The sequence below is a fragment of the Chaetodon trifascialis genome, chromosome 3 (assembly GCF_039877785.1).
Source record: "Chaetodon trifascialis isolate fChaTrf1 chromosome 3, fChaTrf1.hap1, whole genome shotgun sequence".
Taxonomy (NCBI): Eukaryota; Metazoa; Chordata; class Actinopteri; order Chaetodontiformes; family Chaetodontidae; genus Chaetodon; species Chaetodon trifascialis.
Window position 1 is genome coordinate 14663176 of NC_092058.1, and position 141949 is coordinate 14805124.

The window sequence follows — 141949 nt, forward strand, 5'->3', positions numbered from 1 at the left end:
GGCTGATAAACAAGAATTCAAAATTTCTTCTACAATTTAATTCATTTTTGCTTCTTTAAAAACAGAATACCAGCCTCATCAACACCAAGAAGAAGTTGGAGGCTGACCTTGTCCAGGTCCAAGGTGAAGTGGAAGATTCTGTCCAGGAAGCAAGAAATGCTGAAGAAAAGGCCAAGAAGGCCATCACTGATGTGAGTCAACCTGACCTACTGCTATGAAAATGAACACAGCACAGTACATAATGTCAGTGCATAATATTGTACTTCAGTTTAATTTTTCCTCAATTTCTGGTGCTCCAGCAGTTAAAACATTAACAGGCTGACACTCGACAAAACCATGTTCTTCAACAATTCAGGCTGCCATGATGGCAGAAGAGTTGAAGAAGGAGCAGGACACGAGCGCTCATTTGGAGAGGATGAAGAAGAACCTGGAGGTGACAGTGAAGGACCTGCAGCACCGCCTGGATGAAGCTGAGAATCTGGCCATGAAGGGCGGCAAGAAGCAGCTCCAGAAACTGGAGGCTCGGGTAAAGATGACTGGATCGCTAAATCTGATCTCAACTGCTCTTTTAATGTTAAAATCCTGCCCTCCCAGTAATAGCACACATTGTTCATATTTCAGGTGCGTGAGCTTGAGGCAGAGGTTGAAGCTGAGCAGAGACGAGGAGCAGATGCTGTCAAAGGTGTTCGTAAATATGAGAGAAGAGTGAAGGAGCTCACCTATCAGGTCAGCATGCCTTTTTTTCCCTATTCATTGGTACAGTTGTCTGCGATGCGAAGGTGCAAATGAATGCATTTCAATCATGAAATCATATTTACTGCAGACTGAGGAGGATAAGAAGAACGTCATCAGACTTCAGGATCTGGTGGACAAGCTGCAGCTGAAAGTGAAGGCCTACAAGAGACAAGCTGAGGAGGCTGTGAGTCAGAAACTTGTTATAACTTTGTCACTGTGTCTGAAATAAAGTTGCATTCAGAAAGCCAGAAAATCTCTGTATCCTCAGTTTTGATGGATGTTGAATTTCCTCACAGGAGGAGCAGGCCAACACTCACCTGTCCAGGTACAGGAAGGTGCAGCATGAGATGGAGGAAGCTCAGGAGCGTGCTGACATCGCTGAGTCTCAGGTCAACAAGCTGAGAGCAAAGAGTCGGGAAATCGGAAAAGTAAGTAATGCATCAAATGTAGTGAGCTGTTGTAACAGTTCAAGTTCTTGACAGTCTTACAGGAAAAAAAGACAAGTTAATGTTTGGTGTTTCAGACTCTCACATGCATCAGTATGCTGCTGTGACTGTTTTCCTTTTCCTTTTAAATGGAGTCAAAGCTACAAACATGCTGCCTGATGTATTTTTCCTGTCATTCATTGTTTCTTCTTTCTTTTTCAGGCAAAGGAAGCTGAAGAGTAATCTGCATCTTCCTTGAGGGACCCAAATGAAAATCATAAAATATGATTTTTCATTGAACTGCTCTCACTAAATACTGTAGATCTATATTAAATAAAATCTGTTGCCAGTTTGCTGCCTTTAACCTTTTCTTTGCACAACAAAAACAGAAGTACTACCACTTGGTTTTTGGAAGAGAAAAACGTGCAAGTTGAGGGCTGAAAACACTCCTTTGTAGTAAAAGTCATAGTCTTTGTGGTAAAACAAACATTAAATAAGTATGCTGTGTCTTTATGGCAGAGTCCGAGTGTCTGGGATCTAAATCTACATGTCAGACTCACTCAACTAAACACAATTTGCCTTCATTCTTCTTCATTCATGTTTTTTGCTCCATAAATAACAGATTGACTTACAAACCTGCTGTAGAGCAAAAGCTGCAGAAACAGAAACTTTACTTATATATGGATATGTACCCAAATGTTATTCATAATCACGAGGAAGGGAATAGTTTTATATTTTGGCAAATATACTTATATGCTCTGGCTAGCTTAGCTCACGTTACCATAAAGACTGGAAGTAGATGGGAAAAAGCTAGCCTGGCTCCTCCAACTGTGACCAAATCCCTACCAGCACCTCTAATGCTCACAGATTAACACGTGCCATCTAATTTATTTAGCTGGTATAATAACCAAAGCATAAAACGACACGTTGTGGTTTCATGGAGGTTATACACCTCAGGCTGTGACTATTCCCTGGACAGGCATAGTTACTTCCTGGAATTATGTCGTCGTCATTGACCTTGCCAAGTAACCAGGCCAGACTCCAAATGTTGAGCTGTTTCATTAAAACGTGCTCTGACACATACCAATTTCTCAAGTTTAAGGCAAGACAAATATTCTTGCTTTCAACAAAACGTTCTAAGGCAATGCGTTCAAGATGAACATCATCATTACCTGTCACATACCTGTACAGTATTCCTCTCACCATGACTGCTGGGCAGGTCTACCTGTCGCAAAGTGTTCATACTGCAAAGCAGTGAAATTCAGCACAACATATCAGATTCTCATGCAACTGTAGCAGCCTAAGTCAGTGAATGCAACATTTTTAAAGACATTTATATATACGGATTGTGGGTCAGATGGGGGTAAAGACGGAGAGAGTTTCCCTCGTTGCACCACTTCTCTTCCTGACAACACAGAAGAAAAATAAGTTCCTATTTAATCAGCAAATCCTTTGGGGTAAAGCAGCCATGTGTTTCCTCTTCGGGGAGATATTTCATTAACATTGTGAGAAATGACAGCTGCCTTTCTGCCACCACGAATCTCAGTGCACCTGTTTGCCTCTGAATCTGCAGCACCACAAATGGACGCAGTTGGGCATTTTACAAGTATTTGTATATTTAGATTTTGTATATTGGTCCTTTATAGTCATAAATATCGATAAACAGTCAAGTATGGTATATTACAGCAGTATCTTTCTAGGAATAACTCTAAACCTTGTTCAAGGTTGAATTCTGTCAGAGACCCTCCCAAGTATTGACCTCACAAAACAGAGACATGCTTTAAAGTCCTGTTACACTTAGACTGTCATCACTGTATGTCCCAAATTCTATCACAGCAAAAATAGTTGGTAAAAGCTTCAAAGCTATTAAGCACCTCCAGTATTTAGAAATTCTTAATAGTAAACTCACTTCCTGCTGAACTTTGTTTTACAAAAAAATCAAAACAAAAAAAAAACCAAGCTCTCTCACTTAATGCAGAAACATTTTAGTGGTAGATATCTGAAGTGCTCAAGCACAACCTAAAAAGAGACAAAACCTCTGGACACAACACACGATACTACAACAGATTCAGCTTCTCCTCTTTGATAAATCACTAAAAACAGTTTTACCCAAAATGAATTAATGTCCTGCAGCAGACCTTCATCACTCCTCATCGCCTCTCCTGATCTGGTCAGTGTCTCTGTTGATCAGCCTGTGAAAGACAAGCCTCTGAGGTCTGCTAGTTATACCTCTCATGACGGATTAAAATGACAATAAGATTTAACCTGCTTGGCCAAACACTGATGGTGTGATTTCATAGCTAAATTGGACTTTCTCTTGAAGCCACATGACAGGCTCTGTGCCTGCTGGAAAGAAGGCATCACATAATCCACACAAGACTATTGAGAGCAGCTGGCCTGCAGGACTGCTGGTGATTCAAAGGAGCCAAAACATCCCACAGCCCCTATCCAGGGATTTTATTGTCTATGGAAGTAGCCAGCAACCTATCGTCTTTCCTCTGAGGACCTCAGCTCGCTGCCTGACATGTTTACTGACTGACATTATGAACAAATGCACATGATGAATCACGCAAGCTGCTTGACTCTTGGATTTCTTTTCTGTCCTCAGCGAGCCATCCTAAACTCGTGTTTTAATCCTTGACAGCTGACACAGAAACACAGTCTCTCTGCATTAGATAATGGAAGTAAACTGGAGTGGATTAGGAGCATTCGCTGCGTTGTAAACCTTCTGTCCAGTGCCAAGACATGTATAGCACTTTACTTTAGACATGTAAAGAAACCTGAGGCAAAAACAACTCCTCTCACTTCTCACGTCTCGTGGCTGAGAAGTGCGAAGGTCACTCCTTTGCCATCTTTTGCAATGTAACCAACAACATCAAGTGTTTAAGTCATTTATCAAGCTGAACGGTATCTGGTTTCAGCTTCTTAAATGTAGAGATTTGCTGCTTTTCTCTCTTTCATATCATTGTAAGCTGAATATCTTTGGGGGTATGGATGTTGTTTGCCTAAAAAGAAAATAGCAATGGATTCATGAATAATGGAAATAGCCAATTGTTTCAGCTCTAGTTTAGTTTCAGAAGAATTAGTTCGTGTTTGTGCTGTTAGTGAATTTCAAACCATAGTTAATACTTTGTTGATGCCTGAAGATAAATGTGTTGATTATTTTTTTTTAGCACACTCCAGCTACTTTATGTTTTTCTGACCTGCAGCCTGCACTAGTCACTGTGTACTTTTCCCTTACTCTAAAATCATCCCAGCAACTCTGTCCTTTAGAGGCTCTCATACGAAGCAAAACATTCACCTGGTAGAGTTTTGGGCTGAAACGATTGGTGCAACAATAACCATTCAGAGCTGAAGTGAAAAATATCAATAGCATTTAATCACCAAAGATATAAACATTTAAATATCCATTTTATAATGTGACTGACAAAATCTTTTACAAAGTTAGCCTTCGTCTTCTGCTGACTGCTTCACATCATCTGTACAAAAATGAGGTGGCATTGGAGACTGGCACAAAGAGAGGAAACTGTCCCGAGTAAACGACAACGCCAGCAAACTGAAAAGCAAAGTTACAGCGAAAACATTGACATTCTTATCTTTTGATACTCAGTAAATAAAAAGGGACAAAGACACACAGCATATATGCTTTTTCTATGTTTTTCCATTTTCTTGTAAACTGCTTAGTGCGCCCACGCAAGCTTCAAACACATTCAACTCCTTTCCATTCAACACAAATATTATTCACATTACCCAAATAAATAAATCAATTAATTAAAGAATACATAAATAAATGAAATAAGCAACACTTAAATCTATTTCATAAACAAAGTTAATTAATAAAGGGGTGTCCCCACACATGCCACTGCCTTGTTTGTTTTACAGCCTTTAAATGCATAAATCATTTCCAGCGTTTTCTCCCAAATGAATGACAAAAGTTTAATCAGGCAGTATGTTGCTCAACTCCTCTGTGCTTTTACCTGCCGCACAAGACTGAACCTGCAAACGCTGACAGTTATTGTAGGCTTCACTGAAGTCAAACTTTCAGCTTCCTTAGTTAACACAGCAAAGAGCTCAGAGGCCTCTGCACCACCCCAAACATCCACAGGGGGCACTCTCACTTCTCGCCACAGCACTGGAGAGCTGGATGTGGACAGGAATGTAAAATATCCATCAGACTATGTACACAAATCTGGAAATTGTTCAAAATATCATGCAAATAAATACCGGTAATTTTAAAACAGAACTACAACACCGACCTCAATGGTATTAATATATTGTAGGCTATAAAGAGTTTCACAAAATGTCTTTTCTTCAATGTACAACAGTGTTTGATTAATGCAATACAACCTAAAGTTAATACTGCAGGTCTCAGAGTAAAAGCTTTTTTTTTTTTTTGTTAAGTTTTTTGAAAGCGGTTGTTTTTTTGTTTGTTTTGTTGTTTGTTTATTTTATTTTATTTTTTTGGCTGAGGTCTCCAAACAGTGTTGAGCTTTAACCTGCGTCTCCGGGTCCCCACCATGCTCGGGTACAGCAGAGATGCACAACAGTACTTTACATAAACATTCACTCGTTTCAGTCGGTCCGTATGGAAAAGTACATATTTCTGACAGGCTTCAAATAGAGAATATACAGTGTGCAGATGGGAGTAACTCTGTGAAAATGGACAGTGTCTGTGCTTTGATTCAAGGCTGAACCACAGTGTGGAGATAGACGACGCGCAGCAGAAGGGCAGCAGCGCTCGTTCTCATCGCTTTGACACACGTCTGTCCATGAGAAGGCAGGAGGAGCGGCCGGCTGCTCGACACACTTCTGTTGTGCTCTTTCACAACTGTGCTGTGCTCCTTCAAAAGTTTTCACAAGTTCACGAGGAACATCTGTTCGTTCCCCGACCGAGAAGTCCATTTAGGAGTTGAACCACCTTGAAATTCAAGTGCGCCTTACACGCGGCCCGCGGGATGAACGTCCACACGTCTGAGATCCAAATGTTCCTGCCGTCCAGGGTGAGTGCAACAAGGCACTGCGAGGGTGGAACACCAGGCAGACGGAGAAAAAGAGCATTTTACAAATACTTTGTCAAAAAGCTTTTGAAAAATTTGCCCCGTTGAACTCTTTGACCAGATCAAACGCAAACACGAAAAGCCATCAGGGGCCGATGAATCACTGTGGGAAAATGCTTTCAGGATTTTATCATGCATACCTCTCCACTCTTTACCATTTTCTCATTCATTTGAATAATTTTAAGTCAACCTGACTCCTAAATGTGTTCTGCTTGTTGTTCTTCACTTGAGGATGTTTGAGCTTCACTCTGCAGTGATGTATGAGCAGAGTTCAACGCTAAAAGGCTGTTTTTCACATTCATCTGCTGAGGGGGGAAAGTGTCTCTGTGCTCACCTTAAATCTGAGTTTAACGTGTGTATGTGTGATACTGTGACATCACAACTAGCTTCAACCTCAAGTGCATGCACACACACACACACACACACACACACACCCTGAGAAATGATTTGAAATGAAAGAAGTCCATGTAATTTTAAGAATTTTTAGCAAGGTAGTACATCCTTTGCTGGAAAAAACCAAATCAGACACATATGATTAACCTAAGCGGAGTATTTTTATGTCTTAAAACACATCTGGAGGGATCTTTAATTTTGCACAATAATGAATAATATAATAATGAACACATTTCAATGTGTTTTTACATCAAATTTTTCTTCTTTCTATTTCAAAATAGTAAAAAAGCCTCCTGTGAACAGGCGTTTTGTTACAAATACAGTGCATCTGCTGCTTGTGCATACCTGTACTTTGCAGTTCCAGTGATATTGCTATGTCCAAACTTAACGTACGCTGCAGCCTTGTTGGTCAAATTAAACAATGGAGAGTTTAGTGAAAACAGCCTGCAAGGCTACTGAACACCCTGCTCACTCTTTGCACTTCAAATCTTATGTTATAACAAGAGCTCAATGCATGAAACATGTCACAGTTGAATTGTTTAGTCAAACGAAAATGAACTGTTTTGATCATCAGTTCCATGCAAAAAGGCCAAACTTGTGCTTGTTCCAGCTTGTGCAGAATGAGGATTTGATGCATTTCTCTGTTTTATATCACTCTAAATGGAATTATTGGGGGTTTTGAACGGTTGGTCTGACAAAACAAATCTTTTAAAAATGTCAGCCTGAGCTCTGGGAGTCTGTGTCGGGCACTTTTCATTATTTTAGTGCCATTTTACAGACAAAACAGAATAATCCATAATGAAAATAAGTGTTAGTTGCAGCCCTAATATATGCCGTGTGTATTATTTTTGTGTTCTGGGGTTTATATTAAACCAGTACGTCTGCATCCACATAAAATCATACAGAACAAAAAGTCTTTTATCCCTGAAATAAATAAAATAAAACATTTTTAGTGCAGCATCACATGCAGCACTGGGGAAACATTTCAATGCGACTGAAGTCCTACAGCTTCATGAATCTGTAAAAAACTGAATCAGCTGTCACTATGAGACATGCATGATAAAATAAAAAGATTCTGCCACAGTGAATCATCACTTTCAGTGAGACATCAGAGGAGTCTCAACAGAGGGTCGAAAAGCATCGCATATATAACATACCGATAACACTGAAAGCTGTTTCAGAAGCTACATTCCCCATACAGAAGCATACATAAGTGCATAAATTCAGGTTAGACAAATAGTGGCGATACAAGATACAAAAAAGGGACAGAGAGCTTCCCCTCGGTCAAACAACTGATGTTTCAAAACATGTTGACCACACACTGACTATGTGCTTTGTGCTATAAGACTACATAGATAACTCTGCATGTAAATTACCTCAAATTCACGATCAGTTGACGGCGATGATAATTACTGCTAAAGTATCTGGTCATCACAGCAGTATTGCAGTGGTTTGAAGGACAAAATAACAGTTAACATTTGATCATTTTTGTCAATTTTGGTCTGATTTTACAGCTTTTAACAATTCTTACCAACTGGAAGCACTTGAAGATCAAACTGAGTCTCTGTGGAAGTATTTCAACAAAACAAACCTTGAATTTAACATCCTTGTATTGATAAAACTACATTTAACCACTGATATGTGTTATGAAAACTCACAAAATCTTGCTGGAGGTCTAACACTGGTATTTCTCATCATACTGGCTTTTCTCATCTGTTGTCTTATATGTCCAAGTGCTCTAGGAAAATATTTTTAGGGGAAAAATACTTTATTGTACTTAATTCTTTATCTAAATTCTGTCTGAAATCTGGTTAAAGATTTAAAAGACTGGCCATACTTGAGATGACAGAGGGAAGTCATTCTGGGTTGTTGTCATATATGATACAATTTATAGTACTGAAACTGTCTTGGCAAAGGTCAGAGGTGGATCGAAAGACACTGAAGTGAATGTGAGGTCAAGGCCCGGATCTACTATCATGTAAAAAGTGCTCCTTTGTGTGCAAAGACATTTACTAGGACTGGACATGCAAATGAATCCTGGCGCAGACAATCGTTCTGAATTTCACCAAGCCAACAAAAGCTGAAGTTGCCAGATGGAGCAGAGTCTGAGCAAAGTCCAGCAGCGTCTGAGATGTGGCGCTCGAACAGCACAGCACATTCGCTCTATTTACATGTCCATGCTGTGGCAGTTAGCTTAATGTGTGGCTGCACAATGTAAAACTGTCAGTTGTGTAAATGCCTTGGACAGCTTTACCCAGCCGTGACAAAGAAAGATCTAAAAACTCTGCAAAGTTGCTGTATCACTCAGCTATGTATTTTCAGGACGGAAAGTAACTAAGTACATCTACTCAAATACTATACTGCTACTTAAAGGTAGCCTCTGGAGACTATGACCATCTGTAGCGTAAGGTCCCTGTCTTGCCCGCAGGTGATGTAACACAATGGTTTGACACTATTACAGTGACCAACAGGTGGCAGTAATGCACCAAGAAAAGCTGCGATACACCAGAAAATGCAGGAAAGAAGAAGACTGCTTACCAGTAAACATACATATAAACAAAGCAGTGTCAAAATATGATGCAGGAAATGCATTCAACACATTTGTTACACCTCAGCACCAACATACATGGTGAGAAACGTTGTAAACAGAAACTTACAAGACAAATTCCACAGAGCACCTTCAACACTGTAACTCCCCTATTTTCTGGAGCGAAATGCACTTTTTCAAAGAATAAGAGTTTATAAATGCTGCTTAAATCTTAATACATCAGTAATAATAATCTGATAATATAGTAAATGATATGATGATGGTGAGACGATGCTGGCAGGGTCCATACGTTTAACATTTTAACTACTTTTACTTGTATTTCTACACTTTGGTATTGCAGTTTTACTTACTTTCCTCCACCAGAAAGCAAATCAATCCTGCTGAGTTTTTAGATCTTCTATTATTCCATCACCACAATCCAACCAAAAATTGTGATTGACGTCTGTTCCAGGTGGGTGATTTTATTTATCGGCCTGTTAAAAGCACATTTCCATTGCCTCCCTGACTTTTTGGGGACTGTTTACAGAGTTGAGCCTGTGTGCAAAAATTTGAAACATGCTTGTCCTAGTTTAAGAAGCATGCACACTCAACACATTCTCATCCTATATTTTGCACTCAAGCCCCAAAACACCAACAAATGCATAAGCAATAAGGCAAAAAGCACTAAGAGCTGATCCATGTGTTTTTTGTTTTTTGTTTTTTTTTGTCCCCAGCACAAATGTGCCGTGGGCTGTTTGTAGATCAAAAAAGAAGAATTTTGCAGTTGCTGTTTGATCTGACCTTCAGTAGATCCGAGCCTAAACCCAAAGAGATGAAAGATGGCAGTTAGAGTGTTTGCACGTGTCAGAGATGAAAAAGAGGCAGAATAAGCTGAATAAAGAGGAGGATTCCTATGGAGGACTGCAGAGCATGACCCCGTCCACACTCTGACGTGTTTTCCTGCAAAGAGAATCAACAGTTAATTTAATTTTAATGATTTATCACATGGACATCAATACAACTGTGGTTGTGTTAGCTTCATTGGTACATTTTGAGCACAGAAATTAGTTTGTTGCATGTAAATGACATTTTGTGCAAAATTAAAATCACACAAAGAATCATTTCATTTGAGCTGACAAAAATCTCTTCTGTGCTCAACAAATTAATTCAGGTGTTTGCTATGATCCACACAAACGCACAATAATAACCTGTCTCACTCAGTTTTAATCATTTTTACCCTCTCGACCTCCCGGCTCTGTGCTCTCTCGGCTTTGCCTGCGCGCTCACCCAATTTAATCACTCTGCAAAGTGGGCGTAAATGTCAGATTGTCGTTTTCAGAAGGTTACAGAAATTGTCAGACACAGCCAACACCCCGAATTCAATACAACCTTCTCACAAGCAGTTCTGATGAAGCTTTACTCGGAAAGAGGGAAAGTAATGGGAGAGGTGAGTGGGAACACCACAGCTACACGTAGTTTGCACAGTTCACCTCATTTTATGAACCTTTATGAAATCTCAGTTGTAAGTTTGTCTGTGCTTTATTAGCTTTCTATCACTTATGCCAGATAAGCAGTAGCTAATTAAACAAGGTGGCTAACTTTATAATTGCCAGCTACTGTACACACTAGCGTGCTTTTAAATGTTAGATGAAGCACACTCTGTCATCAGAAGCCATAACCCAGCTTTAGATTTACTTAAATTTAGTAGAACTTTCTTTTTTTAACAGCCTATATTAATGATTATAAAGCCTTGGCTGTGTACCTGGAATAATCAAGTTCGCAAGATAGCTCAGTTAACTACTCTTTATCTGTCGGAGATTAACTAGCTACCCGCTGAGACAGTTTGGAAGAGACTGATTTACATTAAGAATTTCATTGAGATGATGAACAGAGACTGAGAGGTCATCATTATGAGCTTGTGTGGACAAAAGCCAACATGAAAATAATGTTAAAATTAAAAACTTAAAATTAAAAACTTCTCTGCAAAATACAGGTAATGCTTACAAAACATTTTTATCTGTGCTTAGGATGTACCATCAGGCAGAAATATAATGTGACTCATTAATGTAATTATATTGTATCCACTCACTAAGGCACTGTAGTCAAAGCAGGAAGTCGGGCCTTTGCGATATCGTGCGTTGCTCAGTACTTCGCATGGATTCTCCTCCTGAACTGCTTGCTCTTAGTTAAAGGAGCTAACAGTGAACTTACCTGGCACAGAAGATGGATGAGATTTCCACCTTCAGCATAAATGAAAGCACCACAGAGCGTGTGGCGTTACAAAGGATACACTCTGTCCTGACCTGGGTCAGTCTCTCAATATCACACGAGCTGCAGGGGAGCGTCTCAGCGACCACAAAGAGGAGGTTGGTGTTTTCTATCCGCTTTGCGTGGAACAGCCTATGGGAGACAGTGATGGATATGTTACTAAGGCAGCATTATGCAGTGTGTTCAGTACAGGTGTGACAGCATTAACACGCTGCAAACAGAATCTGCTGATGCTCCAGAAAAACACACCGCGAGCAGTTTCCACAGTCCTGCAGCACGTTGTAGGAGTTGGTGGTGTTTGTAAAGTAGAACTGGCTTTGGATGGTCACACAGCTGCTTTCCTTCGTCTCAAAACCGTCTACTAGGACATCATCTACAACACAAACACATACGAACTCAGCATTTTATGTAATGTTTAAAACATTTTATGTTTATTAAGTGAGACTAATTTAGCTTGAACGAATCACCCAGATTTTCATCTAAATGTTGTTTCCTGATGCCCTGATCCTGATGAACACACTTTTTTGTAAACAAAATCTCCTTTCAATGAGGTCAGAACATGTTTATCGCAACAATAGTTTGAGGCGAAAAATAAGGACAAAATGCAAATGAGCTGCTTTGTTAGATATTTGGATTTTTCGTCTAATTTCTATCATATTTTTACATAACTAATGAACCTAAAAAAATCAACGCTTTAATTCACACAGACATTGAGGTGCGCACACATAGACTGTGCTAAGATGTACAAATGTACCTTGGTAGAGCCAGCTGTTGTAGACCAGTCCATACAGTAGCTGCTGGATCACAGACCTGAAGACGTGTTCACATGACACTTTGTCAAAGAATGAAACACAATCTATATCCATCAATAAATAAGAATAAACACATGTCACAGCTACAGTAACACTGAGCTGAAAATATCTGAGTGGCAGATGCCAAGCACGTAAAAAAAGCCCCTCCTGGTGTCATGAGAAGTCTGCACACACTTAAGATGGCTTTAAAGGGCAGCTCACATGCTCTTGGTGTCATCTGATTTGCAGTAAACAGAGTCTCACCATGCCACAGTAGATGTCCACCATGCCAAGCTGAGGATGTCAGAGATGGATGGCTGCAGACAGAGTAGTTACAAATGAAAGCTTTCCATCATATTAAAAATGTCTTGGGATCTAAATCTGCAGAGGGTCTCTTACCACAAAGATGCCCCTCGGTGCTGCACCCGTGTGGCTGCTGCTGACTGGTTCACATGCAGACTGGTAGTGGAAAGACTGACGCCGAGTGAAGATTGAGTTGTTGTAGAGTGCGTGCATCAGGTAAGGGTCCACATCACCAAAGAAAAGACCAATCTGTGATGGATGAAACAAAGGCAAGGCATTAAGAGAGAGGAAAAGAGAGCGCATCAGGGGAGCACAGCCCTGCAGTCACAGCTGAACTGAACTGAGAGATAGTAACTGAGATGAATTGAGCTGAATTTGAGTTAAAACCGTTAATGATCCTGCAACAAAACATATTATTCATACAAGCAAACACATGACATCTAATGTAAAACACACAATAACAGTAACGCTGTTAACAACTGGGCTGATCAAAACCCCAGAAACTAATTAACGTCGGCTTAGATACTTAAAAAAAATGGATCCTTTGGGAATTTAACTAGAGCAGGATGATTGCACCAGAGTTTCTGAAAACATGATTTAGATTTTTTTTCTACCTTTCTATCTGTGTACCTTCTTCTAAAAGCAGACAGTAGATGATGTTCTGTGCAGTGTTGGGGAGTAACTAGTTGAATGTAATGGCGTTACATAATGAAATTACAAAACAAATGTAATTCAAATTACAGTTACTTATCAAAATGTTGGTAATTACTAAAGAGCTGCATCCAAACAAATTCTTTTTGGTAGAATGCAGCAGCAGTTTGACTGAAATGCTCCAAACCTGAGGAAACATCTGCAGGTAAGGTCACGTAACCCAATGACTTTTCAGTTTTATTGCCCAGTTTAAAACACTGGGAGGAAAGTAATCAAATGTAAGAAGTTACACTGTGTTGACGAAGTAATTAAAATAGTCACATTATATTTTTAACAGGGTATCTAGTAATCTGTAATCTGTTTTCAGAAGTAGCACTGATTCTGTGTAAGACGCACCTTTTTCCAGTGATCTCTCTGATTGGACATAACCAGGAAGCCACCATCATCGATGAGATAGCAGAGGAGGTCCTACAAACAACACGGCACAGTTTACATCAAAGGACATCGGGTTTTAACTCTTTACTACAACACTGAGCGGCAGCAGGACACAGAAAGTCTGAACGTACAGGTGGATGTGATCTTATAAGAGGAGACAGAAGTGCGCCTAACAGAAAACCCATTAAGTACAATACGTCTGGAGCAGTCAAGACACCTTTGTCGAAGCAAGCCTACTTATAAAAACTTTACGTTTTTCTGGTGAATAAAGCAAATACTTGTTCAAGAAAAACAGATTTTAGGGCTAAATATCTGACTAAGTTACTGGTTAAGAGGGAGATTTTCCCACAGATTTAATTACAGTGGACATGTCAGCTTGTCAAAGTGTTCGTCTTATCTGTGAGTAGACTGACTGAAAGTGAGACAAGCAGCAACAGTAGCTCAGTTCTGTAGTGTTTTAATCATACAGAGTTTTACGATCAGTTAGGTCTGAGGTCATCCAGTGGTTGTGTTAACGTGAGAATGAAATACAAAGTGTTCTTACATCAGTGTTCACTTCACAGTCCATCTCACAACTTCTGGACGGTCCACACTGTTAAACAAAATGTGTAATGAGACAATAACGTCACTTCTGTCACAGTGAACAGTCTAAGTAAGTGATTATCAGTCATTAGCAGGCACTGCACTGTACCTTGTGTGAGCCCTGTCGACTGTCAGACACGTTGCTGGCCAGGATCTTAAACTTGTCCACCCACGCCTCCAAGTCCAGCTTCACTCCGACCACTGAGTGACACCATCAGAGCGAAGTGAGGAAGAAGAGGGCAAGAAGCAGCATTTGGTAAGAGGAGAGAAGAAAACAGAGGCAGCTGAAATATCTGAAAGATATTTCAGATAGAGAAAATTCCACATGACGCCACATTTAAGCACCAGTGTGTAGGATTTAGGGGGATCTATTGAAAGAAATGGAATATAATATTTATAAGTTAGTTTTCATTACCTGAAAATAAGAATCATGTTTCCGTGACCTTAGAATGAGCCTTTTGAGCGAGTGTGTCCTCTGCCAACACCACACACTGTTATGTTTCTACAGTAGCCCAGAACGGACAAACCAAACATTTTTGCACATTTTCAGGGGCCACTGTAAGTGAAGGTGAGGTGAGTCGGTTGCAATCTGCAACCTCACCAGTAGATGCCACTAAATCCTGCACACTCAACCTTTTAGTGCCACATGAAAGTACTTTTCTCACCTGAAGGTTTGAGCAGTTTCCCTCCTAAATTAACCTCAACAGCTGAACTGACCAGAATTCCAACGGTGCCATTTTCTGCACCTAAAGGGTCATCCAAGGCTGAAACAAAACAATGCAAAAAACGATTAAAACGACCAGTCAAGACGCAGTTCGAAGCTACAAATTACAAAACGTGTCATCAATTCAGCATCCGGCATGTGAGGTATGGTCACAATCTCTCCTTCTGTTCCTGAGTTATGGTGTTGAATACTAGCCAGAAAAGTGTTTTTATAGAATGTTATGATGTCACAGTGAAGCTGACCTTTGACCTTTTGGATATAAAACGCCATCACATTCATTATTTTATCCTATGAGACATTTGTGTGAAATTTTGTCACAATCAGTTATGGTCACAGAGACCTTTGTCCTTTGCCAACCAAATTCTAATCAGTTCATCCTTGAGTTCAAGTGAGCAGTTGTTCCTAATCTGAAAGAAATCCCTCAAGGCGTTCCCGAAATATCGTGTTCGTGAGAATGTGACGAAAGAATGGATGAGCAGACGACCCAAAAACATAACGACACAGCTGCTGCCGGCACGGAGGCATAAAAACTCATTTTGGGTCACGGTCTGATGTCACGCACATATGAATGCTGAATGTAACAGTTTTAATTCATGTTTGACTGAAATGAACCATAAGTGAAAGAAACTTCTAATCTAGTGAGAGATTTGACAAAACTCTGTGGTGCTTCAGGGAACTACAGAGACAGGTGATAATTGGGGTCTGTGGGGTCTTCGCTATGAGTGCTTCCTTTCACATACACACGATCATCTGACTGACCTTTGTTGCTGTAAAAATGTAGATTTTAGCCGCTTTATGAAGTGTTTGCACAGTTACTCACTGGATCTCAGCGGAGGTCTGAACATGTAGCCTTTGTTGTCGAGGCTCCGTCTGTAGTAATTTGAGTTAAAGGGTTCAGGATCCTCATCCCATAACTCAGCAGCTCTGTACAAACATGACACAAATCATTAGATGTTGTAGAGAAAATCAAACTGAAAAAAAACAAAAACAGGCAGAATATCTGTGAGATCACTAATATGTTTCTCTGCTTTAGAAAGTGGATTCATTTTACTCACATGTTGGGAAAAACCCGCGTTATTCCTCCATCAGTAGACGCAAATACAGCCAGGAAGCCGTACCTGTAACAATGACTTTTTACTTAGCTCTGATATAATCACGACAGATTGCTGCTCATTTGCACAAAGTGTCTTTTTCCATGTTGTGGTGGACGGTGTGTGAGAACGCTGTGTGAAGCGACAACAAGTTGACTCACGAATTCAGATCCTTGTTCTTCCAAACACGAGATGCCAGCTGCCCGATAATCCTAGAATCCAAAATTAGGTTGTGGATGAGGCCTTGGTCACCTGAGACACAAAACAAGTGTATTAACTCATCTGTGTGTCTGCAGCAGCGGCAGATACTGTAACAACAGAAAACGCTGCTAAGACACTCACACTCATCCGATTCTGGGGACATGTCCAGCATGAGCGAGAGGAAGCTCTGCAAAAACTGGGTGTTGTTGTCAGAAAGATGCAGACGTTTGCAGTATTCCCTGAAGAAACAGAGGATAAAAATTAATACTAGGAGACAGAGAAAGAGTGAAATCCAGGGAGCACAGAGAGACGGCGGTCACCTCGGAGCCAGAAATACGTGCCCTGCAGATTCAAAGGAGCTGGGCAGCAGCGACTGCATATCTGTAACGCAGACACAGAGGGTGATTTTAAGGTTTTTCATCTTATCTCTTTGTGTGACATCTGAAGAAAACAGAATCTTGAAAGCTCTGCCTCCCTGTACTCACACTGGAGCTGCAGCATCACATCACTCAGGTCGGCCTGAATGTAGAATTCATTGTAGGGGGGTAAAACCAGACCAAGACTACAGGGGACAGCATCCCGACAAGGAGACACAGAGAGGAGGAAGGGTCTTAGAGTGAATCCATCTGTGCATGTAGTCTTCATCAGCTCCCAGCTGGCTGGTTATTAATTACTATTCCAAACATTATGACTGCTCACCTGTAATCTGTACCGTTGATAGGAGTCCAGGTGTAACCCCTGTACACCTCATCAATGTATTGCTACAGTACAAGAAAGACATTTGAGTAATTTCATTGTCTTTATGTGACATTTGTGCAATATGGTTTTGTGGAGATGTGACAGTGAGAGTTTTACTTCAGTTTTGCCATTTTTCATGTCAGCAAGCTCAATTTAAAGAGCCACACCACTACAATTCAACATAGGCGGGATCACTCTACCAATACAGGGGCTCATAGCAGATATCTGGATTTAATAACCTATTATTAGTTATAAGTAAGTTATTAATGTTTTCTGTCACTGACACAATTATATATTTTTTGTAAATATGAAAGAAAATAGGTCTGTAATCAGTTGAAAGAACTACCACTAAATGCACCTTGCACATTTTGTTTTGTACATCCTTTGTTAAATATATACATATTCTTTGTTTTAATCATATCATCATATCATTTTTAATGTAAATTTGAATTTTAAATTTATGACTCTTGACTTTTATGGCGTTTGTTTTTCCTCTTTGCTCTGAATATGTTTATTGTTTTGCACCACAATACCAAGACACATTCCTTGTACTGTATACGAAAACCTGATTCTGATTCTGATGACAATGTATTTTCAACAAAATGAGAAGGTTTCAGACTAACTTTTACAAATAGTGCATGAAATTAACTCAATGTATGTGGTCAAAAACTGATATGGTAAAGAAATGGGGGTTTAACACAGTTAACTGAAGCACTTATATTGAAATAAATGCAAAGTGAAAGTTGAAATTATTACTTTAAATGTTCTGCTGAGGTATTTTCTGTTTAAGCCGGCAGGAATGGCCTCATGAGCGTCATGCTGGTTATGTGTCATCTTTACTTACAGTATGAGGCACATTACTGTCACTCTCTGATAAAAAACCAGCAGGTGTAGCAGGATTAGGATTTTAAATCGGGACCTACTCAATATGAGGTGTGTCCTGTGGGAAGTACAGTAGAATAAAGCTGACCAAGACTGAAGCTGTAGTTAAATATTGTAAGTAAAATATATTATGATGTTTATCCAAATGGGTAGCTTAGATAATAAAGTTGAATGACCTGTTTTAACTGCCTAAGCAGCATGTTTCATGGATCTACTACTAAGATCTACTGTGTAAGTAAAATCTGCATGTGAGCCAGTAAGATTAAACTTCTATTCAGAGAGATTTTACTTGCCTCATCAATCGACTTGATTAGAGTTTTGACCTGCATTTCACCTGGTCTTCCATCAATCATTTGCCGCCGGATCTAGAAAACACAAAGCCACAAATACACACATTACGTGGGCCTTCAGTTACCTGCACAGAGCTCTGCAGATTGGCAGTCAGATTGTCCCAAGGCAGATGATGTTGTTCACTGGCCCGACAGTAACTCTGAAAATGAGCTTAACAACGGCGAGGAACAGAAAGCGCCTGAAAACAGAAACTTTTCAGTCCCACGTGGCACTGAGTGCTCACCTCCTCTTTATTGCTGTCTTCAACCTCTGCATCCAGGAAGTCCAGCGTCACAGGCTCGGGGAGGTTCACGAGCTGAGAGGAGCGGAGGGAGAAAAATACATGAATATCAAATGTAGGTATTTATATTCTTCTGCATATGCCTCTTCCTCCTCCCAGCTATCCGCAGTAAAATATATTTTTGGTAAGTTAAATGTACATCACCTTTGGCTGAAGGTTAGGGTGAAGGAGAAGGTACCCATTTGGATCAATAGCAAATATGTATCCATTGGCTCCAAGCTGTTGAGCAAATAAAATAGGAAGGCATAGCAGTGATGCCTCAGTCTGTACTGTCCATACAAAGTACAAAGGACGACAAATGTGACTTATTATGGTGCTAATGTTATGTACATACATTGTACCGTGGTGTTAGTCGTTTTATCTCGTCAAGATGCACGTCGACTCCCATGACACCTAATATCAGCTGATTCTGGTCAGATAAAAGCAGCAACACATGCAGCTAGTTAAAGGAATAGTTTGATATTTGGGGGAATACGCTTATTCGCTTTCTTGCTGAAGGTTAGTGAAACAACTGAAACTGTATCTGGAGCCAACAGAGGTCCCTGAAAGCCTAGGTCTATCAATAATCGTTGTTGTAAATAAGTGGCCGGGGCCCCCCTAGTGGTCAGGGGCTCCAAGCAACTGCCTGGCTTGCCTGTTCGCCAGCCCTGCCCCTGAGTAGCTTCATACTTCATACATTAATGAGAGTGGTATTGACTTCCTCATCTAACGCTTGGCAAGAGAGAATTAAGCATATTTCCCAAAATGTTGAAGTGTTGTTTTAAAGGTGTTGTATTCTATGGTATTATATAACAGAGTTGCATTTGAAAGACAATAAAACAAATTGACCATAACCTGCAATGTACAAACATAACAGCTTTGTTACCTGTGAGTTTCCATCCATGGTGAGATTAAATACAGGCAAAGTCCCAGTTACCACCATGCCAAGACCCTACAGAGTCCAAAGACAAAGCCCCCAAGCATCTAAATTGTGAGCTTATTTATTCAGTGTGTACTTGATGTTTGATGCATTTACTATATTTACAGCCAGCAGGCTCATGCAGTCTCACCAAGGCATCCTGATACACATTGGTCCACTGAACCTGCTTGGCATCGCTGCCTGCCAGGACCATGGGGCGTCCCAGCACGTCGAGGTACTCCTGACAAAACACAAGAGAAACGTGACCGTCTGCAGCTTCAAAACAACCAAAAACATCAGGCCAGGGGGAGAGTGGGCTGTGCAAACAAATGGAAGTAGATGTTTGAGTGAGTGAGTGAGTGAGTGAGTGAGTGAGTGAGTGAGTGAGTGAGTGAGTGAGTGAGTGAGTGAGTGAGTGAGTGAGTGAGCGTCACGGTGAGAATTAGAAACAGTGAACGGGGATCAGCTGTGTCAGAGGCACTAGACAAACCCACCTGGGTGTTAATCCTTATAGCACAGATGGAACGGATCTCAAAATAGTAACCTGGCAAGTGACAGAGGAAAGAGAGAGAGAGAGACAGAGAGAGAGAGGAAGAGAATGTGTGAGCGATGCTATCAGGAGAAAAAAAAACAGGAGTGGTGCTCATAAATATTCCACATTTTACTAGATGTTACTAGACCAGTGACTCAGCCACTTAACTCCCACAGACAGGAAGCTTAAGACGAATACCACTGAGCTTCAAAACGAAGGTATCTGTATTTTCATTTGCACAGTTCAGTCAAGACCATTAAATCAGCTGAAAGCCCAAACTGTCGAAGCTGAAACCTAATTTGCTATCAGAATCTGCTCCACAGGAAACTTCTGCAAGAGCTCTCCTTTTTTTTAGTTTCCTAATTTTCCATGCATCTACCATTATATTTCATTGTAATGGGGCTTCAACTTTAAGTCACTGTGCCTGAGCAAAAAGCATCCTTACAAACCTGAGTCCCCCTGGAAGGATCGGCATCATAGAGCCGCGTGAGAGCCGAACACGGCTCTGCTCGTAGATATGAGAGGCGGGTCCATTAGTCGGACCTGTGAGTGCACTGTGCATCAGGCTTGGCGATTTATTTGTTTGTTGTTTTGTCCATGCATTGATTCATAAGTATACAGAAGACTAAAGTGCAGTCTGAAAGGGTCTATTACAGAAATGAATTCAAAGCTCATATGCTAAGCTAAAAATACATGTGCTCAATTGACTGTTTACGCTTTACACACAGCCATAATGAACAAAAAAACTAACAACAAACACAGTGCAATATCTAAGAACTCTATAATTACCTTTTGATTATTCTCATTTTTTGGGAGCCTATTACAACTGAGCTACAGACTGTAGTCTTAACCTCTGAAAACCTTCTGTAGTATTTTATTTTATTCTATTTTAATTTGATGACTAGGGCTACTTTTACATGCAAAATAACAATTGTAATGTGATTTGAAAAAATATATATAAACAATAAAATAAAAAATAAGAGACTTAACCGCCAAATAGGATTACAAATTGGTTTTACACTAATCTTCAGTAAATTCAATAACCAGTGCCCATCGACAGGAGTGCATGAACATAGTTAGCAAGTGGACAAGGAAGTTAAAATAGTTAGCTAAAAGTAGTGGATAAAAGTTTAAAAATGTAACTCATCTTAAAACTCATCTTAAACTTTAATAATACTTTAAAACTTAAAGCATTGGGAAATGGTTGATACATCCAGCTTCTGCCACTCCAAACCAAAGCAACCTAAACATTTCTAATTCAACTGTATGAAAAAAAAAGAGTAACAATAATTGATAGCATAAAGCGAAATAGCAAAGTGATAATCCATTAAGGCGGGCATGTTTGCCCGCCTTGAGGCCATCTGATCTGAGGGCTGTGGAACCAACAGTCTACAGTATATGAAGAAATATGAACGAATCACATCAAAAATTCAGCTCACCTTTATTGGTGCATGCGATCCACTGTAAAGGTGTAACATCATAGTTGTGTTGACCCACAGAAAAGGTGAAAACTCGAACCTTAGGAGGAACACATTAAACACAGTTGAGACCCCACTGTGAATCCTTCTCAAACATAACTGTAAGGTGTTTGTTACGGTGAAATGATCAGAAGAAACCAACTGTTTTGTTGGGCCAGTTGTATTGCATGAAGACATCCTGAGCTCTGTCCTCTCCTCCATCAGTAAACAGCATTATTATTTTATTGCAGTTTGCCCGAGGGACATTTGTCTTCTGAAAAATACATTTCAAAGGGAGATGAATGAGAATGAACAGTGGGTTTGACAATAAAACAGTGTGCCCAGTTGATGTAAATCAATATGCCACTTACATTTAACAGCTGGTTGAAAGCAAAATGAAATCCAGACTTGTAGTCGGTAGTGCCTTTAGCCTGCATCTGCTGCACTGCATCCTTGAAGATCTTTTTGTTGCGCACGTTAGCCTGGACGAGATGCTTGAAGCAGGGAACCACAGCCTCAGCCTTCTCGTTAAACTGAAACACAGCAGGAGACAGTTTGGGCTTAAAAATGTAAAGACTGAAATGAAAGAAACAAGTGAAACAAAGTCAAAACAGAGGGGTGTGAATTGATGGAGAGTATGCGATGAAGGTTGAGTTACTAACCCTGGCCACGTTGACGTAATCATCGTCAGACAGAGTGTCCAGCATTTCCATCACTGAGGCTTTGATCAGTTTGAGGGTAAGTCCACTGACGCTGCCGCTCCTGAGGAAACACAGAGGTATCACCCCAATCACATACTCACAAACAAACATCCGCAAAGCAAGAAGATCATTTTACATGAAGGTCAGCAAAATTATGCAGGAGCACATGTTTCAGTTTAGTATTCAATGAAATGCGAGTCCAGCTGCAGCTGATGTGAATAAAGTGCTGCGAAATAGGACAAACCTTTGCGCTATTTTAAGCACATTCTGTACAAATTAGTTGTGGAGCTGCATGCATGCCCTCTCCCCACGAAAATGGAGGATATGTGCGGAAATATTAGCTCAACAAACATCAGTGGGTGAATTGTAAAATCCTCTCAGAATTATGAAAGATTTTTTTGGTACATTTTTAAACTCCTGGAGGCTTGAACAGATTTACAAAGATCCAATAGGTGTACTTAATCCGTACAGTATAATTAACTGCTTCAAGTACAATGTGCTACCTCTCCCCCTGAGCGCCAGACTAAAGTCTTCATTAGTGCTGAAAACTTAACACATGCTTCCTCCAGATGTTCAATCACAGACGTGATTTCCCCTGCAGCAGTGATTAATCAGCACTGATAAAACCCTCACAGCGGCTATTTGTTTTGGATCTCCATTCCCTCCTCCGGTATTTTTCAGAGAAATGCACTAATGTACCATTTGCATTAACCGAGGATAATTTTCAGCAGTGGTGCTAAAACTGCCAAAAAACCTTAATGTAACCCCAGTGAAAATATGGACAAACATTATTCAGTAAATATACCCTGATGACTCTAAATACTGTCTGTCTGAATGAATAAATACAGAGCTTGCGATTTTCAGGTTTTTTGCCTACAGTTTATTCAGCAGTATTTCTCACTGAGGGTGAAAAATAATACAAAGCAATTAAAATAACAAAAACAACACATGTGGTTCGAAAATTTCCATTGTTCATTACTCATATAGGAATTGGTGTACGTGTGTAAACAAACATGTTTCATGGTCATTCATGGAGGCTGCTCTCTTTTTTCCGCATTCAATGCTATAATAGGATTAACCTTGCAAGACTGCCAATGATCTATTATCACCTGAATGAACTGCGACCACGGGGACAGAACAGTGACAGAGAAGGCTGCTGAATTTGACCAAAAGTATGAATATAAAACAAACTCTACTACCTGATGCCCCATAAAAAGAGGAAAAATAAACTTGATCTGATCGTGTGTAATGTAGTTGAACAGTTTGGGTATTATGATAAATTGCTTTCTGATGGGAGGTCAGATGAAAAGATCAACACCACTCTTATGTCCATCAGTTAAATATACAACTATAGCCAGCAGCTTGTTAGCTTAGCTTAGCATATAGACTGGACACCACCACCAATGTTTAACTGTAAAATCGACAATTTGCTGTGTTTTGGGGCCTCTGTGCTGGTCAATTTCTTGCTAGCTGTTTCTCCCTGATCCTAGACTTTGTTTTAAGCTAAGCTAACCAGCTGCTGGCTGTAGCCTTATAGTCAATGAACACACTATAGACTATAAAACATCTTGCTCAAGCCAATCAGAATCTGATGTCATGCCTGAATCATCTCTAACTCAACCTTTAGGCTGTTACACTCGATAAGAGCTGCACTCTCAGCTGGTTTTGGTGCAGAGTCAGTTGCAGGTGCACTGTTTTCCATGACAATACAATTTTAGTCTTTGCTCTTTCCCTATTTTTGCTGACCTATAGGACCTGACACACGAAGAAGCTGCTCATTTATGTGAAATATCACCATCAACGGCTGAGGAAGACTTCACACATGGATTTCAGCAGGTAATATTTAAAACAGCACGGAAAGTGAAAGTTTTGTATGTTTCTTTAATTCACAGAGCAGCAGTAGAAAGAAACTTTTTGAAATGAATTAATTACTTACACATCAACCAGAATGACCATATCTTTGGGGGATGAGGCTCCCTGGATGTACCTGTGGAAAAGAGAGGATGCAACACTTCAGCCCTGTATGTCTGCTGCACCTGTGACAAGAGCAACTTGTCAAGATAAAAGATACCGTACCAGGGCCTCCTCCTGACATCGTACAAGTCAATTTTATCAGGGGCTTTCCATGGTGTGGCTGCAAAAATGAAAAGATGATTCACTCATACCGTTTATCAATGCTTGAGTTAGATCCATTTAAAATGACGCCATTGTATTCAGCATCACTGTAGGAAGCACAGGAGGGGTTGTTAAGACCTACCTGGGTAGTAGCGAGTGACACCCGTCGCACTCCCAAACGCTTGCCACAGCAACGACGGATCCTCCTGACTGTTCTCCATGAACACTTTCTCCAATGCCTGCGTCCAGTTCAACTCATTGAGAATGACTGGAGCTGATGGGGGAAGAGAGAAGAAGATATATCTTACATATGATCTTTCAAATATGGAAAGTAACTTAAATCACAGACATGTCATATCTTTCCACGCTGCTGCGCGATGGATAATATAACAGGAACTTCACTTGCCTCCTTTGTAAATATCTGTGGGAATCTGAACAGCGGTGTAGGAATAGTTGACGTTGTTTTTGAAGTTCGGATCATACACAAACTCCAGCTTGATGTGCGAAGGATTCTCCACCTCTCCTTCTCCATCCATGGAATACTGTGAGAACACGAGAATGCATCTTTTCACTGCGGCACCTTTTTTACTTCTACTTTCAGACACTTTTGATTTACAGCACATCAAGTGATCTTCCATCTGTCGAATGGCCTCAGTAAACATAAACAAAGCAGACAAACAGTTCATTTGGGCCTTACTCACATAATCCAGCTCTGCCTTTGAGTCATAATAAGCCATGTCCAGCTCCTAGAGGAAGACAGATGCAGATATGAAGAGGCTGCAGTGTTGAAAAGCGTGTAACAACATGAGGACGAGTAGACATACTGTATGCACACAGGTCAGCAGACACCAGGACGGTAATTAATTAGGGTAGAAACAAGCTTGTGTTGATTAATCATAACTAATCTTCATGATTGATTAACCTTCTGTCATATGTCTGCCTCCCAAAGTCTCTTATTAGCTTAAGTAATGCATCTTTTCTTTGAGGATAACTAAAACTATTTACAAATACAGTACAACAGCATCATTTAGTGAGAACAAACTCTTTGCAGCCACTTCCCTCTATTTCAGGTGCATCAGACACATGCTGCTCCGATCACCATAACACTCAAAGATTGGCTGATTTTGTCACTAGAGCGAGGCAGATCAACGTGTTGACTGACAGCGAGATAGACTAAACGGTGTAAATGTGACATGAACGGTGGGATCGTTTTATCTCTATGGCAACTATACAGACAAATGCTCATCGAAAGTGAGAAAAGCACGGTGAGAAGGAACAAATCCTTGCATTGGTGGAGCTGTAAGCACCAAATGTTTGCTATTGTTATCGGCTCAGTACTGTGACATTATGAATCAGTAGACAGGCTGTCAGGCATGGCTAGAGCATCGCCATCTGTTAGTCTTAGTTTGTAAGAGTTCTAACATACTTCAGAATAAGCGCGGCATCTCGTCGGCAGTTGGCTTGTTTCTATTTTTGGTCTGTTCTGATTACCGAATCTTTTCTCCAAAGAGACCTTAGCCTATATTTCAATTCAGCTAAATATGACAAGTCTGTCTGCTGCTTGTCTTCTTGCTGTTAGTCATACAGATCTCCGCTCCTCAGAGGGGTGCAGCTCTAATAACATCCAGCCATCATCAGCTTCTCTATCAGTCCGTCCAAACAAGTGATATTGCTCTCCCTTCACGTTAACTTCTTGTGTGAGCTCTGCTTCTTTACATCTCAGTCTGTCAGCGGTGTTTCAGTCCTCTGGTAATACATATGATCAATAATGCACTGATTGATTCTATGAGAAAATGAAATGATTCTCAGTTCAATTAAAAGAAACCCAAATTCTGCTGATTCTGGTCTGATTATATTTTGGTCCATAAAGCAACAGTTTGACTTTTTTGGGGAAATGCACCTGCGGAAAGTTAGAACATTTGTTCAGCTACAGCCATGAACTGGTTATCTTAGCTTAGCATAAGGCCTGAATACAGTCTTTAAGCTGGCTCTGTCCAAAAGTAACAAAATCTGGTGGGTGTGACTACTTCTTGGCCAGGTGCTGTGAATTTCGGGAGATATAACATGTTAATCAGTGAGCTTTAGCAGTCCTAAGAGGCAGATTGTGTTAAGTCGAACAGAGCCAGGCTAGCTGCTTCCCCCTGTTTCTAGTCTTTATGCTAAGCTAAGCTAACAGGGTGCTCAAAGTAATTCCTTAAACCATTAAGTTATGTTGTCTATATTTAAAAAAAAAAAAAAAAAATCACTGAGACAAACTTAGATTCAGTTTATCGTGACCAACGCTAGCATATGACAGCTATCAGTTGTTTTGCAGGGATCCTGGATCCTCAGCTCAGAATTCATACTTCGTTGAGTCGTTTTTGAATGTTTGCAACTCCTTTAGATTGATTTTCCTACGATGCTTTCATGGCATGCTTTAGAAAGAAGATGACACTGTTGGAAAGTCTGCATCACTTTCAATGAATGGACTAAATCATGCAAAACTGCCAGTGTCTTTTAAAGCGACAGAGGGATTCGGTGCTTCGGGGAAGGACGCAAGAGGCCATGTGAGAGGATGAGGTTAACCCCATCTCATTTTGTTGGGCAAATGAAGCAGACCAAGTGGAAAAGTGGAATGCCAATGTGTGTAGGACTCAATAGAAGCGCACGGCTGAGTGCACTCAGTCAGTCGTCTGTTTCACCCAGCTGAGCGCTGAGGGGTCTGCTCGGCTGACTGGTGTAAATGTTCTCTCTCTCTCAGGTCGTCCCATTTAGAGTCACAGCGCTCAGAGACATGCCCATCTGGTCTGAATTTACATCAGTGGTTAAATTTGACTGCGTAACATCTCCGCTATGCGAGGAAATAGTTCATCTTTATTCTTCTGACCTTCTGAAATATAATATTTAAATAGAAAAATCCTTAATAAATTATTGAGCATGCAAAAACAATATTGTTGTCAGCCTGTTGCGTATCTAAACTTGATGAATAACTACTATAGTACTACTTATACAAAAACAAACTGTAGCCGCTATTGTTGTGAATAAGCTTGAACATTTTATACAAAATTAAACTTTGATCGAATTTTTTCTCTGCCACCTTAAGTTCAAATCCACTGAAGACGTGAAAGACACGCTGCTACAAAAAAACCTCCGCTGGTATTTTCCTAAGGGCTCCACTCTCCTGAAATAGAGTGCAGATGCAAACGCAAGCAAAATCTACAGGGCACAAACGGACGTGACCAGCAGATCCTGTGGGCCGGAGGCAACGTGGAGGGGAGGCTGAATACATTATTGAAGGAGGGATACTGAATCAGCAGGTGGTGTTGTGACCAATCACATGAGCTCCTCTCATCAACACAGCAACAGGTGAAACGGAGAGAGAAAGAGAGCTCGTCTCATTGTAGGAAAACATGACATAGACCCAAACATTATTACACCTCGACCCAAATATGCTGTAAATAGCAGAATAAACAGGCAGCTGATGTTTATTGGTGTAGCTGCTGTAATTCTGGCACAGCTGATCGTAGCTGTGCAAACAATTAATACGGGCTAATTAGTAAATGATTTAAACTCTGTGGTGCTGCTCCTCCTCTGCACATCTGAAAAGCCTCATTTGTGTATTTTAAGTCCAATAAGCATAAATGAGTCTACTTGCAAAATATCATTTTTCTAGTTAGTGTTAGGAAAGACGATTCTCATTGGTATCTCATCAAATGGTTTAAATTATTAATGAAGGTATCCACGCTGTGCCAGCTGTGAGTAGAGTAAGCAGGATTTTTGAAAGGGGTGAGTGTGATCTTCATGGAGTCGGCTCTGAGCAGAAGGAAAAACAAGTGAGCATAATCCACTGAAAGCTGGAGGGTGTTTCTGCCTCTGCAATCTGCACTCTGAGTGCAGATTTGTGCTTATTTTTATCATTTATTCATAACCTCTTGACGCTGTGCGCCCTGACAGAATTCTGCACCCCGAGCTATTGCTTCCTCTGCCCAGCAGCAGCTCTGAGCCTATATTTAATTATGGGTCAGGTCAGGCCTTAAATTAAAGGGTCAGTCCGAACCAGAATTCATTTAGAGATAACTGCAAGTAAGACAGCAGTTCATGAGCTCCGCCAGTGAGGAGCGGGTACAGGTTTGCAAACTGGACCAGTGCAGGACTCCAGAGATAAGAATGATGATGCCTCACTTGTGAATTGTGTGAATTTGTTGTTAAACCTACCATGTGATCTCAAAATATTATAATATGGAAGTACCAAAATGGAAAACTCACTGTAATAATCCTCTTGACACAATAAAGATAGACTTGCACCCAAGGAAAACTGCATAAAAATTGTGTTTGCGCCAATGCTTTGTTTGTGCCTGAGAGTCAAAATAGTGCCACAGACGAGCCCAGTCAACAACTAAAGACTGCAATGACAGATGCAATGAACGTGGCAACACACTGTCCAGGCTTTATCATATAGAAAAAGATGTACTGTATATTTGGGGATTTGCATACATGACACAATGCAATAAAAGGGGAGTCAATAATATTGATCAGATGCAGAAATTGTGCTGTACATCAGATGCTCTCAATAATGCTGACTACAGCACATGTACTATTAGTCACTCAGATCAGAAAGTACGAATGCATTACTTTACTGAAAATACCATGTTATTTAAGATTTTACCTTGATCCCATCCTGCCACAGGTGCTCTCGCTGGAGCCGCTCTGCCTCACTGGCTAACCTCTGAAAACAGAGGAACACTCACGTTAGAGGAGCAAGTGCAATGATGACATGTCTGATTTCTCTGAACAAGGGGGAAGAACGCCGTGGAAGACGCCGGTTCCTCCGAGGCAGACCTGGCCTCACACACACTGTGCACAGGAGAGGTGTTCAGACAGAATCGGGAGGAATCCAGTCTGTCAAATACCTTTCTGTCCGTGTCTGATTTTTTAGGATCTAATTTGCAAACCCTATAATAATAATAACAACAAAATGTATTATATGCTATATAGTCAGAATATTATCATTGCATGGGATTATATTAAATGCAAACTTAAACATTAAATTACATTTTCTTGACTTTAGAATTTAAAACCACAGTGTTGTTCTGAGTAAGATCACTTCACCTGCTCAAAAAAAAACCAAACATTTAAGGTTGAGTACAAAAGAAGAAATAAGTAGCATATAAAACAGTCAGAGCTATCAATCACGTGTTTCATATTATTCTTCATACTCACATCCAGTGCTTTGCGCTTCTTTGCTAGGAGCTTCTCTATATCTGAGGCCACCTTCTCCACAATCTTCCGAGGCTGATTCTTCACCAGGCTAAACCGTCGTCTCTCTTCATTGTATATCTGTACATTTTTAATGGACAAAGTTAAAAACTTCCGAGCAGTAACAGCTGCACAGTCATTATATTAAGTCTGTCTCTGCTGACCTAACGTCTGGCTATTGACAATTTGCAACCTTCGGCATATTGTCTGTGCTGACTAAACATAAATCTGTGTTCACCATTAGCACAGCTGATTGGTGTGGGCAGTATCGTCTGTGCTGTTGTTTGATATTTGAAAATAATCATTTTCATGTCAAACATTTAAGGAAACAGATGCAGAGAAGTTGGAATGTCTCATGAATTACAAGCAAATCCTTTTTCCTTTTAAATACGGAAGACACACGGCGGAAAAAAGATGACTTGATCCCAAATCTAAATATGGATCCTTTCATGCCATCTACTCACACACAATGTCTGTTGCCTTTGAAAGAAGTCTTCACTGAATAATCATAACTAGAATTTCATACCAAAATGACAAAGACACCATGTGGCGTTCTGACTGATCCACTTCATCTTACAGGAATCTTATAGTCTATTGACGACACAAGACTCAATCTATTTCAGTGTATGCAGCTGAGCCACAGTCACAGTCCTCTGTGTGATCCACTCTGAAAACGTAAAATGACCGTTTGCCCTTTTCATCACATTCTGACTTGTGTCTGAAGCTTATTACAAACTGAACAGACCAAATTCACCCAGATTCCACTCGTAATGCTCTTCTCCAGAGAACCTGGAGTTAAATTAGACCTCACATTGGAAACACACAACAGCAAACTTCAGAGGACCTGAAATGTGGCCTTTCAACATCCTCCAAAGTATTCCTTATGATTTCATACATCAGAGATCTTTATGGGTCACTGGGAGACGTCTGGGAATGACACAAATATTTGAGTTACTGCTTTCAAACTTAGAACAAACAACTTTACAACTGCAGGAAAATGTTTGCAGTGGTCCTGAGAAATAAATCACCACAAGACAAAGATCGAACTGCACGAGTAATAACACACAACTTACAGTGACATGTCAAAACACACTGGTTTTTGTTCACTCACTGCAATCTTATGTTTAAGAATTAAAGTACAAACTTTTTAATTAATAACTTTTTACAGTCACCTGATTATCTTTGTTGGTTTCTGGTAAAACTGATGTGATTATATATTCCGTCAGGCACAAAGCCAGCACAGGAAAATGGCATTTTTGTCAGAATCAAGTCCAAATAAACACAATTGTAGGGAATATTTGGTACATTTGGCATGAATTGCTCCCAGTTCCCCTACGCCTATTCAAGAGCAGGAGCACAAAGAGCAACTTTCATTGCTTTTGTTGGCAGGAACACACTTTCAAGACCTCTCCAAAAATGAATCACACCTTTTATTGCATCCTTTAGTTTGACTGAAATGGCTAACTACACAAACATTGTCTCCAGCTGTATATTATTACACACAGAAAACACAGTGACTGGGAGTTCAAAAGGTTCATCATCATCAGATATGCAGAGGACACAATATGCACAGTATCCTGCCCTGAGCTCATGGTCTGGTGGGTTTTATGCTATCAGACTCTCTGCCTCATGAGGAAAGATGTCAGAAGGAAGATGAAAACAAGTCAGGCAGTGACCTGGATGAATACATTCTCAGACCTGCATACTGTATGGCAACCCTCTCGCTATAAATGGACTTGACGAAATGAGCTTCAAGACATCCCTCAAGTTTTGTACTGACCAGATGCTTTATTGGCCCAAGCTGCACAGATGGGAACATGCAGCAATGAACGGGGTGTTTCTGTAAACTGTGTGCTGTCTGAGAAGAACTAGGTCCTGTGTGGAATATATTCAGAATTTAAATGTAGCACTGGCAACAGAAAGGATGCAGATAAAACCCCGACCAAACCAGCCTTTAACAAAATAAATTACTTTGCACAAGAATGAGGCAGGTCCGAGAAATGGGACCTGTTCGTCTATCTGGTCCAGACTGGAAGATCAGCAGCTACTGTATCAGATGGACTGACATTAAATTTGGTGCAAAGATTCATGATCCCAGAGGACAAACCACACAGACTTCAGTGATCCCTGGACTTTTCATCTGGCACTACCAACAGGTCAAAAGGTACTTATCCGCTGAAATATCTCAACAGCTACTTGCTGGAGTGCCGTGAAATGACAGAAGATAAAACGTGCTGTCTTCAGTGATCCCCTGACTTTTCCTCTCACTGGCTGACGTGTGGTTTTGAGTGAAATGTCTCGACAATAATTGGATGGACTGCCATAAAACTTGGTACACATCTTGATTTTCCCCCCAAGATGCTAAAGTACTTTGATGACTCCCTGATTTTTCCTTTAGCGCCATCATCAGGTCAAAATTCTATTTTAGTTTATGACCAAATACCTTCAAAAACGAATGCTGTTCCCAACAGCCACAGCTGTCCTTTGTGCTTAGTGCTGATTTCCAAATGTTAACACACTAAACTAAGATGAATCGTTTTCATAAGGTCTAGCATTAAAGATTTTTCTCAGCTGCTTGATAATCACGTGAGCTTTCTTTAAAATTAAAAAAAATGTAAACTGCACCATCAAAAACAGTCCTGAAGGCAAGCCGTTTTAGTGGTGAACAAGCCTGAAGGAGAGCGGGGCTGTATCACAGAGACCATCCAAATTAAATGCAAGTGGAAAACCGTGGCTTTTTATTGGCTGAGGAATAGAAAATGACGTTCCATTTAAATTACACTTGTTTCCTTGACAAGAGAAGATTGCACTGAGGTTTCCGGCCTGAGCAGAGCATTTTCTCAACAGATCAGAGCGTTTCAGGACCATGGAGGGATTAATGAGGATTGAATGAACGAATGAGTCTCATATCAAGGCATTACTGCAGGCTGCGGGCTGACCATCTGCTCTGCTGTGACACAAACAGAGAGGACACGTGCCGCTGCTCTCTGCCGAGGGAACGCCCCCACACATCTTCACAGAGCGGGGCTCTTTTGCCCCCTACAGATGATCTCTGGTCCTGTTTCTTGGCATTTATCTTTTCAGGGACAACCCCTTATTCCCAGCCACCTGTTACAGCGGCGATGTGAAATTACCTTCATGACTTATGGGACACAACAGATAAATGGTGAAAACAGATCACTGTGAGAAATCAGGTGAAAATGGAAAATCTGACATTTACATGCAGTGCAATGATCGGAGCAGTCTACAATCCCATTTTCCAGTGCGTGCTCCCAGTGGTTGCATCTTTTCAATTTCTTCCACAAAGAGATACATCTTAGTTCTGTTACAAACTTCAATATTGATCAATATGTAGATCATTTCCTTTATTAATCTTTATTAATCCTTTTGGATATAAAAATGTCATCAATTCATCAGTTTATCCTATGAGACATTTGTGTGAAATTTTGTCCTAAAAGGTGCATGAATCCTTGATTTATGATCAAAGATGTTTTTTGTGGCCTTTGACCACCAAAATCTAATCAGTTCATCCTTGAGTCCAAGTGAATGTTTGTTCTGAATTATTATTCATTATTATTATGAGATATTCCCTGAAGGGCTTCCAGAGATATCAGGTTCACGAGAACGGGATGGACGGACGTTCCTACGGCAGTCAACCCTAAAACATAACGCCTCTGGCCACGGAGGCATAAAAGGTTTTTGGTTTTTTTTGGGTTTTTTTTTTCACTTTAATGTGCCCAGCTTTTGAGCTGTCCTTCTCAGATGCCTCTAATACAATGGAGGCAAAAGGACTTTTTTTGTGCTGCTCACACCATTGAAAAGTTACATTTAAAGGACAAGTCTGGTGATACTCAGTTTAGATGTACTATAGTGCATCCCTCTGTGCCATAGTGCTCCACAGTCGACCATAAACTACTATAAACACTTAAATGAGCCACACTGTTGCACTGGATGACATGTTGTTTCATTACAATGAAAATTGGCACTGTAGTTTATATACAGTCTGTGAACAGTAGCTACATTAGCACACAAACCTGCGGTTGAAAACAGTGCCAAAAATGCACTATTCACTCCTGCCTGAGTAACCTTTGTTAGAAAAAAAAAAAAAAGTGTGAGTGCCCAGCTCTGCAATTTATTTATCCTTTAAAGATCTACATCTTCAGTAGGAACTAATGGACTTGGAGCTGAGAGCCACAGACAGAGCAAGGACATTGTAAAGTAAAGAAATGTCTTAACAATATCTTGGTTAGTCTGGATAATCCACAAAGCTCAGTGATTTTCCCTTTTTACAGACGATATAGTCCCTTTGAAAAAAGTGTTCAACATCCAGCCCATTTATGTTTTATAATGAAACCAGGTTCACAGACAGTTTATGTACCAGCTTACTGTACAGAGCCATGAATCCAAATACCTTAATGCAAGTGATGTAAAAATCTTGTGTAAAAATACATCAAAATGCAGCTGACTGACTGATGAAACATGTCATGTGCTCGAAAACAAAGTAATGCAACAATTCATCAAAGTGAATTGCTCCACTAAAGAAAAATAACACAGGTATTACATGACCATCTTATGAAAGATTTGAATTAGCATTCATGAATGTAGGTGTTATTAAGCTCATGACTTCATGAAACATAATACTAGATATTCTAAATCCAACTTCAGTAGGCGTGCGTTCAGTCACCTCGCACAGTGTGTGCAAGATTGATTAATTATTGCAAACAACAACACAAAGTGCCAGCAGAATTTGGCTACGGCGTCTAAAAAACAAAGCATACATGCTGGAAAATGAGGAATAGAAAGCTACTAGAGACAGTTTGTCCAGGGAAAACAAAAACATTGTGTTGTTGACTGTCCATTGCTCTGCAAGAAGTTCCAAAAAAAAAAAATCATGCAAAAAGAAACAAAGAAGTTTTTAAAAGGCAGACTATAATTGCCATCTTGCTTCATGCACCTACTTAGCTTTGGCTTTTAAACTTAATGGATTTACAGCTCTTCTGCACACTGACCTCTCTGGCTGGTGCATTTCTGATTGAGTTTATGCAGCAGTATGATGAGTAAGACCTGTGTACTATAAAAAGAAGCAACACACTCACCCCTTTCAACTGCTGAGCTCCAGTGATGTGCTGAAAGACTCTGTCAATCTCCTGCTCGATACGCCGGGCCCAGTGCATTATCCTGTGGATAGACATCACAGGCTGACTGTCACACCACGCAAACAAATGAAAAAGATATGCATGTGTGTTTGTGTGGGTAGGACATAGCTACTTTTAGGGACACATTGCAGACTTGAGGCCAGAGGCACAATTGGGGATAAAAGCTGTGTTAGGGTTAGGGTTAGGCAAGGAGTGGTTATGGTAAGGCTAAATCTCCACTGAATGAATGTAAGTCTATGTAACGTCCCCATAAGTGATAGAAACATGACTGTGTGCATGTCTGTGTGTGTGTATTTCAAAGAGGTAGGCACTGATGTTGCAACAATAACAATAGCTGTCGCCTGTGCATGGATTAACAAAGCATATTAACACATTAAAAAAGACATCATCAGGTCTGAAAATGAGAGGATTATTATCAAGATAAACAAATATAGTTTCAAGATGTAAAAAAAATGTGCTTACACCCTGCAAACAACACTATTAATAAGGAAACTCATATCGGCTCGTTGGAAAAAGCATCTCTTTGGTAGCCCGTCTTTGCAAAAAAGAATATTTCCACTTGTGTTATTGCCACTGTTAGCTCCAGTTCATTTTCTCATTTTCTGCAACTTTCACAGAACGACACAAGGAATAGAAAAGAAGCTTAGACAACAGGTGCATCCATCGCTGAGGTTGCGAGTAAGCAAAGAAACATTAGTGACGCTCCCTAATCAGCTTTGTTGACTCATCTTCATAATTCTGTGAGAGCATATTTCCAAAGCAAAGAAAAACATACAATTTGATACATCATTATTATATAAGTACATAAATAGCTTTTAAACCCTGCGGTGACGGGCAGGATCACTTGATGCATTTGGAATTTCTTGCTCTGCTGCCAAAATAGAGCAACTAATGAGCCGCGATAAATAAAACACCTGCTGTGTTATGAGTGTTAAGAGCAACAACAGCAGAGGCAGTTCGGTGGAGGAGACTATACATGTGGCTCCAGAGGTGAGGAATTTAACGATCCTCAGGGCACTATGAAATGAAAACTAAAAATGTTTAATATCAACAGCAATGCATTATTTTCTATCACAGATCATCATATGTTTGTAGCATTGCTGTTCTGTGAGAACCACGGATCTCTAAAAAGTCAGCTTTCTCATAAGAACAGCCTGTTTTCAGCTTTATGATGATGTAGGTTCCAGCTGATCCAAGATAGTTTTAAGTAGTTTATTTATCTTGAAAAGGCAGAGAATTTTCCCACAAAGGAACATTTCATCCTTCATCTTATCAGAAAAAAAAAAAAAAATCAAATACAAAATCACATTTCTTCAAGCGACGGTCATTTATAACTCATATCAGCATTTAACCAGAACTGGAGCCCAGGTCTGCTGCAAGGTTAGCTGCCTCAGTGGATTTCAATTGTGTATTTTAGTTGTTTATTTACACATCCAGCAGTTACAGAGCAACATTATCATTCATCTGGAGCCCTGTTTCTGTCCACCTGACGAATTTAAATCCAATATTCTACCAGCTCCTGAGGAGAATATCGCTGTTCACCAGCTAGTCACAAACTGCATCTGTCTGTCACTTGGTCCTCAGCAGGTAGTGTGCAGAGGGTTTTTAGAGCTTTATTACTGAAAACAGCTGCCTGCTGCAGCCAAAAACAACATTATGAGAGCAGTTAGAGGGAACCAAAACAGTGAAGTTGCAGCTGGACAACGAACTGAAACTCACTAAAAATATCAGTGAAGCTGAAGGGAGCTGTCCACTCAGGTGATAATTCCCTGTAGGTCAACGAGCGACCCTTTCATATTGTCATTTGATACATTGTTACCATTGTTAAAAAACAGAACGTATAGATTCTCATTCATCCAGGTCATGGTACTCTGCGCTTCCAAAGGCACCTGGTCTTGCTTGTGGTTCTAGAAGACGTTTGTCTGTCATCCAAAAGGCTTCTTCAGTTGTGACTGACAGGTGGGAAGTCCCAGGCATTTAGCCTCTTGCAGGGTCACGGTTCCACCCAGAATCATGCGAGTCGTTAGGGTCACATGAGTCATGGTGTTGACGGCTCAATAGGTGTTGATGGGTGAGAATGGGTGAGTCGTTGACCCACCTGCCCATCATGTGACTCAATAGGGTCACGTGAGTCCTGGTGCGAATGGCTGTTAAAATGCCTGCGGAGAGATAGAATTTATAGCCATTTTCCCATATCCTTATTTCATTTTGTAATCTCTTGTCTTTGGTAAAGACACAAATTTAAGGTCAAGTTATGTTTTTATTGCCGTCAGAGAAAAAAATTGTGTAATATTTAGGCTATCCCAGATAATGACAATAAAGCAAATGATTAAGTTCATTAAATAGAAACTACTGTGGACTGCAACTGTTGGACAGTCTCCAAACTAGGCTAATAAAATACCAGGAGAAACACCAGTGATACTGAAAACTACAACCACTACACCCAAAGATGGAGGACAGTCAACACCAACACAGATTTTCCTTAAAAATGAAAAAGTTTCAGAAGGTCTGGGTACCTTGCTATTGAGCAATTAAGTGCTGAACAGCATCAGCACTCCTGCCAGTATCTCTGTCAAATGTCAACTCCAACACAGAAATCACACCCACCACTGGCCGCACACCAGAAACACCACAACCACCAACTACCAGCACTGTATAAGCACCTGTGGGTCCAGCAGCTAATGCCCTTCCAGCCCACACAGACATCTCCATGGTTATTCCAGTGGCTTTGACAAGGAACTGAGGATGCACACATCAATAAAGAAGCAGAAGAAGAAGAATTACTCTGGGACACTTCTACATTCAGACCTGCATAGAAACATGTCCAGAAAATGAAACTTTGCCTTGTTTTATGCACATGGATTTGTATCTACTTCAGAAACGCACTTATTTTTTTAAGCATGAAGCAGAAAGGTGACCAACAAAACACTTGAGATGAATTCTCAGACTTCAACAGAGATTTGCAGTGGAATGATCTCTTGTTTTCATAAGACTGCAGATACACAGTAGTTCTAGAAAATGTTACTTCTTTTCTTTTTCTAAACTTGTTGAGAGCTGTGCTGCTACTGAGTTTTGTTCTCTAAACGATCACTGGTTAAACACAGATTGAGGTCAGATAGGACAAACAACAGATGGTAAGCTTGCATTGAGGCACAAAAATGTTTATTAAACATTTGTTTCTCTGCACTGAATTATTTACAGAATTATTATTATTATTATGAATTATTTATTGGGGTCCCACCCAAAAAATCTGCCTGAACTAATAATCAGCTGTCAATCATGACGTAACATCCCCTTTTTATAGCACCATCTAACTGATTACGACCAAACCTATGAGAAAAATGAACAGTTGAGCTTACATCAGCATGATAAGAACTATCTAAAATGACAGAAACGATGTTTGGGAAAAATATATTTGTGTACTTTAGCGGGATTTATGACCTTGACTGCAGCCAGCCACCAGGGGGCGATCAGGGGGATGTCTTGGCTTCGCTATACAGTCGCTTGTTCAACACTTGATAATCAGTTTCCTGTAATGGAACCACGTCTTTCCTGTTTGTCAGGACTGGATTTGCAATGCAGGATTTCTATTTAAAATTTCAAAGCCTTAACCTCAATTCAAGATAACTCTGACGACATTACTGCGGTATCATCAGGGTTATGTGGGTTCTCCTCCCTGCAGAGCCACTGAGGACATTAAACAGGCTGACTAGTGCTGCTCATGAAGAGCGCCCCTTCCAAGTAAATGCTGTGGCTGTAAGGTGGAAGTGTAGCAGGTGTCCTGTGAGGAAATTGCACCTGCAGACTTCAGGCAGAGTCCAGTGCTCTCAAATGCAAGAGGCGACGAACCTTTTGGAGACCATATATTGTTAACCACTTATACGTCAGCCAGACACACACAAAAAGTGAGCTTTCAGCTGTGACTCACCATAGCAAGGCAAAATCAATGTTTACACCTTACTGTTCAAACCAAACAGATTTCAATATTTTCACTCATTCCAACATCTGTGTGGAACATTTTTGATAAATAGGCCATAACCCTAATAAATTTAAAACACTATCAAACCATGTCTACTGGAATGGTCTTTAAACCTCAGATCAGAATCAGGTTTACTGTCAAACCACGTGTAAACAACACTTGGTTTTTCACTGCTCTCGATGTACTAGCATAGGAGTAGACACACAGCTAAGAACAAGGACAACATATATGGAATAAACAAAGGTAAAGAAGGGTCGAGAATAAAGAATGGGCAGGGCTGTAATCTACACACTACACTAGCCAACAACATAAAGAAAAGTCTATACAAGTCAAGGATCCTAGCTTGAAAACAATCCAATATAGTGCAAAGAAACACTGAATGAATATGCATAAGTGAAGTGGATGATTATGTACATTATTCACGTGCACGTATGTACAGCGTGCAGGATTTATATTGGCGGTGACAGTGCATGATGATATGTACGTGACAAAAACTGCATTTCAGACTGACACATAAATATTAACTGTAGAAATATGATCTACAGTGGAAGTAACGTCACTTGTTTCATTTTTAAAGTGCTCTGCACACAGCCTGTACGGAGCATGTACAGTATGTGCTCTGTATGTCTTCTTCCAAAATGTGTTCTCGGTGATAAACCACATAATCTCATCCCAAACTGCAATTTCAAAGCAGCACGCACAATCCTACACAACCTATCAGAACAAAAGCATCATCCTGCAGCAGGAGAACTAGTGTCTGCCATGTTCAAGTCTATCAGCCACAGTAAACACTGTAGTGAATACTGTAGCTGTATTCATCTTCTAGACTCCCTGTATGCCCAGACCCTATCCTCAAGAGACCCTGAGGATGGCTGAATGAAAGCAGTCTCAATGGAGATCACTTCATTCACTGGCTGAACGTGCGATCCTGCTGTTCAGCCTGGCCAAATGGATTAGAGGAGACTTTGTGCAGGCGAAACATTTATTTTGAGTTTCCTACCTAAATTGGTGCAGGAAAAAAGCTTAATACCCAGAAAATCACCCTGTATCCTTTATGGCGCGAGGGAGTCGATACATTATCAGTCAGACAGATCTCAGCAGAGTTACGAGGCAACATCACAGATTAAAGTCTTGTTGGGCTTGTTTCTAGCTTTGGAAGAGCCACAAGCCAACAGTCCACAGAAAGACGTTTCACAATGAGGAGCAAATATTTGAGCGTAGCACGGGTGAAAGAAACCTGCTGATGAATACACAGCCCTCAATGCAGTGCCAGACCTTTCACACTCGCCCCGCTACCTCTGATAGAAATATTCGTCTGGGTTGTGATAAAGTGCAGAGAAGCCAAAGGTATTCGGGTTTTTTTTAACTCCGGCATCACCAAGACTATCACTCTAAAGGCCCACTTATGATAAGATTGAATGCCTGACAAGGTGCCCTCGATGAGCATGGCGCTATTTGAAAGTGAAATTATTTTCAGCTTGAGGCAGTCGAAGCAGCCGCTCTGAAAAAAAAAAAGAGCAGCAGCCATTGACAGCTGTGAGGGTAGCAACAGAAAAATATGTATTTTGTGATAGACCCTTGAAAAAACACATTGCAGTTGTCAGAACGCTTCATTTTCTACTGATTTATCACAGGCCAGCGTGTTAATGTGATTATGTGACCACCGCGGCCGATCAAATGAAAATGTTTATGAAAATAATAACTGAGCCATTCTTTCTTGCTACAGAACAGAACAATGGTGAGTCAGCAACTTGCGATTTTCACACAATTCTTGTTTGCTCGGCAGGAATAAAATAATAAACATGAAAGAAAAAGCCAGACTTGCACATGCAATCTCAGGATTATTTTCAAGAGCTGAATCTGACTTCACATGTTCTCTCACTTTCTGATCCCAGTATGCTTTTGCATGTATGCTGCGGGGACACCACAAGCGTTCCTCACGAATGAACAAAAATAAGTGTTAAAGACTCTTCTTTAAGCCTCCTTTACACTGTGTGATAACAGAGTTCTTGCAGGTTCATTGCATATCACGCTGTGCGAGATTTGTCACAATCTGTGTCAGACTGTACAACACCAGCTTTGAGGCACGTCAAACGCAATTAAGACCTGGTGAATATTTTAAAAAGTAGCCAAATGCGCATCAGACTCATCCATCTGCAGCGCTCCTGTGTTTTTACATCACACATAAACAGTGCTTGCATTGTCGTATTTGTCCGGTCTAATCTGCAGCATTTATGGCCTTTTCTGATTTGTTGGCTTCAGGCAGCAGTCACCATTTTGACACCAGCTGTCTTTGTCTCACAGTGTGATCTAGGACTTTCATTTTTAACTGATGATCAAATATTTCACCACATTTCTCCCGTGACTGTCAACTTTCGGCTGGGATAGCCGTGTAAAGGGGAGGCACCAAACACCAATGATGCCTTTGATCCTGTTTAACATGAACAATAATATTAGCATGCACTGCATTAATTGAATTATCAAACCTTTTCTAAAATCAACAGCATCATTCAACATTTAAAAGACTGAAGTCAACAAGCCTTTTGCATCACAAATTAATTTAAAATGCCCTTGAAGTGTTGCAAAGACCCTACTGTGTGAATAAATGAGGTTTGTTCTATGACTGTAGCCCACAGAACAGCAGAGCAGCTTTAACGGTGTGAGTCAGTGCGGCTGGAGCACAGTCCTAAGTTTTTTTTTTTACTGTGTGCTCCATTTCCTCTCCTCTCGAGCCCTGTGGGACGTCAGAAAACGCTGTATCGCGGCGCTGCGATGAAGCGGCTCAACAGCGCAGCGCACTCGTGCCTCTTCTCTGTTACCTGCTATACTCACACACCCCTGGGACGAGAGGCAGAGAAGCAGTACGTGATGTGACCCATATTCACTTACAGCACAGAGAGTGAGAGGTTGAGAGGGTGGAGCAGCAGAGCGAAAGGTGGAGTATAAGCAGCAGATAGGGGAGGCACTTAAAGCTATATTTACATATGTATGTGCTATATCTTTCTGTGTATCTACAGTGCAGCATCTAGCCAGCCATTCATCAGGCACTGTAGCTTCCAAAGAATTATGCTTACATACAACTAAATATGCTTTGTAGGAAACATAAAGCTGTCTGAATCACATTTTTAGCCATCAAAGCGGCATGGCTCTGGGGGTGGACATGTCAGACTGTCAGTCGGTCCACCACTTCCTGCCCAGGCTGTGATGTCTCGACAACTGCTGGATGGATTCCCATGAAATGTTGCACAGACGCTCATGCTCCCCAGAGGATGAAGTCTGCTGACTTCGACGATCCCCTGACATTTCCTCTAGCGCCACCGTGAGGTTCACACTCGTGGTTTTAAAAGGAATGTCTCAGCAATTGCTGGATGGATTCTCATGAATTTGGTTGAGACATTCATATCTTGCTGAGGATGAATTGCAATTATCATAACTGCCCAGTGGTTTATGGTAAAATACGTGCAAGCGTAATAACAACATCATCCACCGACAGAGCCAGAGAGCCCCCACAGTTCTAGATGCAGCACCCCCACTGTGGACATTATGATCCCATTTAGTTCCCGAACGTTAGCTAGCTTCAAAGAATAATGTCAGCCTATCCTTTGTAACGCCCTGGGAACCAGAAAAAACCTTGAATATCTGGCTAGCTTCAGCATGAATTCATTAATTCTATCAATAGAAAGGATAAAGTGGTAAAGATTTCATCGATTCACAGTTACATCTGGATGAAAAGCATCTGAGAATTTGATTCCAGAGGCAGGGCTTTTCTTTCATCTCCGACAAACACTGATAACATTAGTCTATTACCCAATTTTGTAATTGCATATTTTGGCATTTTTAATGTATAAAAAGACTGTACGATTTGCTTCTCAGGTGTGCAGTGTGTCTTTGGCCTACATCCAGTCAATTAAATGTCATTCAACAAACAAGCAGACTCGTGCATGCGTGAGTCTAGAATGTTGGGTCTGGAACTGCTGCGTCCAGATCTGCATGAGCGCTGCGGGGCGATGCTTCTCCCTTCAGCTGTACTTTGTGTTAGTGCTGATCATGAAATATTGGCTTGTTAACACACTAAACTAACATGGCGAGCACGATAATTGTACCATTACAGCATCACACCTGCTAAGCATCAGCATGTTAGCATTGTCATTGTGAGAATGCTGACGTTAGCATATAGCTCAGAGCACAGCTGTAGTCTCACACAGCCACTACACACACTTCCTCATGTGTGTTAACCACACGACTAAAGCAGGATTAACATTTTTCGTGGTTATAGTCAGGCAACTCAAAGCTCTCAGTGAAGGTAAGGGAAAGACCATGTTTGGGTTAAATGTTAAAAAAATAAATGAGAGCAGGTGCAAAATGAATTGTTTAGGTCAGTTATGAAACAAAAATTCCAAAATCTGAGGATTTGCTGCTGCTCTCTGTTTTATAATCACTGTAAATTCATTACATTTGGGTTTTGGTCTGTTGGTCGAGCAAAACCAGATATTTAAAGAGTTCCCATTGTGCTTTTTGCTTAATTAATCCATTGGCTCTCAAACATTTCTTTCTCCCTCCAAAATTGCCCGGTTTAAACGCTGAATTCAACTGAACGCTACGCAGAATATGAACTGGGTGTTTCTTTTCATGTGTTACTGCGGCTGAAATACTAGAAGTTTATCAAACTCAGAGACCCAGAAGACACAAGGCTCTCCCGCTCCACTGACAGCGAACTTGAGAGCATGACAGGCTTTTTCAGGATCTGACTGATGCTCGATGAGCATCGCCAGTCTTTTCTTTCCTTCGCTATTAAAACGTCACACACTTCGCACTCTGCATATTGTTTTGTGAGAATAAATCCTGCCACACTTTTCCTCTCATGTTGTTCACAGCTTGAGAGCCACGAGATCAATCGATTAATCAAAAAGAATTCAAATAATCTGGAACTGTGGTCTCTCCCTCATGTTAAAAAAGTATTTTGGTAACCTAAAGCCCCACAAAAAAATCAGCAAAGCAAGCTCCAGTCTCAAATCCTGCTCTGTGAAGTATGAAGATGTCACACTTCCTGGATTGGAAAGAACATTGCCAGTGAATGTAATCCAGGCAGCAACTACATTTCCTCCACAATGTACTTGGAAAGCAAATTAGTAGTACAGAAATGTATTTTTTAAGACATCTACCTAGCTATCTGTCTGTCTGTCTGTCTGTCTGTCTATCTATCTGTCTCTCTATCCATATGCAGAGACAGAGTCAGACAGAAGGGGCGGGAGTGAAAAGGGCGAAGGGGAATAAATCCTTGCTGCTGCAGTATTAATTCTTAATTGGAATGAGATGCTGTTCTTCAGCGTAGCGATTCTGCTTCATTTAGCTTACATGAAGAGACCCAGGGCAGAGGGTATGTAGCTGTTTCAGAGCACTCAGCACAAAAATAAGCAGAAAGGAAGAAGAAGAGGAGGAGGAGGAGGAGGAGGAAGCAGCGGCTATACCCTACTTGAAATAACCCAATTCATCATAAAACACACACACACACACACACACACACACACACACACACACACACACACACACACACACACACACACACACACACCTCCCTGATTTATAGACCCCTTTCCTAATTGGTAAATACACCTCGGATCTCCAGTTGTGATTGGCCAGAAAGCCCTCACTGTGTGCCCCGAAGATGTGTGGACCATCTGGCCTGTTCCTCCCTCCAGAGCAGCCTGATTGCAGAGCCTGGAGGTGGGCCCAGATAACTGTGGTCTCGAGTTAAGCGCCAGCTGTACTTAACAGTAACGGGTTAAAGGTTAAGAATTAAGATCCAAGCACAGGATTGATTTAAAGTGTTATTCTAATGCCGCCTTCACATTGATACCACACCTTTCTTCTTCTTCTTCTTCTGTGTAACATCCTACAACTAGTACCTCTGAACATGCAGTACTACTAGAGGCTACTACTGCACTGTTGATCTCCTCAAGAGGTTGCAAGAGAGGTGAGTGTTTCACCAAATAAAAAAATGTGTTGCTCTTTACTTGAAAGGCTGCATGGAAAAATCGAGCACTGGCGCACAAGAACAACAGCGGGAACACTGAAGGAAAAAAAAAAAAAAACCTTTTCAGTTTTACAACCACTGCACTGACTTAATATTGCCTGTCACACACAATGAGCTCTGACTGCTTTAACTAATAAAAGCACGACCAGCCTCACCTAGAACTTCAATGGCTTTACGAAAACATCTCTCCATCCTTGCCATTATTTTTTCATATCTCCAATAAAAGTAATGTGAGCCATTTCACATTATTTTCTATATGTATTTGACTTCATATATTTATATATTTCATATTAACACAAACATCTGATTGGATGCAAGACATCTACAGCTCCGTGTTCAGATCATTAAAAGCATAAATCACCTGATGTAAAAGAAGAAAACAACATCAGTGAGGTCTTGTGAGATGTGATTGCTCATACACATAAATAAATGATCTCTGAATAGCTTTCCCATGTATGCCCAGTCATACTGTGGACTACACCTTCCACAGCACTGAGCTTTAAATACCCAGCCTTTACATTGATGTAATCGCCAACACAAATTATGTAACAGCAGCAAATGAAGCAGGATGACTGAAGTATCTCTTGACACCAGAGCTGAGTGGACAAGCCCAAAGTTGCCTCCCATCAGAGCCCCGCTATGTTTTCAGTCAGGGTGGCCGTTACTTACGTGTACTGCTGGGGGAACGTGAGACCCGCTGCTCCAGGCCACGATGCGCTGAAAATCAAGATGATCTGGATGGATACCAAGCAGACGATGCTGCAAGACCTTTTGCCTATCGCCATTTTCCATTAACAATTCTCGTCACGGGGTTTCGGTGCGTGAATGAAGCGCTCCGGACGGTCTCCGGGGGCATACAGCGAGCGAGTGTGGACGTCCGGCTCAGTTTCCCGACGAGTTCATGTCGGCGTGCGTTGTCAAGTGGACGCGGAGGAGGCAGGCATTGGCCGTGGAGGCATCGCGGACGGTGGGAGATGCACTAATGCAGCTGCCAAGACACTGCAGAGTCTCTCCTCCTGCTCCCACATACACCACCACTACCAACACCACCACCACCACCACACAGGCCGGCGCGTCCACGACCGCTCTCTCTCTCTCATCAGCAGCCCCGTGGAGCCAGGCGCGTTCACGCTCACCAGGCAACAGAGGAGCAGCAGAAGCATCTAGTTTGGCTTTATTTATCTCTGCGGAGCCACGTGGGATTTGTCATCGACATAGATTTCGTTTTTATGCTAGACTGACCGCTGCTTTTCTGTATGGGGCACAGGCCTGCTGCAGGCCAGGAGGATGCAAACAGTTGAAAGTACCAAAGGGTCCCTGAAAGCAGCAAAAATGAAGAATAAAACAAATTAGAATTCACATGTTTGCAGGTTAAAATGCACACTGGATTTTAATATGCACATATCATCCATCTATAAATCTTCTGCACTTACTGTATACATACATACATGCATAGGCTATGTTCAAGCATATGAAGTAATCTATTACATTGCCCATTCAATGTTTGTTAGCATTACTTGTGTAAGACAGAAGGGGATCATTTGCTAATCCTTTTTTGACATATAGTCCATTGCCAGTTGACAATGTATTTAAGGATTTACGTCATCAACTTCACTGATTTTTGTAAATATATGCTTATTTTGAATTTGAAGTTGGGACAGGGGCGACAAAAGACATTCCAAGGGTAAACAGGTTCATTGGTAACAGGAGATTGTATCGTGATTGGTGATTGGGTATGAAACGGGCATTTCTGGCTTGTGAACCTTAATTAAAAAAAAAAAAAAAGCTTTGTCTAGTTAGGGCCTGTTGTCACGCTGCAGATATATGTGAGTATCTGAAAACGAAATCCAATCCAATACGTTCTTGATTTTTTCATATGGAGTAGAAGAGCTGTACAAACTGCTGAGACTGCAGTAACATTTAATTAAAATACAGTAGAGTTAGTAAAGCAATTTAAATCAGTTAGATAGCAGAATGGCGCTGTTTTAAGAGAATCTATCGTGCATCTCAGGGTTTCTTTGGCTGTTTTAATATTCTGTCTTGTGTGCTGCTGAATTTTGTTTCATATCTGTGCAGAGGAGTGTCAGCATGGATCTGCTGTTGCAGGAAGCTTTGGACAGGAGCCAGACAGCCTTTCTTCATCTCCAACATGTTCAGGTTCACTTCAGAGTCCTGCAGGATTTGACAGAGAAGCAGCACGACTACAGATGATGCAGTCCGTGGATGCCAGTGAAAGTACAATCAGGTTCTTGATTGCAGCAAAATGAGAAAATTGTTTATTTACTCACAAGGCTGGATTGCCAACCAGGCAAAGCAAGTAATTGCCTCGAGGCCACAACAGTCTGAGGTCCATTACAAACCTATGGAGGCCCAAAACTGACAAAATGTAGTGAAACCTTACCAGACAAGTCAAAAATATAAACTAATCAATAAATAATACTGAAAAAAAGAAATATAAAGCTTTATACTTTTCTTTAGCACAAATCATTTGGTAAAAAGTAATTAATCAAGAAATAATATGTAAATGTATTCAATATTTAATATTTTTGACTTGCCTAACAGCCCCTTTTGCCAGTGAAGGGGAAACTAGTGTGGGGCTCTACACTTCCAAGGGCCCCAAACAGAGTCCTTTTATTTTTCTACCTCCTCTCTTTTTCCAGGATACTTTTAATCGATAACCTTTCTCACAGCAGACATTTTGACCTGTTAAACGCAGGTGTAATAACATCAATAATGGCTGCATTCCATTTAGGTGTGACAGAGCCTTGGTGCTGGTGTTGTACACGTTGGCTTTACACCTGAATGGAACAGAGGCGCCATGAATGTTATTCCTCACAACTATGTGCTAAAAAGGCTGCTATCTATTTTCCCTTTTGCCTACACATTATTACAATATTATGATAAATATATTCTGTTAAGGATGCCGTGTCTAAGCACGTCCCTCGTGTCTTGATGAGCTCATCAAACATCAGCAGCGAATACAGATTAGAGCAATCATAACAACACTGAACTCTATGGCTTACTACTATAACGTTGCTCCCAGACTCGTCTCAGGCTCTGCTGGTTGTACACAGTGATCTCTCCGCTGTGCTGGAACAACACAAACGGAGCATGGAGACAGACCTCAGAATGATGAAACATATACTGTGTTGGCCAAAGTATTTTAGGCATGCTCTATACAAGCATCAAAACAAATGTGGGAAATGAATGACAAAAAAAAATGTTTAAAAATGTAAAATGTGCTGCAGCACAGAAAACATAGGAAAACAGAGGAGCTGAAAATGAAAAGAGTGTCAAAACATCACGAGAGTTACATCTTCTCGCCTGTTTGGATGCAATAAATTATAGATCTGTTTACTCTTACAACCAATCAATTCTCTTAATTATTGAAGTCAGACAACTAATTTATTTTATTATTGACTCATTAGACGGGCTATCAGAGACAATAGTCCCTCCTGGGCCACCATACCACAGTCTGAGGACCTCTGGGAGCTTCTCTCCCATCTGTCAATCCAGCTATACAATTAACTGTCCTCACCCATCTAACAACAGAAACTTCATCAGACAGGCTTCCTGGATGCAGTCAGTCATGTTTCACATGTAAAGACATGAGAATCCTCCGCCTTTAACCTATATCTTTGTCAGAAACCTTGTCTTCTTATGCTGCAGATTTGCAAAAATAAATATCCTAAACTACATTATAAGATAATGAAAAACAGTACAACAAAATATATTTACCACCATATAATAATTGTGGAACTGCAGTCTCTGACTACAATTAATTCCCATTTGAGGAAGAATCTTATGGCCATTACAGCAGGCTGTACCTCAAGAGAACCTCGAGAGAAATGCCACTCAGCTGGAAGATTTACGGTATGTCTGTTCCTTCATACACTGCAGCATCTGTGAATATAAACCGCTCTCAACAGAAAGGAGAAACCCAGAGAACTCAGATTTTATACTGTGATGTTAAAGATGCAAATAAAGCTGCTGGGAGAATGAAATACACATTCATTTGTATTTTTCTCCTATTGTATGATGATCTGTTTTATTGCACAGTAAAGAATATGCCCTTTTCCCTCTCTCTCCCTGGTGCTTTTCATTTATCCATTTAGCGCAGGTCACAGCCATTAAAGGCACAAGTCAGTCCCCTAGCTGTAGTGTGTCTTTGAGAGCTGTTTGTTTGTATACTATAAAACTGATGCTGGGAAGACCACAGCAGGGTGTGTGTGGAGAGACTGCAGGAGTCTGTTTAAATCACCCCATGTAGGTAAGCCCACATGTTCCTGACTGAGTACCTCACCTCACCTCACCTCTGTTCCTGAATCTGATCCTGACCCCTGTTTGAGGGCACAAATATCAGGGGGGTTTTATTTTGTGGAAATAACATGCATGAAAATGACTTTGGCCTGAAAACAGAAGGAGCAGGCTGCAGTATTACAGTGGGAATGCTTGTACTGCACCAAATTCATGAAAAGCTCGCTTGAAACAGTGAGATACAGAACTTTTCTTTGATACACTGCTAACCCCACCTATGTTTTTCCGCAGCCAGGCATTCAGATGCTCGACAGCTCGCCTGACAGGATGACTGCACCTATTCCTGCCCCCTCTGGGAGGAAGGATGTGGGTTCAGCTTTTAGTCGTCTCCCTGATGGCCCCATGTGCTAATACTGCTGTCATGTCCTGGGGAGAGAGGAGACTAATTACTGACTGCTCAGTCTTCCTGCCAGTCCCCCTTGGAGAGCCATGCACTGTTAATTGGACAACAACTCCAAAGGGAGCTGAACTGTAGATGAGACCGACCTTTATCTCATGAAGACAGCATTACATATCAAAAGGCACTTTTAATATTTCATCTCCCTTGTTGCACCTCCATTTCACAGCATCATTGTTGACATTTTATCTATATAACTTAAGTCAAGTTGTCCAGAATAAATTTTAAAAATCTTTTTGTTTCTGCAATTGGCTGAAGGAACACAGATTTAGCAAGACTGGCTATGCAGTTGCTGACTGCAGGTAAACTTTTCCAATTTGTCTTATTCTAACAGATTTTAAAATGCAATTAATTACATGTGTTTGTTTGAACAATATAAAATGTATAATTCTTCTGAATATTAGGACATTTATTGGACAAGACAGTCTACAACTATTTTGGCAGCTCATTGGAACTGCACTTGTACACAGCTGTACTTCAAGCTACATGCTAATGCCAACATGCTAACTTGCTCACAATGACATTGCAGGTATTTTTTGATGAAGCTAATGGTTTAGCTTTGCAGGTAGTTGATTATAAACCAAAATATTAGACAAATTAAAATTTGCACCAGATGATGCTGCTAGATAAAATGTGGAGGGATCACCAAAGTGATTATAATTCATGTTGAATGTTGGCATCACTGGCACCAAAGTTTGTATCAATCCCAGCTTTACTTCTGTCTCGCTCATTAGCAGACAAAATGCATCATTGTGGTGAACAGGCTGGACTCTCCATCACAGCAGTACCTGATGATCATTTCAAGGCTGCACTGATATTTTCAATGATTTAACTTATGTTTAGACATTTTTATTGATGTAGTTACAGGAAATTTTACTGTCTGTCCTTGAAGCAGATGGTTGTTTGGAGGTTAACTGCTTTATCTGTAGGCACTCAGAAATCTTCCACCATAATGCAGCTCGAATCCTGCTGCTCCGTCACTGCTACTTCAAAAAGCACATCAGCGTGGCATCAAGCACAAATCTATCGCGTGCAAGAAAATATGACCATGAAAGTAATGAACAAATATATTTATTCAATTCCATTTATTAAATAAAATTCTAACTTGTGGATTCATAGTTTTAAAATCAAGCAAAATCTAAAAAGTGGCAATTAAGTGATGTTTGATCTAAGAGTTTAATCAAAGCCATCTTTAACACTTTAGTAAGTTGGTTTTTCCCATCCTCCTGGAATACACTAGGTTACACAATAGGTGATATTTCTTTAAGACTGCATACACACAGGCACACTCAATCAACAATGTTGACATACAGTAAGTATGTTGTTAAAAAACTGCTGCAGTGCTGAGTAATGCAACGCTTACTGCACCTATATCCTGAGAATCATTAAAAAAAAATCAATAGTACCAAAGGTTAAGTGCTCAGTTTTGGCTTCTGATATACATGTTATTATTCTTTGGTAATCTCTGCAAATTCTTCAAGTTAAATATTCAGCTCAACAGTGAAACACGTTTTAGAGAGGATTAAAAACGAAGACTTGTCTAAGCCTCATCAGAGCAGGCAGGAACGCTGGCGAGAGCTGGGATGAGCCTCTCGAACACGCTGATGCCTTTCAGGAAGACCTGCTCATTCAGAAACTCGTTGTGATCGTGCAGCAGGATTGGCGTCCGGTTCATTGGGGAAAAGCCGATAGCAGGGATACCCACCTATATTCAACAAACACACCTTTTACTGAGCAGCTTTTGCCCAGAAATGATAAGCAAATGAATAAAATGTCAAATTGAATAAGTTTTTTTTTTCATATGCAGTTCTAATACTCACAGCTCGGATGAAACGGCTATCTGTGGCAGCTGGAAATATCTCCTTCTCCAGAGTCATATTCCTACAGTGGAGTTACTGACATGAGACTTAGTGTTCATGATACAAGGACAGATTCAGTTCAGTCCTCCTGTACCTTCACGCTTTTGTCAGCTACTGTTACAAACATTCCCAAAACATGTCTCAAAAGTGATACACACGTTACACAGTGTTTGACAGGCATAACCATACACAGTTTACATTTTCACTGAATTCTACATAGCAAATGACAAAAGAAAAAGATTTTTCCGCAGATGCTGAGACAATGAACTGCAGACAGCACAGAGAACGCAGTTCTCTCTAAAGATGAGAAGAGGATTGTGGGAGCCGTGTGAATATTTGCAACTAAGGTGTGAAGTATCACAAAGTGAATGCATTAAAATTGGCTGTGCACATACAAATAGGACACAAAAATGTTATTTTTATGATCCGCTAAAACAGTACACAAAGTTTGACATTAGATTGAGTGATTGCTCATCTACTGTAAACAGGCGTCAAGTGTCCGTATCACATACACAGGTCGTGTACTCGTGTGGACAGGGGACTCACATTGCCTTGCAGGTTGTGCTGAAGGTGCTCCACCAAGGATTATTCTCCTCTGTCGAAGTCACATTCTGGTTCATATGTTTCTGCAATGGATGGCAGCTAATTTAATATAACAGAACAAACAGCACCTTTATGAAAAGTACAGAGTATGTGCACCGACCTGAGCGAATTCATAAGTGACATCTTCTCCTGCTGCTTTGCACCACCCTTTGATCTGTCTTTCAAACTCCTGGTTGGATGATAATTATTTAGAAGTTAGCTTGGAGTTAACACTAAGCTGGAGGTCATTTCACTCGCGCACATCTGCCTGTAGATGAGACGTCTGCATGACTCCATGAACAAGTCACACAAACGCAAACGTTCCAACTCATACAGACACACACACTTACACACCTGCAGGTTTACTGTAGGTGGTATTCTTAGGTCAAAGCTGACGTCCATCTCGGGTGGGATGACGTTATAAGCCACGCCACCTTTGACCATCGTCATGTTCACTGTGGTGACATCACCGAGTGTGAAACACTCACTGGTATTTAGCCTGAAATAGACACACATTAATCAAATTACTGCAGTTACAATGCAGTGACACAGCAATGAAATCTAGCAGAGTTGTAACACTGGTAACTAATTTGACTTTAATATCAAAGAAATTCACATCATATCTGTTATTCTTGGTACTATAGAGCTAATTAGCCAATTGCTGTTTCCGCTCATATTCATTTATGTCTCTGGGACACAAACACAACACATAATGGTTGATGAGCGTTTCTTTTAACTGACCAGGAGACAAAGTCATGGAATTTCTCACAAATGTATTTACACATCCATGTTTTCCGAATAATTCCCTTGTAAGTTGTTTTCAGACTCAAATCAGCTGCTTACATTGGTCAGCATTACCCTAAACTCACTCTAAACAAGCCATAAACAGACTCATACTGTAAGCCATTCAGAGCAACTCTTCCAGTTTGGATAGTCATAATGTAAATTTTAAGAGATGCTCTTAATGTATTATTTGAATCCACTTTATGAAAAGTGGCACAGAGGTGACCTTTCATACAAGGACTTCCTCTAGAAACTCAAGTGTTAAAGCTCACAGTTAGAGAATAACTGCACAAAGCAGATCAAGTGTTATCAACATGCTGTGATTAAAACACATCATCCCAAACTTACTCCAAAAGTGTGTATTCATGAGAAAATCTGTCTTGCCAAAAACATTAAGATGTTTTTCAATCTCACCTTTGTTTTTCCTTCTCTCTGAAGTCCAGGAAGGAGTTCATGACTTGGCGCTGAGAAGGAACAGACAGCGTGGTCACTGACACTGTTCTTCTCAGTCCTTGGAACAACAGCAGGTTTTTATGGCTTAAGAGCTTTATTAACTGGTTGCAAGAAACCAACACTTACCAGTTTCTCAGCAGCTGTGTTCTCCACAAACCTCGAGCCATGACCTGGACTGCCCGGGCAGTGGACTGTAATCCCTAGAAAGGAATAATTCTGCTTGAGTCAGCTCCGTCTTCATCATCATTCAGAAATCATGGCATCTGATAACCTGGAAGTCTTTTACTGTATGTATTTTATACTCACACCAGGGGTTCCTCTCTCCATAAAACACAGTGAAGGCCTCGTCAGGGTTGGCCAGACCTACAGAACATACGCAGACATACGAATAGAGCGATCAACAATACAAATTTAGCTCTAATCTCATAGAAATGTACAAAAAGACAATTGATCGATATCATTTTCAGCGTCTTACTGACATTCTTCCATCTTTTTTTCTTTAACTGACAAACATTTTAGTATCAGGGCAGTCGTTTAACTTGATTTTAGCTCACAATAAGGATTGACTTATTGAGACAAGAGACGAATAAGACATTGTCAAATGATGAAAAAAAAAAAAGGCGAAATGAGAGGGAACGCTTATTGATGTAACACAGTCAGAAATTTCCCTTGACAAACTTTATAGCAGCTCTTACTCTGCTGCTGGTGCAGAGAGGCTCCAGTAAAGATTCAAGGAGACGACATGAAATGTTGAGGAAAAAAAAAATTTAATAGCTCAACCTTCATTTTTCACAATACCCAGCTGACCTTTATTCTTTACAGCAAACACTTTTTCTCAACTGACTTCAGAGGCCTTCAGGGTTCATTATCTTATTCATCAACTCTTGCAAGATGTCGCAAACAGTTATTTATTTACCTTCATCGAGTGCAAAGCCAATGTTTAATTTTTGGAACTCTGGATGCTTCACAAATGTTTCCATTCCCTTGTGGCCTCCAACTTCTTCATCTAAAAAGAAAGAGAAAAATATATTTAAGTTCTTAATGTCACACTTTCATTTGCCAAGAATGCTCATTGTTGATAGTTTAACTTGAGTTAAATGAGTGTATAGTTTTGGAGTTCATTGTAATTAAAGGCTCTGTGGAGTTTTCAATCATTCTCGCTGATTAGACCTCTGCTCAGGTTCAAGCCGGCAGAGCTGTAAATTACATGACATCCCCAAACTCCACCTGCCAAGAGGCGCATTCCAAAATCCAACCGGCACAGTGCTGGTTTGTGCTGGCTGGGGTTTCCAGTCCACTTCAATTCAGAGGGTAAACAGCATATGCCACTTATGCACACTTGAATCGAAGGCTTTGTGCAGTAAATACACAAAATACCACATAAACAATACAGACTGTGAAGCACGTGTTAAACACGGCAGTAATGAAAAGGTCTTGTACTGTCTTTACCAAATTGAAAAGATTAAAGTTCATATTTCATCTCCTCCACCTGCTACTGTTTGATTATCAGCTGATAGAGATGTCCTCGGTCGGCTGACAGCTACACTTCTGTACCGTTTTTGGACATGGAGTTATTTTACTAGCTTGGTTCATCACCATGTTTAGTACATTATCACACTACCAGACTGCAAACTCAAGTATCTCTTCTGGACCGCACTGTGGGGGAATTTCATTGGACGGAAGGGTTCACTTTAACACGTGTAAAACAACTACCAGGAGAGTGAAGACGGTGTCAATCAAGCAGTCTGAACACACACTCACTACGTTTACATGCAGTCAAGTAACCCTTTCATAACCGGAATATCAGCAATAACCTGGTTGCGCACGGCCATGTAAACACCAATAACCCTTTTGAAAAACTGGAAAATGCTCATATTCTGGTTTTTAAAAACCCAAATATGACCCCTGGGTTACTCCTTTTCTAACCTGAATATTTGGTCATGTATAGGCCTATCAGAATATCCCCATCGAACCGAACATCAATTTGCATTCTGCGCATGTTCTATTCGCAAGGAATCTTGGTCTTTTGAGTGCAGGACGCATGGATATGGATGGCACAGCTCCGGCTCCATTTCCTAATTCTTCACGTTCTCGCCTTCCATTAATGAAGAAAGTGAGACAGAATAGTGTCAAGTACTGGTGGTGGGTCAGTACCAGCACCAAAGCGCAAACAAAGGCGACTGCTACCGGCCCCGGGCTGTTCATTATCCGCAGTGCTGCTGTTGTTGTTGTTTTTGAAATGACGCGCATTGCGTCATGACGTTCTCCGTGCGTCGACACGTTGTCCGTGCGTCGCTGTTTTGATCGGGATATCCCAACTGATTACCCCTGTTTGCTCATGCATGTAAACAGGTTATTCAGAATGTTTCAGAAAACGGAATATTGACCATTACCCGAATACTGACTGTATGTAAACATAGTGACTGCAACATAAGTGAAAACACCTGAGTGGACGGTCACAGGTGTGCAGATGCTTTGAGAACAAACTACAAATAGAGGAAAAAGGGAAGCAATCAAAGATCCTACCAGGAACAAACATTAAGTGCACAGTGCGCATTAGTTTCCATCCCTCAGCTTTCAGTCTTCTGACTGCCTGGATGTACCTGCAAGAACAAAAGAAGACACAACAGAGTTACGACGAAAATAAGAGCAGGAGTCTGGATTGACAGTATGCAGGCTGAGTGAGTGGGTGTTAAAGCAGGTGCTACACATAGATCATAATTAAAAGTGAAGATCACAACAACTAGAGCATAAATCCTGTTCAATGAAACAAGTTATCAAGGCAGTTTATACCCACTGTATAGTTACACATTTCATGTCCTGTGCTCCCCGGGCATAAATGTTGCCCTCTGCATCTTTGAAAGCACTGAAAGCATCGTATTTCCAATGTTCCTGGAGAAGAGATTGATATCATATCTATTTTTTTCATGTCTATGAAAGATGATTACAGGATTGCGACGCCATGAACAGAGACAGACACCATACCTGGAAAACAGGTACAACATCTGTGTGGGAATTCAGTAAGATGGATTTCAAGGATGGGTTCGTCCCTTCCCATGTCATGATTGACACGACTCTGCCCGGAAAAACCTAAAGGGAGAAGGAACGGCACATAAGGCCCGCTGTATTAGACTAGTGTCTGTACCATCTTCACAGAATGCACACAGATGTAATTACCATCACTGACACACACCTCAATCTTTTTCATGGGTAGCCCAAGCTCATCAGCCATTCTGTCCAGGAACCGAAGAGCAGCATCTGTAAATGAATAAACAAATAGCAGAGCAGTCTGTTTAATTTTAATAACTTGAAAACAGAGCTGAAAGTCTGAGTAACCTATCATGAAGAGCGCAATCCACATGCAATCCCATTCTTTGGTCAGGGCCACAGTTTTTGGACCACAGTTTGTTTTTTGTTGTTGTTTTTTTTTTTTTTGGCTTTGTTTTTCAACCTCAGATGAGGTGAAGGTGCAAGGCTAGCTCTGCAGCTCAGCTTTCATTTCATGACCACAAGCTTCATGCATAACTGGAAGTATGTAATGTCTAACAGATGCAGATAAGAAATGGACTTTGATAAATGATGGCAAATTAAGATGATACAAGCACATACGTTTCACACTGGACAGGCTTAGTTTTACACTGACCAACAGCAGATGATTAACCAGAGGTGTGAAATGATTTGACAATGATAACGTGGAATGACAGCAACGTGAAAAACAGCTGTTGCAAAAGACATGGCTTGATTTCAGTGTTGTGAGGAACATATCTCACCATAGTCAGGGTCTGGGTGGACGGTTTTGAGGCGGAGGTACTCTCTGAACAGACTCACAGAGGGGTCCTCCCCCTCAGTAGAGCTCTGTCCGCCTCCAGCCCCTGGACCATCTTTATCAGGCAGCATGGTGGGATTTATTTCACTCCGCTGAGGACGCAGAGATAACACCATAAAACAACACACGACATACTAAAATCAGGCTTACTAACCACCACGCCAGGCTCGTGTGACAAATATCCGCTTGATCATGTAGTCTTTATATTTGTATTAAAACCCAAGCAGCGAACCGGAACTGTTCACTCACGTTAGCTGCAGTTACGTCTCACAGACCGTCAGGCCAGCAGCCTGAATCAGTGCCGTTAGCGATCGTTACCTGCACTATGCTCCGCTGCTGGAGGACCCAGTTAATGCTAAAACAGCTAACTAGCTTTCTAGTTAACCAATTATACTCGCTACAGTCGAAGAGGAAGCTACAGCTGCGTCTTAACCGTGACACCAGCTAAGAGTCGCGGTGGTAAGAGGACACTACATGACAGCGAATGACGTTAATCATTTTACAACTGTTAGCTACTGGCTAGAGTTGTTGGCCACAGCACTCACCCCGAACCGCTGCAGTACGCCCGGTCGTCAGGTGAGCAGCCTGACCGGTGATCTGAACGCTGCAGATTGGGCCTGTTCCCGCCCTTCAAAATAAAAGTCCTGACGCTGGAATCAAAGTTAGCTGAACGTTGACGAAATGTTCCAAAAATGTTTCGAGGCACTGACGTGAAATATATCCTTTCGGCAAACATGATCACGATGATCATGATGTCATCATATGGGCTATATTATGATCTCTAAGACTAAAATGTTAACTACTTATTTTAATAGTCAGTCATGTATCACTGTTTATGTGTAATATTAGTTGTCTCTATAATGTAATTGCTGGATTAACTCCTGACATGCGCAGGACAGGCACATTCATGCAGCTGTTTTGTCTGTCACAGCACGTCACAATACACAAATGTTAAAGTCGCTGTGAGAAAAAAGTGATGAGATCCAATTTAATCGTTGCAATGAGTACTGCAAGGAGTGCACTTCTGCACCTCAAGTCATGGTAGATCCAAACAGCCTGCATCTCGGTTCCACAGTGAAAGTCCACAGAGGCAGAAAGATCTTAGATAAAGATAAAGGACAGAAGCAAACTTGTATCGCATCTGCCCGGTGCAGTCCTGGAGAGGGTCGCTGATTTCATTGAGTAGGTAAGAAGTATGTTAACACACCAGGGGAGAGACAGACATGGAAAATCCAGAACCTACAGTGACAAATCAGCAACACCAGGTGAGCAGAGCAACTTATCTGAAGGCAAAAGACAGATAATTCCACGCATGACAGTTGGGTGAAGAACCCGTCAGACAGGAAACTTACACAACCAGATGTCCTAGTTGAAGGATGAAACCTCTCCACTCCAGCACAGCATGTGTTGGAAAAAGTTATAAGTTATAAGGAAAAGAGCTCAACAGAAACATAGGCAGAAAAGTTCAGGTTGAAGGTATCAGCAGGTCTCTCCAACACAAAGGCACCCGCTTCCAACCTCACGGTCCAGGCGAGGAAGGCTGTGACGTCACTGAGCGAGAACCAAAACAACACCATCCTATGGGCTGATAAAGGAAGATGCACACACACAGTGGCGCTGCTAGGGTCTCTTCGGGCTCCAAGCAAGAAATACCTGGGGCCCTCCACCCACCTGTGCACACTGCAAAAAATAGTTTTTTGCACACATAAATGCACAATTTCTGGGACATTTGATGGTTGGTTCTCAAAGGGAGGTTCAGGGACCAACAGAGGTCCCTGAAAGTCCAGACCTATAAGTAATTGTTGTTGTAAATAAGTGGCCGGGGGCTCCAAGCAACTGCCTGGCTTGCCTGTCCACAAGCGCCACCCCTGCACACACATAAACAAAACGGACGACCATGCCAGTGTCACTACACTACACAGTCACACTAATACATATGAAATACTACGTATTAGTGTGACTGTGTAGTGGATAAAAGGTAAAGACCCTATACATACAACAGCTACAGAAGAACAAAACCATTAATATCATGGCTCATATATTTTAGAGAAACCATCCCATGCATGTATGGCCTCCCCATGCACAGCAGCATCAACTCTTAAACCCCCTGCATGGTCAGTACCTTGTAACCCCTCCTTTGGCAAGTATCAGAGCTTGCAAAGGCTTTTTGTAGCTAGTAAAAGTCTTTCAGGTCTTGCTTAGAGGTTTTTCAGCCATTTTTCCTGCAAAAGGCTTCTGGTTCTTGAGCCGTCTTGCATGTACTCCTCTTTGAGGTCTACCCACAGATTTTCAAAGGTGTTCAGGTCAGGGACTGTGTGGGCGGCAAAACCTTCAGTTTGTGCCTCTTGAGGTCATCCATTGTGGACTTTGAGGTGTGTTTAGGATCATTATCCTCTTGTAGAAGCCATCCTCTTTTCATCTGAAGATTTTTTTAGAGACAGTAGATGGGCTGCTATTTAATTCAATCCATTCTTCCCTTCACCAGTGGAATGTTTCCTGTGCCACTGTCTGTAAAACAAGCCCAAAACATGACCAATCCACCCCTGGGAGTGGAGACGTGTCCTTTTCCTTAAGTTCTGCATCCTTTTTTCACCAAACATGCCTACACTAGTGGCACTGACCCAGTGGTTTAGAAATGTGTCAAAATCAAAACCCAGTAAGTGCAAGCCTTCTCAGAACACATCAACTCAGTGGACAGTAATATCAAGCTCAGGAGACACAGGGAAGTGTCACACATACATCGTATTTACTATTTGACTCTCACCGTTAGAGCATTTGTTATATCAGAACACTGCAACACCAAGCTGACAGTGTACCAACAAGTGCCCAGAGCCAGGAGAAAAAGCACAGCCGTCTGAGGGATGCACTTACAGCTTGTGGATACCCTGACTGGACCTTTGTGAAAACAGTCAAAAGGTTCAGGAAGAACACAAACACTGTGGGTGATGAGGAAAAGAACAAACACTACAACATTGTCATTCCACACGTGTCTGGAGTATCTGAGAAACTCAGGAGGATTCCCAACAAACACCACATCTGTTTGTTTTTCGAAACCAGCAACACACCAAGACAGAAACGGTTCCACCCCAAAGACTTGCACACCCAAACACAAGAGAAGCTGTGTAGTGTGTGAAGTCCATCACACTGAGGAAACTAAGGGACACATGTGAGGACAACAACGTACATATTTTGGATAGGAAGGACAGACAGTTTGAGAGATGAGTGAAAGGACGTTTTTTACATAAAAACAGAGAAGGAGGTCTACAACACCACTTATCCCCCACCTAGAATTATTTCATGGCCTCTCAAGAGATTTAACAACTATTCACATTTGGTCTCGTGACAACTCTGGCTGTCATTCACACCTGGCCTCAGGTGACTCCAAGAACTCCGCCGCCTGTCGATACCCAGCCAGGAGCACTAGCGACCCAGGTGGTTTCAATGACCTTGACAATGACCTGACAGAGGTTAAATACCTGGGACTCCCCACCACTCAGAGCTCAGGAACCCCCTCGGATGAGAGGCGAAATGTTTTCAAGTCAAGCTGCCCTGATTCAGTCCTCCATGGATTTAACAGTCACTGTGTGGTTCCTGGGGTGAAGGGAGTATTCACATACTTAAGAAAAAGTGTCCTGTTACAGTCTTGCATTTAAAAGTCAAAGTAAACAAGACACATTAAGTATCAAAAGTAAAAGTATTCCTGCAGTTTGGCCCCTGACAGAGTGTTAATGTGTCATTTAATAATCACTGATGCACTAACATGTGAGAAGCATTTTAATGTAGTCTTTTGGGGAGGAGCTTTATGTACTCCAAGTACTTTATATACTGTTGGGCAGTTTGATCAACAGCAAAACTGATTATATTTTTGATGTAAAATCTGGTAAGTGGCTGTAAAAAGCTGCGTCAGAAACTCTCCAAAAACTTTCACAAAAGTCAGCAAATATCAGCAGAACAATAACCTTCAACAGTGAGTTCTATAAACACAAGAATAACCCTCAGTTCCCAAAATATTTTATCAACTGACACATACAAAACACACATTTTTTTGTTTTTATTTTAAGCTATGCATATATATTATTCTAAGTTTGTTTGTTGCATGATTGTCCAAACTTATTGCAAATATATTACATATAACTTCATCATAATATAAATAAACGTGAACCTGTTTTTTTAGCATTTTATATGGTGTATATTCTTTTTTACATTTTTGTAACAATGTGCATCAACTTGCTTTTGTAGAGAACAGCATGTAGTGTTTTTTTTTTCTCTTGGAAGCTGGAATGACTACTACATCTTCATACACAAACCTGTCAAATGTGGAGCGAACAGAAGCTATTCAAACACAGACAGCTGCTACATTTGCATATTTACAGGAAGCAACGTGTCACCTACAAAATGGTAACAGTGATGTAAACACAGTCCATGTTTTTACATGCAAAGAGAGACATGAAACACATGAAACAAGACTCACCACTGAACACGTCTGAAGCCATTTTTAAAACATGAGGTGATCTAGTCTCTTATTTGTGGGTGACACTATGGGAAATTGAAAAAAAAAATTAGAATGGAAACATCTGAAATATGGTATTGTTAACTGACGCTACATGATTTTACATGCCATTTTTCATGTATTAAAACCTACTCCCATGCCAAGGTTCTTTGCTCCGGGTGATGATATGAAAATAATGCTGATCTTAGTATTTTTTTGCAAAATTGTCACCATACTAAACCACTGATTAGATGGCTAGTGCTCCTCTGTCTATTTTTTGCTCTTCTTTCTTTTATCTCCACCAAACATCTCACTTCAGTTTGCTGAGGAAGTCGATCAATCCTTGGTGAAATTCTCTGGGTTTGTCCATGTAGCAGGCATGGCGAGCGCCTTCTAACTTCAGCACAAAGTGATGTGGCAGTTGTATGAGGTTCTTGTGGGACTGGGCACCTAGATTTGTGTCCAGGGCTCCAAACACAATCAGAGTGGGAGTCTGAAAAAAAAACAAACACACACCAGTGTGAGAAGACTATGAGACTGGACAGCACAAACACTTGTCGCACGCGCATACGCCAACATCAGCAAACAGTGGTTAAATCTACTGTAACTGGCTAAATTGTTGGTGCTCACAGTAGCAGGTGGTTTCTCTGCAGCTCAGTGGTGTCATGTTGCAGGTTGTCAGGCCCATCAGCTGGTTCCACATTAAACAACATAGCCAATTATGTTAAGTTCCTTTTGTCTCTTTTCGTGTCCTGAAACCTCTGATCAAACGCCTGAAGGAGTTTTCACCATATTCAGATGTTTTGCTCTCACAGAGTAGGAAAATACAGTGTTTCCTCTGTCCAGTTGCCACAGCTTTAATTTCACTTCAAATGAGTTCACATTTGAAAGCAGAGCTTGTTATGATGCATTAACATGATATATGTGTGTTCTGTTCAGGGAGCACTCTGAAAAAACAGCGTCCAACTCTTTTGGAATCAGGGTTGTACTATTAGGCTGAGAACTATAACAATGTTTTTTTCTATGGGCTCATCAGTCACATAACTCATCAAGACATGCAAAGATGATTAAAGTTACAACAACTAAAATGAAATGTCTGACTAGCAGTCAGCAGCTGTCATCTAACATTCATTCATTAAGTTATAACCACTAAGTGTTTGGTATTTAAACTTGATAAGTGAGTAAACAGGGTTAGGGTCTCAGGCACAATTATTAACATAAATGATTTAGAACTGAAACAAGTAAATGCTTAATTGTTTGGTCAATTGACAGAAATTTCACCAATGGCTACAGTGATGATTAATTAATCGTTTAAATCACTTTCTTTTCAGCAAAAAAACTGTCCTACCACAGCGTGTTACTAACTTAGCTCCTTCCCCGGAGTCTCTGTGCTTTGTCGTCTTGCAGGTTCCCATGGACAGTGGCTGAATCTGGATTGTGGATTACAGCTGTGTCTCCTGCCCTGGCCCTGCCTGACATCCACTGCAACTGCTACTGCTATTATTACATCCACTGTCACTGTTACTGTGTCACTGTTTCTGTCTATCTCTCTCTGTCTGTCTGTCTGTCTGTCTGTCTCTGTCTCTGTCTCTCTCTCTCTCTCTGACTGCATTTCTGTCTGTCTCACTCTCTCTCTCTTGCTCTTCCTCTCTCACCCAACCGGTCGAGGCAGATGGCCGCCCACCCAGAGCCTGGTTCTGCCTGAGGTTTCTGCCTGTTAAAAGGAAGTTTTTCCTCGCCGCTGTCGCCAAGTGCTTGCTCATGAGGGAATTGTTGGGTCTCTGTAGATAAAAGAGCTCGGTCTGTACCAGCTCTGTATGGAAAGTGTCCTGAGACAACTTTTGTTGTGATTTGGCGCTGTACAAATAAAACAGAATTGAATCGAATTGAAACTGAAAAATGGAAAGAGGTTTCAGGACACGAAATGGAAAATGCGAAACATTTCCCATTTCCAGCTTCTCGTCTGTGCGGATTTGCTCCTTTGTGGATGTCTTACGTGAAAGTAAAGTGAATGTCTTTGGCTTTTAGACTGTTTACTTGGACAAAACAAGCAACATGAAGATGTCACACTGTACTATAAGGAAATTGTAAAGGGCATTTTTCTAAAGATTAATCAAGAAAATAAATGGCAAATAAACTGATAATGAAAATAATAGTTGTTTAAGCAACACTTAAGAGCCATAAACATGCACTGATGAAAAGTCAGACTAGTGCACAGAGCTGTATGTAAGTAAAATAAAACCTTTACTGGGTATTTAAAGAGACACATCACATATAGCAAAGCCCAGAAACCAGTTCAATAAAGGCTCACAGTTCATTTATGTCAGAGGGCCCCCTAGTGGATCAATCTGGTCATGCCTCAGCAGCAGCACAGCTCACCCAAAAGTGAAGTTTGTTTACTCACATAACATACAATGACTCCATTATGTGCAGTGTTTCCATTTAAATATATTAATCGCAGCAGTCACATCAACAGTCTTAACCTTCCTCACCTGAATATTTTGGTATTGCTGTGGAGTGTAACTTCGGGTGCCAACTGGCGCTATGGGTATGAAGCCATGTAGCTGAGCGCTGTTCTTCATGAGGAAGGGGATGGAGTAATGTCCGCTCATGGAGGGGCTCAAAAGCACAGCTGCCCTGACACCCAAAGACTCCATGAACCTGGAAAGGAGGTCCACCCGATTCTGGTCTGTCTTCAGAGCCTCCGAGTCTGGCGATTTTCCATAGCCTCCAAGAAGAAGGAGAAATTGTGGAAGAAAAGACAAAGGCGGATTAAACATCTCTTTAGATTGATGCGGAGTGGAGCTGTGCTGGGAACTGCCTAAGGTGGACGAATAGCACTGCTTGTGTCAACCCACATTTAAACCTTGTGCTGCAAGTTAAGAAAATATCAGGTGTAGCAACAGCATGGCCACTGAATGAAAAGGTGTGAACAGCACAAACCCAGTCTATAAACACATTGGTGACACATGTCAGTTTTAATATATTGCTACATTTCAGAGTATGTACATTATGAGATTAAGATTACAAGAGTACAAATATATATATATATATATAATTCATAAAAAATTTAAGTGATCCTGCTCTCTAAATGTATTCTAGTTCCTCTAATCAATTTGTGCATCAGACCACACTTATCATGATGAAAATGACTGTGTGAAAATGACATCATTATTGTCGCCATAATTAGTCTGGAGTATGTGCCTACCTGGCAGGTCCATCGCTAAGGCCTGGTATCCATTAGTTGCCAGTAGGGCCATCGTGCCGAGTTCTTCCCACGTTTTGGATGTGAAGGCCTGGCCGTGCAGAAGGACCACTTGCAGCCTGTAAAGAGAAATCATTTTGTTTCCCCATGACTTCCTAACAGAAGGTTTCTCAAGACCCTATCACCAGTACAGGCCTGGCAAAGTGTTAGAGTGTTAGAGCTGTCAGTCAGCAGGACACCAGCATTTATCAACTGACCATCCTCACTGCGGTGTGTTCACTCTCTTAGATAACTGGTGTTGTCAGCTGTGTCAGCTCACCTTGGCAATATTTGTCGCCCAGCTCCATCAACAGGCAAAGCTTCTCTGAAGAACAGTGGAGGGTCCCCGGGCAGCTGTCCGGTGCGAATGGACACGTTGATGGTTTGAAGCGGAGGATTAGGGGTGGTCATCAGACCCATTCTTTGAGTTTCAAGAGATGGCTCCATGCTGCCCTGGCGAATGGACGGCAGCAGCAGGTACAGCAGTAACGTGGCCAACAACACCAGGCCCAGAACAACAAGACGATTACGGAAGAAATACATTTCGTCAAGATGAACAATCTAGAAAAAGTGGTAGAAAGTACATTGTCTGAGAGCCCATCATATGGATCCTAACCGCACAGTACTTCTGATTGTTTCACAGAGTACATAGAAGTTGCCATCCCCATCATTAAAGACCACTGTGGCTCAACCTATGACTTTGTCTTCACAATCTGTGCTTTCTAAATGTATTTTCAGAGTTTTAACCATCATTCCAATCGACATACTCACCAATGTCACTGCTGAAATAAAAGGAGCAGGATCACAAACTTTGAATACGCACTAATGTTTCCACATCTCCAGATGTGAGCAACTGACTTGATGAGCCTTATCTTATCACAACACGTGGGAATGATTTAAAATGACCACACACCAACTAAATCAAAACACAGAGAATAATACCTACTCACAAGGCTTAAAACTGTGCACTTCAACGTCAAGAGATTGATTATTTGATTGATTATGTTAACCGGGTTAGTGTGTGAGGGCTAGAGGTGGCTCTGTAGAGCGAATCCAGAAGAACCCAAGAAATGTCATTAGTCTGGGGACGAAGGACGACAAATCTGAAGCACTGTAGCGCAAAGATAGTAAGCTGACGAATGTTATGTCAACCACAATATGCAAGTAAGCTAACATTAGCTCGACGTGTCGCTCCTCGATTAGCTAAATGTCCGTGCAATGGAACGCTGTGGGTGACAAGACGCAGCACCAGAGGACAACATACCAACACAGAGGAGATGAGTGTCAGACACGTTCACTGACAGAGGGACAAGTCTGTCTGCTTCGTCTTCATGTCTTCTGCAGTGCTGGTAGCCAGTGGCAGGGGAATGTTGCTGAGAGGCTTCGGCTGGATGCTGGTGGTGAAGCTAAGCTTTTCAAATTGACAGTAAAATTGTGCAGTTAGCCAGACGGTCGCTCTTTTCCGCACAAGAAACTAGCTGTACATGCAAAGTTAATCAGAAAAAATCACATCAATCATGAATAAAAACTGAGTAGAAACCGTCATGAAAGAAAGTAGAGAAATGTGACGTTAGTCAAAGAAAATTTGAAAATGTGACTGATTCAGATCAAATCTACCACGGTCTAAATCGCCTGTTCCTCGTCGGAGTACATTACGAGCTGCACACAACACTGTGCACCATGACGTCATTTCCTGCTGCTGAAACGGTCAGCCAACGCATCTGTCAAACAAACAAGATAAACAGTTTCTTTTGACATACCAGCATTTTTTCTCTCCGATATGGATACTGTTTGTCCTTTCAGTGAAAACACGATAAAGCTTTAAATATCTGATTAACCTAAAATAATAAGTTTCTCTCTTGAGTGAAAATACAAAATTGTGCTGTTTGGTGTATGGAGGGATGGGGGATATCCCTTTATACTGCCAACGGGTTTTTCACTTTTGGAAAGTACCACATTCACACCAGAAAATTTTCAAACCAAACTCAAATGTATTTAATCACACTTTTAGTATCTATCTGTATACTCTGAAACTTCAGACTTTTGCAAAGCCACAGACACACCGTGTAGATGTGAAACACTCTAGTGCATGCCATTTTTCATTTTTGACTTTCTCCTTGCTGTGACATTGACTTTTAATTGCTTATACCCTGTTTTCTCTGTGTTTTTGTTCCAAGAAAACACTGTCTGTATTTTTCAGTTCTTTTACCATTTTTTCACCCATAGTAAACCCACATTGTCAAATGGACAGAATCCACAGTAGACTACAGTCTACACACAACACAATGAGAGAAACAGAAAAAACCCATTCAAATTCCTACTTAAACAGTTCATTTCTCTGATGAAAAAGGTGACTATGAAATGTTATCAAATACAAAACCCTTTGATTTTATTCAGATTTGGCTTCAAACAATAACACCAATATGTTTAGGCAGAATAAGGCTTGTATAGTAAGTTCATTTCTTTATCAATGCTGAAGCTGAGTGGTACAAAAGTGAAGTTAGAAGATTACGTGTGTTTTAGATTTTTGATAATTTTACCCTCCGGGCAGCCATGGATTTACACTGATTCACTGATGTTAGTTTCAGAGACTGGAAACTTGCTTGAGTGTAGTGATCCATCACCATCAGCACACAATAATGCATTTAATGGTGTAAATTTAATTTATAATAAAAAATGTGTACTAATTATTACTGGTACGCGGGTGGATTGTTGGTTCAGATTTGACAGTGACTGATAATTGCTCATCTCAAACAAGTTCAAAGTCTCAAGTTCAAAGTTTCATATCAATAAATGTGCAATAAATTAAAAGCAATGGCTGTCTTCAAGATGAGAAAACATCTCTAAAACATTCTGGTATGTCTTCAAATGGCTGACAGTATGTGGTACTTGATGTTAAAAAGCTAAAACTGCAAATACGATTAGTTTATAGTTTTCTATTGAAAAGTAAATTGCGATCCTTGGCTTTAACTTGCCAAAATAGTACAGTGGGTTGAAATGTGCATCATACATGTGTGATACCGTCCCATTCTCTACTACCTAACTGAAGTGTTACTGTGTCAGACCTGGTTTTCTAAATCTCGTCTTTGCTGTATCACATTTAAAGATGGTGACAAAAAAACCTTTGATTATTCTCATGGAAGCCAAGCGAGGGACAGTATAACAATCACAGAAGCACCCATTTTCTTTTTCGACAAGATTCACAGTGGAACGTATCTCAAGCATTACACAATAAATGGAAAAACACTATTGTACTGAAATGCACTGACAGTATGCCTAACAAGCTTCTGTATCCAGCAACAGAACATTGTGTCACCTCCTATGAGTATCATCTTGAAATGAAGCTATATCCGCCTCAATGAAAAAGTAGTTAAAGTGCAGTATTTTAAAAAAGGTTTGCAGCACACATAAAACGTTCTATTGCAATACTATTTTTGTGATTCTCAATTGTTCAGTCTGCGAGAAACAGCAAAACCTACCACCTGCCCATTAGTATCATAGCTCTCTTTAGGGAGCTAAGTACTTATTTGAGCTTCGACATATAGAATAAATACAGAACCTACTGTATAAATATGAAACTGCTCAGCTAGCTTCAGTCTAGCAAATATATTTACGTGCTAATAAACTAACATGAAGATGTAGCTACAGTAGTTGCTATCAGCACAGTGTCACTGGCAGACACCGGACACAAACTGCTGTGCACGCAAGTCAAACTACACACGAAGCAAACCAAAAGTGATCATTTGTGTACAAAGCCTGATCAATGCAGGACTTCTGATCAATATTTGAGAGTTTAAAAGCAAATCAGTATATCAGCCAAATCATCTTAGCATTAACACAAACATTCTCAAAAGGATCCCTTACGTGTGGTTATCAAAGGAGTGTGGCTAAGACTTACTCAGCGAAACATTACATAACTGAAAAAAAATAAACAGATTTTTGGAATTTCTGCTCAAACATTTTCAAGTTGTGACATTTGTCTTTTCTTTAAAGGTCTGTCCACCCTTTCCTTTTTATATACATCTTCTGTTAATTTAAAAAACAGAACAAACAAATGGTTGGTATTTGGAATTAATATTAGTGTAAAGCACTGTGCCCAGCAGAGGGCTGAGATGAACACCTCAATAATCCCAACTTGTAAACAAAGGCAACCATAAAGAAGAGCACTTCATAGCCCAGTTAAGGCACAATTTTGAACTGAAACAGGCAGGTCCAGCCATGTTGTTTCTATAAGCCAAAGCCAACCGAAGAAATGTAAAACTCCTAATTCATCACCTTCTGACATAATGCACTATTTAGATTTCATTCATGAGGCCACGTCATAACACTAAACAGCTTGATCCATCAACAGACATAAAGTATGGTGTTCAAACAGGCAGCAGTGCGCAAATGAACAATACCGAAAGTTGTTTTGTTGCGATGCTCCAACAACTTGTCAATACTGTATGTTGCTGATCATCACATGTACCATTCATCCACTTTTTTTTGGCTTAAGCCTCGTGTTGTTCTATCGCAGTGTCCATCCTAAAAAAACCTTTGAGCAGTCTTTTTATGAGGCATTATATGCTCTGTGGGAACAGTCCCTAAATTACACAGTCCCACTGACTGTGAGGGGATAGTGTACAGTATCTCCTGTTATGATTTTTGACATAATTTGATACAAGTTAATGATCTGCTGCAATAGTTCCAGGAGGTGGTCCTGAGATTGAAGCTCTATCAGAGCTTGTCAGACAAATATTCCTGTGTGTGCTGGGACAACGGCCTCCCATCATACTGGGAGATCTCTGGTGACAGGACTGTCTGTCTCCTGCAGTCAATGCACCAGTATCACTAGCGCACAGAAACTCACCACCTTTATGTTGAACTGTCCTTTTCAGGGCTGGCAGAAGCAATGAATAGTTTGGACTTGTCAGATTCCTCAGTGTAGCAGAGTGAGGAGTCCTAGTGGGAGTAAAAAGCAAAGGGGCCAGGCCCCTAAGACAGAGGAGGCTCTATTCTGCCCTTTTTCTTTCTGAGCACAAGCCTCACCCCTGTACCCACTGTAGCATTGGCACTGGAAGTGTGCGCGGAAATGGGCCAGCTCGGCTTGGCCAGGCAAGCCTGCAACCTTCAGCTGGCCACCCTGATTGGTGATGCTGTGCGTTAAGGGGCTGAGATGCAGGTACACGTCACTGTCTGGTATTTTGCGCAGACAGCGGCCGCGGGATTTGCAAATCACCTTACTGCACTGTTCTGCGGCTGTAGACACATTAAGCAGGTACTGGCCCAGCGGTCCCTGAAGATACTCATTTATTGTGGAGCAGTCAGCCTGCGGACAAAAACAAAAACAAGAAAGAAGGGATATTAACTGCAAATTACTGAACACTAGCCTATTCAGCATCAAATGAACGGAGAGGGTACGACACTTACACTGCTGCTTGCATAGGAGGTGTCGCCCCAGAAGATCACACCTGCAGCGCCAAGTGCAACGCTTTCACCAATGGTGGAGACAAGATCTGTCTACAAAACATTTACACAAACAGGTCAGCACATGCACGCAACGGGGGGAAAATAGTCACAGAAAACTGAAAGGACTAAAGCCAATAGAAATGAATAAATACAAATGTAAATGGTCATTACGCAAATACACTTTTAACAAAGTGTAATGTTAATCTGTGTTTTAGCCAACCTTCTCTCAGCAGTGACAGTGATGTTGTTGTGGTGTCAAGTACAGTTAAAGCATAAACAGTACTTGATATTGTAGATTCTCTACAATCAAACCCTAACCCTTTTCAATCCATCTGCAATGTGTGGTCTCCAGCCCACACAGTATAATAACTGAACATAATGATAATCCTCATGTCCTGGTACTTGAACTGTTGCTCTAGCCAACTAACCTCAGTCAGGAGGGTCATCTGATTGATGTAAGTCGGGCGAGTATAAACAAAAACAGGACGTGCTAATCCATCCCCCACAGATGCCAGCCGCATCGCCTCCTTTACCCTGTTTCGGACAAAGAGGCGTCCATAATTTGTAGAGCTTAGTACAGAACCCATGTATATGGACGGGAAGAATGCAGTACATTCCATCCACAACCAGTTCAGTTGATCATTGCGGGCCATCTCCACACCAGGACAACGGCCTGTGTAGTTCTTCAGGTCACTCTTGTAGTCGTGGTTGTAACAGTCTGGAAACAGGTAGAAGCCCCACAGTTGATTTGGCCTCAAACTCTTGGCAAGTTTTAGAGTCTCCAGCATGAATTTGCGAGCTGATAGCTCGAATTCTTGCTGTGAAACTTTTCCCACTTGTTCTGGGGTCCACTTAGGGTTCTTTTTGGCCATCATTTCACGGGATTTACTTCGATAGATATCTTTCATATCCCAATTTCGGATCCACAACGGACGCCATTCCTCCCAGTCAATAACAGCCAAACCTTTCGCCTCTGGCTCACGTATATATTTCTGCAAACCTTCTGGCATCTTTTTATAGTGTTGAGTGAGGCTGGCCAGCTGTGGAAGGCCTCCGTTCACTGCAGTGCCACCATGCTCATAATAGGGATACAAGCCAAGGCGCTCCTTATAGAAAATTGTGAGGTTCTGCCTGACAAAGCCCTCATTGGGGGTCGCCACAATGTCAAACTGGTCCAGAGATAAAGTTACACGATGTCGTGGCGCACACTCTTGTGTTGGGGCATTCCAGGCGAGAAGAACCGGCTTCTGGGAATATAGTGGCCATCTTGCCTGCTTTAGATCTGCTGAACACAAGACTGTCCACGATGTAAACAGAGTCAGAAGCAGCCAAGGCAGCTGGCCAGCTGTGGTGAAGGGACAGTGGACTACAGCCTCCATGGTCACTGCTCACCTTCTCTCCTCCTTCTCTAGAAAGGGAAAATAAAGCTGTTTTGTTCAATTCAACCAAAAATTGAATTAAATCCCAAAAAGGGCACTGAATACTGATATCACAAATCTTATACAATACAAATGTTAACAGCAATACAAATCTTCAGATTGATTTTGAGGAAATGTTTTATGGTTTCAGGTGTATTAAGAGCAGCATGATCTCACAGGTAGACCGAGTTTGAATGAACTCGAAAATAGGGGAATGCATAATCTTTATTCATAATCTTTAGATTTTTAGAAACCGCTAATTGCCAACAAGTATGGTTAAAAACTACCTCTTCCATCGACGTTACATTCATCATTTTGATTCGGAAATCAGTTGTGACAAGTGGGTTTAAATCTGGTTAACGCAAAACGTACAGCACAAAACGATAAACTATCTTCTTTCAGCTGTTAACTGTTCCTCTCTCGAACAACTTCCACCTCGTCAGTCCACGAACTAAGTTCACATAACTTAGCCAAGTTGGCTAAAAGTTTCATTTAAACTAGCGTCAAGTGGCAAACATGCTACGTTAGCTAACGTGTAGTTCCTTCTTTCGCATCCAGTCTGACCTGTTCTGATGAAGCTGATGACACGGGCTTATTCCACTCATGAAACCGTCAGAGAAACTGCTTTTCCACTGTCCTGCCATGTGAAAAGTAACAGTCACAGTACGCTTAATCCATGCTGATGATTAACAAATATGCCAGCTCGGCTAACAGGAATCACGGCAGGAGCGGTGATGACGGGTACACCGTTGAGCAACAACAGTTCAGTGTATTGACCTCTTGAGTAGGGGGGGATTTGAATTTATGAAAGACATAATTTGCCTTTTTTGTAGAATATGTATAAAGTCAGCATGGAGTTTTAATTTGGAATTCAATTTTCTTTATACTTCTCCATGATCGCAACCCCACATGTCGTAAATTTGAGAGTAAAATTAGATACCAGTGCCGTTCACTCCCCTTAAATAAAAACCAAAGTACTCTCTTCCTCAAGTACTTTTTTTTTTTTTTTCCTCTCTCGCTCTTCCCCAAATCCTGCTTGGGATTGACTGTCGAGGAAAGTTTCATTGATAACGAGAAAAGACTTCCTGAGATGTAAAACATGGCACTTTAACACGACTGTGATATTAGGTTCATACCATGAGCCTATATTTAAGCTGTTAGCGTGTTTAAAAAAAAAAAAAAAAAATCTTTTTTATTCTGTAACCGAATAATCACAAGTGTTGCCAAGGAAGTGTTTGCAGTTTGCAGCGCAGTCACACGTGACATCTAACTTGATTATAGACAATACTATACTATTGTTTCCGGGGTTTATGTATGCTTAATACATATAATGTCCTTGTTTCGACCTATATTTGGAAATCAGACTTTAATTATCATGATTTACGATGGGTAATTTATAAAATTGAGACATTATTTCTTGCAATCATCCTTATGCCTCTGCATTGTTTTACCCGCTAGATTGAAACCAATCCAATCATTCTTACCAGTTTAGCTATCTTTAAAACAGATGATCAGTTTTTGGCGGACGGTTACTTTGTGGGACTTACTGAGGGCACAATTTGGTTCTTTTGTGTTTATTTATGTAATGGAATTCAGCAAAAGCAGTGGACCACACCTGCTTACAATGCCCTCCCTTAAACCATATTGTATTTGTATTTTCTGTGCCCGTAATAATTTCATAGCCTGTGCTGAACTGTGGATCATCTGGCTGCTTAAAATAAGCCTAAAATAAGTACTTGCATCTTACTCAGAGCAGGCATTATATTAGCAATAAAAAGTGCTTTGAGATAGAATCAGATCTGCATCTGTTCTGAGGACAGTCACTGTGTCTTAAAGGCTGTCAGGTTATTCTAGTATACATTGAGCTTGAACATGAACTTGTTCTGAATGATAGCAAATATAGTCCCACTGTGCTAGAAAAAAAATATAGCAAGCATTCACACTAAAAATGGAAGAATACATTATTTTATCTGTCTTTTCACAATGTGTCCAAATAATGTGTCTTACCAGGAACCGTTTCCTCTCTAATGTCCAGATGAAAGTGGTTCAGTCAAGACATTCAGGTCTGGGATGCATGCAGGTCAATCTGGGTACTGGATGCTCCATTATCATACTCTCATAGAGACAAAAGCAGTTGTTGATTCTGTGTTGAAACCAACCACTGACTGGTATTTAAACATGCAGCAGACTCCACCTCTGTTTGACCTCCGTCTTACACACACGTGTAAAACACCCCACCATAAGGTTTTGCCTGCTTTGAAGAGAGGGAGTTTCAGTGAGTTGCACTGACATCGTCCAGTTGAGCCAGATTCAAGTCAGTACTGTTAAAAGTCCATCATTCTGATGAAACTGACAGGACGCACAGAATTAAAATGTTTCAAGTACAGTATTTGCGGCATCATAGTTTATAGGTTTTACCATCATGAGCCAACTGAAAGCATATCAAACAAATTCACAGCTTAAGCAACATTTCTATTACTATTACTCATGATCCTCAGGTGATGATAAGTTTGCTTGGGTAAACCACACACACGCACGCACGCACGCACGCGCGCGCGCACACACACACACACACACACACACACACACACACACACACACACACACACACACACACACACACACACTTAAAGTATTAAAAGTACTCAATGCAGAATAACATCCCCTGTGACTGTTGCACTATTATGTCATATCATTATATTATTAGTGTAAATGCAGCATTTTACTGTTGATTATTTGGATTGTAAAACTTCTGAAAATAGTGAGAAATGTCAAAAACACAAATTTGGCAGCTGAAATCCTCTAAAAGTGATTTTAAATTAATAATGTGTTGAGCAAACTAGGCTCTTTGTTATGTGATGTGTGTAAAGAAAGATCTTACATGAGGGCCATTAAATTTTGTCCAGAACTTATTAGGCTCACCACAGGCATAAACAATAAGGTGTGAAGGTCAGCATGAATTAAAACGACCATGGTGCCACTAAGTGACTTCACCTTACGGGGACTTTTGTTGAGGTTAACTCATTTCGTAACTCATACTAGGTGGATGGTTAAGACTTATGCATCACAAATGTGCCATTTTTCAAGCACTGAGAAGGTAAACATGACTCATAACCTACTGAGAACCTTTTATTGAACTAAAGAAAACCCATGGACATCGAGCCATTATAGTCATTGTATCTCCAAGTTAGTGAATTACTTGAAAAAGATCTTTTCTAAGAGCTCTGTTTGCACTTTTTTCAAAGAAAACAGATTAAGGTTATATTGACAAAGTGTGTGTTTTAACACAACTGACCTCAATGCTCAAATATTACCTTTTCAAACACACACTTAAAGACTTTGTGACTAATAGATTGCTCTTATGAAAGCAGTTCCTCCAGAAAACGAAAACTTTCATCTGACAATGCAACGTTTTAAGAAAAACTCTCTCTAGTGAGAGGGTAAAAGATGGTTCCTGTATTACCTTACATTGAGATTTCATGTCTTGAAATGTGCCTCTACCTCTTGCCAGCAAAGCCAGAGGGTGGGTGGGTTTGCTGAGTCAAATCTTTTTCTTCTTTTTTTTTAACCCCAATACTGCAATTCACCTCATGGCCCTGCATATTATTTCAGCTTTGTGAAAGTAAACAACAAAAAGTAATTGTGCTGCCACATCTCTCCCAGACTCAGCTGAAAATGGTACAAAAAAAAAAAAAAAAAAAAGCAAAAAAAAAAAGCACAAAGTCTTGTGCGGAGCAAAATCATTTCATGGAAGCAATAAAGTGAAGTGGATTTTGGCACAGACCTCTTCATCCTCTGAGGAGAACAATATCAGACAGCTTTGGAGAAAACCCTTTCCCATGGAAAACCCTGATGGCCTTCACTTCTCTTAACTTCAGCCATCCCTCATTAGTGCACGCGCACACACACACACACACACACACACACACACACACACACACACACACACACACACACACACACACACACACACACACACACACACACACACACACACACACACACACACACACACACACACACACACACACACACTTACCTCACCTCCCGACAGTGGTTTGCCTTGGCAATTTCCTATGCAGGTGGCTCATTTCATCACAGGTGGAGGTCAGGAGCATTATTTCCACAACATGAGCAGATCCTGTCAGCTCATTCTCGTGTCTACAACCTTTGCCAAAAAGCTGAATTCTGTCATTATAAGAGATGATTTGACAAATACTTCTTAAAGCCTGCCAATAATTATTATATAAGGCCACATTTGACGCAGATGAAGAGATTTCCTCTTCATTGCTTCATCTTCTTTGCATTTCAGTGGAGATTACTAGCAGCCCCATAAACAAACCTCCGCGTGGAGGTAGCATTACACAAGCTATCGCAAAAATATTTTCTATCACAAAAACATATTACAACATATGAATTTTCATCTTCAGGAACTTAATTCCCTACATAACATGATTTGATGTGACTGAAATTAAATCACTTCATTATTTCAATATTTTGCATTAAAATAAATTGCAAAACATGCCGTGTATCAGGATTCCAGAAATACAGTTTATGACTTCCCTTAAAGCCAATGATTTACTTTTTGTGAATATTTCCAAGTATGCAGGTCTAACTTTTGACCTAAGTATGGTTCTTTGGTCACATCTTTACAGGCAATCATACAGAATATATCCTGGCAGAGAATCTAACCACTGACCAAACTCCCAAGTACAGTAAGTGGACCTTGAGTAAATATTATTTACAGAAATTCGCTGATATTTAGAGGCAATGATTAGAAAATATGTCCATGGATTTTCTTTGTCCTGTATGAAGTAAATACACTTTAATATGCTGTTCAACTATAACGTATTGATATAAAAAAAAAAATAAGTACCATGACACAGTTTAGCATTTCAAATTGTAATTAAAAAACAGTTATAATAAATTAAAAGTGAAACATAGTATGCCAAAGCAGCAAAGGAAACAACAGGATCTCTTACTAGACTCACTGCTGCTGTGAACGTGTGTGGCTCTGAGGGCACTGAAGCCAGTCCATCCAACATTATGACATGAATCCACTTGCGATTTTGTGGGCCACTGATTGTCAACTCCCTAGGCTGTTACCGATAAGCAGATCCTGTTCCATGCATAATAAAGCAAGTCATGATGGTGTCGAAAAACTAAAGAGTGCACTTAAACTTTCCCGCTCCAGATATGACTGTGACAGAGGGAAGAACTGGTTACATTCTCCTTAAACTCCTCATGGTTCAATGAATCATACCAGAAAACAATCTGCAGCAATAAATTCAGGACTCTGTCACACTTCATCCTGTGTCTGCACACACATTCACACTTACATGCATACAAACCATGATCTGTAAACTGAGTAGGTTTTGCCAACTTGGCACCCTTCTAGATCTCCACTGGTGACCTATTCTGTGTCTAACTGCACACAAGCCAAAAACAGATCACATGCAGAGGCTCAGCACACATTGCATCAGCCTGTCCACATAAGGGCATCAAACATATCAAGAGATCGTGTTATTTTAAAAGGTGGCTCAGGCTTCCAGCTGTAGGGGAAACCACAGGACGGAGTCGACACAGTAGACAGTCTGAGATGCTCCTTGGACATCATCAGGCTTCACAAAGGACAACTGGGAAATCTACATGGATACAAGGGTGTTCCAGCTTTATAATTCCCTGGAAGGACAAAGGGATGCAAATTATTTAAACTCATAATACAGAGAACCTCTGTTGGTGAGTAAAGTACTGCTGGTGTAGGAATGATGGTTTCCTCACCTGAGGTGTTAGGTTTTTTTGAATCCTCTTCAGCTTGGCTTTTTTCCGTCCATTTTTTGTCACAATTGTCTCTTCATAGAACTCATGGGCCAAGTCGCCATCTTCATCAAAGTACATAGAGCTGCAGCAGAGACAAAATGAATCATCCGTACGTACATAATATGACCGTGTGCATCCAAACCTTAAAATAGAATCAGATAGATATACTACAAATAGTACCAAAGTCATTTTAGCAGTATTTTTTTAATCACACAACGTATTGAATATCAAACATTTTCACACATACTGTATTTGAGAGTTGGTCAATGAGAGAGACAACTAAAAAATACACAACCACAAGAAAACATAAAGCAATTCAAACCAATAAGCAAGTGAGCATTAAAAAACAGAACGAGCTGCAGCTTTTGCCTTAGCTCCCTCATCTAAAATAGTGCAAGAAATCAGAGCATTCAGTCAGCTGTCTTCCTGTGGGTAAAATGTCTGGGTCTGAAAAGGCGGGGAGCACTGTAAGCAAATAACAGCTCAGTACAACAGTGGTGAGCAAGACGGCAGCTATGACCACAACAGAGCAGCTCCAGCAGCGGAGCACAACGCTTGTGTCGGAGTGGGCACGTTGTTGTGGAAATTGGCTGAATGAACAACTATCACCTGATCTGACAAATCCCGGTCCCTGGTTCATACTATAATGTGCTTGAAAATGGGTCAGAATTATCGTCAGTGTGAATTTATGTCTCCAGCTTGTCCCGTGTCAGCAACACTGGCTGAGTGTGAATGTGTGGGAATGTTTTCTGTGCAAACATCGGCACATTTCTCAATGACCGGTGTTTTTAAAATTCTGGACACAAAGGGGGCAAGGACAGTGAGTCTGCTAAAACACCTAAGAGAGGTGTGATAGGGGCTACATGCTGCTGAGGCCATATTTACCTTCGTCTAGTAAACACAAAAGGTGTTGCACTTGGGAAACTTCGACCTCTTGCCAGGGACTGTTCGTTTCCATCTTTGGTCGGATCATCCGTACTACCTGAGCCAGAAAAAGGCCAAAATCCTTTGGATTTGGAGCCGCTACCACCCATCTTCAGCTGCAGCACATTATTTTCTTGGGTCACAGGACTGCCAGTAGTGCCACACTGTTATAGTACCAGATGAATGTGACCTTCAGAATATGAAACCTATGAAAAAGGACGCATGAAAGTGGCAAGTTCCATTATTTTAGGCGATACAGTATAAGCAAAACTTTCTTTCACAAATAATGTCCTATTTTAGATGAAGAAAGACAGGTGCATATTTAGAGCTAATCCTGAGACCCCATTCTGTGGACAAGAAAAGTGGTACCACAGACATATTTCATATTTAGTACAAAAAAGAATACAAATGGCCTACACTATTCTACAGCACATGTACATTTGCATTGCTAACCAGTGCAAAAGGATACTGTACATGTCATTATGCAACAGCCATTTCATTCTAATTATATCTTGTTTTTAGCCAACATGGACGACATAGATGACAGTGAAAAGACAGGGCCCAGACTGATGTACAGTCCTGCTCGGTTATAATTCCAGTCATGTGTCCTGTGTTCACATGTCAAAATATAGCAGGCCAGTTACATGACAGTGCAACCACACAATGCCACATTACATTAGCCCAAAATCTACCAAAGACGTAAACCAGACCACTCCTCCACTATGTGCTTTTATCCAGTCAGGTTACATCACTATTTGGAGAAAAATGCTGAATAACGTTAGTCGGCTGTGCTTACAGTCTAGAGGGTTCGTTAGCATTATGTTATCTGGGTAGGACAGGTAATTTAGCGAGATATCTTTGGCTGGAGAGACCATTTAGAAATTGGCCCTGCCCGTACAGTGGCTCTTATGTCACTTTAACCCTGGGTGCTAACATTACAATTAGCTACAAACCGTTAGCTAGCTCTCTATTGCTAGCATTAGCCGGGTCAACATGTTTCTCTCTACTTTACAAAATTACGTTTACTGTCGCTACCAAAGGCTAACGTTAGCTGGTTTGATCACTAGCGTTTGTCTCTTCATCTTAGCTTGTTGAAAACATACCTAAAGTGGGGTTTGGTGTGTTCGCAGGATGAAAGGTTCTTTGATGAATTTGTCTTGGTGGGCTGCTAAATGTGAACAAGCAAACACCTCTCAAAACACACAGCTACGCTAGCTGCTTATGCTAGCTAAACTAACGTTTTTATTCTTCGTCTTTTTCTCCGATAACGATAAAGAGATGATAGTGGGCTACCGCCACCACGTGGACAGGAGTGTAAAATCAGAAAACCACAGGGAATGACAGCAGCTAGAATGTGTGAACAGCAGCAAAAAACTTAGCAGAGGCTGTTCTGTCAGCATATAAATATACGTGGCTTTGCATGAGATGTTCAATAGTAACATATGGGTGTAATATACATGTGTCCACATACTTTTATCCATATTGTGTGGACTACTGATCTAACACAGTCTATCAAACCAAGTACTCAATGTGAAATTTAAAATCACCATAACATCAAATGATCCATGTTTTTTTTAAATCATAAGTTTATTACGTAATTAGAAAGTAAACACATCGTTTCACATTTTGATTTGCCCAAATCCAATTCACAGGTTCATTAAAGTGCCAACATTTGAAAACCATTCACATAATATATAAATGAAACTACATATCACATGGTAAATGACCAGAAAGACTAAAATTGTGTTTTTTATTCTGCTATAAATAATCCAGTTGAGCAGCATGGTTTTTTCAAGAAAGAACTGCATCTAATTAAGTCCAAAATAATCTTTTTTTTCCGTTCAGTTCACAACAGTGACTCTGCTTGCACAAATTTAACAGGGCATAAACCTTCAGGTAGTTAACACAACTGTAACAGCAGCATTCCTGCTAAATAAACAGCATCTCATTGTCTGAGCTCTTTCCTTCCCTTTTACATTGCTGATCAATGAATACTATTCAAAGTGGCAGAACACTCAAAGTCAACCAGGAGTAGTAATCCTTGCCATGGCCTGCTTCATCATGTCTCTAGCAAGAGTGTAGCGCTTCACAATCTGCCGTACGTGCTCTTCTTCCTCACGCTTCAGGATGCGCAGAAAGTTGCACAGCTCAGGAAAACTAAATGCGTCCCACTGTGGAGGAGAGACGTTTCACGTTAAAACCAGCTACAGTGCACAAGTTTATCACGTGAATGAATCTTCGGAGCCAAATGTACACTTACATTTACATCCCCCGTCTCGTTCTCTTTCAAAACCAGACTTAAGACTTTTTCACTGGGGCCGGCACACAGGCGTAGGTAGAGGGGGCGCTCGTCATGGGACAGTTTCCGCATGCACACTGAAGGAAAGAAAGTTCAGCACTTCAGAGTTAAAAATTCTGTTTTGTTTTTGCAGTAACTGGGTGTTATTGAGGATTCTACCTTGACTTTGTCTCTCAGTGCGTTCAAACAGGGCAAACTTGGCTGGGTTGTCCACCACGGTGAACTTGTTGAGCAATGCCTCGATGACTTCTCGCACTCGTGTTTGGGAGCTTATATGCAGGTGCTTGGCAGTATCTTTGGGGAGGTAGAAAGATGTCCGCCGTTTCAGCTGTCTGCCCAGCTGCTCTTCCTCCTGTGAGGAGCACAGGCTCTGACGAGGTGGGAGGGAGATAGGACGGACTAACTGAAAGTGGACCTTGATGAAACCAGTATAGGATCCATCTTTATTCTGCAAGGTAGACAGATGTAGATGGTCTCATAAAATATTCACAAAGTCTACAATCTATTAAAGTACATACTAGTGCAATTAAAATAATAGTTTAGGGTTTCTAAGTTACTCACAACCACCATGTAGAGGTTGCTGTTGATCTGTGCATTATACTCCTTGACCTTGTGTTGAATCTCACTAACAGTCAGCTCCTGTTTGCCCCAGTCGACCTGTTCATCCTAAAAAAGAAAAGAGCAGGTAGAGTCCAGCAAACAGGCCACATAATGTCAGCAGAACGCTTGACTTCACAAGCGAGCTCTGAGGCTGAAGAGGACAGACGAATGGAAACAAAAGTAAAATCAGTTCAAGCTCTTTGTTTGTAGCTAGAAAATAATGATGATTTAATATAATTAACCACACAGAAACCAGCTTTGCGCCTGAATTATGCCGTAGCCTCACCTTGTGAAAGAAAGATGTGAATGCAGTAAAATACAGTTCTGGCTCTGTGCTTCTGCTGCCCTCCTCACTGCAGAACGTCTCATCTGCTGTGCTTCCCCAGGTCATCTCCCACGTTCACGCGTTTTGGCAAAATTGTTCAGATTTTTCTCATCACCAAAAACTGCACACCAGAAATTTCTCACAGCTGACTCTGCCTTCTGTCTGGAGAGACCTGATTCTACAAACAGCACTTTTGACCTCAGCATTTCCATTTGCTCCTCCCCGACAATAAAACCTCACAAAGATGTCTAAAAGGCCAGACCACTCCCAGAGAGATCTGCTCAAATCATCCTGATGTCTTACCCAATGTTACTCTTGATGTGTGTGCACATATTAACCTACAGTATTTGCTGTAGTTTCCCGTCATCTATTATTGGTCATATCACAACAACAATAGCTCTATTTGTAAAATGTTCTTCTTTCACTGACTATTTTTTGTGGATATGACCACTCTGAAAACAAAATAAAGACAATTAAACATAACTGAAAGTGCTTTGTGACTTTTTGCTTTTTTGGAGGAAATATCTGAGTTGGTTTTGCCACTTGTGAGTTATAAGATGGTCAGAGTGGTGAGTTTCTCGAAAATGAAGCCATTGGTGAAGTTGTGATATGAACAATTAGAAATGATATTAAAAAAAGTTCATAGGAGATTTGTCCTGTTTTTTTGGTTTTTTTTTAAGGCCTAATGGAATATCTCTTTCTTCACATTGATGAAACATGGTGACCCAATCATTTTATTTATTCTTACCTTTATTTCCTTTAATTATCTGACAACTTGTGCTGGCAGCAATAGATTTTTTGTGATTCTAAAATAAAGACAGCTGCTCCTCTCCCCTCCGTTCTCTCCTTAATGACTTTCTGTACAGACGCCTTGACAATGAGGAGGTAATAAAACCAGCATCGTTGAGGACATATGGCACACTGATACTCAGTGGACAGCAGTGAACAATCTGGTCACCCCCATCTGCTTTGACCAAACCGCCTAGACGATTCACTCAACGATAACCTTTTTTTGAAAATGATAAAACACACCGTTGAAGCTTGGTTGTGATTTCGGCTTCGTTCCTCACCACGTTTGTGTCCGTCTCGATGGAGTCCACAGAGAAATCTTCCTGGTCTGTTGACAGACTTCCATCTGTGCTGCAGTCCAGCTGGATGAATGGTCGGCAGCGGTAGTGACAAGTATAACTGCAGTCTGAGAGAGAGAGGGAGGGTTTTGTTCAGTAATCTGTGCTGAAAAACATCACCCAACACACTCTAACCTATATGCATCATCTGTCAGCGCCATGCCAAAATGGTTGTATGTACAAAATAAAAACAATGTTTAATATTTAATGGGACGTCACCTGAACTGAACTGGGACAGGCTTGTCTGAATGTACAAACATGAAGCTTTCCAGAGTTTCCTATAGATTAGGACAAACTCTGTGATAACGTTTCTCATGAATGGAAAAATAACATGAGCATCCTGTAACCTGATAGTGGGAAGTGAAGACTATATCACAGCTCTGTGAGCTTCTGATGGTCATGGCGTCGTTGCTATGGCGTTAGAGGTTGCATTTTCATCTGTTTCTAATGAGGTTAATGGTTTAATGTCCATCTCAGCTTCTTGAAACATTGATGGTTTTATCTTCACAGTAGCACTGGAGTAAACAACCATACTGGTTCACAATGACGGCCCACACGCATGAATGATGATTCAAGACAGCCTAGTATACTGTATCGTGTTGTGTCTCATGCAGTGGAGATTTAGTGATTCACTGGTTGTGTGACTTTGCTTGTTAGCTCATTGATTACAGACAAACATCCTGATCATACACACATCAGAATTAAAGGACAAGGCTGGTGTTTATTTATGTTCTTTCAGAATAAATAATTTGTCACTCTATGGGTGTAACACTGACAGTAAGAAAACCAGTAATCCATCCATCCATCCATTATCTATACCGCCTATCCCTTTCGGGGTTGCGGGGGGCTGGAGCCCATCCCAGCTACAATGGGCGAGAGGCGGGGTACACCCTGAACCGGTCGCCAGCCGATTGCAGGGCCACATGCAAGGACAAACAAACATTCATACTCACACTCACACCCACACCTACGGACAATTTAGAGTCATCAATTAACCTAATGAGCATGTTTTTGGTCTGTGGGAGGAAGCCGGAGTACCCGGAGAGAACCCACACATGCACGGGAAGAACATGCAAACTTCACACAGAAAGGCCCCGCCTGACCCGGGGATCAAACCAGCAACCTTCTTGCTGTGAGGCACGCGCACTACCTGCTGCGCCACCATGCAGCCATAAAACCAGTAATATTACCAAAAATTTATACAAGTTCACATGTAGAGGGTACTCACTGGCACAGCGTAAACTTTGCTTATAGAGACCCCAGATGAATTCTCCACACAGGTCACACCAGGTGAGATGGGTGTGACTGTAGGGCTGGAAGTCATGACCCAGGGCAGCCCCTCCTGTCTGACACCGAGGCACCTCGATGCTGACGCTGTCTCCAACCAGACGGACGACATGGAAGGGGGTGGGCTGGCTTGGGTTTACAGGTGGCGGGGCCGTGCAGGCCGCAGGTGCAGCCAGCTCTATGGAATCATTTACACTGAGATCCTTCAGCTCGATCAGCTCACATTTAGACATCCTGTCCTTGATGGACACACTGACATGTCAGGAGAGCACTTGCTGTCCATGAGCTAGCGCAGTTCGGGTGCATCCAGCCCTGAGAGGACACAGCGTTATTGTGTGCACCTTCACATCTTTAATAAGAACGTCAGGCTCTGATGAAATGTGCGGCGCTTGGACAAAAACGCACCAGGCCAGTTTTTTGATTCAGTCCTCTTGCAGACTGATGGGTTGTGCAGAGGGACAGGTTGCTGCTCACTCCTTAAGAGCTGCAAGACAGCTAGAAATCATACACAAGTCTGTGGACAATGCAATTAATAAACATATGGGTCATCTTAACATGTGAAATATTTAGATTAGATTTAGTTCACGAAATAAAATTCCTAAAACCTGTCTGCGCTGTATTATCTATGAGCTTCACAAATGGAAAAATAAAAGATTGACAGTTGTTATCTCTCGCCAGTATTCATATGATTAGAATAAAATTGGGTCAAACTGATGAGCATAATCCTGTGCAATCCTGGCACAACTCATACTGTTTTTCCAGTGTGTGACGCTAAAACAAAAACACATGTTTGACACGAAAACACTCCAACACAAAAGTGGACCAACATCATTTCTTTCAATAAATTCAGAAGGAATCTAATTAACAGACTCATTGATCATTTCTGAAATGAGTGGCAGCACAATGGAAGTAAAAAGCCGACAGCCTTGATTTTAAGCTTTTACATGTGCTTTATGTCATGTATGTACAGAGTACATTTATACATGTACAGTACATGCCTGAGGCACTTGTACTGTACTTGAATATTTCCATTTAATGCTACTTTATGCTTCTTCTCTGCTACGTTTCAAGGTGAAATGTTGACATTCCCTCCACTCATTCTCATACAGCTATAGTCATGCAGATTAAAATGATGTTACACATGTTAAATGCTAATAAAAAAACACACACACAATAGGTTTATATAATGCTGACAGGGGTCACTCTATTACCTAATGAGTACTTCTAGATTTGACACTATCAATCTTACTGGTGAGTTTTGAATTTTGGCCTTGTAATAGAATACTTTTACACTACTTTTTTTTGTTACTTTCACTGAAGTAAAGACTCTGTTTTTCCATAAAGCAGACCTGAATGCATCTCTCTGGACTGTTGAGAATTAGTCTAAAACGTCCACAGGTGCATCAGAAACTGTAGTTTCATTAGTTTCCCTGTTCGAGCTGCTTTGTGACTTGACTGTGAACAACCCGGGGCTCCGTCTGCCAAGTGGGTCACCGCACGGCGCAATTATCCACACAGGGCAACAAGAGCACTTTGTAAACGGAGCATCCATGCATGTTCGCTGCTTTCTAAATAAATTATCTTCGTTTGAAACAAAGCATTAATACCTTGATCTGTCGGACAAACTCTTAGATTATTCCTTGATCTGTTATTTGTTGCAACATGTTTGTTGCACTCTGTAACGGGACTGCCCGGGTTGATCCTGTCCGAAACGGGACGACAAACTCATCTGACAGTGACACCCAGAGCAAATCTTTGGGTTTTCTGACAGGCGAGACGTTAAAAAAGGACCTTACCTCGTTTGCTTCATCACCGCCACTTACAGCAGAGGAGATTAGGAGAGCGGACGCAGTTTGTCGTTTGTATTGACAGAGAGAGGTCCCTAGCCAGACGCACGCACCTCAGTTTGCGCATGCACATTGTGAGTGTGGGATTATCGTCTAATCCCGTGTGTGCATGAAAGTATCCTGAGAGAGGCACCAAAGGAGGAATCCCCTCTGCTCCCACACAGCAGACTACAGCATGGGGACAGTGATGAAGAATGACCATATACTACATGCAGTACCGCTTTCTAATGAAATATCTACAAACGGGAATAATATGTTTTTTAATGGTTAATAATGACACGTCCTAATGCTTTGAAGATCATTAGTAAACCACTAATAAACATGAATGAACATAATTATAAATGCATTGTGCATATTTAGAAGTTGCCTTATTAGAAAGTGGTACCCACTTGTTGTAGTTGTGGGAGGTTTTATCATTATGTTTTACTTGTATATTTGGTGTATTTTAATATGTTTTATGTATTCTGTAGTTGTGTTTGTTGTAGGCCTGTATTTTAGCTGGCTGTGACACACTACTCCTGTGGGGACAATAAAGTTAAAGTTGAAAATTGCATGTTTGGTGGGGTTTCAGAGAGGGTAAGTCTTGCTTCAGACCTCAATGGGATATGTTGTCCTTTAATAATAAAAGATAGTCTGTAAAATTTCAGACTTTTTTCCAAAAAGCTATCTCCTAAAAAATGATACTTCTGATCAATCTGAAACAATATCACTTTTCATAAACGATGAATATGTCAGATGGGATTGAATAGACTGTTTAATGTTTAATTACAGGCCATTTGGAAATCATTCAATGAGGAAAAAGCCTCCAGGCTCAGATATGGAGGGCAGATGAAAGGCTCTTCTTCCTCTGCATTATCTCTCAAGTCGGACAAGCATGCTGGAGTATCATGAGGAGTGCTGCTTTCTCATTTGCTTCACTGGGTTCATGCAGTCATTCAGGCTTTGTAGACAGGAGAAAACAAGATCTCACAGCAGCAGCAGCAGCGACAACGTTTAGGATTTTAGATGGAGCTGCACGGAAATCTAGAGAGGCTATGCATTTATTTTTTTATTTAACATCTATTACTAACGTGAGTAAGAGCAATATTAATTTTAACATTTTGGGGTTTAGCTTCAAAAGTACCAAAGTTGTAACTCATGACAGTTAGACACAATAGAACAATGTTAAAATGCTCCATTAGAAGTAGTACAAGTCCTGCATTCAAAATCTTACCCTTGCACTTCAGCTAAAGAAGTATGATCAGCAAAATTTGCTTAAAGTAAACATGCTCTAATGCAGTATCTGGAAGAAATGCAGGAAGATAGCCAACGCAAGTGTTGTATTATTATGCTCTATTTGATATAACTGGATTATGATGACAATAGTACTTCATGTACTAATGGGTAGGTGCATCTATAACAGTGCATCATACATATTTTAAAGAAACCATTCTTAATCTGCAAAGTAACAGGCTCCCATATGATTTGGATGTTAGAGCTTAGTGCCACCATCTTGATAACACAACTGAGTATGGGCTGAATGAGGAACCCTTCCAAGCCTGACCCCTCTCAGAAAGACAGAAACAAAGAATCTCAGTAAGCAGAGGCAGAGCATGTAAGACAGAAGAGGATAGACAGACAGAGGAAAAGAGAGACAGGGACATCATGAATGACCATGTTGTCTCTTGCTGTGCCTGCTGCCCAGAGTGTGGAGGCCCTGCAGTCACACGCTTATTATAGAGTAATAGGAACACAATAACCCATGAATGACTGACCAGTGAGTGTCCACTGAGCTGCTGGAAGTGGAATGGATGGTATTAGTCTGAGACATCGCGTCCTTAATCAGCCAATTACAAGCACCAGTTTAACAGTTCAACTAAACGACTTGGTGATGTTTGCAGTTCATCGTTTGACTGACAACTAATGCACACAACTTTAAATACAACTTCTGTGGCCACAGCTCCTCTCTTCATTCAACTAGAAAAAACATGTTTTCTGCAACATAGGTGCAAGTCTTTCTGGGAGGCATCCACGTCAGCTAGGAGTAAGAGTGGGTGTGTTAGAATCAGATTTCCGGCCATTCTGGTTTCAGAATAAAAGCTTAAAAAGGTTCTAGGTTTTTGTTTGTATTTAAAGTTTACTTGGACTCACAGATCTTCTGCCTCTATGACTCAAATCTGCAAAATGATCAACAAATAAACAAATAACCGGGAATAATATGACGGAAGAAAAACAGATTCAGTATGGTTGCATTTTGAGGTTTTTATGGGACGATCGTGAATCTGTTCCTGAATATTTTATTCTGAAAACCCTAACCGAAAGTCCCACTTTTTTTCTTCTGAGCTACGTAACAACGCAGTGTTTGGTCATATTCATGAAGTCACTGTTATGTGACAGTTATCTGGTAATGTAAACTTCCGTTAAAGTCTCGTTTTCTGCCTTTAGAACAACAACAACACTTTAGCGCGAGGAGCAAGCGGCCACTTTTCATCCTCCATCATTTCCGGTTGAGCTTGCCTGAAACCGTGAACTCTCTTCATGTGAAGCTTGTAGTGAACCGCCTCAGTCTGTCGTCTTTAACATGGTTCACAACCACAAAGAGGCTGAATGTGAGCCTCGGATCTACAGTTTTACCAGAACAGCCTCCGCAGCGCTGACCCACTTCATCTGCTTTGTCTTCACTGTGTTCATTGCAGTTCTGTCTCGACCGGGTTCAAGTGAGTCTGTGAGCTGTTCAAACGTTTCCATGTCACCGTCCTTTGCTGGCAAACCATGAGTTGATTTCACATGTGTTTTCTTTCAGGTTTGTTTTCCTGGCATCCTTTCTTTATGACACTAGCGGTAAGTTGAAGCTTTCAAAAACATGAAATAAGTTCAGTCGACCTCCCTACTCATTGTTACAGCTGAACAGTCAGTTAATCAATTGCTTTATCAACAAAGAAAAGCAAATATTGTGTTCAGTAATTGTTGGCGCCATTTTTAAGAATAAATGCCCCAAATTCACTGATTCCAGCTTCTCAAACATACAGTTTGAATATGTCAACCAGAGCTTGGGGGTAACTGTGACACATATATATTTTTACAACAAAAGATTGATCCTTGAATGAGGAAATTCCCCAGATTAATCAATAATGACAATAATGGTGAGTAGCAGCTCTGCTTCATTGCCTTTCTTCTTCCACCAGTTCTCCTTCTTCATGACAGAAGCCATACTCCTTTTCTCCCCTCACGGCTCCCCCATCAAAAGGCTTCCACACAAGACAAAAGGTCGTGTCCACTGGATCCTGCAGTGCCTCTGTGTGTCTTGTGCAGTCCTGGGACTGGCAGCCATCTTTTACAACAAACACCTGAACGGTAAAGCCCACTTCACCTCGTGGCACGGTCTGCTGGGTCTGCTCACGCTGTGTGTGGTCGGGCTGCAGTCTGTGGCAGCTGTGCCTCTCATCTACCACTCTTTGGCCAAAGGCTGGTCCCTGGCCAAACTCAAACGCTACCATGCAGCGTCTGGACTTGTCACGTACCTGCTCGGCGGCGCCAGCCTGCTGCTCGGCCTCAGCTCTGCCTGGTTCACTGCGTCTGTCGGGGAATACACCTGGTACCTGTCAGCACTCTGCCCTGCTCTCACTGCCCTCGTCATCATGAACCAAGTCACCAGTGCGTATGTGGCAAAGAAACGGTTGCAGTCCTGACAGAAGACACAATGAACACTGACAAAACATTGACTGGATTCGTATGCAAAGTTTGCCGACGAGATTGAAATTTTTAGTCACAGGCAATCAGCTCACTTTGCAAGTGAAAAGGGACTGATTTCTGTGTGGAGGTCTTACATCATGAAGCACAAATGCCAGATGTGGAAAATGAAATACTTTTCTTTGCTTGCCTCTTTTACACAATATACACAACACTGCAGTTAACATGGATGACACTGAGGTCATGTCTGCTATTTTTTTTTCCAGCAATTTGGGATTTCATTTACTCAATTCAAGTGAATTTCAATTACACACATACTTAAGATGTTGGGAGAGTTTCTGATACTTTTAGGAATCATTTATTTGCAGCCTAACTGTGTGCAGGCTTTCACCTTTGTACCTGCTGTAATTCTGTTTTGCACCTTAATGTTGTTGCCTTGATGAATGCCAGTCCCTTTTCTGATACTGTAAACATTGTACCTACTAAACATCAGCAATAATAGCATGCTGGTGTTAGCATTCAGCAAAGCATTGTTGCATCTAAGTGCAGCCTCCCAACTGCAGCTGCTAGCATGTGTTTTCAGCTAAGCAGCCTAAAATGTGACTGATTGGAGGCAAAAACACACAAACAATTAATCTCTACCAAGATCGAAACCACACAGTCTTAAGGTTGTGACACAACAATGAAATCATCAAACTGGAAGATAAATGATACAGAAAATTCAGGAATTCCTCTTTTAGATTCATGACCTCAGTATTGCTAAAATTCTGGCTGCATCTCTGAATATATGAATTTATGTTGAATTTTTTGAATCTCAGGTTGGTTATCATCGTGCCTTTTGGCTATTTATGCTGTTTTTGATTACGGATTTAGCCGCATGTATGAATAAATAAGAAAATCGTACTGGAGATAAATTAAAAACATTTGTAAATGATTCATACTGTAATAGAAGAGTGTTTTATTGTTAAAATAACATTGATAACACAGTCATATTCTGCTTCGATCTAGGCTGCATGTACGAAATTCTTACTGGATCAGCCGTCAATGGGTCAAAGTGAACAAAAGGTTAAAAAATGCAATTACAAAAAACAATATATTTTCCATCATAAATAAATAAATTTCAGACACTTACGTTGAAATAAGGGAAACAACTGCCAGGAGAGCGAACACCAATAAGAAGTTATAAAAAACTTTAAAAAAATGAAAAACTCCGATGAAACAAAAATGCACCTAATTGATGAGAAACGGCAGACAGGGTTTATTTTAGAAACTGATGATTCCCAAGATTCAAATCAGCGTTTCCAACGGACTGAGAGGACTGAGAATAAAGACATGGCGTCAGTGTGATGTACCTTGTACGGTTCAAAAGCAGATATGATCCTTTCTCCAAGTGTCAGCTTCACTTTTAACTGCCAAACAAACCATCACAAGTTCCGAAAACGTGCTGAAGAAAGCTGGAGACGTCCTTGATGACAAAAATGAAGCATCCAGAACAAAGGAGCCAGTAGCAAATGAAACCAAAAAGTGAACAGTACTCAGGCCTGCGGGAGCAAAAGGCCCCCACAGGAAGACTTCTCCACAAACAAACGTAACTTCATAGTGAATGATCTGTGGTCTCAGGTTTTCCAGTGTTTTCTAACGGCTCATAACCACGCTGTCTAGCCTATTTTACCAACAGTGGAAAGGGACTTTCCTTAATCTACATACCTTGAGGTGTCATCACAACACAGAATCACAAGGCTACAGAGAACAGCAGAGACCTAAACACCCTAAAGCACTGCAGATACTGACTGACACGACGGACAGAAGCTACTTAACACTGCACTGCTTTTAAAGACGCACCTCTGTGAAAAGCTACCACGTAACGGCACTGTCAGTTCGGTAAGGCCACCACTTCACCTGACCTGGGTCTCACACAGTCACAGGTGGTTGTACTGAAACGTCATCTGGTTTGATGGTCGGTGGCTACATTGATTTCAGGTTTTACACACTTGGGCTGCATGAATTCAGTTTAGGTACTATTTGTTCTCAGCAAGGTTCTGAACATAATCCCTAAGAAACTACATGTAGGGTGGAGCTTGACTGAGGATGATATATCAACAAGTGGTGGGGACATTGAAGTAAAAACAGCAACAAAAGACAGGTTTTTGAGAATGAGCCAGCTGTACTAAAGCTTGATTTCCTCTCCTTTTCGCTTTCACGCTTGGTGTTTCTAGTCACAATGCTGAACCTGCCCTGCACTCGTGTTTTGAGTTTGACACCGACTGTCTGAATGCTCAGTAGTTCTTCCAACAGGTTTGTAAAACAGATGTACTAAGATAAATGCTCAAGACCGCTTTGAGTTATTTAATTAAGGCTAAACGAAAGAACACAGTCCGAATCCTTGTCTCAGCCCCTGTGTTATCAAAGGCTAACATGAAAGTACATTCAGTTTAGTTTTAAGGAACAAAAAGAAAAGGAAATTAGAAAATTGAAAGTAAATTTGTTCCCCCAGCATTGATGCGAGGGCGTTATTTCTCATCATGATAGTCACTGTAATGATGAACCATCTCCCTACAACCAAAATCTACACACTGCACAGTATTGACTTGCAATATAAACAATGATAATGACTGCTATTTACAAAGTATCAACATGGTCAGTTATAGTATCACACATAATATCCTTTCAACAGGGGATGCTACAATGCCTATCAAACTGCTAAAGACTAAAATATGCTCTGAAAGCCTAAAATTTCTGTCGTTAAACATATGCCTCGAAGGATTTTCTCTAAATACACGGTCGAGTGGATTTTCGTTCTGAGCCACTGTTATTATTCGTGGTGTGTCACTTTCCAGTTTTGTTCACTAGAAAAGGAAACTGTGCTGAAGAAAAATGAGTACATTAGTGTTCAGCAGGCGTGTACGGCTGACACGTGTAACAGCCATGTCAAGTTCTGCCTCGCATTCGGCTGTTTCACAGCAACACGTCATGAGACAATCCAACGTTATTCCACCTGAATTCAGAGGAAATGAGACTAACAGCGCGGCAAGGCCTTGCTCGAGAGTGTAGCAGGAGAGGCTGTGTTTCCAAAGCCTCCCGAAGAGCTCGGCTGGTCCCCGTATGACAAAGGTTCATCCCCACAGCTCTGATGCTCCAGCTGAACAAGTCTGGGATATTCAGCATAAGGATTTGTTACTCTGTAAAGTCATTAAGGTACAAGTTGATTCTCTCATTTGCAGGTGAGAGTCTGTGTGTGTTTGAACTTAAATGAGACCATTAGGAACGGGAACGCAGTTACTCTCACTGTGGATTAGGTGAATGATATAAATGGTAGAAATGGAAGTGGCTGAACCACATTTAACTCTTCACAACCTTTTCCAATTTCATTATATGTGTTTATGATTAACATCAATTTTTAGTTCCTGAAAAGTTTTATTTCTTTGTTTTCTTATTTAGATGCCCGATCACTTCATCATCATATACTTTATATACTTTGATTCTGATGTGTTCACACATTCACAATATAACAAAGCTTATAATCATTGGGGCAGATACTGGAACAGAATAAATTCAGTTAATTTAGTCATTTAATGTGTGACCATTCCCATCCCTAATGTACTTAAACGTGACTGGTAAAACTGTGTGTGAAACTGCGTCTTCAGGACTTTTTGAGGCTCTACTGTCCTGTCACCTCTATAACATCGTCGTCAGAACTGCTGCCGCCATTCTCCTCACTCTGATGCCTGTCCGGCTGGGTCAGAGCTGCCCCCAGCAGGCTGGAAGTTGGATTGTTGAAATGGGAGAGGAAACTGGATGTCGTAGAGCTGGAGTTAGGTGAAGGGAATCCCCCGGACCCTGACAGGAGAGAAGTGGGGAACATCCTCGGCTCAGAGAGCAGCGACTGACTGTAGTTGAGAGGGAACCCTGACGAGAGCAGGCCGGCCATGTTGGGATTCATCAAGTACGGAGGCAGAGAACCTGACGCCAGGGAGGAAGAAGGTGTCGCTGAGGGTGAGGATGACATGGGGATGGTGGTGGAGGCAGAGGAGAAAACAGTGGGCAGAGAGGACGAGGAGGGGGTGGGAAGGTGTCCGTTCCCTGTGGCAGACTGTCTCAGTAGGTCCGAACCTGCAGAGGGGAACATGGTCTGCAGGTCAGCTAGTGCTTGACCTGGCGTCTGAAGGAATGACGATCCACCACTGCCACCCATCAGAAGTGGATGACTCATGTGACCCAAGTTCCCCAGTAAGGAGGAGGAGTTCAAACCCACAGGAGGAAAACTGAGCCCACTGGAGCCCATGGACAGTCCAGGGAAACGTGTTGCAGCGGAGGTGCGTTTGCCTCCAATCTGTATGTTGCCCTGGTCTTCAGTACTCCTGCGTTTGTTGCCGCGCATCTCCACAGCCGAGCTCAGGAGGCCGTCACTAAGTTGCCTACTGAGATCACCAGTTTCATTGTTCTGTGAACTGCCTTCATCCCCTGCAGGTGCAGCCGACACATCAGAGGGTGATGGCAATTCGTTGCCCATGCCAGCGGCAGCACTGCCTGTGGATGAGGTGTAACGGCTGATCTCTCTGAGAATCTCAGAGCTTAAGGGAGAGGAGGGCCGCTGCTCTCCGTTGGGGGATTGCTGCTGTTGATCCACAGGGGATGAACAGCCATTACTCACTGGATGGATCAGGGAACCCTGGGTGTCTGTGTGAGAGAGAGAAATGTAGTCATGAAATGCCAGCAGACATGTACCTCATCGCTGCCTCTGATTATTTTATACCTGAAAGGGCAATCCTGGAAATAAGACGCTGTACCCAAATATGAACTTTAACATACAAATATTATTAGAAACTAATAAATAAATAAATGCACAAATGATAAGCCGGGATACCTTATTGTGTTTCCTCATCCTAATGAACATAATTGAGTTAAAGGCATACTCCAGATTCAGTTCTGCACTTCAGCATGAGTTGTAGTTTAACTATGTAGCCACTACCAAGAAGAATGAATGTGAATTTGTACCTCTTGAAGCAGCAGAGCCCCCGACTGCTGGTCTACTGATCTTTCCAGATCGAATGGCAAAAATTCTTCCATCATTCGTCCTAATGTAGGTACCTGTGGTGGAGACTGCATCAAGTGATGCAGTAACTTAAAATGTTTGCATGCAGAGAGTAACTGTGTTGTTGTTGTAACTACCTTTAGATCCTCGGATAATATGGATGCTCTCTCCTGCACTTATTCGAGCTTGAACATCTGTTGTGCTGTTGGCTCCCGGGATTACAATATCTGTAGATCGAAACAACAAAACAATGGTTGATGTTGATGTCCGGTCATTACATTGGGACTGTGTATAGGGGTGCTTTCAATGGTTTAAGCGCTTAAAAGTAATATACGTTACCAGTTGTGGTGACGATCCTCTGCACATAAACTCCAGCTTTCTGCAGGAAGTTGACAGGCAGGCTGCCTGCAGAGCTGGAACCAGCCATGCCCATGCCGACCTGGCGAGGCATCATGGGGATCGGGGTTGACTGGATGGGCCTGACACTTGCAACAGGCTTGTCATCTGGCCTAGCCAAGGGACGCCTGAAAACATGAAGGCTGTGAGAGATGCTCACACACATAGTCATGTCTGAAACCAGCAGATCTGATGGTGGTTTTGTTTTTGGAGGCTCCACAGACTTCTCTGTAACTTTACTGTGGTAAAGTTTGAACTCTAATGCACTGCATGACAGAGTATCAGGAAAACCCTGCTGCTTAGTTTATGGCTGTATATGGGGAGCTAAGCTATTCAGAAACAGTTGCACTCTGAAACAAACCATTAGCTTAGCTTTAGCATTTGTTAGCCACAAACAATTAAATGAGATACTCAAAAGGAAAGCAAACTAAAACATGCAGTGTGAAACCCACCAGCCACGTTGGTTAAATGCTGGTATGTTTGTGAGCGTCTGATCACTGGTTGGGTAATAGGGGGCGTACGATGGGCGAGAGTAGGGAACAGAGGCTCGTTTCTCATCCTCATAGCTCTTCTTGGCGGCTCTCTTCTCTGCTTTGGTCAGTTTTGACTCCTTGCGGTCAACCAGCAAAGACTCATGATGGAAAGGTTGCTAATGAAACAAATGCAAAGAAGGAAGCTGAATTACTGATCAACCATAAGGTCAGACTATCCACATAAGAGGTAGGCTGATCTCTGAGATGCCATAGCAAACTTAACACTTACATGGAATTCACAATATTAATAAATAGTTTCCTTACAGCCTTAAAGCCCTTTTCAGCAGCATATTAGTTTTACTATGCAAGCTGGGGAAATGTAACTATTAATAGAATTTCTTTGTGGCTTTCATCATATCCAAATTGGCCATAACAATATTTCTTTCAGGATATATGTTCTTGCACAAGTAAATATATCCTCATTAACCCGATTTCACAATAGCACTTTCAAATCCTCAATAACAGTTTGCTGTTCCATCAGGAAGATAAGCCCTTTTTTCTGAGCTTTTCTTGGGATTTTTGGTCAGTGCTGAAGCATTCAGAAGTCCTGAACCACTAGTTTCTGTTTTAGTTAGAGTAGTACTCAAGAGAAGGCCAATACTAGTGTCAATTTCAAGTAAGTTAACAAGTACCTATATTTAAACGTCAAACCTGCAGAGGCGTATGAGTAAAACGTCTCCAGCAGTGATACCTTGGTGATGAGGTGTGGGTAAATCTGACAAGCTTGGTATATCACGTCTTCATAGTTCTGCTGGGCTCTCAGAGAGATCTGGCCAGGTTCCTCTTCCACAAAATGAAGCAGCGACTCGACCTCTTTACGAGTGAAGTTCAGCACCGGGTTCAGGTCATCAACCACACGGTCTTTTAGCACACACAGAGACAACACTTCAGGACTGGATATGACTCAGATCATTGCCCACATCAGTCACTTTAAGTATGTGTTAATAGTGCTTGCTTAAGGGTGCAATAACAGTTACAATAACATCAATATTCAAATCAAGTAACGTATTAAAATAAAGTCACAACTTTCAAAAGTCAAAGTTTTGATAGTCCACTTGACCAAAAGGGACTGTGCAAATGAGAAAAAAGCAACACAAACACAACCTCTAACAAACAGATGTTCAAATCTCTTACCAGACATGCCCTGTTTGGAGACTTGTCTGTCATAGATCTTTTTCTCCAAGGTGAAATCACAAACGAGGCGGTAAATGTAACAGGGTTTCTTCTGACCATAGCGATACACCCTACACACCGCTTGGGCATCGTGACATGGGTTCCAGGAGGCGTCAAACACGACGACGCGGTTGGCCCCGATCAGATTTACCCCCAAGCAGCCCGCTCTGAAAGGAACAGCAAGTGAATGACAAAACATCTGCCAATGTAAAGAGGATGTGTGGCAACAATAAAACAAACAGAGAGCAGAGATACATACCTTGTAGAAAGTAGGAAGACCCATGTTGCGTTGTTCTCCGGGTCATTAAACTGATTGATAAGTCGCTCTCTTTCTGAGGCAGATGTACTCCCGTCCAGCCCTGTAGACAGACAGACATCTCTTAACAATGAAGCACCTGAACACACTTCACACAGGTAGAACGTATGAAGGTGACATTTTTCATTAAATACTTAAAAAAAAGCTGGAAGGATTTTGAATCTGGGAAATTTTTTATTGAAATCTTATAGGAGAAGAGCTTCTTCACTTTGGTAAAGCAACAAAATGCCTGCAGGAATCTATGACTACACCTGGGGAATATACGTCCAACAGTTTCAAACATCTCAGCAGCAACTGGACTGCTCCTTAACTCGTTTCCAGAGCACAGAGCAAAATTGCCAAGACAAATGTGAGGACGAGAAACTGCAGCCTGTGTTCATAAATCAATAAAGACTATCACAGCTTTGAGGTTTCTGTGGTGATGACCATACTTTCTGCAGAGCTGCTGGTTTGGAAGGAGAGCACATATTGGATGACTCACTGTAGTAATTGAGGTTGCGAACCCAGTTTGGGTTCTGGGTGTCAGGGGAGGCGATGCCCGTCGGCATGGGTCTCTTTGATAAGAAGTCCTCAATGACGCTCAGGGTGGACAAACTTTGACTAGTGTGTACACAGCAGAAGGACATAATGAGAGGTAAGAGGAGCACTGTAGACTAGTATCCTCAGTAGTTGCAGTATTATTGCATGAGTGTACTGTATAAGGCAAAACATGAATTATCTCTTTCACTAAAGGTCATACTTCTAGTTAACTTACAAAAGTAACCTGAAAAAGAGAGAAACCTTAATACGATGTAGCAGGATTAAAATATTAATTTCAAACAGTTTGCAAAAAGCTCTGCAAGGTAAAAAAAAAAAGGTCTCATTAATTACATTAAAAGCAAAGTCAGTCCACCTCTAAGCGGCTTAATGGTGGATTTATGTTTAATGCAGTGTATGTCGAGCAGAGGAGACTTACCTGAACACCAAAATCTTGTCTCTTCTTCTCACACTCTCATCAATCAAATGGAAGAGCAGAACCATCTTGGCAGAGTTCTCCAGAACTCCTGTCTGGTAGTTTGACATTATGTCCTTTGCCTGAGACATAATAAATGTAAGGAAATTAAAACTCAGGTCTGGAGGAGCGAGAAAAACCTGTACATGGACTACATGCTGTCAAGACAAATCAGCACTGAACAAAGTCATATATTCCAATCTTTGAAACTTAACCTGTTCGGTGATTGTTTGTGGGCGAGTGGACTGTCATGACATACCCATTCATATGTGATGACTTGATTGGCTCGATCCTGGGAGGGATTGAGAGGTGGCAGGGTGTTGTTGACTTTGCTGTTGCTCGAGTCGGCTACTTTGGCTTTGAGGCCAGCACCTGGTGCAGGGCAGCGGGGGTTACTAGCTGACGTGATGTCATCGAGGTCCAGGTCCTGCTCGTTGGCCTGATTCTCCTTCTGCAGGGCTTCATAGAGGACGTCTGGGTGATTCCAGATCTGGGGGGATTAGGAAGGAAAAAGGTAGGGTTAGGGTTAGGGTTAAGGCTTTCTTGTTCAAAACAAATGCCTTAGCAGCATTTTAATAGTCACAACTGAAACGAAACTTAGGAATCCATCTCTGGGAAAGGCAGAGGCAGGTTGGGCTGGTTTTTCAGAAGCTCGTCAACATAACAGCAGCAATACATAACAGCAAGGAAACGTCCTCACCTTGCAGCACACACAGAAGGCTTTGAGTGGATTTAGACCAAGCCAGCCACTGTTGCCTGCTTCTCGAAAGCGTTTCATGAACTCAGTATACAGCGCCCTCTGAATAGGAGAGAGTCGCACCAAGATCACATGCTCCTCCTTGGAGGGAAGCTGGTCTCGCAGCACATCATGACCACGTCTAGAACCCAGAAAAAGCACAGAGAACATTGACAGGTGAGCATCATCCAGTGTTATGTCCCTTTTTTCACCAAGTTCTAAATCCAGCACTGACAGAAATGTTACCTCTGGACAAAACCCTCCAGCAGGCTGTGCAGGACGTGGCTGCGGTAGCGCATCAAGCGGACATCTTGAGGTGTGCTGTCCATGCACTGCCCGTTCAGGATGGGCCGCTCAAACATGTTGCTGAACTCCTGACGTGTGCCCAAAAAGTCAGGCCGAACAAAGTCCACCATGCACCAGTATTCAATGAGGTTATTCTGCAGCGGGTAGCCCGTCAGCACAACTCTGCGCCGGGAGCGGATGTTCTTCAGTGCCTGTGACGTGCTGGCATGGTAGTTCTTAATGCGATGACCCTCGTCACATATCACCACGTCTGGCCCAGGCCGCGCTATGGCCCTTTCGATACCTGAAAAGACAAAGCAACGAGGGAAGACTGAGTGAGTGAATTTGTAAATATACACTGTGCTGTAAATTTATGTGAGTATTTGTGTCTCCTTCGCTCATTTAAGTTTTAAGTGACACACAGACAACTTTACACGATTGCTTCGGCCACTGCTTCAGTTAAACTCATTACCTTTCATAAGCTCCTGCTGCCTGTCTTCTTCATCCAGGTCAATGATGACTGGCACTGTGGGCTTCTTTGATTTCCTTTTCTTGCCCATCACAAAACTCTTCTTCATGGACAGCAGGCGATACATCTCGTAACCCATCAGCAACACCCCTCCATCTCTGGACCAGCCCTCCACAACCTTCGCCCTGGCCAGCGTCGTTCTGGAGGTCACACAGTCTGCGTGATTAACAGCTCATATATACTGCACATTTAACCTCGCACACAACACGGCAAGTTACATACTTGTGCTCATCGTTGAGCAGGTGAACTTTGAATGAGCGGCCTGTGATGAGTGCAGGGTCGGTGTCAGGGGAGATGGCTTCCTGGGGTGGGAGCCAGAGGTTGAACTCGGTCAGCCAGTTCTGAAGCGTGTTCACCTTTTATGAAGGAAACACGGGAGTCAAAGTAAAACAGAGACTTTGGGAGTGTGCTTTGTATGCTCTAATGTCTACATCATTTCTTTTTGTACACTTCGATTACTCACAGGAACAATGGCCAGCACAGTGTGAGCCTCAGTATTCCTCAGTAGGATGTCAATGAAGGAAATGACCTGCAGAGTCTTGCCCAACCCCATGCTGTGAGCGAGGATGCAGCCGAAGCCACTGCTGGTCTTATACCGCTCAAGAGACTCGATGAGGTTATCGTAAAGAAACCGGATCCCTCCGATCTTTGAAATGAGGAGACAAATGTTTGAGAGAAAACAAGTTGATCTGTGGGTTTCTGTTACTGAGTGTTCACAATTTGAGGGTTAGAGAGAGACTGAGATGGTCGGCATACCTGGTGAGGTTTGACGGCCCTGGCCAGCTGTGGAGCGAGGTAAAGTTCTTTCTCCTCTGCAGGGTGATTGATATTAACCAGCACTTGACCCTGGGCATCAGGCTGATTCAGAGCGTCGTTGACGTGCGCCCCGCTACTCTCCTCTGAGCCGGCGGTGCCATCAGCATCCTCATCGGCCGACTCGCTGCTTATCTGCAGGGCATCTTCGTCCCCTGAACTAAGCTCAATTACATCTGCATTAGCACAGAGACAAACACAGTGTGAGCGTGCTCGTTTCTCATATTGTCCGGGAGCACTTGGAAGGAAAAAAAAAAAGAAGAATAATACATCTTACCATCTCTAATGGCAAGTGCAGGCAGTGTGGTGTCCACTTTTTCATCTTCATCACCACTGCTGTCCAGACAGATCACATCCTGCTTGCTCAGGAGGGCGGGGACAAATTGAGACACCTCTCCTAAAAGTGAAGCAGCGTCCACTATTGGGGAGATTGGAAAGTTTTGGGAGATTTAAGCTAGAAAGTACACAAAAAAGGTCAAGTTTAAATATGGCTGGAAAGGTGTAGCTTCACTGATGGCGGGACAGTCACCTAGCTGGGAGTCTGGGACAGCTGGTACTGGTGTAGGGAAGTCCTTCCTCTGCTGCTCCAGACGTTTCCGCCTCTCCATCTCCTCCTGTTGAGCAGCCTTGGTCCCAGCCTCCAGCTGATCCTCTTTCAGCAGCTTTCTGTAAGTGTAACAAAAAAAATTCAGTTTACATACAAACATAAAAATATATTAAGTAATACACCTGATGGAGAATACCAAAAGTGTACATGTACCTGATGTTCTTCCTCATGTGTGCAGGCTTAGATGGCTTAGAGATTTTAGAGCCTTTTGAAGACTTGGATGATTTGGTTAGTTTAGAGGCTTTTTGTTTCTTTGTTTTGCTGAAGGGTGGCTTGGTCTGGCTTGAGTTGTCCGGGCTGGTTGGAGGCTCAGAGCGAGAGGCAGGTCTGGAGGATGGGCAGGACGCAGGCCGAGACGGAGGCTCTGACGATGCTTCTCCGGAGGTAGCTGAAGTGGAGTCCCTGCCATCCTGGCCTGTGTCGGTCCTGCTCTGGGCACTTGCAGGTCGGTCTTGAGAGAGAATAGACAGTATAGTGGGTGAAGTCTTCGAAGACCAGTTAACAAGGACCAATTTCTGATGAAAATACTATTACATGTTTTCACTGGAATGTAATGAGTAATAAGGGGAGCAGGAGAGACGTTCATTTGTCACTCACCAACACTATCATCTTCATCGTCGCCATCATTTTCATCCTCATCTTCCTCCATGTCCTCCTCTTCCTCATTTTCCAAATACTCCTCCTCACTGTTAAGGCTGGGCTCCAGGTCACTTTCTGAAATCGCCTCTTCAGACATGGCGTCTTACTAGGCTCTCAGAGTATTACCTACACACCTTCATCAGGAGCGCTAAAAGAAGAAAACATCACATCTTTTCATTAAAATGGTGTAACTTGTTATATGACGAGATTTTAGAATCAGCAAAATAGTTAGAGATATTCAAGAACTAGAGAGACATGACCAAATCATTTGACACTTTGACACAGCTGAAACCGTGAGGAAACCCAATAAAAATGGCATTATAGTTGCAAAAAAGCCTGGCAGGTGTCATGTACCTGTTGAGCTGAGTGACCATGGTGCTGCCAAATGTCCTGGGAAAACTCACAGGAGTGAGAAGTGTACCTGTTTGTTGTCACCATAGATCATGCAACTTTGTGTTAGGATGCCCTTTGAGCAACCACATTCAACTTTTGACTTTCATTCAAAGCAGTTACATTCGCCAAGCAGGTTATGATTTTATCCCTTTAGAAACAAAAAGGAACAAAACATGATGCACCGATAGCACTGTAACGCTACGTGAGTGTTGCGTTCTGGGACCATTCAGAGAGATGTGTTAGTTTACCCTTTTATGTTATTTTCTTTTATTGATGAAAAAAGTAATTGCTGTGCAGAGAATTTCTTTTTATATTTTTTGAGTCGCTTCTTTGTATTTATGAACTGCCTTGCAGGCCCGGTCAAATGGTCCTGCAGGCCGTGTGGTCTCTATGGAACAGAAGCTGGAGGTTCCCCACCCCTGAGATACACCCACTTCCATCGCTGCATCCTGGCCTTAGTAATGAAACACAAGCAGGCATTCCTTTCATCCTCTACCAGAATGATAATGGTGTCAGCCAAACTATTCTCAAGTGTCGAGGTGGGTCTGCTTACGCAAGACTAACACCAAAGTTGTGTGATTAACAATTAACATTGAATAGAAGGAGGTAACATTGAGAATTCAAGGTAACATACAATTAACAACTATGTAAATGCACTCTTGGTACCACTACGCCAAGAAGCAGATCAATAAGATGAATAAAATAACAATGAAGGTACAAGACACTTGCCACAGGCTGCCACAGTAACTACAAGTAATCGCACTCGCTGCTTCTCCGAGAACAGGGGGGGGGGGGGGGGACTTCGGCGTACACAATGTACAGAAGTTAGTCCCATTGCGGTCAATCCAGATTAGACTATTATCATTAGGCTCTAACAGACCTCAGGCAGTATGTTTACTTTGCATGCGTTGTAACACACTCTGAACGCCTCGTGTTTAAAAATGAAAGTTTACATTACACATGACCCGTGGGAGGGATTTCACACAGAGGCTTTCGAGCCGGGGATGGATGCAGCTAGCGAGTAGCAAGAAGCTACCTCTGCAGCTGCTGTCATGGTGCTGTTGGTGTTCGTTAACAATAACATCAGACATCTGAAGTCAGTTGGCTTAATGGGCTGTCAAACTGAAAGGATATAAGCACGACCATTTCTCAGGCTGAGTCAGCAGACCAGCATGCTAGCTAATTATACAACAATAAATGCAAATTCAAATGCTAAAACAACGTAATTGCTGAATTGCTCATTGTGTATTTATGTAAGCAAAACGTGAAGGCTGGTTATGACTTGGGCTGGGAGAAAAGCAGCTTTTCTTGTCGAATATACAGTTTTGTAGGCTGTCGTAGCAAGATAACAATCTTATTTTGTGTAGGTGTAGCGTTAACGTAGCTAATGCTAGCCTGAATTACAACAAGGCTAACACTCGATGAGGAAAGACGGTGGTTAAACTCAAACACTGGGTGGTTAATGGAGCTTACCTTGTAAGCGGCTAAGCTGCACTCTTCAATAAGCCTCGCTGTGCATACAACGACCAATCAATTAATACATACAGTAACTGTGTAAATGAGCGGATAAACGTTACTAATTTCCAATTTTTTCCAGTGTGACCATAAATACTGTCCCCGTAGAGGCAACTCCAAATACGGTTCCGGGAGTGAAAAGCCCCTCACGGAGGACATTAAAAACTGATAAATTGATGGTTTAACTCAAATGCCTGCAACACTTGCAGTCGAAATTACTTATTGTTCGTGTTTTAATAAATTAGCTAAATCCCAAAAAGACAAAATAAACAGCTATTAGCGTCAACTTAACCGATATTCCGTTTAATACTGCACATTCAATACAAAATAGATACGTAATACTGGAGTATTTTGATTATTACATTAGTACACATGACATATCTAGTACTGTTTATGAATATTAATACAACCATAGTTTCAACAATTTCTTTGACTTGCATTAAATATGCTCCATTTTCTTTTTTCTTCGAAACATATACCACCTTCAGGAAATGTCGTGGAACTGGTTTGGAGAAAAGCCGTCATTTACGTACCAGAACCAGCAAGTACGACAAGTATTGCAATTAATCGTTTACCTCGCTATTATTTAGAATGGGGGGGGGGGTTACAAATGTGTGATCGCCATTTAAGAAAAGGTAGACTTCATAAATAAAAATACCCTATTGACTGATTTATGTATTCATTCATTCCTGGTTTTGCTCTTTTGCTCTGTTCAAACTACAGGAAGTTGAAGGTCGGACTGTTTTTTGCGACCACCCGTCGATTCTTGATGACGTAGTTTGTAGGCGGCTAATTTCTGTCTATTGTGTTTATCTTGAGCTCTTCACAGTTTTGTCGTGAATGGACAACGTTACAGTGGTATCGTTAAATACTCTTACCCCTCTTTTGGACATGGAGTTGAAAAAATCTTAATATTAGTCAGCTGTGCACTAATGCGAAAATGAACAAAGGGTGGCTGGAGCTCGAGAGTGATCCAGGTGAGAAATTTCGATATACAATACAGCTAACTAACGCTAGCGTCCACACATAGCCAGATGGACAGTTTAGCTTCCCTAAGCAGCTTGATTTATCAGACTTAGAAAACAACTTTAATGCACCACAAGATTAAAACATGGTTAAATATGAACGTATTTTGAAGTTGATGGAGCGAGTAACCAAGAGCGAAATGTGGGGTGGGGTAACGTTATCACCAAAAATAATAACGTTACACTGGTCTTTCATTTGTTTTGTATTCTAGTTCGTCATTAGTTAGATGTTGACCTTCAAATAAAAATGTTTTCTAATTTCAGGACTGTTCACTTTGCTTGTGGAAGATTTTGGTGAGTGGCTTTTATGCAGTGGCTAAACCTCTCTCAGTGCTGCAGTCTGAATAGCCAACACATAAAGCTCCGAGCTGGAGTCCTGGGGTCAATAAAGCCATTTAAAATGTTTCTTTATCTGTGCTTGGGTGTGTGTGTGTGCATGGCAGGTGTCAAAGGCGTCCAAGTAGAGGAAATCTATGATCTTCAAAGCAAGTGTCAGAGGTATGTAACTTGTAAGCAAGCAATCCAAGTCTGTTTGGAGAGCAGTAATTGCAAGTAAATCAAGAGTCTAAGTACCTGGCAGGTGTGTCAGGTAGTGACATCCAAGTTCCAACCTAATTATGAACAGCATTCTGTTACTTGCTGCTTGTGGGACTGTACCAACAAAATGTGAAATGTTATTTTACTTTTCAGTCCTGTCTATGGCTTCATCTTCCTGTTCAAGTGGATTGAGGAACGTCGATCCAGGAGGAAGGTTAACACTTTGGTGGACGAAACCTCTGTCATTGATGAGGAAATAGTAAATGATATGTTCTTTGCTCATCAGGTGAGTGTTTTTGGAGCATTCCACAACTTTCCCAGTCTTAGGCTGCTCCTGTCCCAACTTGTTTAAAACGTGTTGCTGGCATCAAATTCAGAATAAACAGATATTTACAAAAATCACTGAAGCTGATGTGGTCAAACATTAAATATATTGTCTTTGTGCAGTTTTCAATTTGTCAAAAAGGAGTTGTAGATGTTGGCCGTTGTTGTAGTTAATGTTGTCAGGTAAAACATTTTGATTTGGAAGCAACTGATCTATTTGAAGTCATGAACTGTATAGCAGATGTCTTCTGAGTTGATGCTCTTGAGCAAATGTCTTTCATCGTCCAAATCTAAATCTGTACTAAATAGCAATCTAACAGCACATTAGATAACAACTGTTTTAGTTTTCAAGTCATTGTTTATTCATTCAAGTGACAAATGGCATTCATAACTTATTAGGCCTCAAAATTTCCATCTTTATTTTGACAAGTATCAATTTCATTAATTGTATGAAATTGAGAAAAGTCAACAAATTGTGTATAATTTGCATTTTTTGGGGTTTTCATGTCACATTAATATTTTGGATAATGTATACCTGTATATATCCATTCATTCCTTCGCTATACCCATTTATGCTTTAGAGGGTCGCAGGGGGCTGTAGCTGACATGTATACAATAATACCTAAAATAACAATTAGGAAATTTGGATCTGTCTCCTGTTGATGAATTGCTATTTATCAATTGTTGATTTCAGCACTACTTTAAGGCTTGTTTTTATCTTTTTTTTTTTTACCTAGCTGATTCCAAATTCATGTGCCACCCACGCTTTGTTGAGTGTGCTTCTGAACTGCAGCGGCGTCGAGCTCGGCACCACTCTCAGTCGCATGAAGGCTTTCACAAAAGGTTTTAGTCCAGAGGTAAGATGTTTCTCACACTTGCTCATGCATCTCCACAGTCACCTTATTGGTCTCAGTAACTCACTTGTGCAATCCCTCTCTCTCTCTCTCCTCCCTCCTCCTCACCAGCTGTCATGTTTAACGTCTGATTTTTATGCATTTTTCAGAGTAAAGGTTACGCAATAGGAAATGCCCCAGAGCTTGCCAGGGCACATAACAGCCATGCCAGGTAGGTTACAGTCAGTGGCTCCTTTTGAAATCTTCAGGTGTGTCTGATTCTGTGAAAAAAAAAACCTCCTGTGATTTGTCTACCATGCTGTGGGAGATGTCAGGCTTTGTGCATTCATCAGTTTCTCAAGCTCTCTTTCTGTGTTTCTATGGAGACCGGAGCCCAGGCACTTGCCGGAGAAACAGAACGGGATCAGTGCAGTGCGGACCATGGAAGCGTTCCACTTTGTTAGCTACGTGCCCATCAAAGACCGCCTCTTTGAGCTCGATGGACTCAAGGCTTACCCCATCGACCATGGTATGACCCAGTACTGATAGAGAATTACAGAGTCTTGTTCTTGTTGCACTGATTTGTAGCATTTTGGCTGCCACGGGACCTTTTCCCCTTTAGAGAATTGAGTTGAATTTGCTTATTTTTTTATGATTATTTTAAGACACTTTTAAGCCAGCGTGTAGCCTGGAATCAAGCTTGGACTCATTCCTCACTGGATAAAGAGGACCAAGCTATTTGCTCTCAAGGCCCCAAAAAACTTCCTGACACACCAAGAAACTCTTTTCAAATTTACCTTCAAGCATTTATTTAAACTAAAACTTTGCTGTGACACATTTACTTTGAGTTGCATTAACGTGTTTTGTGTTGCTTCATTATTTACTGCAGTTGTTAATCACTTATACTGAGGAAACCGCTGCTTAAATTAAGTACAAAATTTAATTTTATTTTAGGGCCCTGGGGAGAGGAGGAGGAGTGGACGGATAAAGCTCGGCGGGTTATCATGGAGAGGATTGGATTGGCCACTGCCGGGTCAGTCCTGAGCCAATCAGCTTGAGCAGCGCTGGTTCGCCTTCTCTGTGCATACCCTCAAGGCTTCATTGTCATGCTGCTGCTCTGCTCTTTTTCAGTGAGCCTTACCATGACATTCGCTTCAACCTGATGGCAGTGGTGCCTGACCGCAGGATGAAGTACGAGTCCAAGCTGGAAATTCTAAAGAGGAATCGACAGACTGTTCTGGAGGGTCTACAGAAGGTCAGGAACTGCCCGAAGTTTCATCACAGGCTGACTACAAACCCACAGTTCCTGTAGTTTGTCAGAGTTTTCTGTTGCTGTGCAAAGCTTCAAAATGGACATTCTGTGGTTGAGACATGAAGGCAGAGTGTGGTTAGATAACAGACTTATATGAGGAAAAAGAGATGGATGTGAAGATGATGGTAAAATGTAACAGTTTGTAACTTCAAATAATAAAATAGAACAAAAAGATTAATTGTTACAACCTTGTCTGCAGCATGTCGTTGTTACCGTGTAGCAGGATCTCCTTAGTCATGTCTTCTGAAATCAGTGGATGCCCTGTGAAATATCTTTGCGTGTTGTCTTCAGATGATCCGGCTCACTCAGCCCGAGCTTGTCCATGACAAGAAGGAGAAGGACTCTTCCTCTCCTGACGACAGCACCGCTGCAATCAAGAAAGAGGCCGAGGCTGAGCCAGTCACAGCCCAGGGGACTGACCAGGCTTCTTCAGGTACTGCAGTTGGCTTTATTTGCTCAGTGTTTGTGAATTGTACAGGGGCTTATCATGGACATTCAACTGAAAGACTTTTCTTGTTCAGATTCAGTGGACGAGTCAGGAGTTCAGTCCAAGGATGCCACGGGTCCCTCAACAAACCCTAAGGTCATGGGCAAACCACCAGTACCCACAGGAGGAGGTCCCCAGCAAGTCACCAGTCCCAACCCCATCGTTCAACGCCTGCCTGCTTTCCTGGACAACCACAACTATGCCAAGTCTCCAATGCAGGCAAGAGGAGAAGCATATAGGTGTATAGGTCCTGACTCACAAAGGTCTTTGTATTAGAGGCTTTGCTTGTATTGTATGAGAAGGGTTGTGTTCGGGGCTGCAAGTACTGATTATTTTCATTATCAGTTATTCTGCCAGTTATTTTCTGAGCTAATCATTTGTTCCATACAGTGTTAGAAAATATCCCAGAACCAAAGATGACATCCTCAAATAGCTGATTTTCATCTGACCAGCTGTCCTAAAACCAGACAGATTGTTATATACAAGAAAGACAGGCTGCGACTCTTCCATGTTATTTTTATTTAGTTTTCACAGTACAAACCACGCACCCCTGAATACTTCCTAAATACCAGGCCTTGTTAACCTTTATGTATAGATACACGGTAAAGGCTAAAATGAAAGCAGGGTTTCATTTATATTGCCGCCGTTTCCAGTTTTTTTTTTTGACTTACACAACTTTCGTTTCCATGGAAATACATTTAATCTGGCTAGCCTTGTCAGTACAAGTCAGTTTTATTTATAGAGCCCTTACATGACATCCCATATCCACCCTCACCCATTATCTCCCTGTAGCACGGAGTCAGGTGTTACATTGAGATTTATATGGGAACATTACTGCTCCTCTCTTCTTGCAGCAGGGCCAGATCAGACACTGCTCTCCGTCTGTCTCAGACTTTGACTTTGAGACTGTTCACGGGTGTTATTTCCCTCTCTTTCATCACTGAAAATCATTTTTCCTCTCTGTTTTCTGAGTCTCCATCATTCTCTTTTGCTAGTGGTGTAGAATGCTTCTTTAGCAAGGTGGTGCTATTCAGAAACTTTCTTTCTTCTCACTTTCTGTTGTAAAGGCAAATTTATCTTTGTTGGCCCATGAAATGATTTTGGTGGCTGCAGATTAAAAAAAAAACTATTGAGGTTTATTAAAGATTCTCTGATTAACAGGAAGAAGAGGATCTTGCTGCTGGAGTTGGCCGCTCTCGAATGCCAGGGCCTCCCCAACCTCCATACTCTGATGATGAAGACGACTATGAGGATGATGAGGAGGAAGTAACTGGTTCTGCAGGCACCCCTAACAGGTTAGTTTTGTAATATGTATATAGGTAGAATTTCTTTTCTTGTTTCTGGTTATGACCTGACTGAACAGGGCTAAAGCTCTTTGAAGTAGTCTTTTTAATTAGTTGTTTTAAATTTGCTGTCTTTCAGGTTTAGAGGGAAGACGAGTCTGCGATCACGAGCTGGACGGGTAGGGACGGGAATGGAGAGCCAGATTGCCCTCACTGTGCTGGCTGAGAAACTGAAGAAAGAGGCCCAAAGGAAAGATGCCCTGAACACACCTCTCTCTGTGCGCACAGAAGGGCGCACTGGGGGCATTTGTATCACATCTGCTTCACAGCCTTCCCCCACGCCCAGCAACGAAAGCACCGACACAGCCTCTGAGATCGGCAGCGCCTTCAACTCCCCGCTGCGCTCACCTGCGCGCTCCCAAGCTGCCACGCGCCCCTCCAGTCCAGTTGCGTCCCATCTGTCCCGTGTGCTGTTTGGAGAGGATGAGATGCTGAGGCTGGACTCCAGACATAACCGTGCTGTAAGAGAACTGGGTCCCTCTGTCAGCGTAGCCTTGCTGCACCTGCAGGAGGATGGAGTCATTTTTGCTCTCCCTCCATCTGGTGAGTAGAAGAGATCGTTGCTGTCGTCCGTGTTACTTACAAGGGTGTTTTAAAAGCCTTTGCTGATGCAAGCATTTATGTCAGTCGTTTGATATTTAGACTACAGCCAGAGCATATTAATCACTTTAGACAGTAGAAGTAAACAGTTTGGGGTGACCTTATTGAGAGTGAAGTACACTACTTGTAATAAGGGATGGTCTGCATAAAGCAACTTTTGATGGATTGTTACCTCATCTGTTCTCTGTACAGTAGATTTGGCTGCTGATGGCACAAAGCAGCCTTGTACTCCTGAGAAGTCAAAAGACAAAGAGCAAGCAAGCCTTGTAGCAGGAGAAAAGGAAGGAGGGAACAAGGGGGATGAGGGACCATCCGTGGAGGTGAAAGAAGAGGAGAACAAAGAAGGAGCAGAGGTGACACCTAGCAAGGAAAAGCCCAGCACTATGGAAACTACTGCAGACAGCAAGCCCCCTGGGGATAAGTACTCTCCCAAAGTAAGTCCAAGATGTTCCTTGTGCTGTAATGCACTGTAGTATGAACCTCGCCCTGCCAGCATTTTTTTTTCTAACACAATACTCTCACGTTTCTTGCCACTGCTGCCAATTAGGGAGCTGTTTCTAAATCTGTATGTTAGAAATATATAATAAACACGCAGAGCATTTAATCTTATTCTGTTTCTTCCAGGAGCTGCTTGCACTACTTAAGTGTGTGGAGGCTGACATCGCCAATTATGAGGTGTATCTAAAGGAGGAAGTAGAGAAGAGGAAGAAATATAAAGTAGGTTTTGTTTCCCTGGAACCAATTCAATATGAAATGTTTTTTTTTAAATTGCTTTTTAATGAAAAAAAAAAATTGTGTTCATTTGATCAGATTGATGATCAGAGGAGGACCCATAATTACGACGAGTTCATCTGCACCTTTATATCAATGCTGGCCCAAGAAGGTAAGCGTGTGCTTTCTTTCGCCTTCCATCAAAGCCACCATTTGAACCTTTTCTCTGAAGAGTTCTCTGTGGTGGATCGTTAATGTCCAAATGCTTTTTGTTCTGAATGCCTGAGCTAAATTTCAGAGCCAGTTAAGAGTGCTGGCGTTAAGTCTTACAACCCCAATTCTAACATAGTTAGAGCGCTGTGTAAAACATAAATAAAACCGAATGCGATAATTTGTTCATCCTTTTTGAGGTAATATAATAACAAGTTGGGACGGGAGCAACAGAAGAGTGGGAAAGTTGTGGAATGCTCAACAAACATGCAGAAAATCGCTTGTTGTGTTGGTTCTTATATAATCTCTTTGCTCCTTCATTCATTCTGACTGGGTGTCTTCTGCAGGCATGCTGGCCAGCCTCGTGGAACAAAACATTTCCGTGCGTCGTCGGCAGGGTGTGAGTATCGGCCGCTTGCACAAACAGAGGAAGCCTGACCGCAGGAAACGCTCCCGACCTTACAAAGCCAAGCGGCAGTAATTACAAACAATCCCAACTTTTCTCATTAACTTGTGAGCACTGAGCAACCACAGAGAAGAAGAAGTTGATGCACTCCTGAAGCTGTCTCCTAAAGGCAGTTTAGTGTTGCGTTTTAGTTGGAGCCTCCTCTTCTTCATGAAATCGATCATTGGTCGGTTCTTTTATCATTTATGTATATATGTACTACCATTTTCGTCTCAATGTAAATCTTCTTCTTTCCTGTGTCACTGCTATCGACAGATTGTAAATATGATAAAAAGGCATGTTGCCAGTGGTGCAGCTGAAGGCTTTCTTCATCTTGAAAGTATTCATTCTTATTGAAAGATCTTCTGGACAGTTCTGTGGTCAGTGCGGTTTGGTATGTCACTAAATATACAATTTGGTAACGAGTCAACGTTCCCTTGCTCGTGTTTTTATGGTGCCAATGAAGTGTTGAAGGTTTTGACAATAGAAGGCCAAGTATTTTAATCATCCATTCAGTGATAATCCACTCACTATTGGTAATTCTCTATAGGAAAAAAAATGCATCTTTTAATCACATTCTTCATGGACAATTTTTAATGTGAAGAAGAAGTCGTGGTGCATCAAGGTTTTTTTTTTCTTTTCATCAGGATGTCTTTTCATCTGAGGCTCTCTCGCTGTGTATGTATGTCTCTTGAGGTCCTGCAAATGCAAAACAAGCTCTTGTGTTATTTTTGTACCTGAAATCGATCTCAAAGTGAGTGAATATTAAGTTGGATGTGTGCACTTGTGTGTTTTGTACATATGTATCCGTTAATTGGCTCACCTGTACACTGAGTTCAGTTGTTCTTTGTGCTTGCCAATTCATACTACAATAAAATTAATGAAAATATCTTCCTATAGTCCACATTCCTTTTTTTTTTTTCTTTTTTTTTTAAAGTGATGACTCTGCAGTGTTTTATTCTGACAGTGAATGGATTGGTGTAGGTTTCCACCTGTCAGTCACACATCTTTGTAGGTTTATTTGACCACCTTTATTTCCTTAGGTGTATGAAGTGTTTCAATGCAGTGACAGTTGGTGTACACTAGGGAGAGCAGTCATTTAGAGACAAGTGGGACTGTCTCAGAGTCATCGACTTTACTATGCTGTAAGGAGAACCATTCACAATAAAATGGACTTTCTGCAGAAGTATTGTGTTGTGGCACCACATGTACATGTGTATTCAGATGAATATGTAGTATTCTGTGTGTTTTTGTACATGTATTTACCAGAACAATCTCAGTTTTCATCTGCATCTGTTCTTTCTTCCATTTGATTTGTAGTAAAACACTTCTCAGCTACATTTTATTATTCTGCCCAATGAAACAACCCAAATCCATCTGATATATACTGATTAGTCTTTTATAGCAGTTTACCACAAGATATACCGAGCTTGTGATAGGGAACACCATCAATCTTATCATGATGTTTTGATCCTATCTTGTTGGGTACTGGGGCAGTTTGTATTTTATTTCACTTGCATCTGACAGTGTCTTTACCCTGTTTGAGCCTTGGTATGATCTTGTAATGATGACACTGGCTCTTTGGCAGAGTAGAGAAGTACACACAGTCGCCTATGTGGGGGTGGGAACTAAAAAAAAAATATAGTCCTCTGCCACACATTTTAAGTGGAGCAGATGTTTGATTTGAATAAAACTACCCTGTAGTGTTATGTTACCACTCTGCCTGTAATTTGGTAAAGCGAGACGGACCATTATATGCAGCTGGCACCATCATATAGCCCAATAGTATACTTGCAAAACATGACATTGGTTTTGCATTAAGCAGTTTGCAATGCTGACATTGTTACTTGTCTGAAATGTTTTATTGATACTATTTGGATCATATTTAGAGGAATGCATGGGCATAGTCCATCAAACCTTTGGGAGAAACAGGAATGTCATTTTCATTATGGATTCATCAATCTTCACTTTTCTTGATTATAGTTGATTAATCACTTGGTCTACACTGTGTCAGGAAGTAATTTAAAAAAATGCCCATGGTTTACATAATTATCACATCCACGTTGCTTATTTTGTCCAATTAAAATGAGTTTAGTATTGCAAAAAAAAAAAAAAAAGGAAAAAAAAGAGAAACACAACAAATATTTACGTTTCGGAAGCTGGAAGCAAGTAATCTTTGTCAGTTTTGCTTAAATGATAAAGAAATAATTAGCCTAAGCGATTATCTAAATACTGATTGATTGTCTGTTGCTGACTAATGAATTAATTGACCAATAGTTTCAGCTGTAGAGAATTTCGTGATTAAAAGATCAGTATGCCCAAATGTATTTAATATAGATACAAAATATAGACAAGTGTGATAGAAGGCTGTCATGTTTCACATATGCAGCCAATAATGAGTGATGTCTCTTGCAACGACATATGATTTAGGTGAACAAAAAAGTCTGTGAGGGGAAGACGTGAATCGAATCAGGGAGGTCCCAGTGGTCTCCAGCATGTGCCTCAGAGGGCTCCAGAGGCATTTGCGTAGTGACTCGAGATAACAGAGCACCGTGAACGCGCACGTACGAGCCACTCAAGTTCCCACCCATTGCGTCAGCGCGCTCCCTCGCCCTCTCCGTCAGTGCGCGTGCTCCGTGCGGGATGCTGAATTGTAGGTGATGATGGCGGAAGGGGAGCTGCGCTGAGTTTCATCTGAGTTTTCTCCACAGCTGTAGAACCATCTACAACATCGTTTCTCTCCGTCGAGACCTATCCCGAGGCGATGGGGAACGAGGCCAGTATGGAAGGGGAGGGACAGGCGGGACAGCCCGGCCCCGCCGTCCCTGCAGCAGGGGCTCCGGCTTCCATTTCAGCACCACCGGACTCTGGACAGCTCATCAAGCCCAGCAATGGAGCGCCAGCCGGTGGAAGTGTGGCTGGACCCGGGCCGGGGATTAACAGGTAGCCGCGATAGCTAGGGCGCTTCTCCGCCTAACTGTGGGGGGAAATCAGGGAGGCTACACGGCGGCGTGGCGTGTACGGTACATCTGTACGGTGTGGAGCGTAGATATAGGATCAACCGACTGCGTGGAGATAGACTTGAATGGGTGCTTAATTATTTATTTCAATATCCTTGTCAACACAATTCACCACCCCTTTTGAGACCCATTTCTGCTTTTTGGCAGCACCGCCCTGTTACTCAACGTCAATTTGGGTCGAAGGCAAATTTAATATGCAACGCTTTCGATGTAGAATCAATAATACGTAAACACGGCTTTCAAACGCCTCAATAGGCATTTCTACGCCCGTTTTCACGGTGTCTGTCCCGAGGCATCAGTGGCTAAGTATCATGAATGAACGAGCGACATTTTTCTCCTCATAGTGAGCCTGTGCCAAGTAAATATGAATACTTAGGACTGCGTCTCACAGATATTAATGCCCCCATAGCTCCAGGTGATAAATAAATTAGAGATGTAAATGATGCAAAGTGCTCTGGATCTCACGTTGAAGGAGGGCTCAGTCGGTTCCATTACAGCCCGATTTCCTGAACATGCTTCGACATGAATGCCAGTAACTACAAAGTCATTCTGAGAAATCACCTTCCTCCTGATGAGGAGGCGTCTGTGTCCTGATGACAATGCTGCCGTGAGATATCGGCAGCGTCATTGTGAGCACAGGACCGTAACGCCATATGCTATAGCTGTCTCACTTATCAGGTCTCAATCCAAATCAATATGCAGCTGGTGGAAATTGTTTTTTCCCCGCCGTCAACTGCACAGAAAAAAGGGTAATATCTTCTGGAAGAATGGTTTTGCATCTCACCATGAGAAATCCAGACACAGAGCCCAGACTCATCGCCAGTGTTGTGGCATTCTTACATGACAACATTTCCACTATTTTGGCAGCCGCATATGAAAATCCCATTGACAGTATAGGCTGATCAGATACCAGCTTCTCCCAAAATCATGTGTGTTTCATCACGCGTCGTAGCCTGTAGGTCTGTATTTACCGTGTGGGTGTGTGGGAAGGATTACCCTTCCAACAAGATCTGATATTGCCTTAATTACACAGTTCAACAGTTGTAGACCTGAATACGCACAAGCGGAGGCACAGCTGCATCTTGGATTTTCCTCACCATCTTACAGCCCCTCTGTACTCGCATTTTAGCTCGCCACCTAAAAAGGTGTATAGATTTTTTCCAGCTACAAACCTTCGCTCAAGGCTAAGGCTTGTGTCACTGGCATAAGGTTTGATTTGTGCCATTTAGTGATCATCAGGTATGCTGAGCTGTAGACGTGCGACTAGAGACTCAAATACCTTTCCTAATGTTTAGTCCAGTCTATATGTTTGTGTTTGGAAAAAAAGCACTCTGTATATTTACTGTAGGGCAGGTTTAAAGGCCCATAGCTCCCATGTAACCTCATGATTCTTTTATATCTTGATTTCTCTCTGGTATCCACCCTGAGGCGTCTCATAAGGCGAATGCAAGCGCTGAGAGATTGAGTGTGCTGAGAGAGGACTGGTGAGAGAACAAGAGTATATCATGTGGCTGCTTAAAATGGTTTTTCTTCAGATCGTGGCCCTACGTTCAGTCTTTGCCTTGAAATACTCTTCCACAAAGAACTTGCGAGAGTGTGAGAAACAGAGAGACGGTGGCTGGGTTGAGACTGTAGATAGGAGACTTTCATCTTAATTAAAATGAGTGGCAGCATTTTATGAGTTTGCCTGCTTATATGAAAGAAGACATATATATATATATAATATTCATCGCAGTCAAAGAGCTAAATCTGAGCCCATATATGAATCCATGAAGCGATGGGAGTCACCCTACCCTTCTGCTCCACAAAGCACCACAATGTTTTGTTCTCCAATCATAACAGCGTTGACTAAGTGCACAGTCATCCTGACCTGATGACCATAACTGACAAGCATTCCGAATAATAAGAAATGCTGCCTTGTGTTGAATGCAAGCTGCGGATATTTCCTGTACAACAGTGCCCTCAATGTGCTGCTGTTTCACTGTCGTGTCAATGTTCTCTGTTTGACAACTGAATTGTTGAAGAGCTGTGCTTGCCCATCATGTAATAGTATATGATATAAGTGCTGAGAGCTACTTGATTCAGTCTGTCCAATCAACAGCAATCTGCCACTGATGTCAGCTCTTTTCAAACAATGTAAATCATTAAGCGACGTTCATCAGGATCAATCGAAATTCTTTACAAACCCCGATAAAGCTACAGTTCGCAAAGCCGATGAAAATAAGAGATGCAGCAGTGTTTTAAGACACAGTGTACAAACAGTATGCCCTCATAATTAATTTACCGTCAGCAAAGAAAGCACTGCTCGCGATGTAGCCTACACATAGCAAATGGTTATCACAACTCAAACAAATAATGCAGAAGCAGCTCTTATTATTTATGATACTATGACAGCCGTAGGATACAGAAAACGAATGGCTACTTATGAGACGCTGGCAGTGTAATGTTGTTCGGAGGTCCAAATACACAAATATCAGGCAACAAGGCTTGTGAAAGTTTATTTAGAGCACACGCAGAAAAGGAAACATCGCTGATAATCCTGTTTGTGCATTATACGTAGGTGGTGAAGCCACCTGAACCAGTACAACATCCTTCCTCAGTGTGTTGTACTGGTTCCGGTGGTAGATGGTCCATCTCAAACATACTGGGGTGCTTGGAGGACATATTGGTGCCCCAAAGGCCATTTTGTAATTCTCAGCAACCAATTATTTGAAAAGTATATAAGCACACCTACAGCTGTTCTTAACGTATTACCATCAATCCTCAAAGACTCTTTTAACCATCTGGATGAAAAAAATATGTTGACGATAAAAAAGATTCATCACCTCTTTGTCAAGTTGACTCTGTTTCCTAATGTAGGAAGTGAGAAGTGAGACATGACCTCGCTCTCACAAGCAAATTATGAACGTGTTATTTTGTATGAAAATATGCAATATTGGAAAGAAACATCAATGTAACTGATTATGTTTTGGAATTTTTGCTGTTGAATGAATGTTTTTCGGACACATGTTGCTCATGGCTACCACCTTTGTTTTGATTTGGGAAAAGAGGCGCAGCGTGGGGAACAAATGGAAAATCTGTTTTGTTGTGCAGTGGATGAAATATTTTGTTATCCAGGTGGTTTAAGACTCTTAAAAGATTCTGAAAATACCTTCAAAACAGCGTTGTGTTGTTAAAAAACCTTCTTTCAAAGGGTTTTCAAAGATCACCATGTATATATTTTTAGGAAAATCCAACGCTTACCTCTTTGACTTGAACGTATTGCTTGAAGCTTCGGTGCACTGCCTCTCATCTGAATGTCACTGGAACAATCAGCATACCATACCTAGTTGTAGCTGTAACACACACTACGTTTGCTATCTTTGGGATCACTGTTTAAGGGCCACTCGTGGTGATTTTGATGTAGTCTGCTTCATGTGACAAGCCTTTTCTTATGTGAGGCACTGCAGGTGGGAGATTTAAAGTCTCAGCCCCACAGCTCCACCGTTTACATTTGACCAACATGACAGGGAACAGCTCGTCTGCGCAGTAAGCTCTGCCTCACTCATGTCTCAGCTGCTCATCAATTATTTTTCCAGGGTTTGCCAAACTTGGCTGATACTAAATGATGAAATGTTTGCAAATAGTGGAAGTGCCGTAGCTTATGCCACTGCTATCCACCAATGATTAGTTTAGTGAATATTGTAACATCCCTGGCTTGAGACTATTTGTTGTGTCACAGTTTTAGCTTATTGAAAAAAAACCTTTCACATTCATTTTGTGTCTGATCCCTTATTTTATGTTTGCTGCTTGGATTTCTGATAGCTAACAGCATCAACCACAAACTCCTTCTTTAACAGGATGCTTTGTCATCATTTTTGACAGAAATCACTTGAATGTGTGTCAAGTCCTCTTTGTTCCACTTTAATCCTGATATCTTACTAAAGCACTTCAACACAGCAAACCTCTTGTTTAACAATCAAGGTATCCAACAGCCACAGCATGACAAAATGAAATCTACTACTTGAAAGTACATGTATTTCCCTCTCCCTCATCTAAAAGGTCAGCAGTCACTGATATTCTTGAAGCCTTGTACAAACAGCGTGCTAGTCCAATGTCCATGAGCAGACGTTTCATGGTGGATTCATTCTTCAGTTGATGCCTTTAACATGCATTAAGCCATTATGTATAAACAACGCTGTCTAACATGCATTTAAGTCTGATGGATCCTGAACCTGGTTCTGGTTTGACCTTTAAATATTACCAAATGGACAGCGCAAGATAGGTTTCATTCCGAAGCCTGAGTTACCCAGTTTCATTCCCAATGGACGGAGGAGTAAATCAATGAGAAACATATAGAATCTCCATTATAGGGATGCTGATAGAAATATACTCTGTCAGGCTAAAATTAACTACCCGTCGATCAGATAATTTCCCCTGTTCCTAGAGACATATTTGACAAATCAGATGTCAGTGTGAGGCAACTAGTTTTTTTCAAAGGATGATAGATTTCTGCATATTTTATTTGTAAAGGGACCTATGTAATTTGTTTTCTTGAAGTGCTTTTTATTGTACTGCAAACCCCTTTAGAGTAATGCAACGGGTCTACACTTTGTACCAGCCGGTACTTTGATTTATGCTCTTAAAATCGGTATTGTCAGTTACAACGTGGTATTGGTGCAGCACTACTGGATACCAGAGAAATGGGCACACTTGGCTGCTGAGAGGTTACTGACCTTACCTTTGATATGATGTTGAAAGAATCCTTTCTTGTTCTGTACTCAAACTGAAAATGGATTTGAACATTACATTTTAATCAAAGTTGTTGTCAGGAGCCGGAGAGGCTCTGATGCTTTCTTGGCTTTTTTTTTCTGTGCCTTGTAAAATATCGGGTGTTTTGAAAAAGGGGAAATACTTTGTTTCTGTTATTGCTTTTTTCCCCTATATTTTTCAAGATGATCAAATGGTTAGTATATTTGTGTGATGGAGTACCCTAAACCTTTCAAACCAGCATATTTACTCTGGTTGGAGACACCATCCATACTCAGCCACTGAGAAATGTTGTGTTGACTTGTCCTGACTCGTTGAGGCAGGATTGTGTCTTTGTTCCCAGGGTCCGATGTTCCCCACATCAGTATTCTGTTAACACACATAAACCCTCATACTGTGTTTGGTTCAAATCCCTAACCCGAACTTATTCACCTTCATTACCCCTATTCACTTTTTGCCAAAAGTTAGATGAGAAGATCGACACCACTCCCATGTCTGGACTAGCAGCCTCCTAGCTTAATTTAGCTTAGCCTAAAGACTGGAACCAGGAGGAAACAGCCAGCCTAGCACTGTCCAAAGATAACAAAATGCACCCTCTAGCACTTCTAAAGCTCACTAATTAACACAATACATCTTGTACATGAGAGTGGTGTCAATATTCTCATCTAACTTTCAGCAAGACAGAAATAAACGTATCTCCAAAATTGTTCAACAATTTCTTCAAGTGACACTGGGATATTATCACATGTATTATTGGCGCTGTGTAGAAAATTGAACTATCTTTCTGCTTCCTCATGTTAGAAAGTTTCACAGGGAGCACCCATTACATAAGACTGGCAGCTTACAAGCCCTTCTCTAAGCACTTTGTAAAAAAGCATGCAATTTGCAGTGCTTTAGACAACAAAACCACAAGTTGTTCTCAGTGGACTCCCATTCACTGATGGATGAGAATATCTAAAGAAATCTTTTGAAATAGTGTCTTCCTGTTTAAACGCTCTTTTTGGAGTATCATTAAGCCATGCCTGTGGCTTTGCATAAATCATAAGAGACTCCTCTTGGTGTATTTGCCATTCATGTGATAATTATTATGTGAAACTAGCCTCTATCTTGTGAGGACAGACTAGAGTTGTCCTCTCTGTCTATCGGTGGTCAGTAGAGCTTTAGACAAATCCTCAAAATTCCAGTTTAGCCTCAAACAGAGTGAGAGTGGGGGTCAGCACAGTGTCAGGACTGTGTTGAATTTCAAATGGAACAGTCTGGTAATGGTTAGAAAAATGCAGGTTTTTCCTGATGTGCTCACCATAGTGAACACAGGACTCCTGTGGAGAGTGGAGGAAGGAGTAGTGCAGCACCTCCAGTCATCAGCTATGACTCATAATTGCTAACGTGCTCTATTTTAATTCTCTTATTCCTCCCTTTATTTCCACGATTCGCTCGCTGTGGGTGCCGAGCTGCTGGTGAGACTGTCTTTGAAGATGATGTGCATGACAAAACAAGGTCTAAGTTGTTATGACAGTGGAAATCCTCCACTGCTATTTAAGCATTGGCGTGAACGCCCGAGGGCCCGAATGAGCAAGAAAACCAAAAGTTTACAATGCTGTTGTCTGATACATTACCTTTGTTCCAGAACACAACAGCTTCAAAGAGTGAAAACAAGCCACAAGGAGCACTTCACAGAAACTGATAGAGCCAATATAAAATATTCAACATATGCCTCTCTGTTGGCCAAAGGTTTGAGTAGTCTGATATCACACTATGAACAACAATAAAACCTTTTAATGGCATGTGGACCGAGTGCATCTCACAGCCGAAGACTTCCAAAATATACCACTCAGGAAGAAGTAGTGCTCCTTGTTGAAATTAAGTAGAGATTACTGGCATTAAAACCCACTGAAGGAGACAATGAATGCAGCTCATCTAAAATATATACTTGCATACACTACATATATTTACAATGCAGTGCTTAAATGTTACGAGCTCTACAAACTAGGTTGCAAAGCTAAATTCATCATTTCCCTCAATCACTGATTCCATCTTTCCTTTTTTTACACTCTGTTCTTCTCTGATCACCCCCCTCCCACCTAGTCTTTCCCTCAATTGCCCCAAAAGGGGTGGCTGTGGTTTTGTTTTACAGTGACCGACAAAAGAAAAATTAAGCTGGAAAAACCTCTTTCCAGTGTCTGACTTATAGACGTGATCGAATCAATGTGTAAAGAGTGGAAAGTCTGTGCTGACGTAAGTGAAATGTGTGCGTGTCTGTGATTAACGGACTGCCACGGGCTGCAGTGATTTTCCACTAGGACTGTTTGTTTGTGTGTGTTTGTATAAGAATAACAAAGAGTGAGCGGATTCCATTTTTTTTTCCACGTACAGGAACAATAGGTGCAGTGAAATGTAGTGTGGCATACTGATTAATGTTGTGCCAAAAAGGGTGTTAAAAGTAAGATTTAGGCAAAGGAAATACAACAGGTGAGAGGACAAATGCGACAAATTACAAATGTATGTAAAAAATGAAATGAACATATGTTACAAATGTAGACAAACTTATCAGGAAATACACATAAAATCCACATTCATCACACACATCACTTTGGACATGCTTGAGTGCAAAGGTGTTTAGGTTTAGCTACCCAGGTCTAATATCCACTTCTGTGTCCTCTTTATCATCTCTACCAGACCACCTCCGTCAGACCCAGGACCTAAAGCAGGAGTCCAGAGCGGTCCTGGGACAGGGGACAGGTTGGCCTCCCACGACACCCCAAAGCACGCTGGACCTCAAGGAGAACAGGGCCAGGGTCATGTGGCCAGGAAGAGTCTGCAGGTGGATGTGGGAAGCAGCAGGACTGGGAGGTCCCCCTCTGTGTCCCCGGACCGAGGCAGTGTCCCCACCTCCCCTTACTCTGTGCCACAAATTGCACCCATGCCCAGCAGCAAACTGTGCCCCGTCTGCAAAACCGCCGACCTGATGGGCACCGGTGACGACAAGCCCAACTTCAACACCTGCACACAGTGCTGCTGCATGGTGTGCAACCAGTGTGGCTTCAACCCCAACCCTCACCTCACAGAGGTAGGCAGTGCTGCTCGTCTGCAAGGATAATACAGTGTTGTCCTTTTTTCATTGTAATCTTTCTTATTTTCCCCCCACTTCCATAGTAATTTGCCCAATGATCAACCTAATGCATAAACATCGTATAGATGGTGTGCATATGAAATCGCTGCTGTCACTCTGCACTGAGTTAAAAACATAGTCAGCATCTGCCGCGGTGCGTTCACAAGGAAAACAAAAACATCTAAAACACTGCTAAAATGGTTAAAAAAAAAAGAAAAGAAATATCTTTTGTGCAATCGACTGCACAAACAGATTTAGAATTAATTCAGGCATGCGGTATTACAGACTGCCCGAAGGCTGAAGAGAAGAGGAGGAATGGGCCGGTTGCGTGACGTCGACTTACCAAGGACCGAGTTTTCTGAATGAAACACATCATAGATCTAAATATTTCTCAGACCTGTCCGCAGGTCAGGCTGACAAGGGTTTAAGGTTAAGTGTAACTTCATTTCCTCAACATGGAGCTACATATACAGTAAAGACATATAAGAGTTATGTGTATTGACTGCTATCGCCTTTAATTTTTCAGCATATCCGTTTCCTTTCCTCGCAGCTGTGTAACAGTTCTACCCATTCATAGCATCCATAGTGGGTGGTGGTGAGGGAGGTGGTATCATGTGACAAAGTAAGTCAGTGCATAGCTGATATATGCAGTGTCTCGATAAAGTATATTAACAGGAATACAGAGTCTCTAACAGTGAGTGTACATTGTTTTCTGATGATTCAGATGCTACATTCTGCTTTAATTTGCCCTGTGGTGATTTATTCTCACTGACATTTGTGAGTAATGTCAGTGATGACTATTGTTATCAAGTTGGCTGTGACCAGCTCACAGGCCGGATGGCACCAATTGAGTGAAACTGAGTAAGGATGTGAAATGGTTGCATGCCGGCTGAGAGCTGTGAACTTCCTAGTTCCTGCCACTGTTTGCCTTTAGTGATGAAGTGTTTAGTGATCTGATGGGCTCATGCTCTTTCCTCCTCAAAAACCTGGATTATCGCACAAGTCTGAGCTGAAGTGCCCGGTAACATATTGGTCACTTCCTATTAGCTGTGATGGATCTTAGGCCCTTATCTTGAGCGGTACATTCTTTTATAGCCGATGTTACAAAATAAATGTATAACCTTGAGTCCAAAAAATCTGGAGCGCTGCGTAAAAGTTAAATAACAGCAGAATGCAGCCACTTGCAAACAACTGAGTTTACTGGTTTTACAAAGTGTTCCTGAGCCCATGTATTAATATCCTCCATACAATAATGTGTTCACAGAGTGGTGAACCTCGCTCCATCTTTGCTTGTGATCGACTGAGCCTTTCCAGGATGCCCCTTTCATACCCAATCAAGCTGACAAAACATAAAATATATTGTATTTTTTTCAATGCAGCATTTGTCAAAAAGGATTAGCAAATGATCACATCCTGTTTTATTCATGTTTCACTCAGTCTTCCAGCTTTTTTGCAGGTATTAATGTATGAAGTGATATTTCAACAGATATTTACAAAAATCAATGAAGTTGATGAGGTGAAACATTAAATATATTGTCTTTGCACTGTTTTCAATTGAAGCAAATGATCACCATCCGTTTTATTTATGTTTTATACAGCATCCCATGTGTTGGAATCAGGGTTGTATATAACACGAACAAAGCTATGTCCGCCCTTTCTGACAGACACTCGTGAGCATCCAAATCACGCCCAGAGCCTCTCCCAAACAAAGCTTTTCATACTACCACTGAATGTAGCACAACGCATCTCCCCATCACTCACAATCATTCATGTGCATCTAAACAGTCATCACTGTTAACAGGTAGCTGAGAAAGCCTATTGCCTTCATCCTAAAATAAATCACTCGCCTAATTTGAATTAGACTATGCCTCACTGTTACTGTGAGTCAAGTGTGGCTGTGTCATCTGTCACAAAGTTTCACGTCAACTCCAATGAGTCATGTTGCAAATTGCGGCCAAGATGCACTGTCAGTTAAGCTGGCCTACAGGCTATCAGAGCAACTGTAGGCTGAATAAATACTAGGATTTAGGGAGTCAAATGTTTAGTTTTTGAACTGCAGATGTGTCGATGTAGATGTATTACTTGCTGGAGTGCATATGTGTGTGGATGAGAAGGGAGATTCTGCAAAAGCTGGAGCGAGGAGGTCGTGGTGGATGGAAGGACTAAAAAGAAATGCGTGGAGCAAAGTGGAAGACAGACAGTAAAGAATAGATCGTGGCAGGGAGTGAAGGAGAGCATGGCAGTAAAGAGGACTGCGGAGGTGGATGTTATGGGTATTTTTCAGCTCAGCCTTGGTGAGCTTGTCAGATGCTGACAGGGAGAGAGACACAGAGGGAAAAAGCGCTCAGCCTCTGGAGACCTGAAGATTTACCCCCCTAACCTACTTAGCATGGATTGGGCTTTTGCCTTGCTGCTGCAGATCTAACACAGCCTTATCGCTCATCAGTGAAACTGATGATGGCCACGTTGTTAGCGATCAAGGTGACGATAACGTTGAAGACGGAGATGACTGGAACTGCAGAGATGTCGAGGACAGACGCGGAGGAAAGGGTAGCCATGCTAAAAAAGTTACTCTTAACAGGATCAGGTATCGCTGTACTTGTGATCAAACTTTCAGGATTATTATACTTGTTTTTGTTTGTGCTGCACACAGCTGGTGTTTTGGTGGAGAATTCACTTGTGGCGTTTTGTATTAAAAAAAAAATTTATTGCAGTTCTCTCTTGACAACAACACAAGCTCAGTCCAGCTTCACACTCTGCTCTGTAAGAGATGTGTTTCTGTCTGCAAATAGTTCACAGACCCTGATTGAACTGTCTGAGATTACGGGTGTAATATGAGCAAAATCTGTTATCGAAGAGGATTTCCCCTCAAATTACAGAGAGATGGCAGTGCTGATTAAAGTGTTGATAACCGAGGGCGATTCCATATTTGGATATTTTAGATTATGCTTATTCGCCACAAAGTCCCAAATGGTATCTCCAGCCTGGAATCAAAAGTCTAAATTAGAGCAGTTTTTTTTACATGTAGGAAGAAGTTGACTTATCAGTTGAAATTCTCAGAGAGCCCATTTAACATTTGATCAGTGGGCTTGACTAGTGGTGATTTAGTTTTCACCAGTGGAAATTAGATTTTGACATGTCAAAATGTCACAGTTAAAAGGTTAATTAAAGACATGCGGAAAACAATGTGGACATGTTACAAATAGATTTTCACATGCAGAAAGGACATGTGGACCAATCAAAACTGCGTTAAAGATATCTTTGATTTCATTATAGAAATCAGTCGTTCCTCTCCCACGAGTAAGAATAACGATTACAGGTATCTGCAATTGAATTTCCTCCTAGAAAAAGGATTGTGACTAGTGGAAATGTAATTTCCCATTTCAACAATTGCATTTCCAGTATAATCTGATATTCTAATAACAACTTCAGATATGTGGCGGTGATATCAGCAAAGGACCATAAAGCCACTGGTCGATTTTAAATAGGTCTTATGCTTCATGAATATTCAACACATGCTAATATGTTACCATATTTATATCACATATGTTGCCCAAACTACCAACCTCTTCCTTTCATGTACGTACGTTATTGATGATATCTACAAGGACATTTTGCAGAGTGGAATTTAGATATTTAGAATTGCATTTATGACATCTGCAATGTAACAACCGTTTCACTAGTGAGGACTGAACTGTAGATGTTATTAATTAGAATTCCAATTATCGAAATTACATTATGGATATGTTCACGTGTACTAGTAACAAATCAATTGTTAACATCAAGTATTAACATTTTAAGTAGTGAGGAATGAATTGCAGATATCTTTAATTATAATTGCTGTTAGTCCAAATGATGTTGTGGATATGTTGGCTTTGAATTCTAATATGTCAAAAAGCGGTTTGTGTTTCCGCTGCTGATCAAATGATAAAAGGGCTTGTTGTTCATGTAGGATTGTTTGAGGAATGATAACAATTGTTGAAATACCAGTCAGAGCTGTGTTAAACAACCTGGTGATGGGGATGCAATTTAGAGAGATGTGAACAGTGAGCAACAAATGGATGTTCGCTGCCACAGTCTGTTACAAGGCTGTCAGTCAAGCTGAGACGCCGAGGTTTATTTAGAAAGGTTGACTGAGAATGTGCAAGCAATCATACACGTGAGCTGGCGTGTACGTGTGCCCATGTGATCGTGTTTTGACGTAGATAACAGCAAGAAAAAAAAAAATTGCTTGGTGTTTTTATGAAAAAAATAGTAATGAAGGAGGTGTTTGATTAAAAACGTGATGAAAGAGGGAAGGAGAAAGCCAGACGCAGCCAGAGAAGAAGAGAGAAACTCAGAGACGGAGAGTAAAACAACAGAGAATAAGAGCTCAGAGAGATAGTGAAAGTACCACAGACCCCCTCCTGCGCGACAGTGCTCTCCCACCATCGTACAGGGGAACATCTGCTTTATAATTGGTCCAATATCTATTTATAGACCCTACCCTCCTTCTGTCTGCAACGATGGCCGGGTCCTGAGAAGCCTCAGCTGAAAGAAAGAGGGAGAGAGAGCTGTGTGAGAGAGCTGTGTGGAAACAGGGGGAGACGGAGCGGGAGAGGAAAGCATCATCATAAATTAACCATAATAGTCAGTGTTCATACTAACGCGATGCAACGCTGCAGCTCCAAGCGTCGCAATACAAAAATACAAAATACAGAAATAAATCAAAAAATAATTCTGGGGCACTTTTGAAAACAAAGCCTTTTCTCTCCGCAGCTCCGTGTGCTTCTCCATGATGAAGGCGTCAAATTGCCAAAATACTCTGGAGATGGATTTGAAAGGTTCTTTGAACGCGTCATGAAATGATGACTTTTTAACGCTCTTGTTTGAAGATTTCCTTGGAACTGCCTCTTTCTCTTTTAACCAACAATCCCACAAGCTGAGGAACAGTTTTAACAAACGCTCCCACACAGGAGGCTCTGCGGAGGCACTCAGTGTATCTCCTCCTCCTCCTCCACCAAAATATATCAGATAGGTGGCCGCAGTTGACGGTTGCGTCAGATAGATTTTAAAATTTCATTAGAAGGGACACTCCAGAAAGGTATTCATTATTAATTTAGTCATTTCAAGCTGCTTTAGTCAATCATTTTATACTGACGGTGGATGACATGACGACTTGTCGGTCATCCAAAGGTGTCGCTCGGAGCAGCTGATGGCGATTAAACAAAGCTAACGGCAGAGTGAATTTTAGACATTTGTACAGCCAGCATTGTGTTTACAGCTTGTTCAGCTATTGCTGCTTTAAGGTTGTCCTTCATGAGTAAATTTAGAGTGTAGGCCAGAAATAGTTTTCCACCAGCACTGCTTTTGTAAGAGAGGGTTTTTAGCTGTGACTAGCCAATAGCATGAGTCATGCTGTTGGTCAGTCAGTCGAATGCTTCAGCCCCCTCCTCCTGCAAAAAGACCCTGCACATGTTCAGGAAGATACCTCTAAGTTTCTCAGTGACAGACAGGGGTGCTGCAGCAGACTTCACTTGGACTTTAATGTTGCCCAGTTTCCAATCCCAAGGCCCAAAATTGATTTTCTCAAGCTGCAGCAGTAACACCAACCTGGGAGAACAAGCTGCCCGTGGTGTCATAAGAAAGCATTCTGTTATTTTCTTCAAAGTGTACTTGAAGGCAACTTTGTAGGCTGTGAGTGTCTCAGGTACAGTATTGATCTCAGTTTGAGCCATAACTTGTGATTACTTCTAAACTCTTCAAGACTTTGCTGCTTGAGTTGTCATGTAGCTTCCATATTGTTTATATAAGTGACCCCGTTCAGATTATCCATGGTGTCATTCTTCTTAGAAAGCTTCTCCAACTCATAACGAAGTGAAAAATAAATGAAAATAAATATGAACTAAAGGGATGCGGTCATATCATTGAAGGATAAATCCATTATACTGTACCTCGAGGGAGCTGGAGCCCGGCTCCTAATCCCCTCAAATTAATTCAAATATTTAGCATCAGGCATCTCTAATCCCACTCTAACTTTGCATTATGTGGCACAAGAGATTCAATGGCATTCAGATCCAGCAAAGTGGAAGACAATGAGGTTGTTATGTGGATCTGTCACTAATATTGTCTTGAGCTTCACGTGAGTTCTAGCCAAATGTTTGGTTTGCGCATGTGTGTCAGGTGTGTGTCTGTCTCTTGCATGGTGTGTGCTGGAAGATGGTCAAGAATGAGTGACTGAATGTATCCTGAATGGAAATGTAATAATTCTGTTTGTGAGACCAACTGCTCATCATCAAAGGTTCTGTGGGAAAATTAGCCGTTTAATTATTTGCGAGGACAAAGAGAACCAGAGTTTCGTCCTTGTTTTCCAACCAACAAGACAGCAGCAGTCAGCCTGCCTGTGTGTCATTTGCTGAGTTAGCAACTGAGGCTTCAGAATGAATTAAAGCTGCTTTCCCTCAGCTGACACATATGATACAGTGAAAATGGCACGACGGCACGACGATTGATATCATACAGATAAAACACAAATATATTACAATTTAGATTGAAAGGTTTGATCATCTAAAAAGCATGCACATATAGTCAATACCTGAAATACCTTAAATTAAATGTAGAGATTTCCTGAACATTACAACAGCATGTGTTTTAAAAATGTGTCCTGAAAGTTTTTTTTTTTTTTTTTTACTGTAAATCCATTCACATAAATGGGAGACAGGAAACGTCTCACTGAACGTGTTCAGTTCACTAAATCATGTAGAAAATGTCAGTGTTTTGGTGACAGTGCCTCATGCTCTTGTAACTGAAAGGCCCAGTCTGCGCCTGCACCAGGCTGCAGTTGCAGACTGGGCCTTTAAGTGGACAAACAGTGTGAACTGGGTCAGGAATCCAGCTGAGACACTACATGCTGAATTTTGCATATACCAAAATATTTTGCAATGAGAACTGCCAGACACTAAATCTGGGACACCGGTTTAATTATTACACCATAACTCACTGCATTAAAAGTCCCAACCCTCTGTAGTCAGCTGGGCTGTGCTCTCCAGCAAGGAATGATGGGAATCATCACATCTTGTAAGGCTCTTTAAATATAGATGACGCACCTGAGTAACTTAAGTCCATCTTACCTTCTGCAATGCAATAAGTTAACTGTATGTGACACACATTATTTGTGTGTCAGTACAGCAGCATCCCTTTTACACCTTATGAGATAGTTTGAAGTTATTCGCTTGTGACAGTCTTATTTCTTAATACTCAATTTTTAGGCTTCCTATTCATATATTAGGACTGTACTATACAACTTTTCCTTTAGTTTGAGAATTCTTCATGAAGTCATTGCATAAGTTATATGTGTATATATGGCTGCTTATGCTGCAAAATATGTCCTATAGAATGCATTAACAAAAGCACACGCACAATCGAATGCAATCTAATAATTTGTGGTGGTGTATATTAGTATTTTGTTGGCACAGCACAAAATGCAGCCTTAAACATCTGTGGGGCCATTTTGATTGGATATTAAAAGTTGCACAAAGGCAGCAGCATATCTTTTGCAGGGATACAGTTTGCATTATTTGCTTTCCACTGTATGGGTGTTCATACATTGTGTCCATCTTCTGCATTATATGACAATATATAATGTTCTCCCCGACTCTGCACTACCCTCCAGAATCCTTGGTAACACCATGGCCCCCTGCTGCGCCTGACACTGCACCAGATCACCTGCCGAGAGACATTCAATAAACAGCATGAATAGAAGTTTAGCAGTGATTCATAATAAAATCCCATAATTTCTACTTGACAAAGGGAAAACAGTTTTATGTACTTGTGTAGCTGTCTTTAGGACCGACTGGATGTGAGTTAAGCAGAGGCAAGAAGAGACAAATTGAGAGAGGAACAGGGGGGAGAGAAAGAGAGAGGCACTGGGATGAATCTCAATTTCTTTCGGCCCAATTTGCAAGGAATTGATAAACCGCAGCATTCCAAGCATCCTGATCCCCAAACTGCAGTGCTCAGCTGCTGCACGCACTGCATGGTGATACCGCATTGTGATCTCCGAGAAGGAGCTTTTTTTCTGTGTCTGCATTCTAGTTTGGTTGAAGTTTGATTCTGTCTCTGAGAGCATTTCCTGGGGAATGATGGAGTGCACGATGTCTCACACCTGTCTACAAACGCACACAGGAGAGGAAGAAGTGGGAAACTTTGTGCACCTGTGTGATGTATGCAGTGTTGCATCTTTAAACATGTGTGAATGTGTATGTGTGTGTGTTTGTGTGTGTATGTGTTTGTATGTGAAGCAAAGATCCCTTCTAGCTCGCCCTTTAGCTGTCATTGCTTTTTCTTCTCCTCTTCACACTTGTAACTTAGGGGGTTATTCTGTGGTCACAGGGATGTTGTTCATGCCAGTGCTGCAAAAATGCTCAAACCCTTTACGAGATTGGAGTCTGCATTGAATTTATTTATTTACTTTAATTGTAATACATGGGCTGCATATGAGCGATTGATGTTTGCTGATGCTGTTACATTAATCATGTCTATGAACACAGTAGTTAAAGAAGGCTGAAAAGCCTGCGTTCAAAATGTAACCAAAGTAAATATGCTCAAGTACTAGCCATAAAGTACTTTAATGTGATGCTAATATGATTGACTTGCACATATCAGGACCCTGAAACCGAAGCTGCTAAGTGAAATTCATTGTGCTTAATTCTATTATTTATACTTGTGCTTTCCTCCTGTGGCAAGTTAAAATGTCTTCTGTGAAAAAGCTATGTATTGTTAGCATTTGAATGTTTTGGTTGCTTTCTACTTTTGAATAGTAGAAACTTCTAGAAATGCATCAGATTTAATCAACTCATGACAAGGGTTCACGGTTCAGTCTTGACCCTGGACGGATGAGGAAATAATCTCACCACAAGCACCATTTAGTCACTGATCTGGAGCTTTGGGTTCGTCATGCAATCGTAAAAAACTTTGAGCATCTATAATTCGACAACAAGCAGCCAATTTCCATTTGCTGATGAAGATATGAGATATGATTGAAACACCAGAACAGCGACTAAATGGACATTGTGGTGTGATTGTTTTCTCATTAACTTAAGACAGTTTTTTGTCTGCAATTCTGCATACTAGAGGCTGCATCCATCAGATAAGCAGGAGCATAAATACATTTCACTTCAAATGGCAGTCCTCAAGAAAAGTTCCAAATCCTCAGAAGAAAGAAAGAAAGAAAGAAAGAAAGAAAGAAAGAAAGAAAGAAATGAAACATTACAACAGTAACCCACACCAGAAAAAAAATAAATAAATAAATTGACTAACGTGACTTCTTGAAACAAACTTTATATATGACCTGACATCTGAAGAAGGAAGTTGTGATTGTGATTAATGTAATTTTTTCAGACATTTTACAGGACATACAATTAATCAATCAAGACAAGAACCCCCAAATTAATGGATGATTAAAAATAATTAGATGGAGCCCTAGTTGGTATGATTAATAGTATCAGATGTTACCCAAAAAAGCATAAAATTCAAAATGTAAATATGTGTGTGTGTATGTGTGTGTGTGTGTGTTTGCCAAGGATGCTTTGCTCTCATTATTTGATCCATATCCAAGTCTCTGTGGGCCCTTGCTGCTAAAAGGTTCTATTTCTGGCAGCAAGTCGTTGTTCTTCATGAAACCACGGTGCTCGAGCATCCTGTTGGCAGTGTTCTCGCAGAACTGTGGGCTCTGGTCCCGGCTCATGACCTTTGACGTGTATCATATCATTGAACACTCACACACACACACACACACACACACACACTCACACACACTCACAAACGCACACAAACCTCGCAAAGCTAATGCAGGAATTGGATCCGTGTGTGAAAGAAAGGCAGGATGAGGGCCATCAAAAATGTATACTTGAGATGGAGATGGGGAAGAGAGTTAGAGGGAGTGATGCGATGTGAGAGACGCAGATAAGAGGGGGGAATAAAGATGGGTGAAGGAGAGCAAGATGGAGGGTTACAACAGAGAACTGATAGAGAAGGAGGGCAGGAGACAGAGTGTGCAGTGCGCTTGTTTTTTGCTGATACAGATCAGATTTCATAAAGATCCACATGATTGCCTCATAACAAGGGGGACGCAGAGAGGAATGAGAAGGAGAGATGAGGCGGAGGCAAGCAGAGACACGATGAAATTGATAAATAGCTGCCTGCCCTCCCCGCAGCTGCTTTCTTTGTTTTTCCAGTTTGTTTTTTCCCCAATGGGCTTAATGTGATTATCCTAACTGTAATTTAGAATGAAAAAACAAAAAAAACAAAAACAAGGACAATAGTAATGATGGAAAGAGGAGTTCCTGTTTGTGACTTGGATTGGATGAAGCGTCCCATGGTGTGTTGTGCTCCAGTCTCGCCTTATTTCGCTGTCCACGTTACTCTGACCGTCCCCAGGGTTCACCTCTGCTGCCAGCTTCTCAGTTGCTCTGACTGACAGTGAAAGCCACGGCCTCACTGCTTATACTGAGGACTGGCTGGGACCCAAGTGCAAGGCTAAGATGCTGCTGAGCCGGTGACTTACTCTGTTCATACTGACTTACTGAATGACTGACCGACTGAATGACTGTGAGTGAGACACCCTGAGAAATACTGCAAGGCATTTAGAGTGCATCACTTTAAAGCTGCGAAATTTTGAATGAAAATATCGGGATGCTCACATCAGAGATTTTGGTTCGAGTATTTAAAAGAAAATGATATCTCACATCACATTTGTGATACCTCAGCATGAAAGATTAGCTTAACAGCAGGCTGAGAAACCGTTTTCACACTGAGCGCCACTGTTGGATGTGGTCAGAGGTGTGCTCTACTGCACCTGTTAAGTACACCCAACAGTGATGTCAACAGTGTGTCAGAGAGAACACCTGCACACCTGTACATCACTGCAGCAAGGTGAGAAATTAAACCAAACGGAGGTCAGCAAAAATTTGATTTAAGGTGGTGTTAAAGTTACTCTTTAATGAATGGTGGTTCCTTTCAACAAGAATTCAGCCATCCAGTAACCTAAGACCAACCTGAAAACCTCTTTCACTCACCTCGCTGAGAGTTTCGACTCTCCTGCACTTCAAGTTGTGCGCTTGTGGATGCACGATAGTCCTTCAGAGCAGTCATTGTCCTATGAGGGAAGACTGGCAGCGGCTGTGGTTTAGGCGTGATGACAGTGTGACTGTTCGTTCAAAAGCAGCTCCTAAAGATGTTAGCATAGATGCTGCTACAGAATCAGGTCAGGGTGCCTCTTAATCGAAAGAAGAGCAATGAAGGACTTTCTCAATGCCAAAGACGTTTTCTCCTCTCGACTGGCTTCAGTAAGAGTTTCGCACTCCCGTTAGATCGGATGGTTCATTGATCTGATTGGTTATCGAATCCAATCTTTGTTAAGTTATTTTGAAAGTGTCTGCCCTTTTCCAAACTGTTTCCATTGACGACTTTCCAGGTGGTTCTCTGGAACAAACTGTCTGATGTGTCACGTTACTGTTAATGGCGAGCCCCCCACCAACAGTGCTGGGTTGTGACACACACTGATCCCCATACACAATCATGACAAAAAGAACAGCTGTGAAATGATGAAGACATTTTTCTGAGAGTCACAGCCCTGAGACTTCTCTTTGTAAAATCTGAATTTGATCAATTCAGTCTAATAAGATTTTGAAAGTCGAGAAGAACTGCATCAGAAAACTGTTTTCTGACAATGAAATGGGGAGGTTTCTAAGTCTCTCTCCGACTAGTCGAGTGTTTCTCCAACCAGATGAAGCCGTCGTCAGTGAGCACGGCGATTCAGAGGTCTGGATCCAGCTGGACTGTACCAGTATGGTCTGACATGTGCTCCGTTGCACTTGTAGCCACACATAATGGTAATGTCAGGGCAGACTGAACACATCAAGCACATTTCTATATCACTTCATCACTTTTACCACTTGAGACCAGCTAAATTATCCTGGTTCCAGACTTCTGAATCACTACCCACATCTTAAGTTTCTCAGTGATTCAAATGGCAATAATTATTAATGAATAATGAAGTGTAACAAAGTGGCAGTTCAGTGTATTTATCATGCTACAGATAAATTAGATGTTATCAGCTGGGGTTAAGTTACTGTTCTAGCAGAGCTTCTTGTTAAAAGAAAAAGTCAAAGCACAGCAGTGAGTCAGCGCTTTGCAATATGTGGAGCAATACTACACTTTAGGTTCAGTGACTCATACTACTCTTGCTAAACTTGTCAAAAATGCAGCACTGTATTTAATAGTATATGGAACAATACTTTAGGCAGTCAATTTAAACCTAATTAAATCTAATTTAATCAGCATAAAATCACAATTACTAAAGCCAAACATATTTAAAGGACCTGTAACTGTGCACTTGACATTCATTTTCAATACTATCTGATTTGAATTAAATATGTACAAAAATTAAATTGTACTTCATAGGCAGTGGTTTGAGCAGTTCTAATAAACTACAAAATACAGGCTTTATAAGAATATTCAATCATCTTATTAGCATCATATTATACACATACATATTAGTTACATATAGTAACTCATAGTTCATGTGCATGTGTGCGTGTGCTGCTTGTGTGAGCTTGTGTGTGAATCAGTCTCCCATGGCCACAGGCTTGCAGAAACATGTGATTCCACAGCAGAAGTGAAGAGATCCTTCTGCATTTTCAGTCCAGGCTTTGGCAGCTCTCAGAATCCTAAAAACCCTCAGCTGAAGCCAAACCACAATCTTCTTGAGTCCACCTTTACAGACTGAAAGGGAATTTTTACCCAAAGGTAAAAAGGAAAACGCTTGCAGCCTGGCCTCCCACCTCGCTGTTTGTGCCTGAGACCAACCCAGCCCCAGCCCTCACACAACCTTTCTCTGGCTGCATTTATAATGCATTAAGGCATTATGTAATGACCACGAATCCAAGACAGCTACAATAGTGTGGCAGCTGTCAAAGCACCAGGATGCCAATTACCACATATGGCCATGTGCCATCACTAGGGCCTCTGTCTGACTTTCACCTTCTTATGTGCCTATATGGAGCAGAAAGAGAACGAGAAAGAAGACAGGAGAAGCAAACACATAAAGGAAATGACAACAGCAGGAGAAACGCAAGGAGAATGGTGGGAGGATTTTAATGAGAACGAGAACGTGTTGTGGAATGAGAGGGACTGTAAGAGAAACAAAAAAGCAAGAGACACAGAAAACAGGCGAGGGAAGATACAAAATCAGGGGCAGCCATGATTTATTGAAGACATCCAGAGTTCACTCCGTCTGTCACATTTATTTCCCACACATTTGTTTATGGGTAAATGATGTTTTCCAATAAATGCCCATGCGGAGTAACAGGGACACTTAAATCCTTCCTCAATGAGGTATTTTACATCATTCACAGTTATTCTTCATTCAGTCATTTTCCATACACAACGTTTTCCTTATTCAGAGCAGGCTGGAGGCTATCCCAGCATGCATTGGATGAGGGGAAGGGAAGGCAGCCAGGCCATCACATAAACAGACCAACACACTCATGTTCACACTCACACCCATGGGCAATTTGGAGTTCTTACTTCATGTTACATGCATCTTTTTGGACAGTGGAAAGAAAGTGGAGCATCAAGTAGAATCCCAGGGCAATGCAGGCTGAAGATACAAACACCACAACCAAGTTACTGCATCTTTTTTAAGGATATGGTGAATTCAGTTATTCACCAGTGTTTCTTATCATATGCCATAGCCCTGTTAGTTAAAGCCTTTTATCAAAGGAATAGTTTTGGAGACTATGCTTATCCGCTGTCTTGGTGAGAGTTGCATTAGCTGACTGATATCATTCTCATGTTTGTACACTAAATGTGACGCTAAGAACCGTAGCTGGTTATCTTAGCCTACCATGCAATCTGAAAACAAAGAACCAGACTAGACCTCAAGAAACCAAGACTTTAATTCCTGGTTATTCCTAGTCTGAAAGATGAAGACTAGATATTGTAGTTTATGGTCATTGTTTTCTTTTTTATCTCTTTCTTTCACAGGTTCAAGAATGGCTATGTCTGAACTGTCAGATGCAGAGAGCGCTGGGGATGGACATGACCACACCACGCTCCAAGAGTCAGCAACAGATACACTCTCCTTCTCATGCAGCCAAACCAGAACTTAAACTCGATCCTTCGACTCAGCCTGCACCCCAGACACAGACCCCTCCTCAGACACAGCCTACAGCACAGGCCCATCCAACGCAGGCCCATCCAACGCAGGCCCATCCAGCGCAGGCCCATCCAGCGCAGGCCCATCCAGCGCAGGCCCATCCAGCGCAGGCCCAGCCAGCACCGGGCCCTACCAAACAGACTGGTCCAGCTGGCCCAGGTCAGCAGCAAGCAAAGCTCCCTCTCGGGGTAGTCCCTCACCCAGGCATGGCCAAGGCCCCGTCCCAACCTGATCTGTCCCGCAGCTCTCCTGCACACCAACCCCACCACCCCCGCCAGGACCAGACTCGCAGTGCAGGAAGCTCCCCTTCACGACAACCCCCACCTCCAGAGCAGACTTTTGGGAAGTTGTTTGGCTTTGGTGCTTCGCTTCTTAACCAAGCCAGTACTCTCATATCTGAGACTACTCAGCCCCAACAACAGCCCCCAAAACCGGCCCCCAAACCGGGAGGACCTCCTGGGCCGGGGCCTGGGGCAGGTAAACCCTCAGGACCTCAACCTGCGCAACAAGGGCCTCGAGCCCCTGCTCCGCAACAACAACAGCCCACTCCTCCGGACTCTTCTAAATCCAAAGCTTGTTGTCCTCTCTGTAAGACAAATCTCAACATTGGCAACACAGCAGAACAACCCAACTACAACACCTGCACACAGTGCCACCATCAAGTGTGCAACATGTGTGGCTTCAATCCAACTCCACACCTAGTCGAGGTAAGACTCTGATTTGATCTCTTTGGCTGTAACAAAATGTCAGCTGGTCCGCGACGGCTTTCAGACCATGGATTTACTAAATGAAATGATTTATTGATGTGTTTCTGTGAAAAATGCTTTGTCATAGTGCAGTTGAATGGGTTGTGTTGTTATCTATTTGCGGTTGTCTTGGAGTAAATAGCTGCATTTTACAGAGGGTTCCTGTGCATATCAATCAAATATTTGGCTTCACATGCTGTCAAATGGCCAACATTTGCCTTTGTTTGCTCTGTCTGAGGTTATTCATGATCCACTGTTTGCATGTCAGTGCTGATTCTATTGTTTCTTGGCATTTTTTAGGAATGGTCCATTATTGTTTGCTCTCATTCGTTAACACAGAGGAATCAGCAAATTACTTAGAAATATTTAAAGCAAAGAGCTCATACAAAGGAAGTTTTATGCCCTGGTTGATATGGGCTTCATGCTCTTGTATGCACAATGCTTTATGTAAGCCTGTGAGAAGCTCTTCCTGTTTCTCCTGCCTTTCTCTCTCTCTCTCTGTGCTTCATAGTCAGGACCTGCTCTATTCTGCTCTGTCAGGGCCTTTCATGTCGTTAGCAGAGTGTAGTCCAGGCTGTGACTCACCTCATCAGTGTGCGCTGCCCTGAAGCTGCACAGAAATATATGACCAATCTACAGGAAACAGAGCCTTATCAAGTTCAATTTAATGGATAATCTTAGTATTGATTAGTCACATCCAGGGGTCAGCTGAGGGTATATTCCCCCCTTAAGTGGCCCCTTGTCCTCCCTCATCCTGTTGGTAAGAGCAGGGAGTTGCTGTGGCTTCCAGAGCCAGGCAATAACAGAGTTTAATTATGCAAATCAAGCCCAATTGAATGATAGCAGTAATAACAGGCTTTCTGCAGAGCGCCGGCTTTTTATGGGCAAGCCTTGTCTTCCCAGGCATCTGGTTGTCACAGGCACTAGCACAGGCCATTCATAGATCGCTATGGAAACAGAGAGATAATTTGTTTGTCAGGCGTCCCTTTCATGCTTGGCTGCTAAGACGCTGAGAGTCTACGAAAACTTTCAGACTGCCGCTGCTCCGTTTTCATGAGAGACTCCTGTTATTAGGTGTGTTGTGTTTCTCCTCCGCTGGCCACGGTCGGCAACTCAATCCAGCACTCGGTGCATTCTTTCCAAACCTGCGAACAGTTTTTGTTGTCAGTCCATGTGAGCTGGCAGGTTTGCTATCTCCAGAGTGGGTGAGAACCATTTGGACATGGTGTGAGGCTTTGTACTTTGAATCTAGGTTTCTCAGCTTGATTTCCTCAGCCTGTTTGGCACATTCTTCCTGCTCATCCTCTCCTAATCTCTCCGAACTCTTCTGTTTCTCTGTTTCTGCTTTTTTCCGTCTCTTCCTGTGTGTCGCAGGCAGAATTGTAATCACCACTCCCCGTTCTCATGAGGGTGTGGTCCGTTTGCTCATATGCCACAGTTCTGGTCTGATTAAGTATATCAATAAGAAGCCCTTTGAGTTTAATCTGTGCTGAATGGCTGAACAACTGGGGAATGACAGCTGTTGATTAAATGACCGATTAAATGAAATTGAATAGCTGGATATTCTATATTTTTGTTATCATCAACAAATATCAAGAAAAGACCACAACAAACATCATGTCGGCCCATTTCTCAATACTTTGTGACTTTTGTGCCCAGTCTGTGGCTCTCAGCGATTAGTTCTTACTGTAGATATAAATTTAAAAACAGGTCATGAATGTGTCCTTTCATTTTTTCAAAAGGCAAAATAATTTCCTAAAACAGCTGGACTCTATTTTTTTTTAGCAAATGTTACTCAAACAGAAGTGATGTTTTTGTTTGGGACTATTTTTAAATGCAGAGTTGTTGCTCTTGTGTAGTGGTTCTCACACTGAGGGGCATCGAGCCACTGCGGGGGGGCGTGGATGACCAGGAGGAAAATATGGAGCGAAACTCAGTTCAACAAAATAAACAAACAAGAGTTTTCTGATACTATTGTGTTGACCTTTATTTTTTAATGATTTTTTCAGCTTCTGAAGTCAGAAAAAGTCTTAGAACCACTACTCTAGTGAGTATTTACTACAGCAGGATGATGTATGTGGGAATAAAAATAAATTACAGCGCCCGTGATCATGTTAATGAATGAACATGTCACCCAGTACAACGGTTCAACAGCTCAGTTACATGTTTCTCATAAAGCTTAATGGTACAGAGGATTAAGATACACCAGACTCCGGCTACACAGACAATACTTCTTAGTATAGGATCATTGAATTGGTTTTGATATTGTCTTGGTATTGCTGATAATAAAAGACAGTGAAATACATAGATATGGATTTAGGGTAATCTGTTTGCAGAAATGTAGGATAATATTCAGTTATGTTTTCATAAGCTGGCTCTACCTTTTGCGTTTCTCACGGCCAACATAGGGGATTGTGAGACATAGGGCATTCTGTGTATATTCTATAAAGTTATATATTGGACAGAGTGGACAGAGACAATGAGAGGCAGACAGGAACGGGCAGGAAAAGGGTACGAACCGGTCATGCAGAATGTCCTTTAACAACTTGGCAAGGTGTTCCTGTTGTTGTTGTTGTTTTTACAGATTTCCATCAAAAATAAAACAACAAATCAGTTTTAGCTGAACTGATTATTCGTCTCCATCGATCCAAATGTTGACATGTTTTCCAGCTGCAAGAATAAACATTTTATAGGAAGCAAAGTCCTGCAATGTTGACAGCTGAGGAAAAGCTTCCACTAATAGAAAGTGACAATGGAAATGCAAATGAACTGCAATTATGTGGCATGGTAATTAAAGTAATTATAAAAACAATAGATGGTTAAGCTATCATGGCTATAGAAAGTGTTCACCTTGGACTTTTTCAGGTTTTATCTCGCTGAATCACAGAGGACGTAATCCTGGCATTGTGAAAATGGTAAATACATAAAACACATTTCTACAAATTGGCCTAAACTAATTAGAGATTTAAATCTAAAAATATTCAGTATCAAGCATTCACTGGCTTTGCTATGTCACACCCAAACCGTCACTCGTAATAGACATCCTGTAATGAAATTTTCTGTAACAGTACTTAGAGAGGATTTAAAAAAATGATCTGTAGCTTGTGAAAATCACAGAAATGCTGGAAAATATTCATGGAAATACATTTTGTGTCACCCCATGAGTGACACAATGCATAATTCATTCAGAACAAATTAGGCTGAGCTGTATCATGTTATAAAAAAATATTCAGCCCCTTTTTAACACTGCGAGGAGTGGACGAGCGGAGGAGGGGAGGGAAAGAGGTGATAGATTGAGCGGGAGGGAGACAGTGAGAAAGAGGGATAATGAGTGAGAGGAAGCCAACTGTTTGTTATGTTGCACAATATTTCACATCAATTAGTGCTGAAAGTCATGTGTGGCTCTGAGTAAAGAAGATGTCCTTGTTCTGGGACTGTTTCCTCCCCCATTATGCTTCTCAAGGAGATTAAAACCAACCATGTGTCATTGTCGTCTCCCCAGAGTTTGGATGTAAACAGAACCTAAAATGTTTTCACTGGAGTGTCGAGCTGCTAAATCTAGTTTACAGTACACTGCACGTCAATCGCAATTCCTGAGCTGCTCTGTCTTTCTTTCTGTCCCTCCGGCAGCACAAGCTACTACATCCATCCTCCAGCCATGCCTTAGCTGTGTCTTGACTGTAAATACAAATGGATGTGTGTTTGACATAATGCATTATGTTTCAGTTCCCAGCAGCCTCACTATAACATCATTCTCCCGTTGCCTGTTTTTCCATATGTCTAACATTTTGTTCCCACGGCCGGGCAGACGTACTGATCTGACTCTTTGTGTCCATTACTGCGATACAGAAGTGCGCCCTGTTTGTAATGAGACGGAGGCCCTGAGTGGATCATTAGCAAAAGCTCTGAATTTCTTACAGAACTGTAGAAAAAGTGTAGAGAAACAGAAAACATAGCTCATCAATAATTCAGTGAGGGAGAACATTATAAATAGTTCATGCAGTGTGGAGCAGTGAGAGAGCTGTGTTTGATTTCTCATGTCACATAAGGTCAGCGTGTGTGGATGCCTGTGTGTATGCGTGTGTGTGTGTTCTCTTTACTGCAGGTGGAGCAGGTTGCCTTTGAGATGTGTCAATCAGATATGATTTGTTAGAGAATAGAACACGTTTAAATTAACAAAAAGTCTACTTTTGGAGAACATGTTTGGGCCTCTCATATCAAACATACTCTTTAATTCTTCTCAGCAGTTTTACTTCGGCCTTTACTCACCTCTTCAGTGTAAACATGCCTTTTTATCTTCTAAATAAGACTCTCTTCCTCTAGAATATTAAGGTAGATCAGACAAACTTCAGTTTAATATCAGCATATCCCGGTTGTATGTCAGAGCAAAGGAAAGTTCAGCTGTGGTCTGTCCTGGCTCTGGTCCTTGGTCACAAAGATTTGCTCTGCCAGAAACAATACAGAGCTGAAATAAGGCCAGAGTTTAAATAGCTTGTTTACGTCAACATATTTACCTCCAAATTACTCATTATTTTACATTCTGTCTGCTATTTGCCCGCTCATTATATCCCAATAGACACCCATAGGACACACATATATGCACACACACAAAGGCACACACAGTCTCATTCTGTAATATGCTCAGCTGTGACAAAGCAATTACAGTCAGACTCTGTGCAAAGAAAGACCTTTTAACAGGCTGTAACACTGTCTGCTGTAACTATATATTGGCTCACTTCTGTGCCGTTAGCACATGATGAAATCTTGATAATGAGAAATCGCAGATAAGTCATAGTGCAGCACAAACTTCACCCTTTAAAAGCGATGCTTGATTTTGAAACACAATGTTTACTCAGCTGAGAATCGCTTATACCCAGCAGATACACACAGATTAAATCCACATCTTAAATTGTAGTAATTCTAGATGGAAACTCCATTAATTTCTATTTTTTATTCAATACAAATTGCTCAAGACTACAGTGTCCTTGAGGACGCACTCAACAGACAGTAAACATATGTAGAACATGTAGTATTTGGGAATGTGTCAGAGCTCTGCAGGAACACAGTTGCTGCTCTCACGCGGAGCCA

At 41.5% G+C, this 141949-nt stretch overlaps 11 protein-coding genes across 19 annotated transcripts in view; 4 read left to right on the plus strand and 7 right to left on the minus strand.

Moving 5' to 3' along the window:
- LOC139329103 (myosin heavy chain, fast skeletal muscle-like) overlaps nt 1–1504 on the plus strand; it is an 11711-nt gene extending 10207 nt beyond the window's left edge. Inside the window, exons 36-41 of the mRNA XM_070959246.1 lie at nt 66–191; nt 356–526; nt 622–726; nt 824–919; nt 1032–1163; nt 1383–1504. Of these exons, the coding sequence (XP_070815347.1) occupies nt 66–191; nt 356–526; nt 622–726; nt 824–919; nt 1032–1163; nt 1383–1403 (651 nt within the window). The 3' untranslated portion in view covers nt 1404–1504. The remainder of the gene's footprint in view (nt 1–65; nt 192–355; nt 527–621; nt 727–823; nt 920–1031; nt 1164–1382) is intronic.
- Nucleotides 1505–5623: 4119 nt separating this feature from the next.
- cacna2d2b (calcium channel, voltage-dependent, alpha 2/delta subunit 2b) lies at nt 5624–45629 on the minus strand. Of its 2 annotated transcripts, XR_011602067.1 has the most exons (39): nt 45211–45629; nt 34469–34550; nt 29337–29453; nt 28783–28842; nt 24839–24883; nt 24544–24679; nt 24280–24411; nt 24099–24156; nt 23959–24009; nt 21984–22083; nt 21693–21854; nt 21485–21595; nt 21304–21382; nt 19827–19876; nt 19484–19573; nt 19300–19365; nt 18769–18843; nt 18579–18653; nt 18378–18449; nt 18097–18168; nt 16883–16944; nt 16669–16745; nt 16504–16564; nt 16325–16422; nt 16144–16234; nt 15947–16009; nt 15712–15815; nt 14833–14931; nt 14277–14368; nt 14130–14177; nt 13547–13618; nt 12596–12748; nt 12461–12513; nt 12160–12215; nt 11655–11778; nt 11428–11537; nt 11227–11309; nt 9939–10097; nt 5624–6177 (listed from the first exon to the last, which is right to left on the minus strand). XR_011602067.1 is itself a non-coding variant. In XM_070959776.1 (38 exons), the coding sequence occupies exons 1-38, from the start codon at nt 45324–45326 to the stop codon at nt 10002–10004; spliced, it is 3291 nt and encodes a 1096-aa protein (XP_070815877.1). In that variant the 5' UTR covers nt 45327–45629; the 3' UTR covers nt 8995–10001. The 2 variants fall into 2 exon arrangements, 1 of the variants encoding a protein (XP_070815877.1); XM_070959776.1 differs by lacking the exon at nt 5624–6177 and having other exon boundaries at nt 8995–10097.
- Nucleotides 45630–50310: 4681 nt separating this feature from the next.
- LOC139329452 (aminoacylase-1A-like) lies at nt 50311–57395 on the minus strand. 2 transcript variants are annotated; one of them, XM_070959790.1, is made up of 15 exons: nt 57304–57395; nt 56703–56850; nt 56126–56190; nt 55918–56022; nt 55730–55824; nt 55459–55535; nt 53849–53938; nt 53239–53295; nt 53059–53132; nt 52894–52943; nt 52051–52195; nt 51818–51886; nt 51661–51740; nt 51076–51136; nt 50311–50960 (listed from the first exon to the last, which is right to left on the minus strand). In XM_070959790.1, exons 2-15 carry the CDS (start codon nt 56827–56829, stop codon nt 50796–50798), a joined length of 1260 nt encoding a protein of 419 aa, XP_070815891.1. In that variant the 5' UTR covers nt 56830–56850; nt 57304–57395; the 3' UTR covers nt 50311–50795. The 2 variants fall into 2 exon arrangements, with proteins under 2 accessions (XP_070815891.1, XP_070815892.1); XM_070959791.1 differs by having other exon boundaries at nt 57008–57325.
- Nucleotides 57396–60796: 3401 nt separating this feature from the next.
- abhd14a (abhydrolase domain containing 14A) lies at nt 60797–66156 on the minus strand. Of its 2 annotated transcripts, none has more exons than XM_070959829.1 (5): nt 65756–66156; nt 64772–64944; nt 64456–64571; nt 63740–63975; nt 60797–61740 (listed from the first exon to the last, which is right to left on the minus strand). In XM_070959829.1, exons 2-5 carry the CDS (start codon nt 64936–64938, stop codon nt 61558–61560), a joined length of 702 nt encoding a protein of 233 aa, XP_070815930.1. In that variant the 5' UTR covers nt 64939–64944; nt 65756–66156; the 3' UTR covers nt 60797–61557. The 2 variants fall into 2 exon arrangements, with proteins under 2 accessions (XP_070815930.1, XP_070815929.1); XM_070959828.1 differs by having other exon boundaries at nt 64772–65052; nt 65756–66152.
- Nucleotides 66157–66847: 691 nt separating this feature from the next.
- On the minus strand, nt 66848–72036 carry hyal2b (hyaluronidase 2b). The gene is made up of 4 exons (XM_070959909.1): nt 71922–72036; nt 70368–71345; nt 69901–69990; nt 66848–69799 (listed from the first exon to the last, which is right to left on the minus strand). Exons 2-4 carry the CDS (start codon nt 71316–71318, stop codon nt 69410–69412), a joined length of 1431 nt encoding a protein of 476 aa, XP_070816010.1. The 5' UTR covers nt 71319–71345; nt 71922–72036; the 3' UTR covers nt 66848–69409.
- Nucleotides 72037–76243: 4207 nt separating this feature from the next.
- tusc2b (tumor suppressor 2, mitochondrial calcium regulator b) lies at nt 76244–79341 on the minus strand. The gene is made up of 4 exons (XM_070992060.1): nt 79205–79341; nt 78063–78307; nt 77139–77259; nt 76244–77039 (listed from the first exon to the last, which is right to left on the minus strand). Exons 2-4 carry the CDS (start codon nt 78209–78211, stop codon nt 76974–76976), a joined length of 336 nt encoding a protein of 111 aa, XP_070848161.1. The 5' UTR covers nt 78212–78307; nt 79205–79341; the 3' UTR covers nt 76244–76973.
- Nucleotides 79342–79677: 336 nt separating this feature from the next.
- rassf1 (Ras association domain family member 1) lies at nt 79678–85649 on the minus strand. 2 transcript variants are annotated; one of them, XM_070958752.1, is made up of 8 exons: nt 85536–85649; nt 84145–84223; nt 83681–84051; nt 82396–82520; nt 80962–81066; nt 80560–80848; nt 80362–80477; nt 79678–80272 (listed from the first exon to the last, which is right to left on the minus strand). In XM_070958752.1, the coding sequence occupies exons 3-8, from the start codon at nt 83970–83972 to the stop codon at nt 80123–80125; spliced, it is 1077 nt and encodes a 358-aa protein (XP_070814853.1). In that variant the 5' UTR covers nt 83973–84051; nt 84145–84223; nt 85536–85649; the 3' UTR covers nt 79678–80122. The 2 variants fall into 2 exon arrangements, with proteins under 2 accessions (XP_070814853.1, XP_070814852.1); XM_070958751.1 differs by having other exon boundaries at nt 84145–84234.
- Nucleotides 85650–87891: 2242 nt separating this feature from the next.
- On the plus strand, nt 87892–90310 carry cyb561d2 (cytochrome b561 family, member D2). Its single transcript, XM_070958763.1, has 3 exons — nt 87892–88282; nt 88369–88406; nt 88751–90310. The coding sequence occupies exons 1-3, from the start codon at nt 88147–88149 to the stop codon at nt 89252–89254; spliced, it is 678 nt and encodes a 225-aa protein (XP_070814864.1). The 5' UTR covers nt 87892–88146; the 3' UTR covers nt 89255–90310.
- Nucleotides 90194–103288, minus strand: rad54l2 (RAD54 like 2). Its single transcript, XM_070958762.1, has 22 exons — nt 103172–103288; nt 101264–101453; nt 100820–101117; nt 100589–100725; nt 100337–100477; nt 100003–100235; nt 99710–99892; nt 99469–99602; nt 99190–99386; nt 98679–99021; nt 98397–98574; nt 97956–98186; nt 97661–97779; nt 97187–97305; nt 96649–96748; nt 96351–96556; nt 95908–96077; nt 95136–95332; nt 94627–94811; nt 94425–94514; nt 94251–94343; nt 90194–93932 (listed from the first exon to the last, which is right to left on the minus strand). Exons 2-22 carry the CDS (start codon nt 101400–101402, stop codon nt 92914–92916), a joined length of 4512 nt encoding a protein of 1503 aa, XP_070814863.1. The 5' UTR covers nt 101403–101453; nt 103172–103288; the 3' UTR covers nt 90194–92913.
- Nucleotides 103289–103989: 701 nt separating this feature from the next.
- bap1 (BRCA1 associated deubiquitinase 1) lies at nt 103990–111933 on the plus strand. 2 transcript variants are annotated; one of them, XM_070959676.1, is made up of 17 exons: nt 103990–104190; nt 104503–104532; nt 104682–104736; nt 104929–105061; nt 105837–105956; nt 106103–106164; nt 106319–106461; nt 106887–106965; nt 107064–107187; nt 107536–107677; nt 107766–107950; nt 108893–109026; nt 109154–109617; nt 109867–110108; nt 110299–110391; nt 110485–110557; nt 110943–111933. In XM_070959676.1, exons 1-17 carry the CDS (start codon nt 104154–104156, stop codon nt 111074–111076), a joined length of 2250 nt encoding a protein of 749 aa, XP_070815777.1. In that variant the 5' UTR covers nt 103990–104153; the 3' UTR covers nt 111077–111933. The 2 variants fall into 2 exon arrangements, with proteins under 2 accessions (XP_070815777.1, XP_070815778.1); XM_070959677.1 differs by having other exon boundaries at nt 104012–104190; nt 109870–110108; nt 110943–111931.
- A 1734-nt stretch (nt 111934–113667) lies between these two features.
- bsnb (bassoon (presynaptic cytomatrix protein) b) overlaps nt 113668–141949 on the plus strand; it is a 65107-nt gene continuing 36825 nt past the window's right edge. For all 4 annotated transcript variants that reach the window (XM_070959777.1, XM_070959779.1, XM_070959778.1 and 1 more), the window contains exons 1-3: nt 113668–113983; nt 121486–121876; nt 135944–136822. In XM_070959777.1, coding sequence (XP_070815878.1) covers nt 113805–113983; nt 121486–121876; nt 135944–136822 — 1449 coding nt within the window. In that variant the 5' untranslated portion in view covers nt 113668–113804. The remainder of the gene's footprint in view (nt 113984–121485; nt 121877–135943; nt 136823–141949) is intronic.

Bases quoted from the DNA above. Each gene is read 5' to 3' on its own strand.
- cacna2d2b (XM_070959776.1), bottom strand. From the start codon at position 45,326: ATGGCGATAGGCAAAAGGTCTTGCAGCATCGTCTGCTTGGTATCCATC. The intron at 28,843-29,336 runs GTGAGTATGAAG...CTCTGTTTTCAG, and splicing joins AGAAGCGCAAAGCACTGGAT to AGGTTAGCCAGTGAGGCAGA. The intron at 10,098-11,226 runs GTGAGTGGATAC...TTCTCTTTGCAG, and splicing joins GCTTTGACTACAGTGCCTTA to GAAAACACGTCAGAGTGTGG.
- LOC139329452 (XM_070959790.1), bottom strand. From the start codon at position 56,829: ATGCTGCCTGATAAAGATGGTCCAGGGGCTGGAGGCGGACAGAGCTCT. The intron at 55,825-55,917 runs GTATGGTGTCTG...TCTCTTCTCCAG, and splicing joins ATGTTGTACCTGTTTTCCAG to GAACATTGGAAATACGATGC. The intron at 50,961-51,075 runs GTGAGTATTAGA...TGTTGAATATAG, and splicing joins ATAGCCGTTTCATCCGAGCT to GTGGGTATCCCTGCTATCGG.
- abhd14a (XM_070959828.1), bottom strand. From the start codon at position 65,034: ATGTATTTCTTCCGTAATCGTCTTGTTGTTCTGGGCCTGGTGTTGTTG. The intron at 64,572-64,771 runs GTGAGCTGACAC...TTCTCTTTACAG, and splicing joins GGGCGACAAATATTGCCAAG to GCTGCAAGTGGTCCTTCTGC. The intron at 63,976-64,455 runs GTAGGCACATAC...TTCTTCTTGGAG, and splicing joins CTTAGCGATGGACCTGCCAG to GCTATGGAAAATCGCCAGAC.
- hyal2b (XM_070959909.1), bottom strand. From the start codon at position 71,318: ATGGAGGCTGTAGTCCACTGTCCCTTCACCACAGCTGGCCAGCTGCCT. The intron at 69,991-70,367 runs GTTAGTTGGCTA...AATGTTTTGTAG, and splicing joins AGATGACCCTCCTGACTGAG to ACAGATCTTGTCTCCACCAT. The intron at 69,800-69,900 runs GTAAGTGTCGTA...TTTTGTCCGCAG, and splicing joins CCTCCTATGCAAGCAGCAGT to GCTGACTGCTCCACAATAAA.
- tusc2b (XM_070992060.1), bottom strand. From the start codon at position 78,211: ATGGGTGGTAGCGGCTCCAAATCCAAAGGATTTTGGCCTTTTTCTGGC. The intron at 77,260-78,062 runs GTAAATATGGCC...TCTCTGCTGCAG, and splicing joins TTTGTGTTTACTAGACGAAG to CTCTATGTACTTTGATGAAG. The intron at 77,040-77,138 runs GTGAGGAAACCA...TTGTCCTTCCAG, and splicing joins AAAAAAACCTAACACCTCAG to GGAATTATAAAGCTGGAACA.
- rassf1 (XM_070958752.1), bottom strand. From the start codon at position 83,972: ATGTCTAAATGTGAGCTGATCGAGCTGAAGGATCTCAGTGTAAATGAT. The intron at 82,521-83,680 runs GTGAGTACCCTC...TCTCTCTCTCAG, and splicing joins GCAAAGTTTACGCTGTGCCA to ACTGCAGTTATACTTGTCAC. The intron at 80,273-80,361 runs GTAAGTGTACAT...TCTCCTCCACAG, and splicing joins ACGAGACGGGGGATGTAAAT to TGGGACGCATTTAGTTTTCC.
- cyb561d2 (XM_070958763.1), top strand. From the start codon at position 88,147: ATGGTTCACAACCACAAAGAGGCTGAATGTGAGCCTCGGATCTACAGT. The intron at 88,283-88,368 runs GTGAGTCTGTGA...GTTTTCTTTCAG, and splicing joins TCTGTCTCGACCGGGTTCAA to GTTTGTTTTCCTGGCATCCT. The intron at 88,407-88,750 runs GTAAGTTGAAGC...TTCTTCCACCAG, and splicing joins CTTTCTTTATGACACTAGCG to TTCTCCTTCTTCATGACAGA.
- rad54l2 (XM_070958762.1), bottom strand. From the start codon at position 101,402: ATGTCTGAAGAGGCGATTTCAGAAAGTGACCTGGAGCCCAGCCTTAAC. The intron at 99,387-99,468 runs GTATGTAACTTG...TGTGACCTCCAG, and splicing joins CTGCTCAACGATGAGCACAA to AACGACGCTGGCCAGGGCGA. The intron at 97,306-97,660 runs GTAAGTCTCCTC...TGTACACACTAG, and splicing joins GACAAGATTTTGGTGTTCAG to TCAAAGTTTGTCCACCCTGA.
- bap1 (XM_070959676.1), top strand. From the start codon at position 104,154: ATGAACAAAGGGTGGCTGGAGCTCGAGAGTGATCCAG. The intron at 105,957-106,102 runs GTAAGATGTTTC...TGCATTTTTCAG, and splicing joins CAAAAGGTTTTAGTCCAGAG to AGTAAAGGTTACGCAATAGG. The intron at 110,109-110,298 runs GTAAGTCCAAGA...TGTTTCTTCCAG, and splicing joins GGGATAAGTACTCTCCCAAA to GAGCTGCTTGCACTACTTAA.